Raw genomic sequence first — 130,973 nt, forward strand, 5'->3', positions numbered from 1 at the left:
GAATACTAATAGTACTAAAGTAAGAATTGGGGGGGGGGGGCTACCGGGGATCCAACTCATGATCCTGTGCTTAAATCCCTGGCCCTCTAAAAGTAAGAAATAATACCAACACTTCATAAACTCTTCCTGAAAATAGAAAACATTTCCCACCTTGTCATCAAAACCAAAATTACTGGGGCTGGGGATTTAGCTCAGCGGCATAAGCGCCTGCCTTGCAAGTGTGTGGTCGTGAGTTCGATCCCTGGTACTGATAAAAAAGAAAAAAATTTAAAAAAAAATTACTTTCATACTTAAAATTACCCTCTTATGTTACAAGAAAACTATACTACTGATAGGTTCCATGAATACAATGCAAAAATTCTCAAAGTTTTAGTAATCTAAATCCAGTAACACATAAAAATGTTATATGCCATGACAGAAGAAATTTATCCTATTAATGCAAAGCTGAACACATACCAATTCAAAGAACAAGGACAAAAATCACATGATTATTTCAACAAATGTGGGAAAAGTATTTGACAAAATCTAATGACCTTTCATGACAAATGTACTCAACCAACTAGGAAAGGAAACAAGGTTCTGCATATAAAATGGGCACCTGCAAAAACACAAACACCTAACATCAACAGTGAAAACAATGCATTTCCCTTAAGATCAAAACAAGGATTCTACCCCAGGATTTCAGTCAGTAAGGCAAAGGAAGAAGTAAAACTACCTCTAGTCATGAGTGACAAAATTCTATAAAAAGAAAATACTAAGGAACCCATTAAACAACTATTAGAACTAAAAATTCAACAAGGTTTCAAGATACAAAATATACAAAAATCAAATGTATTTCTACAACCACCAATGAACATTCTAAAATAAAATTAAGAAAACAGCAAGGCATGTTCGTGCACACCTGCAATTCCAGCAGGAGGATCACCACCATTTCAAAATTAGCTTGGGCTACACAGGAGTTCAAGGCCAACCTGAACTACATATGGAGACACTGTCTCAAAAAAGAAAATAAATCAGGCACGGTGGTGTATGCCTGTAATCCCAGCACTGTGCAAGGTTGAAGCAGGAAGATTATAAACTGGAGTCCTACCTGGGCAACTCGGTAATTTAATGAGACTCTATCTCAAAAAACAGGAACAAAAGGGTAATCTCAGAACTCAGGAGGTTGAGGCAGGAGGAGCAACTGGAGTTCAAGGTCAACCTAAACTACATAGCAAGGCCCTGTCTTTAAAAAAAAAAGAAGAAGAAAACGGGTTGGCAATGTAGCCCTGTAGCCCAGTGTGAAGGCCCTGTGTTTAATCCCCAGTACTACACATAACACACATAAAAATAGACATTCTGTACACTTAAGTACAAGATAGTGTAGAAAAAAATTTAAAGAGCTACATTAATGGAAAGAAATACCATGTTTGATCTAAAAGACCTAAGATGGCAGTAGTGCCTCCAATGATCTACAGATTCAAACTTATGGTTCAAGGCTGGTCCAGGGAGGGCTCTGTAAAATATCTTTTGGAGGAAGAAAGCAAAATCTAGAGCACACAGGAGTCATGTCTTCAGCACAGTCACAGAACGCAGGACGCAGAGCTGAGTGAAATTTGATGGCCAATCTGTGCAACAACTGACCCACGAATCCTGCTCCATTAGCCCCTTAAGAAAAAAAACAGATGTTTGGGCTGCTAAATAGGGCTGCTCTGAGAGAGGCAGGAAGACACACGGCCCAGTCCTGGCACCTACAATACTTACTGCAGAGAACCAGGAAGATGTCTGGTGTGGACAGACCTTCTCCCGGGAAGGAAGCACAGGCTGTCCGATTTCAGGGACTTACCCAGCGAGCTGATGAGTGCGAAGTTCTCCAGCATCACGTCACGGTACAGGCTCCTCTGCGCCAAACTGAGGAGCCCCCATTCCTTCTGGGAGAATCGGAGGGCCACATCCTCGAACACCACCGAGCTCTGCAGTGACGGGTTTGGCTGAGATGAGGTCAACGGCGGGCAGAAAACACACAGATGCGGACTGACGACCTGTGCTTAGGATCCTGCAGGCGCCCACTGGGCGTCGCTCCCTAAGGGCCCCGCCCCAGCCCCGGCCCTCCTTCAACCCAGATCTTCACCTCAGAGGGGCAAGGGGCCCTTGGGTGTCCCAGGCAACACTGCCGCGACGGCCCAGCAAGGGCCCCGTCCTAGCTCCCGCCTGCCGAATCCCGCCTGAGCCCCCTCCCCCCGGCCCGGCGACTCGCGCTCACCTGTGCCGCGTTGACCATGGGGCCTGCGCGCGGGACGGGTAACGCCATCCTTCTGAGCAACGCGGCTAGCGAAAGCTGGACCCGCGCCTCCGGAAGCCTCGCGGCACCACTCTGAGCGTGACCCCGAGTCTCAGGTAGACGCAGTCCTAGCGGCGCCGGCAGAGGTACGGTGGCGAGACCTTTTCCTGACCCGGGCGACCTGGGACGTAGTCCAGGAACCCACCGCCCACAGCTGACAGAAAACACGCCCGCCGCACCGGAAGTCCCGCGTAGCGCCTACAGCCAGTGGCTAAAGTCATCTCCCCGCTACCCTGCAAAGCTCCTGGTCGTTGCCGAGGCAATGGAGGGTGGGCAGGCTAGCTGCAGGAGGTCACATGCAAACTACATTTCCCATAAAGCATTCCGCTTGGCGTCCGTACAGACGGACCAATGACGGCCCAGGAGGCCCTGGCCAGGTCGCTCATGTAGGGGCGGGACTTCTGGTTGTTGACTACGCAGTGGCTTCCGACTCTCCAGAGTTGTAGGTGGTTGGCTTCTGTTCCCCAGTCGCGTCCAGCGGGCTACTCAGGCTCCCGAAGACCCAAGTGGAGAAGGCTCGCGAGGCGAGAGAGTTCCGCCTCCGTGCCGCGGAGAATGTCTTCCCCGACCCCCGCCGTTCCGCTCCAAGGTTCCCCCGCAGAGGTGTCCGGGCGCGCCCCTAGCGTCTCGTCGCGCTTACGGGGCGGTTTGGGAGGCTTGGGAAAGATTGTCGCTGGGTGTGCGCCAGACGTGGAGTCGGCATCGCATGCTAGCTCGGTGTGCCGCTGGAGGCCGTGGGTGTGTGTTGATGCATCGCGGCTAGGTCTCGGATGTGCAGTCTTGGGTGCCCCACAACCACTCTGGAGACAGCAGGGTCAGGCCGCTGGCATCCTCCTCCACCCAAAGCAGCTCTGGTTTTTCCAGTGTTGCCTTTGGTGTTCATGGGAACACCACACCACCTCCTCTCCCAAACAGCTGCTTGAGCACCCTGGCGCGTTTTCCCCAGGAGTTTCAAATGCCCGAGGTCTGAGTCAGAAGTTTGAATCTTAGCCGGTGCTGTCCAGTTCAGTCGCTTTCTCTTATTACGGTGTTCAGGAGCATGATCGATAGAAGACAGCACCAGAGGGAACTTTAGAAGACACACAGTTTTATTACGTTAGCGGGCTGAAGGGAATCTCGGTTCCAGATCATCAGCCCTAAGACAGCTTTGGGGTTTGTTTCTGTAGTTTTGCAAGCAGGAAGTACATAAGGCAGATAATATAATATCTTATGGTTGGTTACAAATCAATTGCTAGGCAGAATTTACTCTTACAGAAACAGCAAATATTTGAGATTAATACATACAACATAGAGAAAGAATCCATCATTGTCTGAGACAGCGCATAGGTGTCCTTGAATTACAGCCTCTGGGACTTGGAAGTAAGAGAAACGTTTTTTCCTGTCTGAGCTACATTTACCTTGCAATTGGCACTCGAAGTGTCAGGGCTTTTTAAGTATGTAGCTTTCTAGCCATAGATACAGGCTGTATCTCTTGTCTCACCCTTGAACAGTGTTGGAAATATGCTTTCATTGTTGGATGTGTGATCATTTTTTTATGCCTATATCTTTAATCTAAACCACTACTTTGAAGATAACAATACGCAGTATATTAACTAGTGTTGATCTCCTTTTTTGTTTTGAAATTTTGTATCGTTTTTCTTTTTTGTTTTTAAAATTTAAAAAACGTATTTTTAGTATTGGAAATACAACTTTTAAATTTTTCTCTACATTAAAATAGCTTCTTGGTTGTAGAACTTCAGAGCTCTTCCTGGGAGCTCACCCTAGACAATGTAAAGTCCAGGGTTTTTGTAAACATGGATTATTCTCACACTGGGGTCTGTCATGGGGTAGGGTAGCCTCTTCTGGGCAGAGCTTTTCTTTCTTTTCTTTTTGAGACAGAGTCTCACGATGCAGTTCAGGTTAATCTTAAGCTCATTTTGTAGCTCAGGCTGGTCTTACAATGATCCTCCTGCCTCAGCCTCCTGAGTGCTGGGATTACAGGTGTGTGCCACCACACCTGGCTACCTGGGCAGAGCTTTACAAACCAATTGTCCTCCACAAGGTTGGTGGCAATATGGATATTCCACCATCACATCATGACAAAGATGAACTGAAAACCAGCTGTAGGAACTGGAAGTGGATGCCTGTAATTCTAGGATCACAAGTTTGAGTGCAACCAGGACAATTTAGCATCCTGCCTTACCAAAAAAAAAAAAAAAAAAAAAAAAAAAAGAGCTGGGTATGTAGGGTTTGTTTTGTTTTGATGATTTAGGGTCTCAAGATATGTTTTGGGCTGGCCTTGAATTCACCACATAGCCCAAGTTGGCTTCAAATTTACAGAAATCCTGCCTCAGCCTCCCGAGTCCTAGAATTACAGACACATGCCACCACACCTGGCTTAGATATGTAGCTTAGTGTAAAAATCCTGGGTTCAGCACCAAATACTACCCCCCCCAAAAAAAAACCCAGGATGGGCATGGTAGCCCACACCTGTAATTCAAGCATTCAGGAAGCTGAGGCAGGAGGATCGTTGAGAGTTTGAGACCAGCTTGGTCTACAAGGACAGCCTGCACTGCATAGTGACATCCTGTCTCAAAAAGACAATAAATAAAAATTTTTTAAAAAATAACCACAGCTTATACAGTCCCAGTGGAGATATGGTCCTGTCTGTTCCCAGAGATGGGCTTTTCTTACACCTAATGCCTGGCTCATCCCCTCTGGAGTCTTGCAAACTCCTTTCTGGTTTTTTCATCCTCTTGACAGCTCTTGACTCCAGTGCCCTGGCCATGCCCCCTCCCTCTGTCCCCTCTCTGTCCTTGGAACTCTCTGTGCAGTGTTCATCTCGGCTTTGGCAGTCTTCTTCCTTGGTGACACCTGCATGTTTTCACCAGGGGAGGGGAGCACAGGTGGTTGTCTCCTTCACTTCTGGTCAGTAGACATGGATTGCTCCGGGATGGATTTTTTTTTTTTGTACTGAGTGATCGAATTAAGGATCTCACACTTGCCAAGCAGGTGCTTGTGCTTCTGAGCTAAACCCCTGGGCCTCTAGGATGGATTCTTACCAACTTATTTCCTCTCCACAGGATTGGAGAATAAAGTCCATGTTTCTCCAGCTGGAGCAGTGAAAGCACTGATTTATGGGCTAGACTGATTTGAAACCAGGGGTGGTACAAAAAGTCCAAAGAGGCTCAATCAAGGAATTACAAACAGGGTGAGAGTGTCCTTGGAGCTGAGCTATTCTCAGGTCTGAACTATGTGGTTACCAGGTATGGGGCCTCACCTGGATTCTTGTCCTAAATCAGGAGTTGAGTGAGATACCCAAAAGCAGCTTCAGGATGAAACATTTGAAAGAGAAAAGTACAGATGCACGCCACAGGGTGGGAGGAGGCCTGTGAGAAGAGCTCTTGGTTGAGGGGCTTGGTGTTCAGTTTTAAGCCATAGGGTTGGGCACCGGGTTAATGTGAGGTGTCTCAGTCTGATAAGCATTTTGACTCAGCCCCTCCGTCAGGCAGCAGAGTTTTTGGCATTTTATAGTCCTTGTCATGTCAAAGACTATAAAGGATTCATGTCATCCAAAGCACACAGGAGGATGTCAAATCTGCATAGTCAGCGATGTGGTAGTTAGGGCTGATGCAGTCCACCACTGGGCACCTGCCCTGGGGCTTTCAGTGTATAAGTTGTTACCTGGTTACCATTTCCTGTTGTATTTACCCTCAGAAATACTCAGAAGGTGGCTTCGGTGCCAGAAAGTAGGGTACATGGCAACTTGCCTCTGTACCTCATGTCTGAGTACTGTGGACACCAGCCTGCCACTTTATCCTCCTAATTCCATGCTGAACAGTCACCTTCCTGTCTATTTACTCTGACTGCTGTTCCTGCCGTCCCCACCTCTCCTCTGTTACAGTCTGGTTCTAGAACACTGGACACTCTTGAGTATGTCATAGGCTGATATATATCCTAGTTATTGAAAACCTGTTCCTCTGTGAGGAAGGTTTGTTCCCGCCCATGGGTGAGGCAGAAGTGTGTGAGATCGACCACAGCGCAAGGTTCAGAGGCTATGCTTGCTCTGGGTAACAGATGCGGGGAGCTGCACCAGTCTGATCCTAGGCAGGATCAGATGGCTTCCTCTGCCTGCCATGCACAGGCTACCAGTGTTTGTCTGGCATTGCCTCCTTGGGCCTTCCCTTGGTTGTATTTTCCTAACTCAGATTTGCTGGAGACTGCAGAGTCAGGGGATGAGATGATGAAGCCGTAACAAGGAGAGACTAGGTGACTGGTTTCTGGACCTCTGCAACAGGTTTCTGGGGCAGATCCTAGCAAATCCTCTTTTCAGCGCTGCTTAGGACTATGAAACCCACTGTATGAACAGGAAATCTAACTGCTGCCGCTTCATCACAATCACCGTAGCTCCTCAAGCTGAGCTGTAGGCCGCATAGCATTCTGAATCCAGGCCTCAGCTTTGTCCCACAGAGATCTGTAGTCTTTCCAAGGAAGTCTGCAGAGCAATGCAAATGAGGCCAAACTTGAAATTTGTACCTGTTTACCTTCCTGCGGTTTCCTCTGAAGTCAAGATCCTCACAAAAGTCCTTCTGGCTATTTAGGTGGACAGAATCCGATTCTGTTCTTAGTCATCCCACTCAACAGACTCGCTGAATGAAAAATGGCTTAAACTACTTGTCACACAAGGCAGGGCATGGGGCAGACACATGAACGAGTTGCAACCTCAGCAGATCCCATGTGGGCATCATAAACCTAGTAGGGAGCTGAAGCAGGATAGCACTGCAAGATGAACTGCAGATTAGTTCCAGGGTCAGAGATCTGAAAGAAGTGGAGGTGGTAGCATTTGCCACATTCCCATCTACCTCACTTTTTCAGCCTGGGCAGAAGTCTTAACTTTGACTCAGGCCTGGGATTTAGCTCAGCGGCATAAGTGCCTACCTGGCAAGCGCGAGGCTGAGTTCAATCCCCAGTACCAAAAAGAAAAGTCAGACTGACACGTGGAGAATTATTAGGGCGCATAGTACATTTGATTCAGTGTAACTCCAGTTACAGCTACTGTTCCTGAATAGTGTCTCCTCATTTAAACAGTCACAGTCCTCCTTAGGCATGCCATGCAGCCACTGAACTACTGGTGCCTTTTCTCTATGCCTTCCCAAAGGATCACCAGAAACTATTTGCTTTTACCTGGCCAGACCACCAGGACCCTTTGCATGACTGCCTCAGAACCCTGTCATTCTGCTCTCTGCCACAGTACAGTCCAGTACAGAGATCTTGATCATCTTAACATTCCAGAAACATCACATTGGTTCACTTCATGGATGACACTATACTGAGTGGACCTGATGAGCAAGAAATAGCAAGTATTTCAGATACCTTAGTAAGGGTGGTACAAGAAAGCCATAGAAATTCAGGGGCCCGACACCTCAGTGAAGTCTTTGGGGATTCAGTAGCAATCACACTAAAGCCCAGCACCTGGTAGGCCTTTTTTTGCATCTTAGCGAATGCCTATCACATGTGAATCTACTAATTATGTACAGTGGTAGCTCAGTTCACAAACTCAATTCTCTTCATGATTCTGTTTACAGACCAAATGACAAGAACCACATCAAATGTCCCCATAAGATCAACACTGAACCGAACCTTGGAATTTTTTGTTTTTTGAGACATAACTAGGATATATATCAGCCTATGACATACTCAAGAGTGTCCAGTGTTCTAGAACCAGACTGTAACAGAGGAGAGGTGGGGACGGCAGTAACAGTCTTTCCATGTAGTCCAGGCTGACCCTGAACTCACTATGTAGCCAGGCTGGGCTTGGAACTCACAGCAATCCTCCTGCCTCAGCTTCCCAAGTGCTAGGATTTTAGGAGCGTGCTGCCATACCCAAGCTCTTAACCACTGAATTTGATTTGGTTCTCGTCCAATTTGATTTGCAACCAGAATCATGGAAAGAATCAAGTTCATGAACCACTGTATTGCTAAATCAGCCATCAAGCCTCCTGTTTTGGGTGGACCCGAAAGAAGGCCCCAAAACAGGTTCAGGTTGCAGTACAGGTTGCTCTACCACCTAAACTTGTAATTCAGCAGAAATAATGACATGAAATGTTTGTGACAAAACAGGAAACTGTATGTAGCCTCTAGCAAGCAGCAAAAACATCACAGCCTAGAAAAAGCACAAATCTACACAGATCTTCTGCTGCTGATAACTATTCTACTTTGGAGAGAGTTTCCACCTTACTGCTGGGCTTCTGATAGAGGCTAAACACCTCAACAGGAGCTATCTGGTGACCATGTGGCTTGAAGGTAGGTTCATGGGGATCACCGGACACCAGGTTGTCTCACCTGGTGAGGATCAAATGTGAGGTGGTAGGCTAGGGATTTAGCTCAGTGGCCCAGCACCTGCCTGACAAGCATACAATCCTGAGTTTGATATACAGTACCCAGGGAGGAAAAAAACTGAGGTGAGATAGGTAACTAAGAGAAGCACTGTCTCAAAATAAAAGTTTAGCTTTTTTTTTGGTTTTGTTTTGTTTTTGTTTTTGTTGAGTCAAGGTCTCCCTGTATAGTCCAGGTTGGCCTCAAAAAAATTTCTTTTTAATTTAAAAAAAATGTTTTTAAAGGGCTAAGGATTCATCTTAGTGGTAAAACACTTGCCTAATATGAGTGAGGCCTCAGGCTCAATCCCCACTACTACACTGAGGAAAAAAAAAAAAAAAAAGAGGGTAACATAAAAGCACATGGTGTCATGGCTCCAATCACGGGTAGGAAAGACTGAAACTGGCCAGACTGGTTGAACGCACTATGGAAGACCTGGCCCCCAAACTTGAAGGCAGCAGCAGCAAGGGCTGCTCAGGGTGCCTGCTCACTTGGAGGCAGGCAGTCCCAGTATCCACATCAACCACAGGGAACCTGGACAGGAAGTAACCCCTGGGTCCTGCTCTGGCATGAATACAGCTTCCCATGTAGAAGAGCCAGAGGGGGCTGGTGCGCCGAAAGATTGCATGAGAACTTACCCAGCGAGCTGATGAGTTCCAAGTTCTCCAGCCTCACACGAGGGCACAAGTGCCTCTGGGCCACATTAAAAAGCCTCCACTCTTCCTGGGAGAAATGCACAGCCACATCGCCAGAGTCACCAGCCCCTTCAATGTTGCGTTGAGCTGATCCTTAGGAGTAACAAGTAAGGAGAAAACCAAAATGTGGACACATGGACACCTCCAGGTCTTGATGGAAAAGGATCCTGTCACTCTCCCGCTCATATCTTAGTTCTCTAGAGGGCAAACCTCTTCCACACATCCTGATAGGAGGCCAGGGATCTAGCTCTCTCAGGCTCCTGAGTTGGTGCAGAGATCAGACTGATAGAGTGTGACCAGAAGTTCCCTCCATAGGTCACATTGGTGGTGTGGACTACCAGGGTGGTGGACCCAAGACTCTGCATGCAGACAGGTTGTTCCAAGCACTCAGAATCTTCTTTGGGGTGGGGGGGGAGAAGGGCTGTATCCATCTTTGGGATGGGTACAGTCTGGACAGCCCACGCCTGCTGAGTCAACCCTTTCTGGCACGCTTTTTGTGGCCCACTACAGTAGCTGGTTCGTGCCGCCATGCAGTTAGCAGTCTGCCGTGACTTGCTCAGGCGGCAGCACAGGAAGCTCCTGGCATGAGTCTTACTCCTGCTGCAGAAACATACAAGCTGCATTGACCCCTTAGCCAGTGCCAGCTAGTACCAGGCAGCATGCAGTAAGTAATCTTACAATCTTGCCCCCACAATTCATGGGGGCAAGATTCGTAGGAAAGAGCTGAGTCCTATAAGAGAAGAGTCCTGTTTGTTTTTTCCTTTGGTTGGTCTATTTTGTTTTGGATTGGTTTGGGGTTTTTTTGTTTGTTTTTGAAGTAGAGTCTCACTGTTCAGTCCAGGCTGGCCTTAACACTCACTCTATAGCCCAGGTTGGCCTCAAACTCATGACACTCATCCTGCTCATCCTGGGTCTTCAGTTGGTCTCCATGCTTGTAAGTGGAGTTTTATAATCTCCCCATAACAGCCTGTTATGTCTGAGAGGGCCACCAAGATACAGAACATCACAGCTTGACAACTGCCTTTGTCCTCTTTCTGCTCACTCACAAGTTCCATGCCGAAGACCAACCCCCTGACCAAATCTATGAAAGCTGGACCAGCTCCTTTGTCCACTACCCATTTTAGATTTATCTGCTGAACCAGTGCACACCTAAAAATAAAACTCTCCTGTTTCTCATTTGGTGTCTTCTGTCTCTTTAAATCCTGCAACACCACAATCAGTTGTCTGTTTAAATCCCTGTATCCTGACATGTTTGGCAGTTGCCTGGCCAGTACCTAGCGCAAGTGCCACCCTGCCAAGGACTTCCCCAACGGTGACACCCACAGATGGCTGCAGGAAAGATTCTCTATCCAATTCCACCACAATTCATGGGGACAAGATTCCTAGGAAAGAGAGCTGAGTCCTATAAGAGAAGAGTCCTGTTTGTTTTTTCCTTTGCTTGATCTATTTTGTTTTGGATTGGGTTGGGGCTTTTTATTTGTTTGTTTGTTTGTTTTTGAAGTAGAGTCTCACTGTTCAGTCCAGGCTGGCCTTACACTCACCCTATAGCCCAGGTTGGCCTCAAACTCATGGCACTCATCCTGCCTCAGCCTTGTTTTGTTTTGTGTTTTTTGGTGAGATGTGTCTTGCTGAGTTGCCCAGGCTAGACCTAAACCTATGGTTCTCCTGCTTCAGCCTTCCAGAGTGCTAGGATTAGAGGTGTGCACCATCACACCCAGCTAGGAGCCAGCTATTGTAATGGGACCAGCCTCTGCTGCTCCCCAAGGATTCATTCCTCCTTCCACCATCCACATTTGAGACCCTGGAGATAAGGTAAGGATGCAGCCTCTATCATTTCTCCACCCTTTCTCTCCTTCAGCTATAATACTCTCCCCACTTGCTGCCACTGTAGGCTTCTCCCTTGCCTCCCTAACATTCACAGAAATGTTGACAGGGTTATTCCCTGGGGATTCAGCCTGGTCCAGAAGCCTTGCACCTTGTCATGAGGCGGCAGGCCCAAGGGGCTGCTCAGCTGAAGAAAATAAAACCCTGCTATTGGCTGTACCTTTAGATGGTCCCAGTATATATCACCTAGAGTTATAATCTCAAATACTCCTATAATATACAGGGTTCCAGGTACCAGAGCAGAAAGATGATACAGGTCACAAAAGGCATTGTGGCAGACATGTAGTACCCGTCTGTAATCCCAGAACTCAGGAGATTGAGGCAGGATGATCATTGCAAATTTGAGGCCAGTTTGGGCTACATAGCAAGATTGTCTCAGTGAAACAAAACATTTTTCTGTCAAGGTCTCTTTCTGTCTTGTCTGTCTTTCTCTCCAGAGTTTTGCTATGTGCTTCTGAGTGACTTGTGAGAAATTTAATCTGAGGAACTGCTGCTTAGAAAGAGATGATGAGGAAAACATAAGGGACCCAGGGAACTGTTTGAGGAATGGTTTTCAACTCTTAGGGAATTCAAAACCCTCAAAGATACTAAACTCCTGATTTTGGGAACCTGTTTGATCTTGTCCTGTCTGATTCCCTTGATGATGCATTGACAATGTCTACACTGAAACAATGGTTGAAAGAAAAATGATGGCACACACTGTGACATTATGGAAATACAAACCTCTAAGCTAGGATGATCTTTTTTGTAGTCAAAGGTTGCAAGGAAAACAGTTATATACAGGACACAATTTATATTACTTTATGATGGTCACCCAGAATTAAATACAAGAAAGTGCAGGAAATCTGTCCATAACACTAAAGATTTAGAAATTCCAGCTGAGGGCCTGGATCCCACAGTAATGTCCTGCATGAGTCCAGCTAAAGCCCATGTCAATGCCTTCCAGGAGTCCAACTGGAGGTCTACAGCCCACAAGAATGACTCGCGCCAGTCTGTTTTATTGGTCTACTGGGAAAGCCCAAAGGTCAGCAGTGGAAGCTAGAAAGTCTATGCCAGTGGGATGAAGGAGCTGGGCTGGTAGGTTGAGGGTTCTACACTGTAGCTGAGAAGTCACTCTCAAGAACCATGGCTGTCCTGAAAAGTACCACAGCCATCCTCAGGGACAATGAGATCTTGAGCTCCTCTCATGATGAGAACATGCCAGGAAGCCAGCATAACAAGCTTCTCTTGGAGATTAACAGTACACATCTTCCCCTCTAGAGCCAGGAATCGAGGCTCAATGTAAGGAGCAGAGCTCTCCCAAAGTGAACCATAACCACTCTCAGCACAAGGACCCCAAGCTCCTCCAATGATAATGGCCGAATCCTATCAGGAAAGCCAGCACGACAAGTTCTTCCAGGAAAACTAACGGTTCCAAGAAACATTTAGTAGAACTCTACGCCACAATTGTCCTCTTCATGTCTCCTTTCATGCTGGCAATTTTCCTCAGGTGGGCCATCTACCCTCAGCACCATGCTGATTTAATTCAGCTGGTGTTAAGCGGACCAACAGTTTTTAATCCATAACAGTGCTCTTTGACCCAAAATAGTATTAGATGTGAGCATCAAAGTGGGAAATCTGATAGGGCCCCTCAGACTTGTGGGACAGGAACTTTTTAACAATGTAGCTGTATCAGCCTTTGCATATACAAGTGTAGTTCTCTTAAATTTTTTTTCTGTCTTTTTGAGACAGGGTCTCACTATGCAGATCAGGCTGGTCTTGAGCTCACTTCGTAGCCCAGGCTCGTTTCAAATTTTCAACACCCTTTCTGCCTCAGCCTCCTAAGAGCTGGATCACAGGTGTGCAAAACCGCGCCAAACTTGCATGTATGGTTCTGCTGTATTTGTGGCATAAATCATGCCCAACCACACTGCAGAAGGTTACTATCTACTGGACCAGACTGTAAAATGTTAGTGTGGGCCCGTATAAGAGAGACAAAGACACAAAAATTGTATAAAAGAATACAACTACTCCACAGTTGACACTCAGCTTTTGGATATGGATCCCGAGTCAGTGCCAGTCTGAATAAAGCTGTTCTTGGAAAAAAGACATCACATTCTATTGGTACATAAAATCCTGCAGCACTTCATAGAATACTTTTGCTGATTTATTTACTTGTATAAAAGTGATCCATTTGTAACGTATTTCAGGACTTTATTAATGAACTTGATTTCTGGTGCTGTGTTCAGATAACAATCAGATGGTGTCAGCATTGTATGGTATTCCATTTGTAAATTTACCACAACTTGTAAAACCATGGTATTGTTGATAGGTATTTGAATACATAGTAATTAGGTTTAACATATTAAAGATAGTGTGACTATGGACATTCTGTTAATGCCTCTGGTAAATACTGTATATGTGTTTAAGTGGAATTTCTGGCACATAATGTATGAATATAGTTGGCTTTAGAGTACACAGTACTATAAAACAGAAAATGGTACAATAAATACTCTTTTAATCAGGGGCAAAAAAAAGGAAGGGTCCTCCCAGAAAGGGGAGGCAGATCCCAGTTGACCCCTGGGAGCAAACCACAATCAATTTGGTGAAGGCCCTCAGCCCACGGGGGTCCTCACTCTTATCCATAGATGTACCTGTACTGAAGTCTGATAGAATTAAAATATAATCATAGCCACTTACAAGTGTATTGGCCCTAAACGTATAATTCTAGCTATTAGGGAGGGTGAAGTCTCAAGATTTCAAGTTTGAGGCCACCCTGAGCAACTTAGCTACTTAGGCAAGACTCTTGTCAATGAATAAATAAGGAAGAGTTGGGCTCAGTGTAACCCCTAGATTAAATCGCAGCACAAAAACCATTAAATCATAGTTTATAATCTGTTTATTTTTATTTATTTTTGAGACAGGATTTCACTATGTAGTTCAGGCTGGCCTTGAATTCATTATGTACCCCAGGCTGGCCTCGAACTCAAGGAGCCCTCCTGCCTCAGCCTCCCACTGCTGGGATTACAGGCGAGAGCCACCAAACCCAGTTTTCAGATTGTCATAACTATGGCACAGCAGCAGCGCGGACTTGCGATGGTACCGCCCCTCTCTCAGGTGCCAGCCGCAGCTGTTTCTGGATTCTTTGCTCTGGATCATTTCTGCTCACTGAATAGCCGCGCTTTTCCGCCTCTGGGAGTCCCGCCCCCACACTTTATTTCTGCTGGTAGCACGCGGTGCATTGAGGCCGCTGTCCAGACAGCGGAGCCTGCTGTTGTCAGAACAACGCCATCCTCCGCGTGCTCAGCTGGGCCCTTGGCTGTAGGAAAGCAAATCGCGTCTGAATAGAAACTCCCATTTCGCGGTTCTGATTGGCCACTCATTCACAGCAGTCTTCCCTGCTCTTCCTACCTGGCCAGCACGAATTTGTGCGTTTCAAAAAACTGGACCAGTTAGCAACAACCGTTCACCTTCCCAGTTTCTGATTGGCTCAAAAACCCTTGGCTCGAAAAAAAAAAAAAAAATCACTAGGGGCTGGGGATTTAGCTCAGCGGCATAAGCGCCCGCCTTGCAAGCAGGCAGTCGTGAGTTCGATCCCTGGTACTGATAAAAAGGAAAAAGACAAAAACAAAACAAAACAAAACAAAACAAAAAAAACCTTGGCTCTCTGAGTGTGCCCCCCTGGTGGTCCAAACCCAACGAAAGACCTGCAGTCCAGGAGGTACCCGAGAACAAAGGCAGAGGATCGCAAAGTGAGGCTGCGGGATGCGCAGCGTAATTTCGAAAGCTCCCTGGACGCAAAATTGAACCCACCTCCTGTCCTGCTGGTCAGCCTATGGCATAGTCAGTCTGCACATTGCTGCTCCTTGGGCCCAGCTGCTCCTCTGCTGGCCTCAGCCTGCCACAGGAGGGTGTTCCTAAAGGCCAGGGCCCTCCAAAGGAAAGGCTGGTGGGGTCCCGTGGAATGGAGCCCTCATCCTGGTTGTGGTTTCCCCGCCCCCCGCGCACCCAGTACACAGAAGGCACTCCGTAAATACTTGTAGATAAATGACTTCTGAGAAAGCAGCGGGTTTATTGTTGCCCACGTTCAGAAAGGAGAACCAATCCCCGCCCATATAGGCCCAGGCGCCAGAGCCAGATACCGAGGCCACCCCCTCCACCTAGGAAGAGCGTCCAGCCTGCGGCCCGGTGTCAAGATCCGGGTACCACTGTGAGGGAGTGCACTGGATGTGGAGTGGACGAGGGAGGATGCAACCAAATGTGAAGCCCAGGAGAGGATGGAAGGGGAACCCCATGATCCTGTGCTGCCGATTTCCCGCAGCCCTTGCGAGGGAGGCACTGAGGTAGTACTCTGCAGACACTCATGTGCTTGGCTTCTTTTTAGGAAGGAGAGAACGAGGTCATGGGGTCCCATTGGGAGGTTGCAGAAGCCACAGTAGCCCCTGGGGGGCAGCGAGGGAGGATGCACTCTCTGAGAGTGGTCCAAAAAAGCTGCCTGAAGAAGGGAACCTTGGATCTGTAACCTCAACCACATCTAAAAGCTGGCATTTCGGCAGGTGGCATGGCTCCCACAATGACAAATGGACACAGTGAGGCCAAGTGGTAGCTGCAGGTGGTAGCTTACTAAATCCCTAAGTTAAACACTGCCAGGGAAATTTAGGTCTTAGCAATAACTTGTCTCAAAAAATAAAATAGGGCCGGGGTTGTAGCTCCACGCAAAGGCCGAGGGTTCAATCCCCAGTACTGTAGGACAGAAGATATGTAAGATGATAAATGTGTGTCATTCCTAGACTTTGAGTTGGTAATTTTTTACAGTAACCAGAGAAACCTACCAGGCTATCACTTGTAGACCAAGTTCCCCTATAGTGAGGCTGGGCTATGGCTTCCCAGTGACCCAGTAAGTGCTGCTGGCAACAGGTGTGGCCAGGACCTGGTCCAGAAAAGACATGTCCTGGGACTCCTGATGTTCCTCTGGCTGACACTGGGAAGCAACAGCTTACAACATAAATAGGTCTGTGGACATGCTGGGGCCCAGGCATTCCCAAGCTTCTCATCAGCCACCCGAGATGCTGTCACGCCCTGTCAGTAACCCACTGAGCACCCACTGCATACCATGGCAGGGAAACACAACACATGTAAACAGATTAGATTGCAGCTTCATAGAAGTCTAAGTTTCTGGAAAATGCCAGGAAGGCTTATGGGAGATGACAGGAGACACAGCCCTCTTCTCTGCTGGCTGCTCTGCACTGGGGAGGCTGAAACAAGTGGTAGGATAGGCAGGGCTGCTGGGGCCCTGCAGGAGAAAAGGCAGTCACTGGGGAAGATGGTTCTGGCCATGTGGAAGACAGGCCAGGATCTCTCCAGTTAGTCAGGAAACTTGACTACTGGAAGCCAAGGTGCATCAGGGGAAGTGGAGGTTCCTAAAGCAGTTTGGGAGTCCCTGGGTTCACCCAAACCCCCACTAGGTCACCCTTGCCCCTGGAAGCCTGATTTCCAGGCAAGTGTGCAGGTGATAGCTTGTGTACTTAGACCCAGACTGCAAGTAGTGCACATGGAAGCCCACAGACTGACTGTGGTGCCAGGGAGCAGCAGCCCCAGGACATTTGGATACACGGGTCGATGCTTCCCAGGGCTCTGGGATGACCATGGGTACCACAGCAGTCAGCACACTTCCAAAGGCAGGCTGGGCAACCTTGGCTTCATGGCCATAGTAACTACAGTCCAAGGGATGCTGCAGGTGGGCCCACCGGACCGTGTTCCCAAGAAGCCCCCAGGAATGATGCCATTTCTCCAGTGTGTTTCATGGCTCCTGGGGACAGTCCTGGGGATACCCTTCCAGCAAACCCTCCTTGAGGAAACAGGGGCACTAGGATGACCCAAGGCCACAGACTGGAGGCCAGGACCACTATCAAGTTCCCCTGGCCCTCCCACCACCACGTGCTCTAGGGGTCCAGCCAGGACTGGACTCAGCTCCCCATTCCCCTGGCTCTGCTCCCGGCATCCCAAGCTCTGTTCCCCAAGTCCCAAGCTCAGCTCCCCAGGTGTCCTCTGAGGTCCCTTTTGTGGTCCTCGTTGTCTGGGCTGGGGTCCAGGTCGCCGTGGGCAGCGCCATGAGCTGTGGGTGCGAGGGGCTCCCAGTGCGCGGGATGAGGAAGAAGATGTAGACAGCCGAGACCACGAGTCCTGCGGCCACCAGCGCGGCGAGAGCCACAGCCGCATTGAGCGCCCAGGCCGGGCTGCGGAACGACAGGCGGCGCGACAGCGGGCGGCCCAGGCGCAGCGGAGGCTGGGGTGCCGGTAGTGCACGGCCTTTTCGTGACCCGGAGGGCACGGGTGCGCGCACGTACAGCAGGCCGCGGCGCCGGTCGAAACGCACGGAGCCTCCACGCGGCGTGGAAGCACGCACCTCCCCGGGCAGCAGCACGGTGGGTGTGGGCAGCGCAGGGAGGCCGCGACGCGGCGCAAAGCGGGTGAACGCGCGACACACCGGACAGGACACTCCATCGCCGCCGCCCGCTGTGGCCAGCGACAGGCGAGCTAGGCACTCGAGGCAGAAGATGTGGCCGCAGTCCAGGCGTTTGGGCAGCTTGAAGGCACCATCGAAGGGTGACACGCAGATGAGGCACTCGGTGGGGGACAGCATGGGGCCAGCCCCAGGGCTGCCGTCGTGCTCCTCCTCTGCGTCCTCATCCTCTGCACCCCCTTGAGGGATGCGCGGGCGACGGAGCCATGGTGGCCGAGGGCAGGGCATAGGGAGAAGCACGGAGACCTGCTGAAGAACTGCTTCAGTGGGAATGAATGTCAGATAGCCCAGAAGCAGGAATGGAAGGCCCACGGAGAGGACAGATACTCTCCAAAGTGCCCCTAACGATAGGATATGCACCCAGCAGAGATGGAAGACCGAGACCCACTGACCCACACAGCCCCGACCCGACTTAGCCCATACCTGGGGATGTCTCTTCTGCAGCAGGTTCTGTTCTGACCTGGCTACTGACTTTAGAGGCCAGGTATCTGTGTCCCTCCCCGAGGCTGGGGCCTGGCTGGCACCACCCCCTCGGGGCTCCTGCAGAACCTGTCAGACCACCCTCCCCGCCCCAGGTGAGTAGCAGCCTGATTCGGAGGGCAGTGGTGGCGACAGCACGATGGTGAAATCTCAGGCCCCTGTGCAGTGTCCCTGCTGGTGCTTAAAGAGTGAAGCCAGTAGACACCAGGCCTGATTTCCTCACCTACAGGTGGTTCCAAGGAATAGCCTTCAGAGCATCCCAAAGTCCCCCACAGCTCATGTCAACACCAGGGCCTGCAAAGGTACAGGCAGCCCCACCCTGTGTTCCCAGTGCTTGCTGTACCTGTGACCATCCCTGGCCCTGACTGCAATGGTGTACAATGTGAGTATCGCCAAAGCTTCTGGCCCCCACCCAGACAACACAGCAAATACAGGCAGGACTGCCCCATGGGCACAGTTTATTGGGCAGCAGCTGGAAACTCAGCGGTTGGACTTGGCCACACGCTCTAGCTCATCCTTCTTCTTGATGGCATAGGAATTGGAGGAGCCCTGCAAAGAGACAGATGTTAGTTTGAGGTGCCGAGTGACCCCTTCCCATGCCCACCTCAAAACATACCCCACCCACCTTGGCAGCATTGATGAGCTCGTCTGCCAGGCACTCTGCAATGGTCTTGATGTTCCGGAAGGCAGCCTCCCGGGCACCGGTACACAGCAGCCAGATGGCCTACAGAGTGCAGGGAAGCTCAGCACATGGCCCAACCTCAAAAAAGTGGCTCAACATGTCACCCGCCCCAAGAAAAGACAGGAGGAAGGTAATACCCTGCAAGATAGGTCCCTCTGCCTCTATCTAGTGCACTACCAAAACTGGAAAGCTCTGGTCTTACTCTAATACTTAAAAGTGTTGCTCAAGTAGTAGACAGTCCCAGAAAACAAAAAAAGAATGCTCTCACCAATACCCCTTACATGCTATGAATAGGATAAAACTCAGCTTTAGGGGAGGGGGTAGGTTTTGGGATGGCACAGGCTGGGAATCCAGGAAGCCTTCCTGGAGTGAGGCGTGACAGGAGTGAACCGGTGGACTTGCTCATGCAGGACTCCACCCAACTCTGGTGGCTATTCTTGCCCTGCCACCCACACAGGCCCCAGACCCACCTGATTCACCCGGCGCAGTGGGGACACATCCACTGCCTGCCGCCTCACTGTCCCAGCTCTCCCAATGCGTGTAGAGTCCTCCCGAGGGCCACTGTTGATGATGGCGTTCACCAGGACCTGCAGAGGGTTCTGGCAGAGAAGGGGCCGTGAGCAGATGACACTGGGGTGCCTACTAAAAGCTTGGCATGTGTTGCCACCCAGCACCTTGGCCCCAGAGCGCTACCTCGCCTGTGAGGAGGTGGATGATCTCGAAGGCATGCTTGACGATGCGCACAGTCATGAGCTTCTTGCCATTGTTGCGGCCGTGCATCATCATGGAGTTGGTGAGCCGCTCCACGATGGGGCACTGTGCTTTGCGGAACCGCTTGGCAGCATAGCGCCCTGCGCTATGGGGCAAGTACTTGGCGTACTTCTCTTTCACTGCAATGTAATCCTGGGACGGGGTGCATACAGTCAAGAGGTCTGCCAGGCCCCAGCTACCCACAAACCCTCTGTGCTAGGGGATTACAGGTGTGAGCCCCACTTGCCAAATCACTAAGGGGAACACACTGTTGGTAGAGGCAGCAATCAAGGCAATTTCACAACACTGTTTCCCAACATATACTCTGAATGTTAGGGAACAGACTGCAGTATCTACTGTATAATGCTTAGTAACATCCTTCTCAATTTTTGTTTCTGCAGTACTTGGGACTACTGAGACCCATTCCCACTGAGCTGTTATCACCAGCCCCTTAAAATTTTTTTTAATTTTTGAGCCATGGCCTTCTAATTCAGGCTGGTCCTGAACACTGAAGCAACCTTCCTGTCTCAGTCTCCCAAATGCTGGAATTACAGGCATGCATCACCATGCCTGGTCCTTTTAAATTTTTTGAGCTGGGTGTGGTGGCACATGCCTGTAATCCCAGCACTTGGGAGGCTGAAGCAGGAGAACTGGTTTTAAATTCTAAACCAGGGTTACAAAGTAAGCTCAAGCGCAGCCTGAACTGCATAGCAAGATCTTGTCTCAAAAAGACAAGGAAAAAACAAACGAATAAAACAAAACATCAATTTTTTGAGACTGGGTCTGTCTCACTAATTTCCCAGAACTTATGATCCTTCTGCTTCAGCCTCCTAAAATACTAAGATTACAGGAGTGTCAACCTCAATTTTGATAACATGTTTCTACATGTTGTACAATGTCTTTTATAGAGGGGAACCCCTCCCCCAAGAACCACTATTTTAAAAGAAAGTATCTAGAAAAATCTCAAAAGATATAAAAAGGAAGATGGAATCAAAGAGACTTTGTGTACACCGAGGAGAATGCCACTGATCTTCCCAGAGTGCTGAGGCCACTGTATCACTTGCATGTGAGAATGTATACAAGGTGAGCATGGTGGCAGGTGCTTTCTGGGAGGCTGGGGCAGGAAAACTGCAAGATGAAGCCCAGCCTGGGCTAGCAAACCTGTCAAACAAACAAAACAAAAACAAAAAACAACCAAACAACAACAAAAACCCACCAAACACCAAAAAACCAGTATGGCAATGGGTACATACTAGCAATGTGGGAGGCTGAACTAAGTGGATCATAAGGTTCCAGACTAGCCCAGGCATTGTAGGGAAACTCTGTCTCAAAGTAAAGAGATAAATAACTTAATGGGTAAGACGCTGGGTTCAAGCCCCAGTGAGACAGACAGATGAAGGGATTCTTCAAATTAATAGGAAATGACAGGAAAAGCTGCCTAACATCTACCCTGGAGAGAAACAAAGGCACCAATGCCCCACGAAGGTCTGGCCCACACTGCAGCCCCGCACAGCTGCTCACACTGAATACTCCAGTGCCACATTGCCCTTCATATCTGAGGCTTGACAGCAGAGCAAGGATAACAAAAGTAATTCTTACATTTTTAAAAGGTTATACAAAAGAGGAGACAAAACTGATCTATAAATAATTGAGACCCCCACTGTGACCTGTGATACTAGCAACATTTATCTATCTAGTCTATTAATGAAGTCTGGGAATGACTGGTAGAATATCACATAGCATCCCCAACACCACGACCCCACCCCCCAAAAAGTCTGCAGACCTCTCTAAACAAACCCACAAAGAAAAGTATTAGACATTCAGAATGAAAAATAGCCTCTGGAGTGTTGGGATTATAGGTATGTACCACTGTGCTTAGAAGTTTAATAGAATTTCTAATAAAAATTCTTGTAGGATTTTTTTTGTGCGTTGCAGGGGTATTAGGCCTGAATTATCTTTTAGGCATAGTTCATTAGTCCTATAAGGTCTTTGGAGGCAACAAATATTTTCATTAAAAAAAAAAAAAAAATCGAGGCGTGGTGGGATGTGCCTATAATCTCAGAATTTGGGAGGCTGAAGCAGGAAGATCCCAGCAGGTTGAGGTCAGCGTGAACTAGTGTGTTCAAGGCCAATCTGAACTACAGCATAGTGAGAACCTGTTTTTAAACAAACAAATAAATAAATGAAACAAGGAAGTAAATATGAAACAATTCAGTTTCTACTTATAAAAATGCAAAATACATTTAATAAAGGGAGAGGCAACAAAAGCAATAGTTCCTATAGTCCACAAAAATCATGAAGTTCAGGCAGGAAGAAAAAACCTGCGTTCAATACCACCCCAAAGTAGAAGCACTCACACCAATTCCAAAACTTCATAAAGCTACAATAATTAAGACTGTGCTACTGGCATAAACAGTTATAGTGGTCAATGTGATACAATTCAAGGTTCAGAAATAAACTCATACATCCATGGGCAGGCGATTAAATTTTTACAAGGGTGCCAACATTATACAATTGGTAGGTGTGGGACGATTTGTTACCCACATGGAACACAAATGATGTTGGCTCTTACTTTAAAATGCCTGATCCTACTCCCAGTGAACCCTGAATGTGCTAGACTAGTACTATCTGGGCCTCAAACACTGGATAATTATTTTCCTACTGTAAAGTCAAACCTGACACAGAACAGTATACTAAATACCAAACTCCTCCAGAAGAAACCATCTCATCACAAAAACTGCAGTGCCCCCTGGATAGGACATTATGAAGATCGGAGAGCAGGCAAGTGTTGTGGCACATACCTGTAATCCCAGCGTACTTTGAGGCTGAGGTGGGAGGATCAAAAGTTTGAGCCCAAATTTAGGAGACTTAGGAAACTTACTCTGAGATCCCATCACAAAAACAGAAAAGAGAGAAGGCCCTAAGTTCAGTTCTTATGCGGTGGGGAGAGGAGGACAAGTGGATGTACAAGTCCAGCCACCACCTCTCCTTTCCTTGCCATGGCTTCTATTGTAGACTTTGTGGGCAAAATGCAACTCTTAAGTTCCTCTTGTGGACAAACCTACATCTCTCAGCAGGAAGTCCATCACCTTCTGCTCACCTGCAGGGAAATGTCATTTATCTGTACATCATCAGTGCTCCACTTCCCAAAGAGCTTGATGTCAGGGGTCTCGGCCACGGCCGGTGCTGCTGTCTCCCACTCGGTCATCCTAGAGGGAACGAGGGAAGGGAGAGACGGTCAGAATCCAGGCAGCCCGTGCTCACCTCTCCTAGGGATACCCCATTCCGTGAACGAGGAAGGTGCGTGGGAATGCATGTTTCTCCCAGCTCTTTTAAGAGCACTCAGCAGAAAGCAGCGCTTCTCACCAAGACCCCGGCTGCCCAAGAGCTGGTGGGCGTCTGTCTGGTCAGCAACTGACACGCGCAATCCACTATAACGGGCCGCGAGTGATGCAAACACCCAGACATCACACCGGCCAGAAACCAACCCCAACCATGAAAGTTACATGCTCAATTGACCCTGCGAGAAAAAAAAAGCTGTGAGCGCGACTTTTTCACCCGCACCATGGCCCTGCTGCTAGGCACCTGCACCCATTCTGTGGTGACCGAAGCAAAGGTTTGCTCCCTGGCTCGACACTAGGGGCTGCTATTGAGAAGAAAACGTGTGGAGAACAACGCGTGCGTTAGGGAATTCAGAAGACTGAAACTTTCCGTCCCAGTGCACTGCTAAAGAATTCAAGCTAACGTACGGAGCCGTGCAGGCCGTTAGCCGTGGAGGCGGCCGAGTACAAGCAGCCGAAAAACCCCCGTTCGCGTCCTCTGCTGTGCACCCTTTTCCAGAGAAAGAGGTGAGGCCCTATACTGGAAAGCCTGGCCTTGATGCCGGCCACAGCTCCCACGGAGACCTGGGCGAACCGCGAAGCCCCCACCCCTCCGCAACCTTACGTGAAAGGTGCAGCCGGATCGCCTCGGTCGCACCGCGCAGACCACGCGCCGCCCTGGCAGAGACAGGAAGAGGCCGCGAGCGGCGCGCCGACGCCTTTAAGGAAAGTGAAAACTTCCGGGTCAGAGACGACAGAACGTGCGCGCGCAAGGTCATCCGTCTTCTGGAACCAACCAAGGATGAAAATGAAGGGTCCACCCCGCGGTTGTCGGCGTCCTTAGCGCGTGCGCATTCATGGAAAGCTAACGGGTGTTCGGTAATAGGCATTTGCCCATCCTTTGGGCCTTTGCGCAAGCGCAGAGTTCTCCCAGAAGCCTATTCCGTCATGTCTACTAAGGGCAGAAAACACGCCCCGTTTTTAGACTGCTGCGGCCGACTACCAGTAGCAGTTTATTCGTCACTTTCTCGTTCTTCTCCTCCGTCGTAGCTGCTTTGCGGGCGCGCGCCTGGTTGGAGGAGAGGGGCCTAGTGGTTACGACTGCCTTCCCCTGGTCCTGGGCTCCTCCACTTCTGTACAGGCGTCGCAGGCCGGACGAGGAGGGCTGGGCTCGCTGCGGTGGGAGCGGGATCCGACCCATCTCAGAGTGGGGACCCGGAGAAAGGCAAGGCTAGTCGGCTGGGACCCTTCTGCAGACCCCTCCGGTGCGCATCCCAGGCACTTGCGTCTGCAGACCTGGCTCCCAGGAGCTATGGGCAGGAGGCCCTCTTCATTGGCCACCTAAGGCTGAAAGGAAGCAGATGGCGAACACGGTTTCCAGGTGAAGATCTGTTCCCGACACCGGCTTCTCCCCAACCCCAGAGGTTCCGAGAACTGGCTCTGTAAATGGGTCAAGTTGGGATAGGGTACAGGTCCCCAGCCTCTTCCCCTTTCCGCATGGAAGTGAGGACTTACTCGGATAAGGCTGGTTTATAGCATGTGAGTTGGCCATGGTGCATGTTTGATAATGGACATCTCCATAGACCTTACAAGAGTGGCCCGCCAGCTGACAGAGGGCAGAGGAGGGCGTCCTGGACATGGCTCATAGATGAGGAGAAAGTGGAGAATATTGCATAGATTATTCTCAAGACTCCTTGGCTGACCAGAGGTCTCCAGCCTTCCAAGGCCCCCAGGAAGTTGGAACAAGACCTGGGTCTTATCCATGTCTAGGGCTGCTGATGTTTTCTTCAGGTAATGGGGATCCTGGAGGCCCTATGTAAGGTCTCTCCTAGTACCTTATGTCCGCTCTGAGCTGACCAGTCCCAGCCAAGCCTCCTCATGTCCTAGGACACCCAGGGTACTGTCACCTTCCCCATCTGCCCTTGCAGCTACTCCTACCATCACGTGCTCTGGTGGCCTTCCGATGGCTTTCCACGGCCCTCACTGGCATTTTGGATGCCTCAAAACATCAGCCTAGTTTTCAACCAGTTAGGAATGTGTGGAGTGTGTCTCACTAGTGTGAGATGCTGACAGAAACATTATGTATACACATATGGATATGTATAGGTATATTGAAAAGATAGTTATGTTACTGAATTTTCTGAGATCATTAAAGAGAAAGATTTGTGCTGGTATTATTTAAACAATTGAACGCACATGTCTTGTGCTCTGGGTGAATGATTTGGGGATGACAGTGCACAATATATGTACCATTGCTGCTCCCAAATTGATGTGTTTTGAAATTTTGTTTTCCTTTTTTTCCCTATGAAATAAAATAGATTTGGGGAAAAAAATCCACAAATATGTGGAGTGGGATGTGCCCAGCTGGTAGAGTCAAGCTTAGCTCTGCTAAGTCCCAGATGTGGTCTTAAACACATAGCTAACGCATTGTGGTTTTCTAACCTCGCCACTGTCTGCTCCTATGGACTGCCCTCCTATAGTGGTTTGAATAATGATCCCATAAAAGGATATGTCCATGATGTAATTCCCAGATTCTAAATGTGGCCTTACTGGAGAAGATTCTTTGCAGTTTTTTTGTTTTGTTCTGTTCTGTTCTTGTCACTTGTTTTTGAGACAGGCTCCTGCTATGTAGTCTAGATTGACTTTGAACTCACTAACCCAAACTAGTTTGGAACTTACTGTGCCTCTCCTGCCTCAGCCTCCTAAGTGCTGGGATTATAGTTGCAGATATCATTTAATTAAGCATGTTAAAATGAGATTACCCTAGATTACCAGGTTGAACCTTAAATCCAATGACAGATGTTCTCTAAAAGAGAAGAAAGAGCAAAGTGTGGCAGCACATGCATGTTATCCTAGCACTGGGGGAGGCTGAGGTAAGATTTTTTTTTTTTATCTTTTTGAGACAAGGTCTTGCTCTGTATTTCAGGCTGGCTTTGAATTTACAATGATTCTCCTGCCTCACCCTCCCAAGTGCTGGGCTCAGGTGTATACCACCACACCCACCAGGAACACAAATTTAAATCCCATCAGGAAAATTTGGTGAGACCCAGTCTCAAAATAAAAAGGGGTGGGAGTGTAGCTCAGTGTGAAAGCTTTGGGTTCAATGCCCAGTACCACAAAAAAAAAAAAAAAAAAAAAAAAAAAAAAAGGAGGAGGAGGAGGTCAGGGCCTCTGTGATCCCAGAGGAAGAGGTTGGAACCTGTGGCCCCAAGCTGAGGAATGGATGCTTAGAGCCATCCAAAGCTGGAAGAAGAAAGGAAGGATTCTTCCCTAGGGCCTCCAACTCTTGACACTTCTTTCTCTGCATGAATAAACTGTCATTTTAAGCCATCAAGTTGGTGGTATTATAACAGCCACAAGAAACTAATATACCCCAAATACCCAAAAAACACTGTTGTAGTCAGGGTTTGCAAGGGAAACAGTTTAATACAGGACATATACTTTATAGTATTATTTTAGAATAGTTACCCAAAGAATGAAATAAAGAGTGCAGGAAGTCTGTCCACACACTAAAGACCCAAAGAATCCAGCTGAGGGCCTGGATCCCACACAGTGTTGTTCTGCATGAGTCCAGATGAAGACCTGGGAGCCATGACAGTGCTTAATGCAAGTCTGTTTCACAGGTCTGCACTGGAAAGGCCCAAAGGTCAGCAGTGAAAGCTGGGAAGTCAGTGTTACTGGGATGAAGGATCTGTGCCAAGAGGGTAAGCCAGGAAGTGATGTCCAGAGTAAGGATCAGAGCTCCCCTAAAGTGTGCCACAGCCATTCGCAGTGACAACAAGGTCCTGGGCTCCTCTGACCATGAGAAGCCAAGTTCATATCAGGAAAGAAGCTCGACAAGCTCCTCCAGTAGAACCAACAGCACCACTTCTTCCTCTCTAGGTCTCCTTTTCATGTTGTTGGCAATAGTCCTCAGGGGGGCCCTCCACACCCAGCACCATGCTGCTTCAGTTCAGCTGGGTGTCACAAGTTGCCCACCAATTGCCTACAGTCACCCTCTGCCATCTTTGGCCTTTTCTTTCTTGTCACTTTCTTAGAGAGACTTCATGACAAGCTAAAGGTGACAATTTAGGATGTCATACCTCCTACCTCCTTTCCTGGCCACCTCCTAGCCAGTCACCCACAGGTAGGGCCCTCCCTGAGTCCAGGAGGACATTTATAGATGTCTAGGAGTCATATCATTTACCTTTCAGAACAAACTTAAAAGGTAGACATCCTATTTATGTACTCATGGGGGTCTGATGAGGTGAAATAATCTGTCCAGGGTGACCCAGCAAAGGGGGAAAGGGGCTCTTCAGGTCCCTGGACAGAGTGTGACCTGTCCCACCTGAGCTGGCCTCTCCTCTCTGCACTGTCTGCTGTGCTGTGCTGAGGTGCCTGCACATACAAAATGCCCATCATGGGCCAGGGATAGAGCTCAGTGGTACAATGGCTGCCTGGCAAGCTCAGGGTCTTGAGTTCAAGTCCCAGTGCCCCCTGCCCAAGTACCCATCAGCTTCAGTTGATCCTTTCCCGAGTCTGGCATGACCCAGACCCAGGAAGGATTCTTCTTCTGAGTCTCCTCCCTCTTCAGAGGAAACACCACCCATCCAGCAACCTTGACTTACAATTGTGAGAGGCTGGCCTGGACCCCAGACCTCTACTAGAGAAACAAGGCCAGAGAACAAGGGGTGTGCTCACTTTAGGATAGCCGCTGTCTCCTCCTAGCCTTTGGGCGGCCTCTATGACTGCACAGCCACTGAGTATTGTCCTCACTGGGCTGCCAGCAGTGGGTAGCTTGCTCCAATTTGTTTGAGGAAGGAAAATTCTGGAGCTGCATCAGTGACAGGTGCCCAAGGCTGGCCCCTTGCTGGGCAGCCTGACAGTGGGCCCCCCCCCCCCCCAGGTTTCTAGTTTGTGCAGCTGTAAATTGGTACCATGTATTATCTGGGTGTGAGAGAGAGAGTGTACTTGGGCAGAGATGATGGATGGCATTATCTCCCCTCACTTGGGGCACCAAGAATAGAGGAGGCTGGGGGTGCAGTGCAATGGTTAGTTGCTTGCAGGATCTTGGTACTGACCACACGCACACACATATGCAGCCCTGCAGCAACTCTGGGCATGAAGGTTCCTGAAGATCCAAACACTAGGAATTTGGCCCGGTCCATGCTGCCATTTCCTTCTGAAGCTAGCTTCCCCTGTTCCCATCTCCCCACGTGTAAAGGGACAGGCGGCTGTGGCCCATCACAATTTAACATGACACTAAGAATCAATCTGTTTAGCTTGTAGCCACCAGGGACTCCAGGATGCTTCCTGGTTTCAGGGTTTTGCAGAGCTCACCCAGTTCCTCCTTGGATGCACACTTGAATTTATCCCTGTATGTTCATTTGGCTGGAACCAATCTCCTCCCATTGGGCCCAGGAAGATGGGGCCCTTCCCAGTTAGACGGTGCCTGTATCCTGCAGGCTCTGCTTCCTAGTTGTGAGCTTACAGGTGGTGCCCAAAGGAGAGGACACAGGACAGGCTTTGGCATCCTGGGCACCTGAGTGTCCATGCCTTCCCGTCACTGCGAGCCACCCAATCTGCTGCTTCAGTTCCTTTCCTTTTATTATTTATGTATTTAGCAGTACTGGGGACTGAACCCATTAGCTATACTCCCTCTCCTGCTTTGCTTGTTTTGGCTATTTCTCAGAAACAGAAGCATACAATACTTGCCCTTTGCTCTCTGGCTCTAAGATTGGTGCACTGAGCTACCTTGCCCAAGTTCAGTCCTTCCTGGACAATCCTTGCCTCTCCCTTGTGCCATCGGTACTGTTTCTCTCATCAGAGTCTTGTGACTGCACCACTACTGCCCTTTTGTCTTGTGCATTACAAGTCAATTAACAGCATCTGTTCTAGTTTATATCTAGCTGTGCACCAAAGCCTTGTGCTCATAGCTGGGTTGAGGGAGGTGATTAGGACATAAGAGTATAATACGCATCACTAGATTAGTCTACTGACCGCTAAGTGTAATATTGGAAAATGAAGCCTGTGGCCACTGGGGGCATGGCCTGGAAAGGTCTATCTCCCTTCTCCCTTGATCACTCTCTGCTTCCTGCTGCTAAGCTATGAGCAACCCTCCTCTGCCACACTCCTGTGCCATGCTGGCCTGCCTTGGAGCCAGCTGTTATGAATGGAAACCTCTGTCAACTGTGAACAAAAATAAGCCTCTTCTTACAGTTGTGGGTGTCAGATTTGTGTTTCAGCAAGACCTTGACTCATGGTTGCTGGTACTTTCACTCATCCCCTAGCTGTGAAAACCCAAAGTATCTCCAGAAATTGCAAAATGACACCAAGCACAGATCCACTAATTTACATCAACTCACTTGTTTTTTTTAACTTAGATCATCTATTGAAAGGGAAACTTGATAGCACCACTCAAAACAAAGCCAGCATCACATAAGCTTCCAGAAAGGACTATTGTAATTGAAGAATGTGTGATGTTGAAGGCAGAGAGGTTGTGAACCTGAGGCCTGCCCTTCCTCTGCACAAAAGAAAGAAAGACCATGGGTAAAAAATGTCACTCCCTCCTACCTGGACCCTCCTAGGGACTATATTAGTTTCCTGTTTGCTGCTATAACAGGTTACCACAAATGTGGCAGAAACCAACACACATTGTGTGTGTGTGTGTGTGCAGTAGTACTGGAGACTGAAATCAGGGATGCTCTACCACTGAATTACCTCCTGAACATTTTTTATTTTTTACTTTTGAGACAAGCCACACTAAATCACAAAGTTGCCCAGAGTGACCTGAAAATCAAGAGCCTCCTGTCTCAGCCTTCCAGGAAGCTGGGATTACAGATGTGTATCTCCATAACCCTGGTGGATGCACATTATCTGGTGGTTTAGAAGTCACACTCGCTGGGCGTGGTGGCTCACACCTGTAATCCCAGCACTGGGGAGGCTGAGGCAGGAGGATCATTGTGAGTTCGAGACCAGCCTAGGCTACAAAGTGAACTCAAGGCCAGCCTGAACTGCATAGTGAGACCCTGTCTCAAAAAGAAAAAAAAAAGTCACATTCAAAAATCTGGGAATGTGAGAGGAGGAGGACCTAAGTTCGGGATGGCAAGGAGGTGGTCTCCAACCACCCCACCTACGGAGCTAGTTGCCTTCTGCTCTTGCTGAAATTCCTTACTGTATCTCTCTCCTTTTTACAGTTTTCAAGATTCTTGAGGTAGGGCTGTAAATGTGGTTCCATAGAACCCTCAACACATCTTCCCTACAATAAAAGGTTGCTTTTCTTTATGGTACTGGGAACTAAACTTGTAGAGAACTCAGCTACAAGTCAGCTCTTTTTAAAAATTTTTTTAAATTTTGAAACAGAGCCTTGCTAAACACCTAATTTGTCCAGGCTAGGATCCAGCTTTCAATGCTCTGCCTTAGACTCTGAGGGTGCTGGATTTAAAGGCGCGCGCCGTCTAGTGGAGCAAGGCTGGGACAGCAGGCGCTCGTACCGAGGCCATCTCCTTGACCTCGATGCACGCTTGCGCACCTCTGACTCAATTGTCAGGACTTCGGGAGGTTTTCCCGGGCTTCCCAGTCGGCTTGGGAGCTGTTGCAGTTAAATTACGTTTTCCACAGGGCCCAGCGCGACTCTCGTTGGCACTCACGGTGGTGCCCAGTCCACAGCGCCAAGGCGCCAGAGGAAGGCTCCGCCTCGCGTATCGGAAGTGACATTCTGCGTGGACCTGGAGCTCAGCCTTCTAGGGGTTCCAGCGGGAGCCGCCCTTCCATCCAGGCTCACGGTCTGAGGGAGTGCTATAGCACACTTCCAGCCCGCACGCACGGTCCTGACAGGTTCGGGCGCTCGAGCCATTGGCTCCTTCGGGTCCAAACTGGGCGCCGTACGGAAGGCCGTGAGGGGAGGTCTCTTGCTGCTCATGACTCCTGGCGATCCCTGAGCCCCATCCCAGTGCAGCCCTGGCCTTGTGCCCTCCGCCCCTGGCCGTGGTGGCCGCGCCGCAGCCGGGGGCCCTAGGGGTCTGCGCACGGCAGTGGTTGGTGCTGCCGCAAGCTGGCGAGGGCTCCCGCACGTCCTCATCCCACACCCTCAGCTCAAGGCTTCGTCTTGTTGGTGGAAGCCAGGCCCTTCCCTGGACACCGGGCTTCTCCCGATTATGGTCCAGGCACTAAGGGGTCCCCTGTGTTCTCAGTGAAAGGATTTTGCCCTAAATGAGACGCTGTAGTGGTGGGAGGCGAAAGGTCATCTTCCCTACCCCTAAGCAATTTACCTGTGGCACGAAATAAATTCCAATGGGCTAGTTGTGCATCAGTAATGTCCCTTAGGCTCCACCCCAAACCTAAGCTACTTGTATGCCTCCACACCATGTGTCTGGCAGAGAGAAAGCCAGACCCCAGAGGTCATGGAGTCTCTCTCCGCATTCTTAAAATAAAGGCCACTTTTATTTCATATTTCTTATCTTTTTAGCCGCACCAAGAATTTACTCAGTGGCTAGGGTCAGTGGCTAGACAAGCCCCAACCCCTCTGTTCTATCTGGGGGTGCTGGACTAGTCTCTAGCTTTCTGTGGCTGGTGACAGTCAGGCCTGACCTGAGACCTAGGCTGCTCACTACAAACAGTAGACTGTCCAGTAATGACCACAGCCTGACCTCTGCAAATGAGAAGGACCAAAAAGAAGTTTAGGGCCAGCCCTGAAGTCCTCTTGGCACCATTTCTGAATACACACCTGTGCTGATGCAGTTTTGACTTCAAACCCTTCATCCCAACTCTTTGAAATTCCGACCCTAATCCAAACATCCTGTGCATACTCAGATTTCCCTTCAGATATCTGCTGATACTGCTCCGATGTCAGCCAGCCTGCAGGTAGATGGAATAAATCTGATCTTTCCCATCGCCTGGGTCTCTTGGGATGTTGCCACACAGTGTTATTACCTATCATAAGCTGGATGACTTAATACAACAGAGATTTATTTGCTTTTTTATAATAGTATGAATTTTATTTTTCTAATTTTATTTTAAAGAGATTAAGACAAAAGAGGACATAACAAGGCAGATCAGATCAGAACAATGCAAGTAACACAGCATTTTACAACAAGAAAACTCAAAATTAACAGTAAGTACCATAATGTCTCCTTCTTTGAAATAGCTGAGCAAGAGATTTATTTTCACAGGTCTAGAGTTGGGCCTGGGTAGCACATACTCATAATTCCAGTAGTTTGGGAGGCTGAGGCAAGAGGGTTACCATAAATTCAACACCAGCAAGGACTACATACTGAGTTCAAGACCAGTCTGCACTACACAGTGAAGCCCTGTCTCAAAACACCAAAATAAATAAATAAAATGATAAGTTCAAGTCCAGCCTGGGCAAGTGAACACTTAGTGAGACCCTGTCTCAAAATAAAGTTGTATGTGTGAGGGGACAAGGTATTTGTCATACTGTGTGCCAGAATCATTGCCTCTCTGATCTCTGGTAGCTCCAGGTTTTCTTCAGAATGTGGGTGTGTCTCTCCAGGCTGGCCTCCAAATTCACATGTCCTCCTCTTTGTATCAGAATTCTCAGTCTCCATCTCATAAGGACACTTGTTGAAGCCAGTCATGGTGATACATGCCTATAACCTCAGCACTTGGGAGGCTGAGGCAGGAGGGTCACTGAAGCCGGCCTCAACTACATAGCAAGTTCAAATTCAGCTTGAACTACAAAGCAAGGTCCCCCAAAAAAAGATCTCAAAAAAAAAGTTGTTTTTGGATTTAGGATTCACTTGGATTATTCAGGATGATCTATTGTCAAGATACCTACATCTGCAAAGAACCTTTGCCAAATTACATATATTCCAGATTGTGTTTTTCTTTCTCTCTCTCTCTCCCTCCCTCCCCTCTCTCTTTTTCCTTCTCTTTTTGAGACAGGGTCTTGCTATATATCTGACGCTGGCTTCAAACTTGTGATCCTCTTGCCTTAGCCTCCCAAATGTTGGGATTACAGGCCACCTATCCATGGACTGTATGGGAATCAGTGACTGTCTTTGTGGTTAGAAGTCTTCTCCACTCCAGGGTGTTGTCAGGCTTGGAGTCCTGGAGGCTCTGGAGATTGTGCTGGGCATTGGCCCAGGGCCCTGTTCTTTCCTTGACGTGCAGACTGGGCATGAGAACAGCAGCTCCATCCAGCATTATGGCCTGGTGTGTGGCTGGAGCTAGAACTTGGCTGCAACAGGACAGAAGCCTGAGCTGCAGGTCGGCTCTTGATGGAGAGCCTGGAGCCGTTGTGGAGCTCCAGATTCCCTCACACCACCAGCCCAGTGGTGTCTTTGTTCCTGTGAGCTTTCTGAAAGCTCTGCAGTTGACCTTCTACAGGGTTTTCCTTGGAAGCAAAGTGAGGACTGGAGACCTCAGTGCCCAGAGAGAGGCCTCCAGCCCCAGCTCACTCGTGCCTGTGATGTGGAACCTGACCTGACCATTGCAGCTTGCTCCTGAAGGCAACATGGAAAACATCAGCACCTTCACTGAACCTCACTCTGTGAAGTAGGGCATGGTGATACATGTGTAACCCTCATGATTCCAGAGGCAAGGGGGCAGGAGCATCATAAATTTAAGCCCAGCCTGGGCAATTTAGGGAGACCCAACTCAAAATATAAAATAAAGGGCTTGTATGTTGCTCAGTGCAGCGGTCCTTGGTTCAATCCTCAATCCCATCACCAAAGCAAAGAAAACCCACCTCACTGTGTGCACAACAGTAGTAACCTCGGGTGGAGCCTTGACTCAGCCTCAGCAGTCTGTTACTCCACGGATCCTATGAGCATTGATTACCGAATCCTCCAGTAGGTGAGGGCTGGGTGTGGCCAGTGGGGTGGCACAGAATGTGGGGAGGCAGGGCTTGAATGGGAGGGGGCTTACTCCACTTCTTGCTGGGTGGATCAGGGGTGCTGGGTGACTTATAACTGTGTGCACACACTTTAGTATCGCTGACCCTCACCTGCATGCTGTGGTCTTGTGAAATTGACCCAAGGACTGAAGCAGAAGGATGTGCTTCTGGGTGGAAGGGCAGCTCCAAAGGACACTCCTCGCTTGTTGCTGCTCTCAAGACATGTCCTCCAGCTCCCGGGTTCCAGCAGTCTCCTGTCTCAGGTTCCCAAGTGCTGTGGGGGTTTCCAAAGAGTCAGAACATCAAACATGCAGAAAATAAAAATAACACAGCTGGCCACTGGGCTGTCCATCCTGCCCACAGTGTGCAGTTGCACACTGGTTTCTTGCATTCTTTGCAAGTTCTGCATTTTGGGGCTCTTGCTAATGCTCTTGTACCCTGGCAAAATCAGCAAGGTCAAGCTGGATAGATAGGCAGTCACCACAGGGGCAACTGCCAAGGGTCCTGAGGGGGAACAGGCCCTCTCTGAGCACACAGGGTCTGTACTAGAGCATGAATTTTCCACTTAGAAATTTCCCCAGGGGACTCCTGCACCTCACCATCCGTGTACACAGGAGGGGCTGGGCGGACCTATATCCGCCTCCCTGTGTGTCTGGAGGACTGAGGATATCTCAGCAAGCAGGGGAGCATCGCAGGTTCCAGAGGCCCCTCGGCCTGTAGTAAGTGCTCAGCGCACTCTGCCCAAAGCCCACACTGTTTGGGACCCTCCAGGCTTCTGGGTGCAGTGAAGTGGATAAGTGGTTTGAAGCATCTACATCCGCCTCCCCATCCCGGCTGTGCTTGGAGAACTGTGGAGCTTCCAACAAGTAGGCGGGCACAGGCTATCCCCAGAGACCAGCCTATTTGAGATTCCTGGACCTCACCATCAGTGTGCAGAGGAGGGGCTGGGCGGATCTGGGGCACCTACATCCACCTCCCCATGTGTCTGGAGGACTGTGGATACCTCAACAAGCAGGGGAGCATCGCAGGTTCCAGAGGCCCCGCGGCCAGTGGTAGTGCTCAGCACACACTGGCCAAAGCCCAGACTGTTTGGGACCCTCCAGGCTTCCAGGTGCAGTGAAGTGGAGAGGTGGGTTTGAGGCATCTACACCCGCCTCCCCATCCCAGCTGTGCTTGGAGAACTGTGGAGCTTCCAACAAGCAGGGGGGCGCACCGTGTCCCTGAAGCCGAGCTTATCTGGAACTACAGAGTTCTAAACAGGCAGAAGAGGGCTATTGGTTCCACAGGCCCAGTGGCTTGGGGTAACGGGGTGCCAGAGTCTCAGGAGCTGCGAACATAGAAGGGGATTTCCAACAGACCTTGAGGAAGCTTTCAAAAAACATTTGAAACACAGAAATGTAGGAAAATGACAAAACAAAAGACCAAATGACAACCTCAAACCTCCAGCCCATCTCAAGAAACCCTAGGAGCAATGTATATAGGAGAAAATATATGCCATTCACCTCAAATATCGGACACAATAGCTACTGAAATTAACAAGCAACTCCAGGAAGCTTTAAAGAAATTCAAACTCGAAATAATCTCCCAGGTAAAAGAAGAAATGATAAAAGAAATGAAAGAGATTCTGAATACATCTAAAGAAAACACAGTTTAAAAATTGGAGAAACTAAACAAAAAGATAGAATCCCTAGATGAGCAATATAAGAAACAAACAGAATACATAATGCAGATGAACAGAGATATACAGGAAATAAAAAACTCCACTGAAAGTTGTAAAAACCGCCTCAATGAAAGTGAAGATAGAATTTCAGACCTCGAAGACAGGATTGCAGCTAGTGAACAGGAAAGGAAAGATCTTTTAAAAATAACAAGGAATCAGGAAACAACAATTCAACAAATGCAAGATGATGCAAAGAAAAATAACATAAGAATGATAGGGATTAATGAAAAAAGAGACAACATAAAGGATGTCAAGAGGATATTTAGAGAAGTAATAGCTGAAAATTTCACAAGCATGAGATCAGAAAATGACACCAAGATCAGTGAAGCATATAGAACTCCAAATAGTCATAACCAAAATAAAACTACACCCAGACATATAATAATCACCATCCCAGAAATCCAACACAAGAATAGATTATTAAAAGCTGTCAGAGAGAAAAGACAGATCACTTATAAAGGAAAACCTATCAGAATCACAGCAGACTTCTCAGCACAAACAATAAAGTCAAGAAGAGAATGGAGTGAAGTATTCCAGATCCTAAAGCAAAATGATTTCCAACCTAGACTGATGTATCCTGAAAAATATCAGTCAAAACTGATGGTGAAATACGATACTTCCATGACAAAGTACAGCTGAAGAACTTCATGAACACCAAACCAACCCTGCAAAAAATATTGAAAGACAGTTTAGATACACAAAGGAAAAAACCACTAAGCAAAGCAGATAATTAAACAGAACAGAAAGATAAAGATGCAACAGCAGAGAGATAACATGTCAACAGTAAACCAGCATTTAACAGTAATAACCATTAATGTAAATGGTCTCAATGCACCAATCAAAAGAAACAGACTAGCAGAATGGATCAAGAAACAAAATCCAACCATATGCTGTTTACAGGAAACCCATCTAACCCAGAAGGATACTCACAGACTGAAAGTCAAAGGATGGACAACAATACTTCATGCAGCATGAATCCAAAAAAAGGCAGGAGTAGCCATTCTGTTTGCAGACAACGTGAACTTTAAACCAACAATGACCATAAAGGACAAAGAAGGTCACTATATACTGGTCAGGGGAAAACTCTAAGAGGAAGTGATAACTATCTTAAATATATATGCACCGAACTCCAGAGCACCCAGTTATATAAAACAACTATTAACAGAAATGAAAACTCAAATTATCAGTAACACAATTGTAATACGAGACCACTGACACCAAGGGACAGATCAACCAAACAAAAAATGAGCAAAGAAATAAAAGAACTGAATCACACCTGCGAACAAATGGATTTGATAGACATATACAGAATGTTCCACCCAAAAACATCAGAATACACATTCTTCTGAGCAGTACATGGATCATTCTCTAAAGTAGACCATATATTGGCTCACAGAACATATTTAAACAAATGCAAAAGACTTGAAGTCATCCCTTGCAAGTTATCGGATCATAGCGCTCTGAAATTAGAAATTAATGATAAAAGATACTGCAAAAATCCCGCAAATACATGGAAACTGAATAATACACTCTTGAGTGATCAGTGGGTCACAGAAGAAATTAAACAATACCTAAAAGAAAATGAAAATGCAGATACAACTTACTGGAATTTGTGGGATGCAATGAAAGCTGTCCTCAGAGGAAAATTTATTGCACTGAGTTCCCACATCAGGAAATCAGAAAAAATACAAATAAATAAATTGATGCTACACCTCAAACAGCTAGAAAAAGAAGAGCAAGTGAAGCCCAAAGCCAAAAGAAGAGAGGAAATTATAAAAATCAGACCAGAAATCAATGCAATAGAGACTAAGAAAACAATCCAACAACAAATCAAAGAGTTGGTTCTTTGAAAGAATAAATAAAATTGATAAGCCCCTAGCTAACCTTATTTTAAAAAGGGAAGAAAAAGCTCAAATTCATGCAATAAGAAATGAAAAAGGTGAAATCACTACAGGCCCAATAGAAATACACAAGATCATCAACACCTATTTCGAAAACCTCTTCTCTCAAAGGTTTGACAACACAGAAGAAATAGACAGATTGTTAGAAACATATGAAGTACCAAAGCTAGATCAAGAGGATGTAAAACTGTTGAATAACCCAATCTCTGTTAATGAAATTGAAAATGTAATTAAGTCCTTACCTACAAAGAAGAGCCCAGGCCCAGATGGATTCACTGCAGAATTCTACAAGAAATACAAAGAAGACCTAATGCCGACACTCCTCAAACTATTCAATGAAATTGAAAGGGAAGCAATCCTTCCTAAGTCATTCCTGGAAGCAAATATTACTCTAGTACCAAAACCTGAGAAAGACCCAACTAAAAAAGAGAACTATAGACTGATCTCCCTAATGAACACAGATGCAAAAATCCTCAGTAAAACATTGGCAAATAGGATGCAGCAAATCATCAGGAAGATTATAAATCATGACCAAGTGGGATTCATCCCAGGAATACAAGGATGGTTCAACATACGTAAATCAATAAATGTAACCATACCAATAAAGCCAAAAGTAAGAATCACATGATCATTTCTATAGATGCAGAAAAAGCCTTTGATAAGGTCCAACATTCATTCATGATAAGAACTTTACAGAAAATTGGAATAGATGGTCTTTACCTCAATATAATAAAGGCTGTCTATGACAAACCAACAGCGAGTATCATACTAAATGGCCAAAAATTTAAAGCCTTTACTTTAAAATTAGGCACAAGACAAGGATGTCCTTTATCAACACTCCTATTTAATATAGTACTGGAAGTACTAGCCAGGGCAATTAGGCAAGAGAGAGAAATAAAAGGGGTAAAGATAGGAAAAGAAGAAGTTAAATTATCATTGTTCGCATATGACATGATACTCTACATAGAAGACCCCCTAAACTCCATTAAAAGACTCTTAGATACAATAAATAAATTCAGTAATGTAGCTGGCTACAAAATCAATAGCCTTCCTATACACAAACAAGAAAATTACAGAGAGGGAAATAAGAGAAAGCACACTCTTCACGTTAACAAGCAAAAAAATGAAATATTTAGGAATTACTCTTATGAAAGAAGTGAAAGACCTATACAAGGAAAATTATAATACTCTAAGGAAGAAATTGAAGATGATCTCAGAAAATGGAAAGACATCCCTTGCTCATGGATAGGAAGAACAAACATTGTGAAAATGGCCATTCTCCCAAAACTGTTATACAGATTCAATGCAATCCCAATAAAAATACCATCAACATACCTTATAAATCTAGAGATATCACTCCTAAAATTCATCTGGAACCCAGAAGAGACCTAGAATAGCAAAGGCAATTCTAAGCATCAAAGGCAAGGCAGGAGGCATCACAATCCCTGACTTGAAGTTGTACTACAAAGCAACAGTAGTAAAATCAACATGGTATTGGAATCAAAACAGAGCCGAAGATCAATGGAATAGATTAGAAGATACAACCACAACTACAAACACACTCAACCACCTTATCTTTGATAAAGGAGCCAAACAGGTTCATTGGAAGAACGACAGTCTCTTTAATAAATGGTGCTGGAAATACTGGCTCTCCATTTGCTGAAAACTAAAGCTAGACCCATGTCTATCACCATGTACTAAATTAAAATCTAAATGGGTCAAAGATCTGAATATTAAAACAGAAACACTAAATCTATTGGAAGACAAATTGGGTAGAAACCTTGAAGACATAGGAGTAGGTAGAGAATTCATGAACAGGACTCAAACCGCATGGGAAATACTTCCCAGAATCAATAACTGGGACCACTTCTTATTCAAAAGTTTCTGCATGTCAAAAGAAATCTCCAGCATAGTGAAAAGAAAACCCACAAACTGGGAAAAGATTTTAGTGAACTCTCTCTCAGACAAGGGACTCTTGTCTAAAACATATAAAGAATTAAAAAAACTCAGACCCCCAAAATTCAAAGATCCAATCCAAAAATGGGCATCTGAGATGAATACGCACTTCTCAGATGAAGAAATACAAATGGCAAATAAATACATGAAGAAATGCTCATCATCATTGGTCATTAGAGAAATGAAAATTAAAATCACACTGAGATACCATCTCACTCCTGAAAGAATGGCCAGGATCAAGAAAACCAACAACAACAAATGCTGGAGAGGCTATGGGGAAAATGGAACTCTCCTGCACTGTTGGTGGGAGTGTAGACTGGTACAACCTTTGTGGAGGTCAGTCTGGAGATTTCTCAAGAAGCTGGAATAGGAAGTCCCATTTATTCCGGCTATTCCACTTCTAGGCATATTCCCAGAAGAACTGAAAGCATCATACCACAGTGATATATGTGCCCCTATGTTTATAGCAGCACAATTTGTAATCGCCAGATCTTGGAAACTACCCAAGTGTCCATCTACTGAGGAATGGATAAAAAAGTTGTGGTATTTCTATACAATGGAGTACTACTCAGCTATAAAGAATGATCACATTGAGATATTTATCAATAAATGGGCCAGCTTGAGACCATACTCATAAGTGAAATAAATCAATCTCGCATGTGTAAATACTGAATAGTTTCCCTAATGTAATTAATGATTCAAATATATAAAAGTATGTGGTAATCATGATTTCCCAGCATGTGGCCTTGAAGCCTTGTAAAGTTTTCACTTATTAATTGGAAAGGCTTTATTCTGGGCTTCTTGATATTGGAACTATTTGAAGCTACAGTATATGAAGTTTTATTGAAATATTTCAAGGAAAAAGACAGACACTATGGTAACTACTATTAAGTTGGGTTATTTGGTGGTGAAGCACTAGGTTTCTGAAACAGTCATGCTTTGACCTGTATTGTTATATAGTTATGTCCTCTTTTATCTCAATCTCTCCCTTATTCGTTAAAAATTATTTAGTTATTTTTTATGGTTTTTTTAATTAAGGGGAAAAATTTTAAAAATTAGCAGAATATATAATAGTACCTTTTTAAATTTCCTATTAACTTGTTTTGAAGTCCTGTAATACTCCCACTATCTTGTTTTGACTGATTAGACTCTGTTCCATTCTGTATGATAGTATCAAATTTGAGGGTATAGGCAACTACTTTGAAGGCAATAAGATTCACTAAGATGCCCATTCTGGTTTGACTATTGTCTCCTTTGGAAGTCCTCTAATGTTTACAATGCTTAAGTTTTATTGGTCTTGTTCTCTACTGTTTTGTTCAACTTTATAATACCTAATGAGATAGACAATTCTTTTTAAGGAAACAAGAGACACTATGGTAACCATTGTTGATAACCTTGTACTCTGTTTTTACATCATGTGCTATGTCTATCCTTGGTTTTGACTGACAGCTTTGTTTTGCCATATTTGACTTTATCCCCCCCCCCAAAAGTAATAAGAACTAAGGAGTAATAAAACCCAAAATGTGTAAATTTTGTTGTAAAAAAGAGAAGGAAAAAAGTGCTCTAAAAGATACAACAGTAAGTGTGTTTAGGGGTATTAAATAGCTGACCATATTAATGTTTTTGGTTGGATCATTGAACACAACTGTTTGCAGTCTCACTGTTTGAATGTCCACTTTGTATTCTTTGATACTGTGACTTGAGCAACTATCTCTAAGATGATAATATGTAATCTATTAACTGGTGATTTGTTACTGTTTTTTTTTTTTTTTGTAGTTCTGTAACCTTACACTGCTTTGTTTTGTTTTTTCTTTTTCCTTTTAAATAAAATTAAAAAAAGAAATTTCCCCAAAACGTGAAGTTTTAAAAACACGGATGTTTGCCACCTTGCACTTTTCTGTGGATGTGGTGAGTGGTTCTGGGTGAGCTGATGGCCTGGTGGCTGCAGCAGTGGCAGAGCAGTGGGAGCTATGATGGAAGCAGAGGGTCAGACTGCAAAGAGTCCCGTCTGTGGCAGCCCCATTGCTGACAACCAGGGCCTGGCCCAAGCAACATGTGTGTCCTGGGCTCAGGGCTGAGGCTGGAAATATGAGTTCTGTAAAGGGGGCATCTACCAGAGAGGGTTGAGGACTTGGGTTCCAATAGGAGCCGTGATCTTTCAGGACCAAGCACAAGAGCTGGCAGTGACAGTCTGCTGCCCCTCTAGTGGAACCAAAGTTGTACAACACCTTCCCATCTGCAGGTAGGGCTGAAGGTCAAGGCCTCACAGAGGTGACCGTGGTAAGCCCTCTCTCCCCGTCATGCCATCAGAATGTGAGACTGTCAGGGCATCACCCATCTCCTGCCTCCTGTCCACAAGGGAAGCACTCGGTCGATGCCTTCCCAGAGATGCTCAGCAGTGTGGAGAGGAGGGAGGACAGTGGAGGCTGACGGCAGAGCATGTGGAATGGGTTCCCTGCACCTTCGTTCTAGCTGAGACCAGGCCCCCCCCCACCCCGCCACCACCCTGTCCTGCCAGGCAGATCCCTCAGAAGGCTGCAGCCCTGAGCATGTATGTCCTGAGTTTCTGTCACTTGGGGTGAGCACAGGTCTGGGCTCAGCATCCTGAGTACAAATGGGGCTCAACAGAGGTCTTTCCACAGATGTGGGGTTCCCACCGGGCTATGGATCCCAGCGCCAACCCAAGAATAGGATTTGATTGTGCCCCTCTCCTGATACAGGAGTGCAAACCCAGAGCCTTGCACACACTAGGCAAGCACTCAACCACTGTTCTGCATCCTCAGCCCTTTGAACATTTTATTTTGGCACAAGGCCTTGCTAAATTGCCCCGACTGCCTTGGCCTCCCAAGTAGCTCAATGACAAATGTGTGCCTCTTCTTCCTTACATTTTGTTAATTTAGTGTTAATGATCCACTATTTATTGATTACCATTACTGCTGAGTATCCCAAACTGGGCTGACAGGTTCGCCCTTTGTCCCCCACCACCCAGGGAAGACAAATAGGGGACAGGGCAGTGTCCCCGGCCACTTGCCCTATAGGTACCCATTCAGGTGCCCGTTGGCGGTGGATCAAGGGTCGGTGCTATGGTGGCCCTGGTGGGCTTCCTGCTGCTCTGGGGTAAGATATCCCAGCCCGGGTCCCTGGGCAGGGGAATGAATGGGGCCTCATGGCCACACTGTCTCCACAGGTCTCGCCCTGGGCCCGGCGAATGAGGCGGCCGTGGGTGAGTCCAGGGGCTGGACAGGGCTGTGGGCAGTCGGGTCTCTGCAGCTCCTATGGACTCCATGGTTCCTCCATCCACAGTGATTGAGACCCAGCCAAAGCTCTGGGCAGAGTCAGCCTCACTGATGGAGCCGTGGGCCCAGCTCAGGCTGACCTGCCGTGCACGCATGGAGACCCAGGACTTCCAGTTGTTCAAAGACGGGGTGGCGCTGGAGCCTGTGCACCTTGCCATCCCCGCCATCGCCCACCAGTTTGTGCTGGGCAAGGTGACCATGGACAACCGGGGCCTCTACCACTGCCGCACAGGCCTGGGTGAACGCTGGACCCAGCTGAGTGACCTCCTGGAGGTGACAGGCACAGGTGAGCAGGGCACTTTTGGGGCCGCCCTCCGCATTGCTCAACGCCCGAGCCTCAGTTTCCCCACCTGTGGGATGGGGTCTAGCGTACCACGTGCCCTGTGCCTGTTCCTTCCCATGTTCAGCATGGGATCCAGCTCCACAGAGCCACCTTTCTGAGCCTGCCCTTCCGCAGAGCCCCTGCCCCCGCCCCGGCTCTCTGCTGAGCCTGTGTCCTGGATCACACCCGGCCTCAACTCAACCCTGCGGTGCCACACTGTCTGGCATGGTGCGACCTTTCTGCTGATGCGGGAAGGTGATCACGCGTCTTCTGCGGTGGCCAAGGCGGGAGTGGACAGAGAGGCCACCTTCCCCGTCCACCGGGCTGGCAACTACAGCTGTAGGTACCGGACCCACGCTGCGGGGAGCCTCTCTGAGCCCAGCAACACAGTGACCATCGAGGAGCTGGGTGAGTGCAGGGGCTGCCAGAGGAAGGAATGGAGGGCTCCCGGGGGCGGGCGCGGTGCCTGCCCCGGCTTCAGTGCCAGCCCCGCTCCCCACAGCCAAGGCCCCGCCGCCCACGCTGGAGTTCCGGGGCTACGGCGCCAGGATCCTGCAGCCCGGCGAGCGAGCGTCCCTGGAGTGCGTGGCGCCCCTGAACGACGCGGACTTCGAGCTGCAGCTACGCGGGGAGACCCTGCGCGTGCCCATGGCCTCCAGCAGCCGGGACCGCGTCTTCTTCGAGCTGGACCCGAAGGCGGAGGGCGACAGCGGCCCATACACTTGCCGCTACCTGCCGCGTGGCGGCGGCGCGGCCTGGTCGGCGAACAGCGCACCCGTGGAGCTGGTGCGCAGCGACGGTGAGCAAGGGCAGCTGGCAGAGCGACCCTCCCGCCTCGGCCTCAGGCCAGGCCGCCGTCGCTTAAGCCCCGCTCCCGCAGGGTCGCTGGCCGCACCGGAGCTGAGCGCCTTCCCCCCGGGCCCGCGCGCCGCGCCCGGCTCCCTCGTGCGCCTGCGCTGCCGCGTGCCCGGGCCCAGGCTGCGCGTGGCACTGGAGCGCGAGGACGCGCTGGGACGCCAGCTGCTGGCTGTGCTGCGGCCCGCGGGCGCTGAGGCCGAGTTCGAGTTGCGCAACGTATCCGTGGCCGACTCGGCAAACTACAGCTGCATCTACACAGACCCTGCGCAGCGCTTTGTGGGCTCCGCGCGCAGCGCACGCCTGGAGCTGCGCGTAGACGGTGAGCGAGCAGTGTCACCCGCGCTTGCGGGAGCTTGGGCGAGCGGGTAGCGGGTGGATGCCCAACCAGGGCGGCTCAGCTGGAAAATAAAAATAAAGAGGGCTGGGGCTGCGGCTCCGGGTTCCGGACCCGTGAATGCGTACAGCACAGGGCTGCACCCAGGTTTTCCTGATCCCGTTCCTGATGGCTTTTCGCCAGCCAGTGCCTCAGTTTCTCTGTGCTACAAGCTCGTGGGTCACGGTCATTGTGACCCTGTCCCCGCCCTTGCAGGTTACCGGGCTTCACCTTCCCGGGTCACTTCCGTGCCAATCTAGCCCGCCCGGTGCCCGGGCCTTCTGTGGGCGCCTTCCCCTTCCCCTAGAGCCGGGTGCGCGGCTGGTGACGCCCACCCGTCCCAGCTGACCTGACCGCTCCCGCGCAGGGCCTCCGCCGGCGCCCCGTCTCCGCATACTGGGGCCGCCCGTGACCCCGGGCCGCGACGCCGTCCTGCACTGTGAGGGCCCTGTGCCCGGCGTGCTCTTCGAGCTGCTGCGCGCGGGTGAGGAGGACGCTGTGGCGAGGGCCAGCTCCACGCGCACCGCGGCCAACCTGGTGCTGATCGCCGTGGGGCCCAGACACACAGGCAACTACAGCTGCCGATACCGTGGGTGGAGGCCTGTGGCGTTCGAGTCGCTGCTCAGCGAGCCGGTGGAGCTTCGGGTGTCGGGTGAGGCCCCTGCCTCACTGGGCCCCAGGCCCAGGATCACTGAGTCCCTTCCCTCTTCTGAGTCCAGGGAGAAAACCCAGGACCCCACCTGCTTCTCTTGTTACGTCTAGGTAGCTGATGCCGTGCACACCACCAGGTATATGGTACTTGAGACGCCAGAGGATCTGGGTTCCTCTCCTCCCAGGATCAATAAACATCGAGAAGGGCCCCGTTCTAGTGTCTTCATGGGGGCAGATTCTGGGGAGACCCTGTCCCAAGAGTGCCAGGCTGGGGCCTTACCATGCTGTCCTATTTCTGTTTTTCTTTGGTTTTCTACATCTTCATGTCTACCTTCAGTGTAGTTTTCTGTTCCTCTACCCTCAGCTTTCCCCCTTCTTTGTCTAAAAGTCATATGGGCGGTTTAAGAGAAATTCAGTGGCTAGTGCCAGTCTTCTAACTGGGTGGAAGTGTGGCCTATGGACTGGAGGTGTTGGGTGCTCATGCTGCAAGGCAGCTGGCAGAGCATGGGCAGCCAGTGGGTGCTGGGCCCTGAGAAAGGAAGGTGGATACTGCTGCTGTGCGGTGTAACCCCGGCTGCTCAGCCACTCGGCCCTGCATCCCCTCCTCTTAGCACCGGGCTGGTGGGCCTGCACCAGGCACCGTGTGAGATCAGACCAGCCACTCTGTACTTGGCTCCACAGATGAGCCAGCCCTGCTGCCCTCTCCTTGCCCTCCCTCCCCTTAACCGGCTCACAGCACAGCACAGCACAGGGAGGACACTGCCTGCAGGGCAGCAGGAGAAGGGACATGAAGGGCGCAGCCAGAGACCTGCACAAAGAGGCTACTTGGACTGAGGGAAGTTGTTTATCTGAGTCCAGAAGCAGTCGTTGGGGGTGAGGGGCTCTCACCAGCAGCGCATGTCTCTGAGTCTCCCCGTCTCAGCCTCTGCCACACTGTGGCTGGCTCTGCCTGTGAGGGGACTCAGTGACACTGAAGCCCGGTCTCTGTCTCTCTGGGATATGCCTTCCTGTCTGAGCCTCTCCTCAGGCTCTGACCCTGTCAGTACCCCAGGGAGCTGTGCAGGGGTTAAAGGTGACAGCAGCTGACAGGTGAAGGTTTGTCACCTGACAGGGTGGTGGGGTTGTTAGAGGTGTGGGGACAGGCACCCTGACATACAAGGCAGAAGCTGCCCTGAGGAGGGACTGGGCTATGGAGCTTTGCAGGGGGCGAGGGGCAGCTGGCAAAGCACAGGCAGCCAGTGGGTGCCGGGTCCTGAGAAAGAACGGGGATACTGCTGCTGTGTGGAGGCCATGTGGCTGGGCCTGCCTGGGCAATGGACTGTTGCCTTGGGGGCCTGGGGTGGGGTAGACCCTGTTGGCACATTCGAAGACAGAGGAGGCGGAGCAGGCAGCCACCAGGGAAGGTGGCCTTGGGAAGGGTCAAGGGAAGGGCCCTTGGGAAGCACAAATTGTGTTGTGAAGGAGGAAGATGCCACAGCTGCAGCTGTGAGAGCGGCATCCAGGGTATTGCACAGGGGGTGGGCAGCTTCCCTGGGAAGGAGCACTTGGAGGAAAGGACAGTGATGGAGGTGTGTGGCGGGAGGAAAATGGCTTCCTTGGGAGCCACAGTGGTCCCCCGTGGCCGATGCATGGGAGGGGGCCCAGTCCTGAGCTGATGTGAAAGGCAGTGAAGGTGTGGCTCTCGGAAGCCACCTCCGTATTGCTGCATACACAAGTTCTGCTCTGCACACACCTGAGGATGGCTGGGGAGGCCAGCCGGGGTTCATCGCAGTGCTTGGAGGGCACCCTGCTGTAGGGAGCCGTGGAAGCTGGAGATTGATCACACGTGTGGGGCTAAAGCAAGGCCAGCCCTGAAAACAGAGAGCCCAAAGCAAGCCAGGTAAACAAGGTGTTCCAGCTCTGAGAAGGCAAGGGGTCCAGGTCTACCAGGCAGACAAATCACTAGGCAGCGGGATTGAAACTGACATCCTCGGTCTGAGGGTATAAATAAATGTGCTGCAGTGGTTGAGCAGTTCCTTCTCTCCCATCAGAAGAGTGAGGCACTACCTGACCCCAGCTTTGTCTCTTTTTTATTTTCTCATTCTCTCTCAGTCCTTTCCCCTAAGAACCTCAAGAGCCACATGGCTCACAGCACACTACCCCTCAGAAGGCTGGGCCAGGGACGGTGACATACTGCAGAACTTTCTGCTCAGACTCGGGCGGTGGAAAGAGACACTGGAGGAGGACATGAGTTCCTGCTGCAGTTAATGCAGGCGGAAGGCAGGAAGGGCTCCAGAGGCAAGATTGGGAGCAGGGTGGCTCAGAGATGAGCCTCTTTATGACTGGGGTGTGGAAGGTGAGAAGGTGGTGGGTGGCTGCTGGGCCCATGTCAGGCAGCACCACAGATGGGGGTGGAAGAGGTGGGGGGTACAGTCCAGAGGACTGGGAGGAGGGGCAACCTTGCTGGTCAGCTCAGTGGGTGGCTCGGAGAGGGATGGGACAAGAGCTGTGTGATGGCACAGGGCAGGTTGGGTGGGGGTCCCCCTGGCCGAGCGGCAGAGGGGCCAGGGGCGAAATGGAGTCTCCTTGCTGCACTGTCTTGTCCAGGAGACTGGGAGACAGCTGCCTTCCTTTGGCCTGAGAACTGCTCCAGACCCTGGCTCAGGGGTGAGGCTGTGTGGGGTAGGGAGGGCAGCAGGGCTGGGTCCTAGTGCTCCCAGACTGCAAGACCTGCCCAATCCCAGGTGCCTTGTCAGTCACCATCCTGTTCTTGGTTCTTGGGACTCAGGGTTGCAGGGCCCCGCATCAGGCAGGATGAGGATGTGGATCTGCCAGTGCTTGGTGAGGGGTGAGCTCGGCTGAAGGCCTTTCCTCAGTTGCAGCACTGTACTGTAGAGCCCCTCCTGTTTGGGTCCTTAAGCTCCTGAAGGAGCAGCTTGGTGTGAGGGCCAGGAAGTGACTGCAGGCTGCCTGCCCTGAGGCTCTGTCAGGCTGCTCCCCAGTGTGCACACCCATGTGTTGTGTGAGGCAGAGTGGTGACATCCACTTCTCGGGTAGTAACAGCGCAAACCCTCTGGAAAGAATGAATTGCCCCAGGACACTCTGTAGGAATGACCTTTGTCTGCCTTTGTCCTGAACTTCAAATGCCAGAAAAGCATGTTTTTTCCCTGACCAAAGTCTGTGCCTTGCTGCCCTCTCCTGGCTGCTGGGCTGACCATCGCCTGGGCTGGGCTTTGTTTGGGTCCCCCATCCAGGGCTGTCACCTTCTCCCTTGGACACTGCCTTCTGGTGAAAAAAACATGCACCCTGGCTGACTGGTGTATGAAATTCTCCAAGTTAAGGCTGTGTCCCTGTGGGAGGCCTCATGCCTGTGTTTCACTAATTGAAGCATCACAGAGGGCAGGAGGCCTAGAGTTGAGTGGGCAGCACTGGACTCTGCACGTGGGAAGCTGAATTTAGCTGGTTCTTATGTGTGCCCACCCCTGGCATGGGAACTTGCCAGCTGGTGCTGCAGAGTTTCTGCTCTGGGCTGTCCGCCTTGATGTGGGGCCCTGATGCTGTTTCCCGCAGCAGGTGGGCAATGGCCTACAGCCTCCTGTTGGCTGCTGCTATTTGGGACTTCCGGTGATGCTGTGCAGTGCACCGCCCAGATGCTGATGTCCTTGGCAAAACCCAGCTGCCTCTTTCTGTGAGCTGCTTCTCTTCCTCTGGCAAGTTGGTGACACCTGTGGCTCTCTACTGGGGAATAAGGCTTTCTGGGGCTGCAGCTTGTTGGGTGACTGTGCTCTGATGAGTTAACTCAGCAAGTGACCAAACTTTGCACATTCCCATAAAGGACTGGGCCCACTGGGTGCATCTTGCCTGTCAGGTATTTGCCTCAAGCCAGACCTTGGGCTGTGCCCGGCAGTTTGCCAAGGGTGACTCACTGGGGAACTTGGGCCACTTGTTTTCAATCTGACTTGTGGAGGAGAGGCTGAAACTGAGCAGCCAAGGTCAAGCATGCAAAACACCCCATCCCCATGTGACGGGCATGCTGGTTGGCCATGCTTTTCATATGGCCTGGACTCTGGGGAATCGCTTATCTGAGGGTGGTCTTGGAATCCTGCAGCGTCATTGTCCTGAACTCAGTTTCCTCTTGGCTTGCAGTTGTTCTCTTGTGTGTTGAGTGAGGGGACAGAATCGGCTGAGGTATGCAACATGGGTGTGTAGGAGTCCGGCTTCTGGACCCGGGTGTTCTCTGGATCAGAGCACAGCTGACAACGATGCAGTGGTGTGTAGGTGGGGGTGAGGGAGGAAAGCTGTGGATCTCACCAGTGAAGGCCAGCCATGGCCAGCTGGGCTGGGCAAGGACAGTGGGCTGGGCAGGGCCAGTGCCCTGCATTAGCCTGGATGGTGGGTCAGGTGGGAGGAGCACACAGGATGCCAGAGAAGCCCTGAGTGCCGAGACTTGAGTGGGAGTGGAGCATGGGTGGCTTAAGGACACGTAATCAGCACCCAGATCGAGCAGTTGTCCCAGCTCCTGCTCTGCCTCTGCCTAGATCAGCCATATGACTCCACTCCCTTCCTTGTTGTCCTCATTGTTCCTGACAGGGCTTGTCCACCCACAGAGTCACAAAAGGTTGCGGTTGAAGAAAATCAGTATCATGTAGGAATAGCGTTGCAATGGGAGTGGCGAGGAGTGCAATGGGAATGCACATGCCATAACAAACTATATGCAAATTCAGAGACTCAGGCAAAGGGAAGTTTTGTTTTTTGTGCCAGGAACTGAACTCAAGACCATGTGTTTGCCAGGCAGCTGCTATGCAGCAAAGGGAAGTTTTTAAAGGCAAAATGAAGAGGACTACACAGGATATTTTGAAAGTTATCTTTAGTCATGATGATTAATAAAGATGACATCTCGCCAGGGATTTAGCTCAGTGGCATAAGTACCTGCCTGGCAAGTGCAAGGTTGAGTTCAACTCCTGGTACCAAAATAAATAAATAAATAAATAAATAAGACATTAGATAGATGCTGAACATATAGTTGCTGGGCAAAGATTCTTTATAGTTCAAGCTAGGGCTTGAACTATATTCCCAGCTGAGTTCTTGCTAAACTCCCCTGGCTGGTCTGGAACTTGTCCTGCCTCAGCCTCCTGAATGCTGGAATTTCAGACTTGTACTCCCACACTGTTGTGCCTAGTGCAGCTCTTTAAAGTTTTTTGTGGGTTAAGGATGGAGAAATAAGGACAAGCTGAGGCCAGGTGGAGCGCTCTCTCCAGATGGCAGGAAAAGAACTACTTATACACTTAGCAGGTAGGTGTCATATGACACCCCTCTGCCTAGCAGCCTGTTTGTTTGGTTTGCTCTTGGTGTCTGGTGTTTTTTAGACTGGAAAAGCTTGTTGACCTGCTTCACCTTGCACTCTGTTTTCAGGACAGCCTTGCTCCAGCCCCAGATGAACTCGGGTTTGATGTCTAGCTTTAACTACTCCCTACTCCACACCTAGCTGGAAGTACTTTTTCTATAAGGTTGTGGTGGTAGTCTTTTTGCAAGCCATGGTTCTGGTGGAGCCTTTTTGTTAGAGCTGCGATCAGGCAACCATGCATAAGGGCCCTTCTTTCCTAAATTCCCAGCTTGCTTTTGTTAGGCTTCACAGAAGCATGTCCATGCCGGTTTTGATGATTTTTTTAAAATGAATTTTTAAATAAAATCTGGGAAGGAGACAGAGAGAGAGACAGAGAGAGAGAGAGAGAGAGAGCGAGCGCAATCGAGAGTCCTAAAGTCAAGGAAAGGGAGGATGAGAATGGAGCACAGGAGCAGCTGGGTTGAGGCTGTGGTTCGGTGACTAAGAGGACCCAGCAGGACCCAGTGCAGAGCCATGAATGGTTACAGGGAAAGGATGGAAAGCAACAGCACAGAGGGAAGGTGTGTTAGTAGAGCCCCTGCCCACAGTACCACCCAGTACAGCCTTACTCTTGACTCTGGCTCCCAGGGACACTGGTTCTGCCCAGTCAAGGAGCCTCCCCTGAAGTCTACATCCCCAGGTCCTGGCCAAGGGCCAGCCCTGCACTGGGTCTTTCCAAGCAGACAGCCTCAGCCATGTCTTGCTCACCCCTTCTGCACAGTCAGAAGGGAAGATGTGGCAGAAAAGCAGAAAGGTGTGGGCAGAGGTCGTTAAGAGCCACCCCTTCACCACACTCCATGATCATTTCTCGATGGTCCCCTCATTGGAGCAGGCCTGGGCTCTCACCTCAAGTTCATCAAATATTTTCAGGATGCTCATACCACAGCCTCAAAAAAGCAAGGCATTTAGCCAGGCATGGAAGCATACCTGTAACCCTAGCACTCTGGGAAGCTGAGGTGGGAGAATTGTAAGATCTAACCCAGTAACTGAGCACCTTAGTGACTTGGTGAGATCCAGTCTCAAGATAAAAATTAATTTGATCCCCGGTGCCAAAAAAATTAGTTTTTTAGTTTATTTTTGTGGTAGTATGGATTGAGCCCAGGGCCTTTACACTGACCCCCCCCCCCCATGCACCACATCTGGCTTCAAAATTTTAAAAAAAGTTTTTAAAAGGGGTGAGGATATATCTCAGTGTGAATGCCTTGGGTTCAATCCCTAGTAAAGGAAAAACCAAACCAAACCAAAAGAAAAACTTGGACCTCAGTAAAGGTTGGCAGTGTGCCCACTGTCACCTGGCTGGGAGATGAAGGTGTGTCCCATCTGAAGTGTGAGGCCTGGGAAGAATGTGTTCCAGTGCTAACTTCCTAATCCTTGGGATCTGTGACTATTACTGCACTAATCTGCTGAGGCTGCTATGATGAAGTAAGAAAATGGCACCTTAAAGCTCCCAAACCCATTTGGTCCCAGTTCTGGAACCCAAAAACCCGAAACTAAAGTGTTGGCAGGGCTGGTGGTTGGTGGGAGCCTTGAGAGATGTTACAGTTTGTAGCGAGATGTCCCTCAGAGCCTCAGTGCTCACAGGTGGGGCCTCAGGGAGGTGACTGCATCATGGGGTGTGATCATCACCTTTGGATCAGCTCACTGCATTGGCACCTGACTTGCTGGTAGGAGGCGGGGTCTAGATGGCCACATCTGGTCAGCCTGGACTCATAGGGCAGTCAGGTACACGGGGCTGTGAGGCAGCACGCAGGCAGCGCAAGTGGGGAGGGAGGTGTAGCAAGGTACAGAGATGGCTGCAATCTTGTGGTTGAGGCCAAGGCAAGAACACAACATCACTGCTGGCGGGGCTAGAGTTGAGTCATTGGAAGGTGTCAAGAAGTGAGCAGAGGACTAGTCTCTATCTCCCTCTATGTCTAAGATACAGTCAGGTCTCGAGCCTTTCCTCTCCTCTGGTTATGGTTGTCTTAGACACTGCCCCTGTCACCTGTGACATAAAGGAGGCAGGTTGATTTTAACAGTTTGAGAGGTTTCAGTCCATAGTCAGTTGGCTCCCAGGCACAATGACCAGGCATTGCAGAGAAGCTGCTCACTGAATGGTGGGAGGAAGAGAGTGAACAGGGTGAGGTGGGGGAGATAAACCCTTTAAGCATGGTACCTGCGTAGGTGTGGGTGGTAGAGGTGCCACGGGAAAAGGACAGAGACAAACTTAGGTGGATGGCACCTTCCAGGAGTATAGCCTGCCTGTCTTCCTCCACAGTCCCCTGGGATGGAAGAGCTGGGTGGGGAAGAGAGGGAAGCCAGACCTGCCCCAGGTGGAGACCTCAGCCTGGGAGTGCCCCTGTCCCAGGCCCTACACATACACCCCACAGCCCATAGCCTTGCCTCCAGGCCCAGCCACCCCATCCTGGCTACCCTGGCCTGCACCCCTTGTTCTCCCAGAATCTGCCCTGCTAGACATCTGCCCATGTGCTGTGTGTCTTGTAGTTACTCTGTCCCTAAGCAAAGGACTGAAAGGAAAATGGCCCTGAGCATGAGTCTGCCCTAAGTTGAGCATCTCACAGAAGCAGATTCCCTCAGGACTAACCTAACCAGGACTGGACCTCCAGCCTCTGTAAGGCAGAGCCCATGTGGATGATGGGGTGGCTGGTGTCCCCTTTATGGTTTGTTCGAATGTCCCCCCAAGCCTCATGCAGTCATGAATGTGGCTGAATCTAGCGTTTATGATTGGTTTGTTGTCTGACACTGGGATTGGTGATGTGAGTGCTCCACTTGCCTAGAGGTGGAGCCGGCATATAGTCTAAGGTCAGGAAAAAGGCACTGTCTTTCCTCTCTTTGGCTCTGTTCACTCTTGCTGTTTGTGGTGGCCGTGAACAGTGGTACCATCACGCCACCCTGCCTTGGAGCCACCTGAGTATGAATTGAAAGCTCCCAAATTGCAAGAAATAAACCTTCCCTTCCCTAATTTTGGCATAAGGTATTTTGTTTCAGTAACAAGAAAAAAGTAACTATGATACCTCCCAAGAAGTGAGTAGTGGGGTGACCCATGTTTCTTGGAATTATTTGCGCACTGATGCAGGTGTCCAGACAGCCACCGTGGACCTGAGGCTACCAGAGAGAAGACAGCTTGTAGCAGGAAGTCCGGGACCTAAGGTCCATTGAGCAGCCACGCCCCAGCCCTCAGCCTGGTTTTGTGTAGGGTACATGGTGACAGGACAGCACGGCACCTCCCCAGCAAAGTCTTGTCAAGTGGAACCAACTCCTCATGGTGCTCCTAACACTGGAAGGAAAGGCACCTCCCCAGCCTCTTCCCTCCCAGCTCCCAGGCAGGGCAAGGTGGAAGGTGGTTTCTTGATTTGAACCTGAGGCCTCAGATCATGCGTTTGGCACAGAGCCACTCTAGCAAAGTGACAAGGCCGCATCTGTGGGTGGACACAGGCCTATGCCACACCCAGCACTGCCCCGGAGCACATGCTAGTGCATGGGCTGGAGGACAGCAAGTCTGGGTAGTGTGGGCCAGGTATGGGGTGTACCTGTGAGAATGATGGCAGCAGCTTAGGGATCCTGAGGTCTCTGGTGACTCCTCCAGCACCTGAGGGAAGGGACCACATGCAGGCAGCTGGCAGCTTGTGAGTCTGAAACACAATGAGTAGACCAGCAGGCAAGGATCTGGACCTCTGTGATTTTGGGAAATCTTTTTAGAGGCCTCAGTCTTTAGCTCAGTTCAACAAATGCAGAGGGCCATATAAACCCACATCTAGAGTGGGTTCTAGAATGTCCTGAGTGTCACTGGGCTTGGAAATGGAGCCAGCAGCCCATCAGCTCTCAAGCACAGAGACACTGCTGGTGAGTTGCACCTCTAATTTCATTATTCTGGTCTGGGGATTGAACCCAGGGCCTTGTACATGCTAAGAATGAGTCTAACCACCAGCGATGCCCCACACCCTGTACTTCTTTTTTTAAAATTTTAGACAGGTCCTATGTAGTTCAGGCTAGCTTTGAACTCACTATGTAAGCCAGGCTGGCCTCACACAGCAGTCATCCTGACTCGGCCTCCTGAGTGCCAGGACTACAGGCATGTACCACCACACCCAGCTAACCCTTGTACTTTTTTTTTTTTTTTTTTTTTTTTTTGGCATCAGAGATTGAACTGATGACCTCGCGCTTACCAAGGAGGCTCTGTGCCACTTAGCTGTATCCCCAGCCTTTTGTACTTTTTATTTAACTAATTGAAGCTGCAATGTGGGACAGCTCCTGAGAACATTTCAGAACCATGGACAGCACACAAACTGTCACCCAAGTGGCACCTGCACGGCAACCCCTTCCCATTACGGCTATTTCTGTAGCTTCTCAGTTCCTCCTCCCCGTTCTACCTGTTCCTGGGCTTCCTCAAAGTGAACAGAGTGTCCTGTGACAGTGTGATGTCTCAGCTCCACACTCACCCTTCAGGCTGTCTCTGTGAGGACAGTCAGACACCAGGTTGGTAAACTCAGCTGTTCTGGATTCAGGCATGCCATGCAGGCATGGACACTCTGAGGAGGCTGATGCAGATTCTTCCTGAAGATCCCAGGGTACTAGGCAGACCCTGTGGCCCTGATTCTCCCAAGCCCACTTTGATCCTTACGCTGTTCTTGAGCTGGGGATAGCAAATGTGGTGCATGATATCTGCTGTCTGTCAGGTATAGGACCAAAGCCATCTTAACCATTCTCATCTTAAACTGTGATCCTGGCTGGCCCACTTCCCTTGGGATGTCTGTTTCTTATCTGTGAAGTGAGACTTTTGTGGAAGGCTGTTTGTGCACTGTCTCTGGGCTGGGCCCAACACCAGGAAACTCATACCCTATGATGAGTGAGAACCTGTGTCTTCCATTGTGCTAAGCATGAAACATGGGCATGGGTGGCACCTATTTGGGCTCCAGTGGCTGGGAAGTCTCTAAGTAACACTGAAGTTCTGATCAGTTGAGTAGCCAACAGGACACATGAGGGCAGAGTTGCGAGTCCAAGAGATGCAGAAGTCAGGTCTTAAAGGGCCTAGAAGGCTGGGAAGGAACCTGAATGGTTTCAAATTAGGAGTCTGCAAACTCCCATTCCGCCTGTGAACTAAAATTCTTTTTCTTGAGACAGAGTTTTTTTTTTTTTTTTTTTTTTTTTTTTTTTTTTGCTATGCAATTCAGGCTGGCTTGGAACTCATGATATAGGGCAGGCTGGCCTTGAATTTGTGGTGATCCTCCTGCCTCAGTTTCCTGAGTCCCTGGGATTGCAGGGACCAGCTCTGGTGACTTACAGGAAGTCTGCCAACTGTGCTATCTTAGGCAGAGTGGCCTTACTGTGCAGGGCGTCCAGACACCCCATCCTGTGTCCTGCTGTGTGGAGAGCGATAGAGGATGCACAGAAGACAGAAGAGGGAGGAGGTGATGGCCTAGGCCAGAACAAGGTCATGGCACTACAGAAAGATGGCAGGAGCAGGGTATTGTTGGATACAGCCTTTGCCTGCCTTCTGTCCCACAGCCTATTACTTGCCTCCCCTGGCACCTTGGGGTCCAGCCCCTGACCCTCTGCTCCATGTTGCAGCTGCAGAGTGGGGGCTGTGGTCTTGGTCCTGAGCATAGGTCCCACGGTGCTGGCAGAGACTGGATCCTATCTCCTGAGCACTGCCTCCTCCTCACTACTCATACATAGCATAGCACATGCTTTGGGTCCTGGCTTTGGTTGGGCAGGGCTGATCCTGGAGGTGAAATATAGGTGGTTGGCATGGTCTTCCTGGGACAAGCACCTAGGCCACATGGCTTACAGTCTCAGCCCTCTCCTCTCAGAAGCACATCCTTGTCAGTACTGCTTATAGTACCAGAGTGGGAAACACCCCAATGTCCACTAATTAGTGTGTAAGTCAACAAACAATGGCATATCCATCCAACTGGGTCATTTCTGGCCAGAAAAGGAATGAAGACTTGCCACCTGCCACAGCATGGATGGGCTCTGCATACCCAGTAAAGAACGCAAGACAGAAACTATGTACTGTGCAACTCCAATTGTATGATGCACTTAAGAGTGGAAAATAGGGAGACATAAAATAAGTTGGTGGTTGTTAGGGACTGGAGTAGACAGAACTGAGGAATAGCCCTGGGGCAGAGAGTGCCCTCACACCTGAGGTGACACCTACAGCACACAGGTGGCATCACACATGCAGGACACCTCCCATGCTGGTGTGCTCAAATAGGGTGGTACAAACTTGGGCTCACCTAACAGGGTAGTGTCATACTTGGCACACACCTGAGGTCTCCCAAGTGCATGGCAGTCAGATGCAGCACACTTCCTTTCCTGGTGCATGTGCAGCCGGAAATCCTCAGGCTGACCCCCTCCACACCACATCTGCTCACTACACCACTAGCATTGCACACACTCAGGCGCAGGAGGGTCACTTGAGCCTAGTAAGATCAGCATGGGAAATGCATCATTTTCCACTGACCCTGAATATTTCTCCACTCATTAAATATTTTTAAAAAACTATTCTTAAAATGGCTCCACTGTGTGATCATATTATTATTCTGATGAACCCATGTCCTTGCACGTGTGCTTTACTCCCGAGCTACCGTGCCACCACCACGCTGTGTATACATCACTTACACCTCACTCCTGCTTAGCTGGGAACTGACTAAGACTTGCAATGAATAGCCTTGTTTTTTCTGTGTATTTTTGATGACTTCCTAAAATTAATGGGTAGATCCTGTACCTACGGGTAGTGATGCAAAAACCACCTTAGCTAGTTGAGAGATGTCCTTAACACAATTATGAGACTTGAAAGTTTCATCCATGTGCCGGTCTGTGTGAGGGGAAGTGATTCCTGATGTCACAAAGGTAAACTTAAGTTCTCTCAGCCACTTTAGTTTGTATTAGCACTACCCAACAGGACTTTCTGTGACAATGAAAATGAAACCAGTGAAAAGCTCAAAGGTGGTTAGTGACTGATGCACTGAATTTTGTGTTTCAATTCATAGCTATATAATTCTATGTGGCCAGTGGCTGCCATATCAGACAGTGTGATCTGGGAGATGTCCCTGCTGTTCCCCTCACAGGAAATGCACAGGTGTCTGCTCTTCAGAATGGATGCATATTTTTTTGTAGCTGCCCTTGGCAGAAACAACCTGAGTCTGAGGAGGCACAGAGATACCACTTATGTTGGGAGCTCTCATAATATAGGCTGACAGAGAGAATTTAATAAGCTAAAGCAGCTATTTATGTTTGCTACTGTCAAGAAGTTGAAGCTGTTTTATATTCAATTGGTTTTGCTAACTGAACTCACACATGTATATACAGGACAGGTGACTAAGACACCCAGGAATCCCTGATGATGTGGACAAGCTGGTGGCAGAGGCAGCAAACAAGGCAACAAATTATAAAACTTACTTTAACTGGAAAGAGTTGAGATCTTTGTTAAATTTATTTTTTGAACTGATGATGCTTTTACATGTTTCAAAATTACAAAAATATAACAGATACAGAATGAAAATATTCCTCTTTCCCATCCCTCCTTTTTTCCCAAGGGCAACCAGTATATCTGTTTTCTTCTCTTTCAGAGAGTAAGTGCATATAAGCATACATTTCCTCTTTACATATTTGGAAATATACTATGGTTTTGCATTTTGCTTGTTTTCACTTCCCATATTTGGTATATAAGGACAGTCTCCATTTTTAAGGCTGTGATATCTACTCCACCATAAATTACTGAGTTCTCCATGATGAATATTGTGGTTGCTTCCAAATTTTTTACTTTTAATATTAATAGTATAATGAAAATTATATACAAACTGTTTGCACATGTACACATATGTAAGATTTATTCCCAGCAGGTTTCCTGAAACAAAATCTTTCTGTATTTGTAATTTAGACAGTGACTGCTAAATTGCAGTCTACATGAGTTTTAGCAATTAATACCTCAATTAGAAATACACAGGAAATGTCTCTACCTCTTTGAGAAAACTTGAAGCTGGTAAAATGCTGGGTGAAGGGCAGGTGCACTGTTAGAATCCTCCTGAAAGGTAATTTTAAAAGCTACATGAAATTCATCGACACGGGAAATGCTCAAAGTATAGTAAAAAACATGGGTATAAGAGAATGAGAAAGAACCCCAAATTTCTTAACATGAGATTACACACACACACACACACACACACGTTTCAGATTTAATGTACACTCTGTATATGCATCTACATGTTTAAAAAAATTGTAAGGAAAACTTGGACTTCCGGGAGAACATGGTGGATAGATAACAGCAGCTACAGAGGCTCTCTGAGATACCCAGCTTAAAATCCAGGAATGGTGCGGTGTGTGGAATCCTAAGCAAGGGGAGATATACGCTGCCGACCCAGTAACGAACTAAGCTGAGAGAAACCAACTGGAAATGCAATCCTGGTGCTATCCTGGAACAGATAAAATCTCAGTGGAAGCTGGAACCCGTGCAGCGATTTGAATTTCCTGCTGCTGCGTCTGAATCAGCACAGCAGGGACAGAGAGGCGAAATCTCAGCAGGAATTGGTGAACGGAGTTGAGAGCGGAACTGCATCTACCTGCGATGAGTGAGAGGATCAGGGACCCTTCCATAGACTAGAAGGCTCTAAAATAGGACATTCTGGGATGGGGCAGACTAGCCAGAACAAGATACTTCAGTGACTTTAGTCACATAGTCCCCTCTCAAGCAGGAGGATTGGTAGGGAGCCCTGACCTGGGTGACGCCACGGACTAAGACCCAGTAGGCTAGCCCAAACCAGGTCCCAGTGCCTGGCGGTGCACCCTAGCAGTGAAGCCTTCAGTAGGTTGACTGACCTGGAGGGGCGGGCCCAGCAGAGGCTGCCCAGGTCTGTGTCTCCCTAGTACACTGCAGTGGGCGGGAACACATAGTTGGTGGATTCACGCTGGTATGGACGGAACAAAAAGTATGGGAAGAGGGAGCAACAAGAAAGGGTCCTCGGCCCCCAATCCTGAGAACACTGATCCAGGAAAGATAAATGCAAAGGAGAATGAGGACAGAAAACATGCAATATCAGACAAGGCACCAATAGACATAAAGCGAGATCTCCGGAGCCTCATAGATGAGTTCAAAAATGAAGTATTTAATGACCTAAAGCAAGATATAAGTAGAATAGTTAGAGAAATGCTAAGCACCACCCAATAAAAAACAGATGGTGGAATGGAAGAGCAGAAAAAAAGCGGAGAATTGTTTAATGGAGAAAGTAGAGAAAACATAGAATAAGTGAAGCAGGTTCAAAGAGATTACCAGGAAACTAAAAACTTTACCGAAAGCTGGCATAACAGCTTGAAAGAAACTAAGGATAGATTATCTGAACTGGAGGACAGATTTGTAATGTGGGAGCATGAAATGAAAAACTTCTTAAAAATAACAAGAAAACAAATAGCAATTTTAAAAAGGCTTAAAGATAAGAGGATCTATAACTTAAGAATTAAGAACGTAAAAGAAGAAGTAGGGACACAAACAAATGAACTACAAAGGCTATTCATAGACATAATCCAGGAGAATTGCCATAATTTAGCAAAAGGTAAAGATACTCAGATGTATGAGGCATACAGGACCCCAGCCACCTACAACCTAAACAGAACAACACCCAGGCATATAATAATATTAAAAGCCATCAGAGACAAGAAACAGATTACTTACAAGGGAACACCCATCAGAATTACAGCAGACTTCTCAGCACAAACCATCAAATCACGAAGAGCGTGGGGGGAAATAATTCAAGCTTTGAAAGATAATAACCTCCAGCCAAGATTGATATATCCTGAACAACTGTCCCTAGAAATTGATGGAAAAACAAGGTGCTTCCAGGATAAAGAGGAACTAGGGGAATTTGCAACCACCAATTCAACTCTACAGAGAATACTGCAGGGTATTCTAAATTAGAAAAATACCAAGATTCTAGAAACAGTGGTAGAGAGGACACAATGAATGGAGCAGAAATCAAAATGAAGAAGACAAACTGACAACTAATGACAGAAAAAGAGCTCAACAGAAATGAGGCAGAGAAGGTTGGGTGGTAGGAACAGCTATTTTGCAGAAAACAAGACATCATAATAGCTAGTGCTGATTTAGTATCATCTTGTTTTGAAGTCCCATCAAGCTTTTGTTCTTCTGTCTCCATCAGTCTTAACAGGTTGTATCTTATTGGATTTTATTATATGTGATAATATAAACAAAAACTTTTATAGACAAGGAGATTATACAGAAACCAGTGTTCATTTTCTGTTAGTTGGTTCTAAATACCCTGTAATACTGTCATTCTCTTGAATGGTTTTACATTATCTTGATATGTTTGATGCTACAGTATACGAAGTTATACTCAAAGATTTTTTTTTTTTGGTCTTTTTCATTTTTTATCGGTACCAGGGATCGAACTCACGACTGCCTGCTTGCAAGGCAGGCGCTTATGCCGCTGAGCTAAATCCCCAGCCCCTATACTCAAAGATTTCAAGGAAGGAGACACTATGGTAACTACTTTTATGTCAGGATATCTTGTGGTGAAACACTATTTTGCTTAAATGATTATGTTTTGAGCTGTGCTGTTTTGCTGTTATGTCTTCTTTCATCTCTATCTCCTTTTTTTTATTATTTACTTTTTAATTATCTTTTTAATTTAGGGAAAAATAAAAAAAGGATATATTATAGTAAACCACTTTGATTTCCTATTAACTTGATTTGAAACCCTGTATTGCTCTCAGCATCTTGTTTTGACTGATTTCCCTCTGTTCAGTTTTGCTTGATACTACCAAGTTTGAGTGTATAGGCAACAACTGTGAAGACAGTAAGATTCGTTATGACGTCCATTCTGGTTTGATTATTATCTTCTTTTGAAGTCCTGGAATGTCTCCAATGATTTGGTTTTATTGGTTTTGTTCAATTTTATTATAACTGATGATATAGGCAATTCTTTTTAAGATAGCAAGAGGCATTATGGTAACCATTGTTGATCACCTTGTTTTTTGTTTTTACATTATGTATTATGTCCATCCTTTTGATTTGACTGACTCTGTTTTGTTATGTCACTTTTGGTTTTATTCTCTTCAAAAAAAGTAGTAAGAACTGTGGGAGTAATAAGACCCAAAATACGTAATTGTCATTGTACAAAAGAGAGGAAAAGAAAGTGCTCTAAAGGATATAACTGCGTGTGTATTTCAGTGTATAAGATAGATAATGATATTACTGAGTTTTGTTAGATAATTGAACAGAACTGTTTGCAGTCTCACTGTTTGAATGTCCACTTTATATTCTTTAATTTTGTAACTTGAACAACTATTTCTAACATGACAATATGTAATCTACTAACTAATGATTTCCTGTTTAGTTTTTCTGAAATTCTATATAACTTGTACCCCTTTTCTGTTTTTCTTTTTCTCCTTAAATAAAATTAAATTTCAAATGAGTTTTTTTCCTTTAATTTTTGTGCACTTTCCAAGTTTTGGCTACAAAGGACTTGTGTTACTTAATAGGTAAAACCATGATTTCCCCTAGAATACAGTAGCTTCCCCTGAAGTTTCTTGTTATTCCAGACATTTACAAGAAGACCAGTAGGAACACTATGACCGAACATAAGCTGAACTGACAAATGACATCACACAGATCTCCAGTGCTTGTTCCTTCTAGTTTTGCCTGTCCCACCTAACCCAGTAAAGATGCTGGGACCTTAGCCCTCCCAGCATCCACTGGGAAATGTCCAAACATGGCCCCTTCGGGATCTGCTGTTTGGGGGTCAAGGTGGAGGGAACAAGGTAATCATAGGCTTGGGCTTCCACAGCTGTCAAGAACCATATGTTACTATTGCTCCCTGGACAGTCCTAGGCCCTGATGGGGCAGTGAGGATGCACAGTCCCAAGCGGGGTCTAACACCAGGCTGTCCTGGCTGGCCTACCTGATAGCATGTCACCTCCCTCTGAGGACAGTGGCAGTGGAGATGGAGGAACAGACTCAAGATGTTCATGGGGTAGAAGAATCTGGCCCCCTGATGGGAGTAGAGTGAGGAGGGGTCAAAGGTGGTTTATTTCCTGGCTCCAATGATGGAAGGCAAGGAGCAATCATCCTCATGGAAGCAATGGGAAGGGGAATTTATTTGGATAGGAAAATGGCAGTTTGTTGGGGAGCTTATGGCCATGTGGCGGCAGCTACCCAGTAGACAAATGTTGTTGGGAGCTGAAGCTCAGAACTCAAGAAACACCAGACTCACAGTTGGGGTAAGCAACACAGCCAGAATATGGATGATGCCTGGGTACCACAGTGAGTTAGAGGATTGCCAGGGAGGCCAAAGCCCCCAGAAGTGGAGGGAACAGGGCACCACAAGAACGTGGCAAGCTCCACAATCTAGAGGCAGAGGGGAAGCAAAAGTGCTGCTGACAGTCCTGGCAAGGGTAGTTCCTGTGAAGGTAGGGACAGAAGTCAGGGCACTGAGGTGGATTTTGGGAGCCCAGAAGAGTCTTCTAAAAGCTAAAGGAGAAACCCAGAGGCTGCTAGCTACCTACATATCACCCACTTCCTGGGACCTTGTCTCTTACCTGTGCCCACCAGAGGTGAGAAACGTGAGATGTCACCTTTCTAAGCCTCATTATTAGGGTGATCCTGTGACCCAGTCTTGGCCAATGGGTCTTATGCAGGTACGCAATACTGGCTCCCAGGAGACTCTTCAGTTTGAAACACAAGGCTGATGTTTCCAGACTGCTTCCAGTCTTGATTAGAGATGCACTCCCTGGAGCTTTAGCCATCTCGTTGTGACCATGTAGGAAGACCTGAGAGACCTGCAGGACATACTGGTTCTGACACGATGGAGTCACTGAAAAGTTAGCCTTGGAACAAAACTTAGTTTCAGCCAATGTCACTGGGCACTGACATCAAATTCTGACTCCATTACTTTCTGTCTGTGTAACCAGGCTGGTTATTTTGGCTTCTGCTTAATTTTCCTCCTCTGTGCAATGGCACTATCGCACAGAACCACCATCGGCAAAATATGCCAGAAGGTGCTCCTTTTCATGTAAAGGGAAAGTTACCTGCTAAGATGAAACAGCAAAGGGCACAGGCCAAGGAATGGTGGAGTCAATATAAAAAAGCAATCTGGGAAGTGAAACACAACAGAAGTGAGCCCAGGACTTGGTAGAAATGAAACAAAAGGTAGAACTGTAGCACTCTGGAAGCTAGGTGAACCCTGGTGGGAACCCTGGCATGGAGGCTCTCTCAGCGCCCAAAGAACAGTGGGAAGACCCAGTGAGCCACAGGGGCAGTAAAGGCAGGTTCAACTGTCCGACCCTGGAACAAGGATGACCATTCTTCCAATATTACCCAACCAATCCAAAGCACTCCTGCAGTTAGGGTTGAGGGGCTGGTTTTTACATGCTGAGTTGCACCATACTCCATCTTCCTTCTTTGCTTCCTTCCAAGTTCTGATGCCAACATGTGCTTAACATCACTAGAATGCAACTACAGTGGAACACAAATGCAAGAGCAACTGGTTACAGCTGGGCACCAAAAGGAACAGCTCTGTCCAACCCAGTGTCCCACTGCCAAACTTCACTTTAAGTAAAAAGCACATTTAAAGGAGTTAAGTTTTCTGGAAATGGAGGAAGAGGGGAGAAAGTAAAAAGAATTAAGATGGACTGAGAAAAGGTAACTACGTCCCTAAAATCAATGTAAACATCATGCACTATGAACATGGACTAAGAGAAAAAATTTTAAGTAAGTTTAAGTCACTGCTTTTTACATCCCTTGGGCTATGAGACTCCAAGGACACGCTTTTTTTTTTTTTTTTTTTTTGGTGGGGGATAGTGCTGGGATTGAACCTAGGGTTGTGCACATGCTAAGTAAGCAGTCTGCCACCAAGTCACATCCCTAGCACCTTTTTTTTAAAAATAGGTTTTTGCTAAGTTGCTGAGTTGCCCAAGGTGGACTTGAAGTTGCAATGTTCTTGCCTCAGACTCCAGAGTAACTGGAATTAAAGGTATGTGCCTGACTACACTGTGTCAAAGATCACATCTGCTATATGACGTTCCTTGTTTATCAAGAACTGCACAGAGAAAGGTCAAAAACCTTTGTTTTTCTTTGGATAACCCTTGGAGGAAAGCAAAATAATAGAAGTTTCCCAGAGTGGACATTAAAATGTGGTGGTATGCTCTTATCATCCCAGCACTCTGGAGGCCAGGCAACCAGGCAAGACTGTCTCAACATAAAAAAATGAAGCCGGGTGTGGTGGCTCATGCCTATAATCCCAGCACTCGGGAAGGCTGAGGCAGGAGGATCTTTGCGAATGTAAGACCAGCCTGGGCTACACAGTGAGCTGGAGGCCAGCCTGAACTGCATAGAGACCCTGTCTCAAAAAGAAAAAAAAAAAAAAAGAAAGACGCCAGGTGATAGAATCAGTGCAAAGGCTCTGAGCTCCAACCCTAGTGCTTGAAAAAGAAGTTCATCATGCCAAGCAAGGAGGGTGTGACAGGCACTGTCAGGTAGGCATAAAATTTAGGTTTTTCTGTTTTCTTTTTTCTTTTGATAGATAAAAGACTAAATAAGAAATTGGAATTAAAAGAGATTTAAGAAAGAAGAAACTTCGGGGCTGGGGATTTAGCTCAGCAGCATAAGTACCTGCTTTGCAAGCAGGCGGTTGTGAATTCGACCCCCGGTACCGATAAAAAGAAAAAAGAAGAAGAAAAAACATCACCTACATGCACTCTGTGATCTTGCTTAGATGATGACTATTTAGGAGCTAGGAACATTTGAACACTGCATAGTGGATGCTGTCTGCTCAGACATGACAATGACAACATACAGTTCTATTTGAGATTCAAAAGAATTCAGCTTTTCCTCTTTCAACACAAATTAAGTAACATGAACTCTTCTCTTTTCTGTGATGCCCAGGTGGAGAACGTGAGTGATGAACTAGGGTACCAGTATGATTCACAATCAGACCCCATGCATTACCACTGCTGCCGAGTATCTCCATTACCAGGGTCAGCTGAGTAGGGCCACACAGCACAGTGTGACAACTGTGACAGCTTGTCCTTGAGACTGGTGCAGTGTGACAACCACGAGAGCTCATCTCTGAGATCAACATAGCAATGTACACAAAGCCCTGGGTTTTAGAAATACAACCAGAAACATGGATAAAGTAATGTCTGAGACTGATGTGAAAATAACTCAGGGTAGAAGAGGAGGAAGTGGTGGAAGAAACAATGAAAATGTATCATTCCTGCTTTAAAGCACAAAATGCTAAGACATTATTCAAAAAAGTAAGTGGATTCTATGCTGTTCCTACATTTATGAATACTGCAAAAGTGGAGAAGGTTGATGTACTGCACGGTGAGTAAACCAGCTCATGACTACTTGGATGAACTTGAGTGGAGCTGCAATCAATAGGAGCTTAGAAAACATGAGCCCCAGTGCTGGACTGGGTTTCTACAGAGTTTTTCCACCCTGGCACTCTGGACACTTCTTCAACAAGGCGCTGCAGCACTGCATCTGGACACTGCAGGACATTAAGCAGCATCTTTGGCCTCTACCTAAAGACACCAGTCGGCACCCTTTAAGTCACAAAGACCAAACATTCTCTGAGGGCCAAGACCCACATGTGAGAACCTCCAGCTTACAGTGACACTAGCTGTTCCGAAGGAGTGGTTTTCACAGGAGCTATGATACTGGGGATGCTATCCATTTTGGGAGGGCTCCACTGTAACGATTTGGGGTATGTGGATGAAATGTAGGCAGGGACCACATGTGCTGCTAAACCTGAAGTGCTGAACCGTCAGAGGGCCATGTGCATGGGTGTACTACACTTATGTGATAGTGAACTCAGACTCTAACCTGGTCTCATTTGTAAGCACAAATTAATTGCTGTGGGCTTGGAGTTTATACAGAATTTCCCAGAAATGCAACAGCATTTTGTTTTGTTCAAAAACTTGTAAGGTCAGCTGATACTTAGGAAAATCACATCCCATGCAGAATGGCCCTTGCAGTGTATCTGTGGAGGCAGTATACCAGTGCTGGTCTGTCCCTGGAGGGACCTTGTGGCCTTGATTCACATCATTCGGTCATGAGTAACTGTGATTTAATCACACTTTATAAAATGGGACCATCTCTTACTTTTCTGCATTATACAAAGCAGTTTTTGTTTTTCCTTTTTTTGAGACAGGCTCTCACTACATAGCTCAGGCTGGTCTTGAGCTTCTCTGGACCCATCTGCTTCAGCCTAATGAGTGCTGGGATAGATATGTACACCACACCCCGCAGGGGGGGCAGGCTTTACCACCAGTGAGCTCACTTTGGCACAGAAACATCCTGAAATACCAGTTGCCAAGGGACCTGGGCTTGAAGGTTTGGGGCTCAGTATTTCCTGAAGGAAGCCAAAGTACACTATGGCAGTCCCCAGCCCCTCCTGCCAGACACACTATGCAACTTACCACATCTGTGCACCTGAGATTCAGAGGTCACAGCTAGCGCATCTCTCCTAGGTGGACTCTCTGTGGTTGAACACAGAAGTTGAGCCAATCGAGGGCTCTTCCACCCCAATAACGTGCACAGGGCTTTTCTCCTGTATGACTTCATGGATGTCAAACAGGGCTAGCGCCCTGCTTGCTGGCTGTGCTGCTCTGGTCTGACTCCTGGGGATCTGTCCTGACCCTGGCTGAGGATGCCGGGTGTGCTGGGTGCTCCGACTGCAGGGCTGCTGACATCTCTGGGACTGCGAGGTTGACTCCTCACCCCTACTGTGGGTGATCTGGTGACGGATGAGGTGGGAGCTCTGGGTGAAGCACTTCCCACACTGGGTGCACCTGAAGGGTCTGTCACTGCGCAGCACCCTTTCCTCCTGGTTCAGAGGTGGTGTGCAGGTAAGACTGTCTGCCCATTGTGGCCTCGCCAGAGCTGCTGCCTGCTCAAAGATGGGCCGGTAGGCTAAGGGTGGCTCCCCTGCATGCTTGCGCTGATGCTGGGCCAGAGAGGAACTGTGCCGGAAGCCCTTGCCACAGTGGTTGCATTCGTATGGCCGCTCCTCGGTGTGCGTGCGCAGGTGCAGGAAGAGGCAGGTGGTGCGTGAGAAAGCCTTGCCGCACACACTGCAGGCGTAGGGCTTCTCCCCAGTGTGTGTCCGCCGGTGCCGGCCCAGGGACGAGTTCTGGTTGAAGGCTCTCCCGCAGTCCTGGCAGGCATAGGGCTTTTCACCCGTATGAATGCGCCGATGCACGGTGAGGTGTGTGCTATGGCAGAAGGACTTGCCACACTCTACACACTTGTAGGGCTTGTTCCCTGTATGTATGCGCTCGTGCTGCACGAGTGAGGAGTTCTGGCTGAAGGCTTTCCCACATTCCTTGCACACATATGGCCGCTCGCCCGTGTGGATCCTCTTGTGCACAGTGAGGTGTGCATTGTGGTTGAACGACTTCCCGCAGTCAGTACACTTGTAGGGCTTGTCAGGGCCCTGGCTCTTGGGAAGCTCCGTGCTCAGGATGGCCTGCTCAGAGACCCTATGGTCCTCCTGGAGCTTTTCTCCTGGGGAGCTCGCTGGCTCACAGGCCACATCTTGCTCAGGGTGTGAGCCTTGCAATTGTGAGTCAGATGCACAGAGATGTTCTCTCTTGGAAATTGGGGATGGACCTGGGCTGGAGCTCAGCACACAGCTCTCTCTGTGTGGATGCCTTTCGCAGCCTTGACCGTGAACTGCCCCCTTCTCAAGGCCAGACACCAGTGGCCACCCATCCCTCCAGTCCTCTGTGTGTGCCTGGCCTTGGCCTTCACACGGCCGTGTGCCCCCTAGCAAGGAGGAGTAAGCAATGACCCTCGGGAACTCTTCCCTTTCTGTGCCAGTAGCCAGCTTCTCTTCGGGAATGTCTGGCTCCCAGCCTGCAAGAGAACCCAAGGCTTGTAAGTTGTTGTGGAAGGTAAGGAGAGGAACTGGGCCCATTACTTCTCTAGGATCCTATCCACCTGCCCAGCAAGCCCCCAATTCAGCCTGTCCTTAAATTCGGCTTTGCTCATGGGCCAGGGACTGACCCGTGGCACCAAGGGGAGGGCACAGGCTTTCTGGCTAGTGCTGCTGCTCTCCACACTTCAGTGCTGTAACACATCCCCACTGGGGTGAACCACTGAAAGTCCATGCATGACTGTCCTACTGTGTGGCTTATACCACTGGTGGTACAAATCAATCTGACCACTTTTTTTCTGTTTTCTTTTTTTTGGGGGGGTGGGGATCGGACACGGTCTCATTATGTAGTTCAGGCTGGCCTTGAATACACAGCAATCCTCCTACCTCAGCCTCCCAAGTGCAGGGACTACAGGTATGTGTCACTTGATGCCTGGCTGGATCTGATCACCCTCATTGGTCTTTTTATTAATAAAATTTTAAAAAGACTGTAAGTGGACTGAATCTAGTTAGTTATTTGAATCTGAATAATTACTGACCAAATACAAGTATTAGTACTATTATAAAAGAGCATACCCAGGTTCGCTATATATCATCATATGGTCAAATTCGAATCAAAGCTGCCTAGGAGACAAATATTATAGCCCATCATGAATGTGTTAAAGCAACGTATACTTCATATCTCAAGTTCTGGGAGACGCAAGTCCTAAGCCTGAGATCAGCAAGGCTGGCACCCTAGAGGCTCAGGGCAGAGGGCCTTTACCTTCTCCAGTTCTGGGAAGGGCCTGGTACCTTGGCCCTTGCTGCAGTTCCAGGGACAGCAGTGTGGCATCCTCCAGTGTCCCAGTGACTTCTGTATCTCATCATGTATCCCTTTTTGCCTCTGACCCTTGGGAGCACACTGGCTATGGGGATCATGGTGTGGACTCTGGGGTGCCCTTAGCTTTCTCAAGCCTCCTCAGCTATATGAGTCTTGTCAGTGACACAGGCCTGTGCTTATCTTTCAGGGCTCAGTGGACAGCTAGTGGTGCTCAGAAATCTCTGTCTTAGGGAATGCTGACAGCTCAGCTACAGGAAAGGAACCAGGCTGGACGCCAGCCCCCAAATCTGGCTGTGTCCACAGCACCATCAGGGTTCAGATAAAATAGTTAAGGACACACAAAACCCTATATACCAATGTTCACAACAGCATTCTTCTTAAACACAACAGAGCGGAAACAACCCAAATGCCCATCAACTGATAAGTGGATAAAGAGAATGGCACATGAATCACACCCTATTAAAAGCTGCTGCCACCTCATCCCATCGCAAGTCTGCTGAGATGGCTCCTCCACTGACTGAGCATGCTGACAATGTAGCAGGCCCTGTGCTGGCTCTCTCTGCTCCTAGGCTTCCTCTGTCTCTCTTGCACACAATGCAACCTCTACCTGGAACCCCAGCCCCAGACCTCTGCCTATTTCTATATGACTTCCTGCAACAGGCTTCTCTGCTTGTTGTGGGCTGAGCACCCTGCCCTACATGCCCCAAGTATAATTTTTTGGTTACTCCCATCTCTACATGGCACTGGTATCCACATCTCAGACCCAGCTGAGTGAGGTCTGGCCTCATCCCACTGCAGAGGAATATTTGCCAAAGGGGCTCCTGAGCTGGCAGGCTGGCTTGAGTTACTAGATAGAAGTTGGCATGAACCCTGTCCTGGGTAGATTCTGCCAGTAGGAAGGAGGCAGAGGAAGGGCCTGCGGGGAGATGGCCTGAGGCCGACTGGGCTGCAGAGTGCTGTCTCTGCAAGAGCCTCCACCCCTGCCACAGCAGGAAGGAGGGAGGTGAGGAGGAAAGAAGCAAAACACCATAGCACAGTAGGTAAGGCTTAAGCCCTGGCACCCAGCCATCAATCCTTGGCTAGTGGCTATATCAGTCTGTGACTATACAACCTTCATAAAGACTGACAAAAAGGACACTGCAGATAAGACTGAAGTAGTAGTCTTGCCAGGGATACAGCTCAGTAGCATAAATACCTGCTTGGCAAGTGCAAGGTCCTGAGATCAATTCCCAAAAAAGAAAAATAAAAAGGAAAAGGAAAAGGAAAGGAATCTTAAAGTAGGAGGTTGCCCGAGGGCCTACACCTCACCCTCTAGAGGGCCCCTGTTGGAGTCAGGGCAGGAATGATGATGGAAATGTACAGTGACCTGCTTCTGTGACGGAGAAGGACCTATGGGCCCAAGATGTAGGTGCCTCTTGGAGCTAGGAAGGAAAGGAAAGGGAGTTTCCCCTGGTCACCAGTAATAACCAACCCTGTGAACCATCTTGAACTTCTAACTTACATAACTGATAACTTAAATCTGTTTTTCTCAAGCCATGTAGACTGTGGTCTTTGTTACAGCATCAATAAGAAACTAATACAAAATATTATATGGAAAACGTATTTTTAACATAAAAGGACATGCCAGTGATGGTGGCACACTGCTGAAGCAAATGAATCTGCCTCCCATGACTGGAGGCTGAGGTAGGAGGATTACAAGTTCTAGCCTAGTCCAGACAACTTAGCAGGACCCTACCTCAAAACAGAAAAATAAAAGGGATGGAGTGTAGCTCAGTGAAAATACCCAGGGTTTGATCAATCCCAGTACCACCACCACAAAAGAAAAAAAAAAAAAAAAAAAAAAAAAAAAAGATGCAAACATAAAGACGCAAAGATAGCTCAAGACCAGAACAGGTGCATGTGCTCGGGAGGGCTCTGCTGCACCTTTCCCAAACGCCTGCTGCTCCCACGGCATTTACAATGGTGTGTGTGCTACGTTTTGAAAACACTGTCATAATTTTAACATCATACTCCAGACCCATGCAAGCAAGATATTCTGCTTAATATTCAATATCTCAGAACCTGGATTTAGTTACGGGGTAGACCTGAGAATCACAGGTACATATTCAATGAGGATTTGCTTCTGCCCAATGAGTCTGAAGCAACAGCAGTGAGACCCAAAGGAAGGATTTGATCTGCCCCAGCTGAGGGTCCCATGTGTGCTTCCTCGGGGATTGAGAGCTCCAGGCCATCAGAAGCTTAGATGGGAGGCTAAGTGTTGGGCACTGCCATATCCTATCTATTCCAGGACGGGGCCAGGCACCAGTGTGTCAGCAAAAGGATCAAGACTTGCCTAATCTAATTATGAACATCTCAACTGCTCCTTCCATTTTCCCTGGCAACTGGGTAAGTGAATGTAACTCGATTCTGACCCCAGTGGATGATATCTGGAGTGCTGACAAAATGAGACAGATATGAGTACCAAAATGAGACAGATATGAGTTCTTCCTACCTTCACCATTTCTTCATGACTAGAGCACCAATGCAACGGCTGGAGCTGCTGCAATCACACGGCAACCCTGAGGAAAGGTCAGGGGAATCCAGAACTATGAGCACTGGGACCTCTCAGATGCGAAGCCAGCCATAGCAACAGGTGACTCAGGAGTCCTTTTATGTGAGGAAAATGCTTCCCGCATCTTTAGAGGTGTTCTAACCTGACTGTAAGGTACCTACAGCTACATACAATCATTTTTTGGTAAGAGAACATAAGAAGGATGTGGGAACTGGTGTAGAGAATCCAGTATGCAAGAGCAAGATGAAGAAAATGAAGAGCAGGTTTATATATCAGGAAGGTAGCTGGAGCCTGACTAGACAGAAATGATCCAGAGGGGATGATGAAGCAGACGGAGAAGAGATGAATACACTCCAGGTTCAGAGGAAGGAGCCATCCTCAGAAGCCTGCACAAGTGTGGTTCAGGGATGCATGGGTAGTGTGGCTTTTAGGAGGGCTCCCCACTCTATGGAATTGCTCACTGCATCCCAGCATTTAAGCACATCACATGGCCCAGTCCTCTGTGACCAGCCCCCCTCAGAAACCCCAACACTACCAGGTCCCTTGCCAGACGACATTCCTGTGTGTACTCATGGTGTACTGCTGGGGGAACGAATGGAGCTTGTCTTCCACTCGGGAGATTCGGAAGTTGTTGGTCCTTCTGCATTTCACCCCAGTGAGCTCTGCTCTGTACCCTTTCTCTGCTATGTCCTGCAAGACTTCTTCTAAAGGGGTGGCATGAAGACCTCCAATAGCACCCTTCCCATCAAGCATATGTCCATCGATCACCTGGGCTCTCACCTGAACGGCAGTGCTGGGTGTGTCCTTGCTCCCCCACCCAGAACTCAGCCCCTTGCTCCAGCTGGGAGATGACATCAGGCTTAGGAAGCTTGGGACCTGGACATGGAGAGATGGCAGTGAAGAGGTGGAGGTTGCTCTGAGAGATGCCAGCAGCCCCAGTCCAGATGTGACAAAGGGTTTTGTACTGGACAGAAAAGGGCAGATTCTGCCCCATGCATGTGCCCACTGGAACAGACTCAGGTCAGGCTACACATCAGAGGCCCCAGGACCCAGACCTGCAATGGGGGAAGCAGGCTCACCCACAGAGAGCAGGTGCCCGAAGGTCTCCAGCATCACATCACGGTACAGTGTCCTCTGTGTAGGGTCCAGTTGCCCCCATTCCTCCTGGGTGAAGTCCACAGCCACATCCCGGAAGGTTACTGGCTCCTAAAAGAGCAAGCAGGGCTCAATCAGCTGGACCACCTACATCCATGATCTCTGGAGGGCAGACAAAAAATAAGGAACAAGAAACTAGGCAGGATAGGGTCCTGAGAGAATGCAGTACCTCGATGGTCATGTGCAGTGTGAACTATACAGCAAGGATCCCTGAAAGCACCCAGTGAGATCAACAAGGCCAACTCCAGCCATCTAGCACCTGGTCAGACAGTGAGATGACAAAAGAAACCACCTGAACTAGTATTTGCAGAGTTCTGAGCTCAAGAAATGGCTGCTGTGTTAAGACACAAAGTTTTAGGGTAGTTTGTTACACAGTAACAGCTAACTAATATTTCCACTGACCCTTAGATTAAAAGTTGGGCTCACAATCCTCCTAGTCACAGTCAATAACTCCTCTTCCTTCAGGCTCAATGTGATCAAAGTGGATAAGGAGAAGATCCCATGGGACCTTATCCTGTAAAGAGTGGGGCCAGAGGTTAGGAGGGGGCAGGTACTTTATCGCTGGGAAGCAGGGTTTTTTACCTGACTATGCAAAAATACAAAGTCCATGTGGTCAGGACTGTCTATTTCTAGAGACAAGGCAGAAATAAACTGAGTAAATTTTCTTTTGGTACCAGGGATGAAACGCAGGACCTTGTGCTTGCCAGGCAGGTGCTTGTACCACTGAGCTAAAACCTCAGCCCAAGTCAAATTTTTATGTGGAAAACTCCAACCTTTGAGCCAAGTTATGTTGGTATACTTAAGTAATCTTAGCATCTTGGGAGGCAGAGGCAGTGGGATCACAAGTTAAAGCCCAGCCTGGACTTCCAGGAGAACATGGCGGATAGAGAACAGCAGCTATGGAGGCTCTCTGAGATAGCCAGCCTAGATTCCAGGAATGGTATGGTGTGGGGAGTCCTAAGCAGGGGAAATATACCCTGCCAACCCAGGAACGAACTAAGCTGAGAGAAACCAACTGAAAATGCAATTCTGGTGCTTCAATGGGAACAGCTAATATCTCAGTGCCGAAGCTGGAAACTACACCTCTGAAAACCATGCCTTAAATTTCCTGCCGCCGCTGCTGCATCTGAATTGGCACAGCAGGGATACAGACGCGAAAGCTCTGAGAGTGGGAAACAGCGAACTGAATTGAGAGCAGAGCTGGCGGGGAGCCCTGCATTGACCTGCGGTGAGTGAGAAGAACGGGGACCCTTCCATAGACTAGGAGGCTCCAACAGAGGACATTCTGGGGCTGGGCAGACTAGCCAGAACAGAACGCTGCAGTGACTTCAGTCACATATTCCCCTCTCAAGTGAGATTGGTGGGGAGCGCTTGACCTGGGTGATGCCATGGACTAAGACCCAGTAGGCTAGCCCAAACCAGGTCCCTGCACCTGGTAGTGCACCCTAATGCAGTGAAGCCTTCAGCAGGTTGACTGACCAGGAGGGGTGGGCCCAACATAGGCTGCCCAGGTCTGTGTCTCCCTAGTACACTGCGGTGGGCAGGAATACCTAGCTGGTGTGATCCAAACAAACTGTAACCCACAAAGAAAGAAACTGAGCCTCCTATATACGCTTGTATGGAAGGAACAAAAAGTATGGGAAGAGGGAGCAACAAAATGGTCCTCAGTCCCCAATTCTGAGACCACTGATTCAGGAAAGGTAAATGCAAAGGAGAATGAGGACAGAAAACATGAAATATCAGCCACGGCACCAAAAGACATGAAGTGATATCCCGGGACCTCATAGATGAGTTCAAAAGTGAAGATTTAACCAAGTAAAGCAAGATATAAGTAGAATAGTTAAAGAAATACTAAGCACTTCCCAAGTAAAAACAGATGGTGGAATGGAAGAACAGAAAAAAAAGAGAATTGTTTGATGGAGAAAATAGAGAAAATGTAGAATACACGAAGCAGGTTCAAAGAGATTACCAGGAAACTAAAAACTCTATTGAAAGCTGACATAGCTCCCCGCGTGTCTGGAGGACTGTGGATGTCTCAGCAGGCAGTGGAGCATCGCAGGTTCCAGAGGCCCTGCAGCCTGTGGTGAGTGCTCAGCGCACTCTGCCCAAATCCCATACTGTTCGGGACCCTCCAGGCTTCTGGGTGCAGTGAAGTGGAGAAGTGGGTTTGAGGCCTCTACATCCGCCTCCCCATCCTGGCTGCACTTGGAGAACTGTGGAGCTTCCAACGGGTAGGCGGGCACACGCTATCCCTGGAGCCCAGCCTGTTTGGGACTCCCGCACGTAGCCATAGGTGTGCAGAGGAGGGGCTGGGCGGATCTGGGGTGCCTGCATCAGCCTCCCCGGGTGTCTGGAGGACTGTGGATTTCCCAGCAAGCAGGGAAGGATCGCAGGTTCCAAAGGCATCGCGGCCTGTAGTGAATGCTCAGCGCACTCTGCCCAAATCCCAGACTGTTTGGGACCCTCCAGGCTTCTGGGTGCAGTGAAATGGAGAAGTGGGTTTGAGGCCTCTACATCTGCCTCCCCATCCCGGCTGCACTTGGAGAACTGCTGAGCTTCCAACGGGTGGGCGGGCCCACGTTATCCCCGGAGCCCAGCCTGTTTGGGACTCCCGCACGTAGCCATAGGTGTGCAGAGGAGGGGCTGGGCGGATCTGGGGCGCCTGCATCAGCCTCCCAGTGTGCCTGGAGGACAGTGGATGTCTCAGCAGGCAGTGGACCATTGCAGGTTTCAGAGGCCCTGCAGCCTGTGGTGAATGCTCAGTGCACTCTGCCCAAAGCCCAGACTGTTTGGGTCCCTCCAGGCTTCCTGGTACAGTGAAGTGGAGAGGTGGGTTTGAGGCATCTACATTCGCCTCCCCATCCCAGCTGCGATTGGAGAGCTTTGGAGCTTCCAACGGGCTGGTGGGCGCACAGTGTCCCTGAGGCCCAGCTTATCTGGAAGAGCAGAGTTCTGAATAGGCAGAGGAGGGCCACTGGTTTTGCAGACCCAGTGGCTTGGGGTAACATGGTGCCAGAGACTCAGTAGTTGCAAACATAGAAGGGGATTTCCAACAGATCCTGAGGAAGCTTTCAAATAACACTTGAAACACAGAAATATAGGAAAATGACAAAACGAAAGACCAAATTACAACCTCAAACCTCCAGCCCATCTCAAGAAACCCTAGGAGCAATGTATATAGGAGAAAATATATGCCATTCACCTCAAACATCGGACACAATAGCTACTGAAATTAACAAGCAACTGCAGGAAGCTTTAAAGAAATTCAAACTCATAATCTCCCAGATAAAAGAAGAAATGATAAAAGAAATGAAAGAGATTCTGCATATATCTAAAGAAAACAGTTATAAAATTGGAGAAACTAAACAAAAAGATAGAATCCCTAGATGAGCAATATAAGAAACAAACAGAATACATAATGCAGATGCACAGAGATATACAGGAAATAAAACACTCCACTGAAAGTTGTAAAAACCACCTTAGTGAAAGTGAAGATAGAATTTCAAACCTTGAAGACAGAATCGCAGCTAGTGAACAGGAAAGGAAAGATCTTTTAAAAATAACAAGGATTCAGGAAACAATAATTCAACAACTGCAAGACGATGCAAAGAAAAATAACATAAAAATGATAGGGATTAATGAAAAAGGAGACAACATAAAGGATGTCAAGAGGATATTTAGAGAAGTAATAGCTGAAAATTTCCCAAGCATGAGATCAAAAACCCGACAGCAGGATCAGTGAAGCATATAGAACTCCAAATAGTCATAACCAAAATAAAACTACACCCAGACATATAATAATCACCATCCCAGAAATCCAACACAAGAATAGATTACTAAAAGCTGTCAGAGAGAAAAGACAGATCACTTATAAAGGAAAACCTATCAGAATCACAGCAGACTTCTCAGCACAAACAATAAAGTCAAGAAGAGAATGGAGTGAAGTATTCCAGATCCTAAAGCAAAATGATTTCCAACCTAGACTGATGTATCCTGAAAAATATCAGTCAAAACTGATGGTGAAATACGATACTTCCATGACAAAGAACAGCTGAAGAACTTCATGAACACCAAACCAACCCTGCAAAAATTATTGAAAGACAGTTTAGATACACAAAGGAAAAAACCACTAAGCAAAGCAAATAATTAAACAGAACAGAAAGATAAAGATGCAACAGCAGAGAGATAACATGTCAACAGTAAACCAGCATTTAACAGTAATAACCATTAATGTAAATGGTCTCAATGCACCAATCAAAAGAAACAGACTAGCAGAATGGATCAAGAAACAAAATCCAACCATATGCTGTTTACAGGAAACCCATCTAACCCAGAAGGATACTCACAAACTGAAAGTCAAAGGATGGAAAACAATTCTTCATGCAGCATGAATCCAAAAAAAGGCAGGAGTAGCCATTCTGTTTGCAGACAACGTGAACTTTAAACCAACAATGACCATAAAGGATAAAGAAGGTCACTACATACTCGTAAGGGGAAAACTCCAAGAGGAAGAGATAACTATCTTAAATATATACGCACCAAACTCCAGAGCACCCAGTTATATAAAACAATTATTAACAGAAATGAAAATTCAAATTATCAGTAACACAATTGTAACAGGAGACCTTAATACACCATTGACACCAAGGGACAGATCAACCAGACAGAAAATGAGCAAAGAAATAACAGAACTGAATCATACCGGTGAACAAATGGGTTTGATAGACATATACAGAATGTTCCACCCAAAAACATCAGAATACACATTCTTCTGAGCAGTACATGGATCATTCTCTAAAGTAGACCATATATTGGCTCACAGAACATATTTAAACAAGTGCAAAAGAGCTGACATCATCCCTTACATGTTATCGGATCATAGCGCTCTGAAATTAGAAATTAATGATAAAAGATACTGCAAAAATCCCACAAACACATGGAAACTAAATAACACACTCTTGAGTAATCAGTGGGTTACAGAAGAAATTAAAGAAGAAATTAAACAATACCTAAAAGAAAATGAAAATGCAGATACAACTTACCGGAATTTGTGGGATGCAATGAAAGCCGTCCTCAGAGGAAAATTTATTGCACTGAGTTCCCACATCAGGAAAACAGAACGAATACAAATAAATAACTTGATGCTACACCTCAAACAGCTAGAAAAAGAAGAGCAAGTCAAGCCCAAAGCCAAAAGAAGAGAGGAAATATAAAAATCAGACCAGAAATCAATGCAATAGAGACTAAGAAAACAATCCAAAGAATCAACAAATGAAAGAGTTGGTTCTTTGAAAGAATAAATAAAATCGATAAGCTCCTAGCCAACCTTATTAAAAAACAGGAAGAAAAAGCTCAAATTCATGCAGTAAGAAATGAAAAAGGTGAAATCACTACAGGCCCAATAGAAATACAGAAGATCATCAACAGCTATTTCGAAAACCTCTACTCTCAAAAGTTTGATAACACAGAATAGACAGATTCTTAGAAACATATGAAGTACCAAAGCTAGATCAAGAGGATGTAAAATTGTTGAATAACCCAATCTCTGTTAATGAAATTGAAAATGTAATTAAGTCGTTACCTGCAAAGAAGAGCCCAGGCCCAGATGGGTTCACTGCAGAATTCTACAAGAAATACAAAGAAGACCTAATGCCGACACTCCTCAAACTATTCAATGAAATTGAAAGGGAAGCAATCCTTCCTAAGTCATTCCTGGAAGCAAATATTACTCTAGTACCAAAACCTGAGAAAGACCCAACTAAAAAAGAGAACTATAGACCGATCTCCCTAAAGAACACAGATGCAAAAATCCTCAATAAAATATTGGCAAACAGGATGCAGCAAATCATCAAGACGATTACACACCATGACCAAGTGGGATTCATTCCAGGAATGCAAGGATGGTTCAACATACGTAAATCAATAAATGTAATCCACCATATCAATAAAGCCAAAAGTAAGAATCACATCATCATTTGTATAGATGCAGAAAAAGCCTTCGATAAGGTCCAACATTTATTCATGATAAGAACTTTACAGAAAATTGGTATAGATGGTCTTTACCTCAATATAATAAAGGCCATTTATGACAAACCAACAGCCAGCATCATACTAAATTGCCAAAAATTTAAAGCCTTTACTTTAAAATCAGGCACAAGACAAGGATGTCCTTTATCACCACTCCTATTTAATATAGTACTAGAAGTACTAGCCAGAGCAATTAGGCAAGACAGAGAAATAAAAGGGGTAAAAATAGGAAAAGAAGAAGTTAAATTATCACTGTTTACAGATGACATAATACTCTACATAGAAGACCCCCTAAACTCCATTGAAAGACTCTTAGATACAATAAATAAATTCAGTAATGTGGCTGGATACAAAATCAATACTCAGAAATCAGTACCATTCCTATACACGAACAACAAAATCACAGAGAGGGAAATAAGAGAAACTACACTCTTCACATTAGCAAGCAAAAAAATGAAATATATAGGAATTACTCTTACGAAAGGAGTGAAAGACTTATACAGTAAAAATTATAATACACTGAAAAAAGAAATTGAAGATGATCTCACAAAATGGAAAGACATCCCTTGTTCATGGATAGGATGAACAAACATTGTGAAAATGGCCAGTCTCCCAAAACTGTTATACAGATTCAATGCAATCCCAATAGAAATACCATCAACATACCTTATAGATCTAGAGAAATCACTCCTAAATTTCGTCTGGAACCAGAAGAGACCTAGAATAGGAAAGGCAATTCTAAGCAGCAAAGACAAAGCAAGAGGCATCACAATCCCTGACTTGAAGTTATACTACAAAGCAACAGTAGTAAAATCAACATGGTATTGGAATCAAAACAGAGCCGAAGATCAGTGGAATCGATTAGAAGATACATCTACAAGTACAAACACACTCGACCACCTTATCTTTGATAAAGGAGCCAGGCAGGTTCACTGGAAGAACGACAGTCTCTTTAATAAATGGTGCTGGAAATACTGGCTCTCCATTTGCCAAAAACTAAAGCTAGACCCATGTCTATCACCCTGTGCTAAATTAATCTAAATGGGTCAAAGATCTGAATATTAAAACAGAAACACTAAATCTATTAGAAGACAAATTGGGTAGAAACCTTGAAGACATAGGAGTACGTAGAGAATTCATGAACAGGACTCACACCGCACGGGAAATACTTCCCAGAATCAATAACTGGGACCACTTCTTATTCAAAAGTTTCGGCATGTCAAAAGAAATCTCCAGCATAGTGAAAAGAAAACCCACAAACTGGGAAAAGATTTTAGTGAACTCTCTCTCAGACAAAGGACTCTTGTCTAAAACATATAAAGAATTAAAAAAACTAAGACCCCCATAATTCAAAGATCCAATTCAAAAATGGGCATCTGAGATGAATACGCACTTCCCAGATGAAGAAATGCAAATGGCAAATAAATACATGAAAAAATGTTCATCATCATTGGTCATTAGAGAAATGAAAATTAAAGCCACACTGAGATACCATCTCACTCCTGAAAGAATGGCCAGGATCAAGAAAACCAACAACAACAAATGCTGGAGAGGCTATGGGGAAAAAGGAACTCTCCTACACTGGTGGTGGGAGTGTAGACTGGTGCAGCCTTTGTGGAGGTCAGTCTGGAGATTTCTTCAAAAGCTGGGATTGGAAGTCCCATTTATTCTGGCTATTCCACTTCTAGGCATATTCCCAGAAGAACTGAAAGCATCATACCACAGTGCTATATGTGCACCTATGTTTATAGCAGCACAATTTGTAATCGCCAGATCTTGGAAACAAGCCAAGTGTCCATCAACTGAGGAATGGATAAAAAAGTTTTGGTATTTCTATACAATGGAGTATGACTCAGCTATAAAGAAGGATCACATTGAGATATTTATCAATAAATGGAGGCAGCTTGAGACCATACTCATAAGTGAAATAAATCAATCTCGCATGTGTGAATACCGAATAGTTTTCCTAATATAAGTAATGATTCAAATATATAAAATATGTGGTAATCATGATTCCCCATTATGTGGAGTTGAAGCCTTATAAAGTTTTCACTTATTAATTGGAAAGGCTTTATTCTGGGCTTCTTGATATGGAAATATTTGAAGCTATATGAAGTTTTATTGAAATATTTCAAGGAAAAAGACAGACACTATGGTAACTACTAGTAAGTCAGTTTATTTGGTGGTGAAGCACTAGGTTGCTAAAACAGTCATGCTTTGACCTGTATTGTTATATTGTTATGTCCTCTTTTATCTCAATCTCTCCCTTATTAATTAAAAAAATTAGTTATTTTTTATGTTTTTTTAATTAAGGGGAAAATTAAAAAAATTAGCAGGATATATAATAGTAACTTTTTTTGATTTCCTATTAAGTTGTTTTGAAGTCCTGTAATACTCCCACTATCTTGTTTTGACTGATTAAACTCTGTTCCATTCTGTATGATAGTATCAAGTTTGAGGGTATAGGCAACTACTTTGAAGGCAATAAGATTCACTAAGATGCCCATTCTGGTTTGACTATTGTCTCCTTTGGAAGTCCTGTAATGTTTACAATGCTTACGTTTTATTGGTCTTGTTCTCTACTGTTTTGTTCAACTTTATAATATCTAATGAGATAGACAATTCTTTTTAAGGAAACAAGAGACATTGTTGATAACCATTGTTGATAACCTTGTACTCTGTTTTACATCATGTGCTATGTCTATCCTTGGTTTTGACTGACAGCTTTGTTTTGGCATATTTGACTTTATTCTCTCCACCCCCCCAAAAATTAGTAAGAACTAAGGAGTAATAAAACCCAAAATGTGTGGATTTTGTTGTAAAAAAGAGAGGGAAAAAAAAGAGCTCTAAAGGATACAACAGCAAGTGTGTTTAGGAGTGTTAAATAGCTGACCATATTAATGTTTTTGGTTGGATCATTGAACACAACTGTTTGCAGTCTCACTGTTTGAATGTCCACTTTGTATGCTTTGATACTGTGACTTGAGCACTATCTCTAAGATGATAATATGTAATGTATTAATTGGTGATTTCTTACTGGTTTTTTTTGTAGTTCTGTATTACTTGTATCCTTATTCTGCTTTGTTTTGTTTTGTGTTTTTCTCTTTTTCCTTTTAAATAAAATTTAAAAAAAAGAAAGCTGACATAACAGCTTGAAAGAAACTAAGGATAGATTATCTGAACTGGAGGACAGATTTGTAATGTGGGAGCATGAAAGGAAAAACTTAACAATAACAATGAAACAAGTAGAACCAATACAAAGGCTAGAGGATGATAAGAGGATCTGTAATTTCAGAATTAAGAATGCAAAGGAAGAAGCAGGGATACAAACAAATGAACTGCAAAGGCTATTCACAGAAATAATCAAGAACAACTTCCCTAATATGGGTAAAGGTAAAGATATTCAGATCTATAGGGGCATACAGGACCCCAGTCACCTACAACCCCAAAAAAACTACACCCAGGCATAGAATAATCAAAATTCCAGAAATCCAATATAAGAACAGGATATTAAAAGCCGTCAGAGACAAGAAACAGATTACTTACAAGGGAACACCCATCAGAATTACAGCAGACTTCTTGGCACAAACCATCAAAGCACAAAGAGCGTGGGGGGAAATAATTCAAGCTTTGAAAGATAATAACCTCCAGCCAAGTTTGATATATCCTGCACAACTGTCCCTAGAAATTCATGGAGAAACAAGGTGCTTCCAGGATAAAGAGAAACTAGGGGAATTTGCAACCATCAATTCAACTCTACATAGAATGCTACAGGACATTCTAAAAGAGAAAAATACCAAGAATCCAGAAACAGTGGATTCTGGCCAGAAACAGAGAGGCCACAATGAATGGAGCAGAAAACGAAATGAAGAAGACAAACTGACAACTAATGACAGAAAAAGAGCTCAACAGAAATGAGGCAGAGAAAGTTGGGTGGTAGGAACAGCTATTTTGCAGAAAACAAGACATCATAATAGCTAGTGGTGATTTAATAACATCTGGTTTTGAAGTCCCATCAAGCTTTTATTCTTTTGTCTCCATCGGTCTTAATATGTTGTATCTTATTGGATTTTATTATATGTGATAATATAAACAAAAAACTTTTATAGACAAGGAGATAATACAAAAACAATTGTTCATTTTCTGTTAGTTGGTTCTAAATACCCTGTAATACTATCATTCTCTTGAGTGGTATTACATTGTCTTGCTATGTTTGATGCTACAGTAATATGAAGTTATACTCAAAGATTTCAAGGAAACAGACACTATGGTAACTACTTTTATGTCAGGATAGTGAAACACTATTTTGCTTAAATGGTTATGTCTGACCTGTGCTGTTTTGTTGTTATGTCCTCTTTTATCTCAGTCTCCTTTTTTATTATTTATTTTTTATCTTATTAAGGGAAAAATAAATAAAAAATAGCAGGATATATTATAGTAACCCACTTTGATTTCCAATTAACTTGATTTGAAACCCTATATTGCTCTCACCATCTTGTTTTGACTGATTTTACTCTATTCTGTTTTCCTTGATAGTACCAAGTTTGAGAGTATAGGGAACAACTGTGAAGATAGTAAGATTTACTATGATACCCATTCTGGTTTGACTATTATCTTCTTTTGAAGCCCTGTAATGTCTCAAATGTTTTGGTTTTATCGGTTGTGTTCTTTACTGTTTTGTTCAATTTTACTAAAACTGATGATATAGGCAATTCTTTTTAAGATAGCAAGAGGCATTATGGTAACCACTGTTGATCACCTTGTATTATGTTTTTACATATGTACTATGTCCATCCTTTTGATATGACTGACTGTTTTGTTATATCACATTTGGTTTTTTTCTCTTTAAAAAAAAAGTAATAAGAACTGTGGGAGTAATAAAACCCAAAATGTGTAACTGTCGTTATAAAAAGAGAAAAAGGAAGTGCTCTAAAGGATATAACTGCTTGTATATTTAAGCATGTAAGACAGATAACCATATTACTGAGTTTTTGTTGGATCATTGAACAGAACTGTTTGCAATCTGTTTGAATGTCCACTTTATATGTTTTAATTTTGTAACTTGAACAACTATTTCTAAGATGACGATATGTAACTATTAACTAGTGATTTCCTGTTTATTTATTTATTTTTTTTTGAAATTCTGTATAACTTGTACCCTTTTTCTGTTTTTTTTTTTTTTTTTTCTTTTTCTCCTTAAATAAAAATAGCCCAGCCCGGGCAACATAGTGACTTAGTAAGACCTTGTCTCAAGGTAAAAAATAAAAAAGGGATGGAGATATAGCTCAGCAAAAAGGTGCTGGGTTTTGTCCCCAGTACTACAACTAAGTAAATACATAAGAAACCCCTGCCCACAGAAATTGGTATAGTGTATCTAAAATACGTTCCTCAAACAAAACTCTTTGTTGGGCTGCCTATGCTGTCTCACCAAGCCAGGTATTTCTGATTAGTCTCACTTCAGCCACTTCCTCCTCAGAGGTACTATGTACCTTGCTCTGCCTCCCAGTTTCCATGGACCTAAAGCACCACTCTTTTAGTGCTAAGGTGAGCGTTATGTGGCTAAAAGAAACACTTACTTTAGGACAACTGGATAGTCACATGCAAAAGAATAAAAAAGTTGGTTTCCCACTCTATACCACAAATAAAAATCAACTCAAGGGGCTGGGGATTTAGCTCAGCTGCATAAGCACCTCCCTTGCAAGCAGGCGCTTGTGAGTTCGATCCCTGGTACCAGAAAAAAGGAAAAAAAAAAAAATCAACTCAAAATGGGAACAGAGAAGTAAATATAAAAGCTAAAACTACAAAACTCTCAGAAGAAAACATAGGGATAAATCTCTGTGACCTTGGATTTGGCAAAGGTTTCTAGGCTATAAAGTTAAGTGCCCAAGCAACAAGAGAAAATAAATTTTGATTTCATCAAAACAATGTTTTTGTAATTCAAAGGACACTAACAAGATGAAAGGACACAAATATATCACACATCTAATAAGAGACTTAGATCTAGAATATATAAAGAACGCTTACAATTCAGTAATAAAACACAACCCAATTACAATGTGCAATGAATCTGGAGAGATTTTTTTTTTTCAAAATATATTTTTAAAAATGGCAACTAAACACAGGAAAAGATGTCAATGTTAATCACAAAAAAGGTACACAAATCAAAACCAAATCTTCAATCAAAAAGAAAAACTATTTCATTTTAAGAAAAACGTTAAGTACACTTAAAAATACTAAAGAACTTTTGTATGAGTGGCTCAGAGAGGAAACATGTATAAGCCTTTGGAGGGGAACAGAGGTCTCTGTTCCTATCCCTGTGTCCTCATCTTCTAGTTGTATGTCTGCCAACCCCAACATGTTCTTCCTGTGCCTCTTGCCCCGTCTGCTGTTATTGCCCACACTGCACAGGTCACGGCGAAACCCAAGAAGCCACGGAGTACTGGTCTATCCAGGCCATGAGACCAACCACTTGGTGGTGTCACATGAGTTGTTCCTGCCTTGGTCCTGCAGGGTTCCCCTGCAGCCCTCCTGCTCTGCACCACTGGAGCCAGTAGATAGGACTCAGATCTCTGTCCTCCATGCCAATCCTGTCTGCTGGCCAGGCAATGCAACACCAGTTTATTATTTCTCCTACTCTCATTCTTCAGATGCCTAATGGTGGGTCTTGTCCTGTCCTCACCTCCAACCCAATGCCAGTCCTACTCAAAACACCTGAACGTTTTCTCTTCACCTGAATCTTTTAGAGACTGAGTGCTCAAACTACAACCCCAAACCCATTTATTTATTACAAAATGCTCATTTTTAGACTACATGTGTGTTGTTTCAAGCCACCAAGTTTGTAGCGATTTGTTGTGACTGCTACAAGGAACTAAGATACTGGACCTGCCAGCCTTTGTTCTTATGGACCTGGCTCCTGTGGTGGCCAGCTCCTGCCAAGGACAGTGGTCTTACGTAAGTGTAAGGCACTGTGGAGCTGACAGTGTGGATCCGGAGGCCAGTCATGATGTGCCTCCTAACTCACCCTTCTCCATTCTGTGGGAAGCAAGAGCCTGTGTTGTGAGGTACCCAAGCAGTTCCACAGAGAAGTCCACGTAGAAAGAACTGAGTCCTCCTGCCAGCAGCCACAGGAGTGAGAATGAGCATCTTGAAGGTGGAGCCACTAGTTCCCTTCAAGTCAGCCAAAACCTTCAAACAGAGCTCCATGATCAACAGTTGCTAAGCTGCTAAACTGCCCAGGCTGGGCTCAAACTTGTGATCCTCCTGTCATCCTCCCGGAGTGCTGGTGTTACAAAGTATGTGCTACCATCACAATGAGTGAACTGCCTTGAAGGTAGATCCTCTAATCTACCCATGACTAGAGTGACTTGTTTTTGTTGATATTAGGGATTGAACCCAGGAGCTTGTACACACCAGGCAAGCACTCTTGACCCTGAACTACTTCCCCAACTTTTTATTTTCAGACAGGGTTATGCTACATTGCCCTTGCTGGCCTCGATTTTGTGATTCTCCTGTCTGAACCTCCCAGTTAGCTGGGATCACGGTCCATGGCACCATGCCCATGGGCTGTAACCTTGACATCTTGACTGCAATCTCAGGAGCTTGGGCCAACAGTTAAATCATTCCAGGGTGGCTACTAGAAACTGTGAAATCTACTTATTGTTTCAGGTCATGCATTTCTTAAGGTTGTTACGTAATAAATACTCTTCCTCAGGCCTTTTTTGCCATTTATTTCTGGCCAAGAACTAACTGTGGGATTACATCTCATGCGAATTCAGAATAACCCACACAGGAAAACTTCAATCTAAATTCTTAGTGGTTTCACTTTGAGTACCAAATCTAAAAAGGAACACTCTGATAAACCACAAAAAATCAACATTTCAAAGTTGCCGAGTATGAGGACAACCAAGTCGTTTATGGCTTCTGCTACACGGAGGCAGCGTTTTATGGATGGTAGTAGCAGACACAGTTCCGTCCGCAGTGCACAGCTCCGATGCAGCGACCTGGCCGCCCAGGCCAGCACACAAAAACCCAGCGCGGATCCCTAAAGGAAGGTCCTCGCGCCACGCCCTCCAAGCGAGGTGTGCCGCGGAGGTCACCGCCGCCCCTGTCACCGCGCGCCGGAAGGCGTCCCGCCACTACGACAGCGCTGCCGCCCCTGTCGCCGCAGGGAGCGCAGGGTCCCGCAGGAAGGAGCCTGCCACGACGCGGCCGCGCCGCGCACCCTCTGCGTCCAGGCGGGGTCCTGGGCCGGAGCGTCACTGGCGTCATTGTTATCATTACCTGAAGCCGTTTCCCCAGTAGCCGCGCACCCAGCCCAACGGCCGCAGTGTGGCCCTCGGCGTCCATGCTGAGCTCGCGCAGGGTGCACCGGCGCCCGACGCGACCCCCAGGTCACACGTTCGCTCTGGCTGAGAAAGCCTCCAAATCCTCCGCCCGCGGAATAATGGCGGCTGCGAGGGGGAATGCAGTGTCTACAACTCCCAGAAGGCCATGCGGCGCGGCGGCGGGCCAATGGAAACCCCTTCCCATGGGCCTTCCATCAAGGAGTCGTTTGGCCTCTTGGCCAATGGGAATTCTCGAACTGGACCTTCTTCCTAGGGGCTCAACCTACTCACTGGCCACCGGGAACCGCTGCCCTCGAGCTCCAATTAGTCTGGCGTTCTGACTCCTCAGAAGACGGCTGCAGGCTGCGGAGCCGGGTGGCCGCACCTTTGCCGCGGTGGAGCGGGAACGGAGTTCGGGGACCGTTCCCAGGTTGCGCTTGGCTTCCAGCTGCAGGGCAACGCACGCGGATTGGAGACCGCGGCGGGACGGAGGCCCAGTTCCCTCGGAGCCGACCGGACTTTCCCGTCTGCTGTGGGCGCCCCCGCCCTCGCCCTAGTTGGTTTTGAGCAGAATCACACCTGCAGTCGGTTCCTTGTAGGGGTTGGGGGCAGAGGAGGGGGCGCGGGAAAGGGAGCGGTGCCTGGCAGGAGCAGGTGAGAGCTAGGCAGAGTCAGCTGTGGTGCCGCCGAGGCTGGGCAAGAGGGTTATAAATTGTGGACTCTGATAAGATTATAGTGTGTCCAAAAGATGAGAAGTATAAAACAAAAGGCCTTTATTCTGAGAACGCAGAGAGAAAGAGAAAACAGCCCTCCCCCCCCCCCCCCCCCGTGGCCCCACCATGCCTCCTTACCTTGGAGCCAACTGAGTATGGACTGAAACCTCCAAAAACTTTAAGAAATAAACCTTTCCTTTCCCAACTTTGGGCATCAGGTATTTTGTCTCAGTGACGGAGTAAAAAGAAAGACAGTGTCAATCTGATTTGTTATCTCTTGATTGTCCCCTTTAAGGGGAGTATTCCTTTATAAAGCTGTTTGTCAAAAAAAAAAAAAAAAAAAAAGCTGTTCATGAATGGGATGGGCAACTTTATAGGTTTCTTATATGGCTAACCTAACTAAATTTTTGGTCTTTTTGGGCAAATTTTGTATAGAAATTTAATGGTAAGTTTAATGTTAATACACCTTCCAGTGATGTCTTTGCCTTGAAGACAATAATGCAAGGTAATTTTCATTTTTTATATTTCAGTAGAATGATCACATGTGGATAAATTACTAAGGTTGCTCCCCCAACGGTTGTTTCTGTGGGTGAGCATTTCTGTGGTTATTGGTGTGTCAAGAAAAGTTAAAATAACGAGAGTCAGCAAAATTCATTTGTTCACTAGGTGAACTTGGCTATGCTCCATTTCTTACAAGGAAAGGCTGGTTATCCTCCTCCTTGGGACAGAAATGTTATCCTTGAGTGCACTTTCAGGGTGAATGTCCTTGCATCTAGCCAAGGCTAGGAAAGGCTTGTTGGCAACAAGTCACTTTTATCTGAACACAGTACTTAAAAAATGAATAAACTAGATACAGCATGGCATTCCTTCTCTAGTCTGCCAAAGGTTCTGTCTCATACAACAGCTTTCCCCAGAGGATTCCTCTTCATCTTTGGTGCTGTCTCATTGGGTGGTAACATTATTATTTTTTTTTAATCAATACCAAGGATCGAACTCACGACTGCCTGCTTACAAGGCAGGTGCTTATGCCACTGAGCTAAATCCCCAGGCCCATGGTAACATTATTTGACAATGCTCATGTCTGCTGTACTTTTATAATAAACTGTCATTTAAAAAATCATTATGTGACCTTTCTCTGTGCAGATTAAAACCTCAAATTTCTGTGGCCACAACCTGTATGTGGTTCCTTGCTGTTACCTGGGGATACGTTTAATATAGAAATTTGATTCCCTGTGCCTAATAGAAATTTCCTACAATCACACCTTTTTCAATGTTGGGGCCATAATTCCTTAAGGTCATAAAAGGATAACTGTCTCCTCCACCTCCTGATACTGATCTTACTGGAAGGGATTACTGAACCATGGCTGGTCCCTCCAAATCATTTCTTTGGCCCTAGGTGGGGCTGTGGGACCTTGGGACACCTTAACGGTGGTTTGTTCCAGTGTTTTTGCAGTCAGGCTCTCCATTGCTTTGGGTCCATAGGTTAGTTTGAAAGGGGTTATTGTTCTCATAGGTCCCAGGGTTTGGGTGATGAGGCCCAGGCTTCCTCCTTTTTTTCTTTGGGAATTTATTCTATCCTGGCACAGGTGATTTTATATTGTTCCATAGATCCCTGTGTAATCTTACGTGCTCAATCTATTCTTGGTAGGTATTTGTTCCCTGTATAATTTTCAGATAATTTAATTTTAAATTCTCAGGTACACATTGCAAAGGAATTCTTTTTACTTTCCTAGTACTCTGTTGTCCCAGAGGGGTGTCTGTTACTCATCAGGTTTTTCAACATCTTGATATCTTTCTCAGACTGTTTCCACTGATGCCCTGAGAGTACTGAGTACACTGAGAAGTAAGGTTTGACTCGCCTCTAGGTCATTTGTATCTAGTGCCATAAAGATTTATTTACTTTTTTTTAATATAGGTTTTGGGTAGATAGTTCATTTATCTGTTAGTTTTCATGTGGATTTTCAGCTAGGTTACCAACTTCTAGAACTTGCCTATCAACATTTTTGCTCCTTTTTCTCAGATTTTGGATAACCAGTTCCCTTTCGCTTCTAGATTTTGTGCAAAATCATTTCTAATCTGAACCATATCCTGTCTGGTCATTTTTCTAGTTTCTCTTATTATTTGAGGTTCAGACAGTCTATGTCTGTATTCAATAATCAGTGCTTTTTGCTCACTGTAAGGTTTTGCCAGTAAGAGCTTTGCTCTTCATTGTGTCCTTATCTATATCTCTGAGGGCTTATATTTTTTTATTTGGTTTTTGGTACTGGGAGTTTAACTCAGGACCTTCTGCTTGCTAGGTAGGTGCTTGTGCCACTGCTACATCCCCGAGCCTCTGTGAAAGCTTTTAAAAGCAGTCCTGGTAGCTCCTTTTTTTGGCAGCTTATGATAATAGAGGCTCTAGGACCATGTCAGTTTTTCCTTTTTGCATTGAGACACCTTGTATAATACCTTTTCCTTTATTCTCTGTATGTTCTCCAATTTCTTATTCTCACAGATTATATTCCTATGACTGATACATTCTCTTAACCAGCAACACTGATTTAATCATCTGGTTAATTTCTCCCATGACCACCAGGTTAGATTCATTTTCAGTCGGGTAAAGGTTACCAACAATGTTACGGCTTGGTCAATCCAAATCATTACTCTGCGTTCTATTCCTCATTGTAGCCTTTTCCTTAGCCCCAGTTCAGCTACTAGGATCTTGTTGACTATGCCAAGTGTTGTTAGTGGAAGTGCAGGCTGCTACTGAGGCCAAAAGCCCTCTGAGGTAGGCCACTCTAGGGCTCAGAGGAGCAAAGGGAGTTGGTGTGCCTGTCAGAGATATGAGGGGTCAAGTAATTTTCCAAATGCAATGGTTATTGAGCATTTATCACATTCACGGCATGGTAGGACCTGGGCGCTGGAGATTGGTACAACCAAAAAGCCAAACAGTGTTTGGGATAGGCAGAGTGATGGTCACAGACAGTTGCAAAGCACAAGTCACAGCTCTGTATAGAGCAGTACCTGGGATTAGAGTCCACAAGTATTGAAGCAGAAGGCTGAGCTGAAGAGCAGCAGGGGGCTTCATCTTTCATGCCACAGGGGGTTGGATGCAAACAACATGTCCTAATCTGCGGTAGTGTGCAAATAATGTGCTAATCCTATGATGGTAAAAGTATTTTTCTCTTTATGGTAAAAATATATTTTTTAGAAAACAGATTTTATAAGTTTCCCAAACTGGTTCTGAGAGGTTTTTTGGCATGCAGGTTCTATGGTTGTCACACTGTATGGTTACTGCATAACTTATGTTACAGGCAGACTGTTCACAAAGTTATAAGTTAATTTAGACGCAAAAAGTAAGTTCAGAGCACGACAGAAGCATTCATGGCTTCTATTCTGCTCACATTATTGCAAGTAAGTTTGAAATTAGAGAATAAGAAGGCTTCTGTCCTGCTCAGATCAGCAGGTCATGCTTCTGATGCCTTGTGGTGTAGGTCTAGTAACAGTGGTACCCCACCTTCCCATTATGAAGTCCTCAGGTCGCAGTCTGGGACTTTTTCCTAAAAATTAGGAAACAGTACCTGTGGTTTATACCATACCCATGCAAATGGCACCAACGGGCCAACTGACAGAGATAACTCCACTCAGGCCTCTTCATTCTGTGCCTTCTCCAGGGAGACTTACTAGGCTTATGGTCAAATGAATCTTTTCTACTTTTCACTACAAAACTCGACAACTGTCATGGTCAATTTGTACATTTTCTCACACAATTTGTTTACCTTGAAGTTTCTTTTTCTTTTTTAAAATTTTACTTAAAGAAAAAGAAAAAAAACAGAAAAAGGGTACAAGTAATACAGAATTTCAAAAAAATAAACAGTAACAAATCAGTAGTTAATAGATTACATATTGTCATCTTAGAAATAGTTGTTCAAGTTACAAAATTAAAGCATACAACAAGGACATTCAAACAGTGAAACTGCAAACAGTGCTGACTGTTCAGTGATCCAACAAAAACTCAGTAATATGGTTAGCTATCTTATACACTTAAATATACATGCAGTTATATCCTTTAGAGCACTTTCTTTTCCTCTCTTTTTTACAATAATAATTACACATTCTGGGTTTTATTACTCCCACAGTTCTTACTACTTTTTCTTGGAAGAGAATAAAATCAAATGTGACAAAACAAAACAGAGTCAGTCAAATCAAAAGGATGGACATAGTACATGATGTAAAAACAGAATACAAGGTGATCAACAATGGTTACCATAATGCCTCTTGCTATCTTAAAAAGAATTGCCTATATCATCAGTTATAATAAAACAATGAAACATTACAGAACAAAACCGATAAAACCAAAACATTGGAGACATTACAGGATTTCAAAAGAAGATAATAGTCAAACCAGAATGGGTATCATAGTGAATCTTATTGCCTTCAAAGTAGTTGCCTATACCCTCAAACTTGATACTATCAAGCAAAACAGAATAGAGTAAAATCAGGTAAAACAAGATGGTGAGAGCAATACAGGGCTTCAAATCAAGTTAATAGGAAATTAAAATGGTTACTATAATATATCCTGCTATTTTTAAAATTTATTTTTCCTTTAATTAAAAAATAAATAAAAGATTGAGATAAAAGAGGACATAACAACACAAAAGCACAAGTCAGAACAGAACAATTTAAGCAACACAGTGTTTCACTACAAGATAACATAACAATAGTTACCATAGTGTCTCTTTCCTTAAATATTTGAGTATAACTTTGTATACTATAGCACCAAACATATCAAGACTGTATAAAACCATTAAAGAGAATGAAAGTATTACAGGGGATTTACAAGTAACTAACAGAAAATGAACAATGGTTTCTATATTATCTCCTTGTCTGTAAAAATTTTTGTTTGTACAATGACATATAATAGAATCCAATAAGATACAACATGATAAGACCGATGAAGAAAGAAGAAAAAAGCTTCATGGGACTTCAAAACAAGATTATAGTAAATCAGCACTAGCTATTACGATGTCTTATTTTCTTCAAAATAGCTGTTCATACCATCACAGACAATAAAATCAAAGAACCGAGAATAAAACCATTCCAATTAATGAATGAAAACATTATAAGGCTTCAAAGCAATATAATGGGGAATGATGACTAGCACATACTTTTATGTACTTTTATCATTTCTTACACTAGCGAACTATTCTGTATTTATACATGTGAGTTTGATTTATTTCACTTATGAATATGGTCTCAAGCTGTGCCTATTTATTTATAAATATCTCAATGTGATCCTTTTTTATAGCTGAGCAGTACTCGATTGTATAAAAATATCACAACTTTCTTATCCATTCCTCAGTTGATGGACACTTAGGTTGTTTCCAGGATCTGGCTATTACAAATTGTGCTGCTATAAACATGGGTGCACATATATCACTGTGGTATGATGCTTTCAGTTCTTCCAAAATATGCCTAGAAGTGGAACAGCTGGAACAAATGGGACTTCCATTCCCAGCTTTTTTATTTATTTTTTAAATTTTTTATTTAAAGAGAAAGAAAAAATGGAGGAAAAAAGGGCAGAAATAATACAGAATTACAGAAAAATAAACAGTAAGAAATCACCAGTTGATGTTATATATTGTCATCTTAGAAATAGTTGTTCAGGTTACAAAATTAAAGTATGTGAACTGACATTCAAATAGTGACACTGCCAACAGTTCTGCTCAATGATTCAACAAAAACTTAGTAATATGGTTATCAGTCCTACACACTTGTTTTTTTTTATCTTAAAGAGGGTAAGATTAAACATACCAAAACAGAACAAAACTGTTCAAAAAGAAACAATTTGAAGAAATACAGATTTCAAAGAAAGTCCACTGGAGATCTTCACTGTCCATCTTATTGTCTCTAGTTTTCTTCCAAATGGTTGTCCCCATCTTCACACACATTGAATACATACTGCATATTATAGAACTAATCAAATTATTACAGGATGATGAAGGCTTTTTAGGTCTTCAAGATCTGACATTGAGGAAAACACTAATGACTACCATAATGTCTCTCATTCTCTTCATAGTAGCTGTCCTTATCTTTACATATGCTGAAACTGAACTTTAAAGACTAGACTAATATTACTCTGAACAGTGAATAATAGTATTGCTAGATTTTATATTATAAAGCTACAGAATTAGCATTGGGTTTCTTAGTGTCTCTTTTTTGGAGTATCTGTACATTACATCATTACATATAATCTGTTCCTGTAAACAGTTTTAAAAATTCTTCCCATGTGTGAATTTCTACATGTATACCTATCCTCTCTGTGTTATAGGGAAAAACAAATAAGACAGCAAAACAAATTCCTAGAAAAACATGCAATGAAAAAGACACAAGACCACAATATTAGGTGATCTACCGTAGTTACTATGCTTTCTCTTATTTTCAATAGACTTGTCCACATCATAAGCATAGTATTACATAGCTATTTTTATAAAAACACAATTTTGAAAACATTGTAGGACTTGAGAGCAGTTAATAAAACCAGTATGGATATCTTTTACATCTTGTCATCTTCAGAGTAGTTGCCTCTACTTTTAAACTTGGTAATATCAAGCATACCAAATTTAAATCAGCCAAGGCAAAACCGTGGTCTAACAAATCAGATTCAAATAAGATCAGTCATAGTAAGACAATGTAAGTAATACATGGTTTCAGTTTAAGTTAATAGGAAATTAAGGATAGTTACCATGATATAACCTGCTATTTTTGGGTTAGATGTCTGTACCCTCAAATCTGATATGAGCAGACAGACCAGAACAAAATAAACTAAACAGAGCGATAAGACACTGTGACTTTTAAATCGTGATACACTATTACCAATGACCTCTGCCTTCCCTTTTTAAGCTATTTTTCACCTTTCCCCTTCTCAGGATGCTCTGCGTGTTTTGGGTCTCACTAGCCCCTTTAGTTTTTAGATTAGGGGGCCAGCCTGTTGTCTGAGTGTTGCTGAACCTTTCTACCCCTGAGCTTGATCTTGAGCTGTATTCCTTTACTCACTAAAGCCATAGGGTTTTCCTTCCTTCCAGCTGTGTAGTTCTACACTGCCCAAAAGTGTCATAGCTTTCCAATCTATCTGTGGCTGCTGGATGAGTTGTCCCTATTTCTCTCTGGTTTCTTGTTGCATATTGATTTGCTTTCTCATCTTTGACTTTCAGTTTATTAACCCTCCTTCAGGCTTAGTGTATTTCCGATTCAGAGCATCTTGATGGACTGTCTCCTAATCTACTCTGCCTGTTTTTTTTTATTTTAGTGTATCAAGGCTATCTATATTAAAGATTATAGCTTACCACCTCTGCCTCATGTCTGATACTCCACATTACTGCTATAATTTGTCCACCTTACTCCCTCATTCCACTGTCTGCCCCATTCATTGAGGCCTCTCTGCCACTGTAGCTGGAATCCTGGTATCCCTTCCTCTCTCTCTGGAATGTCCTTCAGCCCTCTCTGTAGGGTTGGGTTGGTAGCCATGAACTCCCACAGTTCCTTTTTGTCTTGGAAACATTTCTCCATTAATTTTGAGAGACTTTTTCTGGGTACATCATTCTTGGTTGCAAATTTTTTTTTCAGTGCTTGGACTATTTCCCCCCAGGCTCTTCTCAATTTGAGAGTTTGTGTTGATAAGTCTGCTGTTATTTTGATAATTTTCCCATTGTAGGTAATCTGCTTCTTTTCCCAGGCTGCTTTTAGTATTTTGTTCTTTTGGTGGATTTCTGGAATCTTGATTATTATATGTCTGGGTGGAAATCTGTTTTGGTTGTAGGTGGCTGGAGTTCTGTATGCCTCATTTATCTGAATATCATTTCTTTTTCCTATGCTTGGGAAGTTTTCCTTTAGTATATTTGTGAATATTCTTTGTAGCTCATTTTTGGTTACTCCTGCTTCCTCGCTCACGTGCTTTCTTCTTAAGTTATGTATCCTTTTATTGTCTTCTAGCCTTTGAATTGTTTCTTTCCGGTTCCTTGTTATTTTTAAGAGGTCTTTTCTTTCATGATTATATATCATAAATCTCTCTTCAAGTTTCAAAATGCTAACTTTAGTTTCTGTCAAGGCATTTTGCCAGTTTTCAATAGAGTTTTTAGTTTCCTGGTAATCTCATTGGATCATTTTTATGTATTCTAGGTTATGTTTAATTCTTCATCAGAGGTTTCTCTTTCTTTTCTGATTTCCTCTGTTCTTCCATCTGTGTTCTCCTGGGAGGGGCTTAGCATTTCTTTAATTAATCTCTTTATATCCTGCCTCACTTGGATCAGAAGTACAGTTTTGAATTCGTCTATGATGTCATGAAGGTATTTATTTATATCTGCTGATGCTGTGTCTAGTATTGGATGGTTACTGCACTGGTTCTCTTCTGTATTTACTTCTCTCGGGCTTATTTTCCCAGGTTTGGCAGCTGGAGATTTTTTAAAATTTCTATCTCTTGTCATGTTTCTGGTTTCTTTCAGACTGATGTGTCCTGGGGTCTCTGGCCCTCTCCATATTGCTTAGAGTCTTTCCAAAGCATATTGACTGGAGTTTTTGCTGCCCTCCCCAATTTTCTGTAATCTGAGGTACAGACAGGGATGCAGGGAAGGTGCAGGCTAGCCTCCAGCCTCTGTGCCAGTCAATCTGCAAGTCAGGCTGTACATTGTGGACGTCACAGAGTCGTGACAATTTTGTGTCTGCTTATTGGGTCCCAACCAGAGGCATAGTTCAGCCCCAGCGGATCCTGCCAGTTCTCTCTGTGCCATGGGTAGCTGACTGATGTCACTGTGGTGTCAGGCTCTGTTCAATGCCAAGCTGTCCTCCACCAGATCTCTCTGTGCCAGGGGTGACTGTCTGATGTCACTGCAGCACCAGGCTCTGCCCAACTCCAAGATGTCCTCCAGCAGTCCTATCTGTGTCTCTGACACTGTTGCAATGCCAGGCTCTGCCCAACTCCAAGATGTCCTCCACCAGTACTCTCTGTGTCACTGATGCTGCCGTAGCACCAGGCTCTGCCCAATTTCAAGATGTCCTCCAGCCAGCAATAGCAGCCTTGAGACCCAGTCCCTAGTATTCACTGGGACTCAATGCAGATCTTCCTTTTGGGTTCACTGCACACTGCACCGTGTGTCTTCACTGAGTTCCCAGCACAGTGCAGGTCAGAAAACTGCGTGGTGTTCCGCTTCAGAGCCCAGCAGCTTCATGCAGTCTCCTCCCACATGGCCAGGTGGCTTTGGCTGCTTTGTGGGGCCCCAGGTCTCAATTTCCAGCAGTCACTGAGAGCCAATATAGCTGTTCCCCTTAGATCCACTACTCACTGTGCCACATCCTCCCATTAAGGGTATGGGACTTGTGGAATCCCGTTATCAGCAGCCACAGTCTCATCACGACCTTGGATGTCTGGGCACGCCTAGTACAGCAGGGAACTGGGCTCAGTGAGCATGTTGGGCTTTAATTCTCACCTGCACTTTTCCTTCCTCTTTTTTTTTTTCTTTTTCCTTTTTATCGGTACCGGGGATTGAAATCATGACTGTCTGCTTGCAAGGCAGGTGCTTATGCCGCTGAGCTAAATCCTCAGCTCCTCCTTTGTCTTCTTCATTTTATTTTTCCCTTCCAATACCGCCTTGATTAATAAGAAACCTTATCCATTCGTCTGGCCATCTCCATGTTGTTGTATTCTAGCATCTGATCTGATTTCTCCACAGAGACTCTGCACATAGCCCCCTAGCCAGACACCATTTTCCCCCCATCCAATCCCAGCTTTTTGGGAAATCTCCAGACTTACTTCCACAATGGTTGCACCAGTCTACTCCCAGAAACAGTGCAGGACAGTTCCTTTTTCCCCACAGCCTCTCCAGCATTTGTTGTTGGTAGTTTTCTTGATCGTGGCCATTTTGTCAGGAGAAGTAATCTCGGTATGGTTTTAATTTGCATTTGTCTAATGAGTAATGATGATGAGCATTTTTTCATGTATTTATTTGCCTTTTTAAATTCTTCATTTGAGAATTGTGTATTCATAAAGATAGAATCCCTGGATGAACAATATAAGAAACAAACAATACATAAAGCAGATGCAAAGAGATACACGGGAAATCAAAAATTCCATTTAAAGTTGTAAAAACCACCTCAATGAAAGTGAAGATAGAATTTCATTCCTCGAAGACAAGATTGCAGCCAGTGAAGAGGAAAGATCTTTTAAAAATAAAAAGAAATCAGGAAATAACAATTCAACAACTGCTAGATGACACAAAGAAAAACAATACAAGATTGATAGCGATAAATGAAAAAGAAGGGGACAACATAAAGGATGTTAAGAGGATATTTAGAGAAGTAATAACTGAAAATTTCTGAAATATGATATTGGAAACTGATATCAGGATCAGTGAAGCATATAGAACTCCAAATAGCCATAACCAAAATAAAACTACACCCAGACATAATAATCACCATCCCAGAAATCCAACATAAGAATAGAATATTAAAAGCTGTTATAGAGAAAAGACAGATCACCTATAAAGGAAAACCTATCAGAATTACAGCAGACTTCTTAGCACAAACAATAAAGTCAAGAAGAGCATGGAGTGAAGTATTTCAGATCCTAAAGGAAAATGATTTCCAACCTAGACTGATGTACCCTACAAAAGTGTCCTTCAAAATGGATGGAGAAATAAGATACTTCCATGACAAAGAACAGTGGAAGAACTTCATGATCACCAAGCCAACCCTGCAAAGAATACTGAAAGACAGTTTAGATACAGATAAGAAAAAACCACTGAGCAAATCAGACAATTAAACAGAACAGAAAGATAAAGATGCAACAGCAGAAAGATAACATGTTAACAATAAAACAACACATAACAGTTGTAAGCATTAATGGAAATGGTCTCAATGTACCAATTAAAAGAAACAGATTGGCAGAATGGATCAGGAAACAAAACCCAACCATATGCTGTCTGCAAGAAAACCATCTAACCCAAAAGGATACTCACAGACTAAAAGTCAAAGGATGGAAAAGAATACTTCATGCAACAGGAGCCCAAAAAATAAGCAGGGGTAGGTATTCGGTTTGCAGACAATGTGAACTTTAAACCAATAATGATCAGAAGAGATAAAGAAGGTCACTACATACTGGATAAGGGAAAATTTCAAGAGGAAGAGATAATAATCTTCAATATATATGCACCAAATTCTAGAGCACCCAGTTATATAAATTAAGTAATATCAGAAATGAAAACCAAATTAGCAGTAACACAATTCTAACAGGAGACCTTAACAAATCATTGACACCAAGGGACAGATCAAGCAAACAGAAAATAAGCAAAGGAATAACACAACTGAATCACACCTGTGAACAAATGGACTTGATAGACATATACAGAGTGTTCCATCTTACATCAGAATACAAATTCTTCTCAGCACTACCTGGGTCATTCTCTAAAATAGACCATATATTTATTCACACAACATATTTAAATAAATGCAAAAGAGTTGAAATTATCCCTTGCATGTTATCAGATCATAGTGCTATGAAATTAGAAGTTAATGATAAAAGATACTGCAAAAATCCCACAAACACATGGAAACTGAATAACACACTCTTGAGTAATCAGTGGGTCAAGGGGAAATTAAAGAAGAAATTAACCAATACCTACAAGCAAACAAAAACACAAATACAACTTACCAAAATTTGTGGGATGCAATGAACCGTCCTCAGAGGAAAATTTATTGCATTGAGTTGCCACATGAGGAAAACAGAATGAGTACAAATAAATAACCTGATGTTACACCTCAAACATCTAGAAAAAGAAGAGCAAGTCAAGCCCAAAGCAAAAAGAAGACAGGAAATTATAAAAGTAAGAGCAGAAATCAATGCAATAGACACTAAGAAACCGATCCAAAGAATCAATGAGTCAAAGAGCTGGTTCTTTGAAAGAATAAATAAAATTGATAAGCCCCTAGCCAACCTTATTTTTAAAAAGGGAAGAAAAAGCTCAAATTCATGCAATAAAGAATGAAAAAGGTGAAATCACTACAGACTCTGTAAAAATAGAGAAGATCATCAACACCTATTTAGAAAACCTCTCAAAGGTTTGGTAACACAGAAGAAATAGATAGATTTCTAGAATCATATGAAGTACTAAAGCTAGATCAAGAAGATGTAAAACTGCTGAATAACCCAAAATCTATTAATTAAATTGATAATGTAATTATGTCCTTACCTACAAAGAAGAGTCCAGGCCCAGATGGATTCACTGCAGAATTCTACAAGAAATACAAAGAAGACCTAATGCCGACACTCCTCAAACTATTCAGTGAGACTGAAAGCAGAGCAATCCTTCCTAATTCATTCCTTGAAGCAAATATTACTCTAGTACCAAAACCTGAGAAAGACACAACTAAAAAAGAAAACTACAGACCAGTTTTCTTAATGAACACAGATGCAAAAATCCTCAATAAAATATTGGCAAATGGGATGCAGCAAATCATCAAGAAGATTATACACCATAACCAACTGGGATTCATCCCAGGCATGCAGGGATGGTTCAACATACGTAAATTAATAAATGTAATCCACCATATCAATAAAGCCAAAAGTAAGAATCACATGATCATTTCTATAGCTGCAGACAAAGCTTTTGGTAAGGTCCAACATTCATTTTGAATGAATTGAAAGTTGAAATAGATGGTCTTTACCTCAATATAATACAGGCCATCTATTACAAATCAACAGCCAGTATCATATTAAATGGCCAAAAATTGAAAACTTTTACTTTAAAATCAGGCACAAGACAAGCGTGTCCTATATCACCGCTCATAGTTAATATAGTACTGGAAGTACCAGCTAGAGCAATTAGGCAAGAGAGAGAAATAAAAGGGGTAAAGGTAGGAAAAGAAGTTAAATTATCATTACTTGCAGATGACATGATACTCTACATAGAAGACCCCAAAACTCCATTGAAAGACTCTTAGGACTTCCGGGAGAACATGGCGGACAGATAACAGTAACTACCGGAGGCTCTCTGAAAGGCTCGGCTCAGAAATCAGGAATGATGCGGACTAAGGAGACATGAGCCGGTAGAGATATGCTCTGCTGACTCAGGAACGAACTGGGCTGAGAGAAACCAACTTGGAATGCAGTCCTGGCACTAAAATAGGAACAGAAAAGACTCGGTGTGGAGACTGGACCCCGCGCCATTGGAAACCGTGATTTGGGTTTCCCGCCGCTCAGCGGCTGGCTGCCTCCACAGCGGCTCGGCAAGGAGAGACGCGCAGAAGCTCTGGGAACGGGAGTCTGTGAACGGAGTTGAAAACAGGACGGACAAGGAGGCGAAAAACTGACTGGTGCCGAGGTGAGTGAGAGAAACTGACACTGTACCACAGTTTGACTCCAGCGGAGGACTTTCTGGGCTCGGGCAGTCCTGTAAGAGCAGGGCGCGGTGGCGACTCCAGCCACACATTCCCCTCTCAGACGGGATTGGTGAAAAGTGCCTGGCCTGCGTGACGCTGCAGGCGGACTTGGTAGGCTGGCCTAACCCAGATCCCAGAGCCTGACGGTGGCCCGGAGGCTGCCTAGTCTGTAACTCCCTGGTGCGCAGCGGTGGGCGGGAACACTTAGCCAGCGTAATTTGATCAGGCTGTGGCTGACAGGCAGGGAAGCTGGGCCTCCTATGTAAGCTTGCATTTTATAAGGAACAGAGAATATGGGGAAGGGAAGCAACAAGAAAGGCCCCTCAGCCCCCAATTCTGAGAAACAGGCAATAGCGGACACCGCACCAATAGACATTAAGCGCCATATAGAGAGCCTCATAGACAAATTCAGGGATAAACTTATCGACGACCTGAAGCTAGAAGTATGCAGAATAGTTAGAGGAAAAAACAGATGGTGGAATGGAAGAACAGAAAAAGAGGGGAGAATTGTTTGATGGAGAAAACAGAGAAAGCATAGAGTACGTGAAGCAGGTTCAAAGGGACTATCAAGAAATTTAGAAAATGATATCACAGAGTTTTATTGGATCATTGAACAGAACTGTTTGCAGTATCATTGTTGGAATGTCCACTCTACAAGCTTTAATTTTGTGACTTGAACAATTATTTCTAAGATGGCAATATGTAATCCATTAACTAGTGATTTCCTACTGTTCATTTTTTTCTTCTGTAAATCTGTATAACTTATACCCTTTCACTGTTTTTTTTTCTTTTCTCCTTAAATAAATAAAAAAAAAATCCAAAAAAAGAAAGACTCTTAGATATAATAAATGAATTCAGCAATGTAGGTGGATACAAAATCAATACGCAAAAATCAATAGCATTCCTATACAGCAACAACAAATTCACTGACAGAGAAATAAGAGACACCACATCCTTCACACTAGCAAGCAAAAAATGAAATATTTAGGAATTACTCTTACAAAAGAAGTGAAAGACCTATACAAGGAAAATTATAATACACTAAAAAAAGAAATTGAAAATGATCTCAGAAAATGGAAAGACATCCCTTGCTCATTGGTAGGAAGAATAAATATTGTGAAAATGGCCATTCTCCCAAAACTTTTATACAGATTCAATGCAATCCTGATAAAAATACCATCAAGATACCTCATCAATCTCAAGAAATCACTCCGAAAGTTCATCTGGAGGGAGAAGAGACTCAGAATAGCAAAGACAATTCTAACCAGCAAAGGCAAGGCAGGACGCATCACAACCCCTGACTTGAAATCATGCTACAAAGCAACTGTAGTAAAATCAACATGATACTGGAACCAAAACAGTGCCAAAGGTCAACAGAATAGATTAGAAGATACAACCACAACTACAAACATCCTCAACCACCTTATCTTTGATAAAGGGGCCAAACAGGTTCACTGGAAGAATGACAGTCTCTTTAATAAATGGTGTTGGAAAAGCTGACTCTCTACATCCTGAAAACTAAAACTATACCCATGCCTATCACCATGTACTAAATTAAAATCTAAATGGATCAAAGATCTAAATATTAAAACAGAAAAACTAAATCTATTGGAAGACAAATTGGTAAATCCTTGAAGACATAGGAGTAGGAAGGGAATTCCTGAACAGGAATCAAACCACATGGTAAATATTCCCAGAATCAATAACTGGGACCACTTCTTACTAAAAAGTTTCTGTACATCAAAAGAAATCTCCAGCATAGTGAAGAGAAAACCCACAAACTGGGAAAAAAATCTTAGTGAACTGTCCCTCAGACAAAGGACTTCTGTCTAAAACATACGAAGAATTAAAAAAAACTCAGACCCCCAAAATTCAAAGATCCAATCAAAAAATGGGGATCTGAGATGAGTACACAGTTCTCAGATCAAGAAATACAAATGGCAGATAAATACATGAAAAAAAGTTCATCATCATTACTCATTAGAGAAATGCAAATTAAAACCACATTGAGATTACATCTCACTCTTGAAAGAATGGCCAGGATCAAGAAAACTACCAACAACAAATGCTGAAGAGGCTGTGGGGAAAATGGAACTGTCCTGCACTATGGTGGGAGTGTAGACTGGTGCAACCATTGTGGTGGTCAGTCTGGAGATTTCTCAAAAAGCTGGGATTGGAAGTTCCATTTGTTCCAGCTATTCCACTTCTAGGCGTATTTCCAGAAGAACTGAAAGCATCATACCACAGTGATATATGTGCACCTATGTTTATAGCAGCACAATTTGTAACAGCCAGATCTTGGAAACAACCTAAGTGTCCATGAATTGAGGAATGGGTAAAAACAAGTTACGGTATTTTTATACAATGGAGTACTACTCAGCTATAAAGAAGGGTCACATTGGCATATTTATAAATAAATGGGCACAGCTTGAGACCATGCTCATAAGTGAAATAAATCAAACTCACATGTATAAATACCGAATAGTTTCCCTAGTGTAAGAAATAACAATACATAAAAATATGTGTTAATCATAATTCCCCATTATATTGCTTTGAAGCTTTATAATGTTTTCACTCATTAATTGAAATGGCTTTACTCTGGGTCATTTGATTTTATTGTCTGTGATAGTATGAACAGGTATTCTGAAGAAAACAAGACATCATAATAGCTAGTGCTGATTTACTATCATGTTGTTTTGAAGTCCCATCAAGCTGTTGTTCTTCTGTCTCCATTGGTTTTTATCATGTTGTATCTTACTGGATTTTATTATATGCGACAATATAAACAAAATTTTTTATAGGCAAAGAAATAATATAGAAAACATTGTTTGTTTTCTGTTAGCTGGTTATAAATACCCAGTAATGCTTTCATTTTCTTGAATGGTTTTACACTGTCTTGATATGTTTGATGCTACAGTATACAAAGTTATACTCAAATATTTCAAGGAAAGAGACACTATGGTAACTACTATGATGTCAGGTTATCTGGTGGTGAAACAGTATGTTGCTTAAATTGTTCTGTTCTGACCTGTGTTATGTTGTTATGTCCTCTTTTATCTCCATCTCTCCTTTTTTTAAAAAAATTATTTTTTGTTATTTTTTTAATCAAGGGAAAAATAAATTTAAAAATAGCAGGATATATTATAGTAACTTTTTTGTTTTCCTATTAACCTGATTTGAACCCCTGTATTGCTCTCACCAACTTGTATTGACTGATTTTACTCTCTTCTGTTTTGTTTGATAGTATCAAGGGTATAGGCAATGCCTTTGAAGACAATTAGATTCACAATGATGCCTGTGCTGGTTTGGCTATTTTCTTCTTTTGACATTTTGTAAGTCTCCAATGTTTCAGTTTTATTGGTTTTGTTCTGTACTGTTTTGTTCAATTTTATTATACCTGATGATATAGGCAACTCTTTTTAAGACAGCAAGAGGCATTATGGTAACCATTGTTGATCACCTGGTATTCTGTTTTCAAATCATGTACTATGTCCATCCTTTTGTTTTGACTGACTCCATTTTGTTTTGTCACATTTGGTTTTATTCTCTTAAAAAAAGTAATAAGAACTGTGGGAGTATTGAAACCCAAAATGTGTAATTGTTACTGTAAAGAGAGGAAAACAAAGTGGTCGAAAGGATGTAACTGCATGTATATTTAAGTGTATTAGAAAGAAAACCATATTAGTAAGTTTTTGTTGGATTATTGAACACAACTGTTTGCAGTCTCAGTGTTTGAATGTCCACTTTGTATTCTTTAATTTTGTAACTTGAACAACTATTTCTAAGATTACAATATGTAATCTGTTAACTAGTGGTTGCTTAGTTTATTTTTTTTGAAATTTTGTATTACTTGTACCCTTTTACTGTTTTGTTTTGTTTTGTTTCTTTAAATAAAAAAAAATTGAGACTCTAGGGCTGGGGATTTAGCTCAGTGGCATCAGTACCTGTCCGGCAAGCACAAGGTCATGAGTTCGATCCCTGGTCCAAAGATTAAAAAAAAAATCTAAAAAAGTGAGACCCTGTCTTAAAAAAAAGGGGGGAAAGGGTTGAGTCCAAGTTTAAGGACAGATCTTTGATGACCTGTGCATTACCGCTCACTTTTCTGCATTCCTGCCGTCCCCAGCCTTGGCTGTCCACCCTTGTCTGGAGTCCTTGTCTGCCTGCTCAGTTCTGCAGTCACGGACTCACCCACTCTTTTTGTAGATGTCAGTGTGAACTTCCTCCTTTCAGAGAACATGTTGGGTTGATCTTAACCAACCATACAGGTAACAGTGTTTATTCACTCTTATTTTAATTAGTGCCAGAGTTAAAGGCCTCATGAATGGTAGGCAAGCTCTCCACAGCTATGGCCCCAGCCTCGTGCAGTTGGAACTGATTTTTCTGAAATGTTCTGCGTGTATCCTGTTTTAGGGCCTGGGTTTTCACCTCACCTGATATTTTCTGTATTGCAGAAATATCCAAGGTTCATTTACTTATTTATTTCTACCAGAAAGCAAACTTGTGAACTTTTCTTCCCAGGCAGGTGATGTGCCATATCCCTGACTCTGTACTTTTTTTTTTTTTTTTTGGTACTGGGGATCGAACTCACAACCTTCCACTTGCCAGGCAGGCACTTATACCACTCAGCTAAATCCCCAGTGCCTATACTTTTAATTATCATAATTAAAACCATTCTGGCCATGTATGGACATGCATGCATGTAATCACAGCACTTGTGAGGCTGAGGCAGGAGGATTGCTGAGTTCAACAGCCCATGCTACACAGCGAGTTCAAGATCAGCCTGAGCTACATACTGAGAAAACATAGACCCAAACAACAACAACAACAGCCAAAACCCCATAAAACCATCCTGTGAGATCTACCCATCTCAGGTGTTCTTCAATTGTCTTTTCTTTTTTGAGGGCCAGTGCTGAGAACTGAACTTGTTTGCTAGTAAGTGCTGTACCACTGAGCTACACAGTAGCCCTCAATTTTTCATTTTAATTTCTGGTTTACACTGAAAATAGCTGGCTGCTTCTTTCACTGCTTCTTCACTGTTAGTAGAGTTTTCTTAGCTTGAGTTTTTTTAGGGATCTGTACTAAAACATCTTTTGCTTGGACATGTTGGTACACAATTGTAATCCCAGCACTTGGGAGTCTGAGGCAAGAGGATTTCATCACAAGTTCAAGGCCAGTTTGGGTTACATAGTGAGTTCAAGGCCAGACTGAATATTACATTGTGAGACTCTGTCTCAAAATCAAAAGCAAAAACAAATCTGCCAGTCTAATAAGATTTCCAGGAATGTGTTACGTGGATGATGTCTTACTAAGATTGGGTTGTTTGCACTTAAAAGATGTTCTGGAGGACACAGCATCATAGCTTCATGCCTGCTTGACAGCTCCAATTGAAGTCATATCCTAAATACATCAGTGAACACATCTTGCTGTGCCAGTGATTGTGTGTGCTGCCTGTGGAAATGGCAGCTTTTAGCCTTCCCTGCTAGGGGTTCTGGCTCAGGAGGCTTGGCTGAGCACTCACTGAAGGCAGCTCTGACACACACAGGGTCATTGGAGTCAAGCCTGAGGCCTCACCCTTGTAGGGAGTGGCATATCTCATTGCTGCCACCTTATCTCGCCCTCCTGTGGGCCTCTGCCACGTCTGCCTACATTTCCCATGATCCTCATGTCTGCCTACATTACTCATAATCCTCTCCTGCTTATGTCACATATCTGGATGTGACCTATCAGATAACACTCCGTGCCCTCTTCCTGCCCCATTGGCCCGCCTCCACCCTATGTAAGTTGTAGCCATTTTAAGAGTAAATGAGACTTGAATGGAATCCTGCCTTGTCTCCATCTCTCTTTTCTCTTGCTCAGCCCCCCATCCCCATCCCCTCTCCAGGCGAGGACCACATCCTTGATCCACGGGCTGGATCAAGTGGTGCCAAACGTGGGGCTCGACCTGGCACAAGGGATAATGACGCAGGACCGTACACGGGAGTAAAGCTCTGGCCAGCATGACTGATTCAAGGGCTTCGTCCCTGTGATCCGTGCGGACGGCCACGTTACGTCTCGCCTGAATCATGGTAGGTGAACGGATCTTATCTCTCTACTGGCATGGGGCAAGCACTTAGTGAACACGAATTGTTCATCCATGGCCTCAGGGAGGCACTCAAGATTAGAGGGATCAAGTTTAAGACTAAAGACTTGCTACAGTACTTTCAGTTTATACATTCAGTGTGTCCATGGTTCCCTCTAGAGGGCACCATCGATTGAAATAGGTAGAAGAGAATGGAAGACGCTCTCAAAGACTACTATGGGGTTTTTGGCCTGGAAAACATTCTGGTAACTGCTTTTTCATATTGGACTTTAATCTCTGAGCTGCTGACACAAGTCATGCAGATACCCAGTTTGCAGAGACGCTTGCTCAGGGTGAGGCTGCATTATCTGCCTTCCGCAGTTTTTGGCCCCCTTCCAAAGGACACCTGTTTATTAGTTCTAGGATGCAGCAGCACAATATTGAAAGGGTTAAAAATTGTTCCAGGAGTATAATGACCATACTGGTGAAATTGTTGTCATGGCATCCTCTATCTCTGGCCTGGTTTCCATTAGCCAAGGACAACATATTGCTCAATTGGTGCTATTGCCTTTAGTCCAAACTCCTAACGCAGCTGTGGCTTCCTATAAGGGAAATTCTTCCCTTGGGTCTTCAGATATATATTGGGCTCAACTCATTTCCAAGGATAAACCTCTTATGGCTTTATTGCTCAATGGGAAAAGTTTCTCAGGGCTCATAAATACAGGTACTGATGTAACAGTCATTAGAAAGGAGGACTGGCCTCCCACATGGCCCTTAGAAACCACTATGATGCATTTGCAAGGGATTGGACAATCTCAAAATCCACAACTAGTGCCAGTCTACTGCCCTGGAAAGATAAAGAAAACAATCAAGGACACATAATAGCCCTATATTGTGGAAGGGCTACCCCTTAACTTGGGGGGCAGAGATTTGCTAACTCAAATGGGAATGATGATGGGCAGCCCTAATACTATAGTCATCAAACAAATGCTCACTCAGGGATTCCTTCATAATCAAGGTTTAGGTAAATAGGGCTTAGGCATTAAAGTTCCTATCTCCCCAACCCCAAACCCCTCTAAAACAGGCCTAGGCCATTTTCAATAGGGGTCATTGACAGTCCTGCGGCCCATGCAAAAGAGATTACCTGGTTGTCAGACAAACCTGTTTGGGTCGATCAATGGCCCCTTAACTCTGAACAGCTTACAGCCACACAGCAGCTGGTGTAGGACCAGTTAGATGCAGGCCACATTGTCCCTAGTGATTCCCCTTGGAACACACCTATCTTTGTTATTCGAAAAAAGTCGGGGAAATGGAGGCTGCTACAAGATCTTAGGTTAATAAATAAGACCATGGTCTTAATGGGTCCCCTACAGCCAGGCCTCCCTTCACCTAGTGCCACTCCACTGGGATTTTTAAAAATTGTCATAGATTGCTTTTTTTCTATTCCCTTACATCCAAATTACCAAAAGTGTTTTGCCTTCAGTCTCCCATCAATTAATTTTAGAGGCCCTATGCAGAGATTTCAATGGCAAATCTTACCACAAGGGATGGCTAACTCCCCCACACTATGCCAGTCTTTTGTCGCTGCCGCAATACAGCCAGTTAGAAATCACTGACCAGATATATATATCTCCCATTATATGGATGACATCCTCTTGGTGGGAGAGATCAAGACCAGACTTTACAGTGTTACCAGGCACTACAAGCTGCCTTACAAAAGGCTGGGCTTCAAATAGCCCCTGACAAGGTCCAGCTTACTGACCCATATACATATTTGGGTTTTCAGTTATAAGGCACTCAGGTGTTTTCTCCAAAGCCTCAACTAAGGCTTGATGGCCTTAAGACACTTAATGATTTTCAAAAGCTTCTAGGTGATATTAATTGGCTTTTACCCTATTTGAAATTGACCAAACATGATCTACAACCCCTTTATGAGGTCCTCCAAGGAGACATTGACCCAACTTCCCCCCGAGAGCTCACACCCAATGCTAGAAAAACACTCCATACAGTAGAAGAGGCTATCACTCAACAAACTGTCTCCTTCATAGATTATAATAGGCCACTACAGTATCTCATTTTTAATACAAAACTCTCTCCCATGGCAGTATTTTGGCAACAAGCTCCTCTTATGTGGTTTCATCTGCCAGTCTCCCCAAAGAGAGTATTATTGCCTTACTACCAAGCAGTCTCTGACCTGATAAGTCAAGGCAAAAGGCTAAAAAAATGTTATTTTAAAAAGGAACCAGATGTCATCATTCAACCCTTCACCAAAGATCAAGTGGACTGGCTACTCCAGACCACTGAGGAATGGCCTATTGCTATAGCCTCCTTCTCAGGGACCATTGACAACCATTACCCTCCAAATAAGTTGATTGATTTTGCTAACCGTCACCCATTCGTATTCCCCAAGATTATAGCCTTACAACCTCTTCCCGATGCCCCAGTGTTATTCACTGATGGTTCCTCCTCCGGCAGGGCTGCTTACGTAGCACAAAACAGTGTTTTTACCCTCCAGACAGATACATCATCCACGCAGTTGGCAGAACTACAGGCTATTCTTGCAGTTTTTACCACTTACCCTGATCAACCCTTCAATTTGTTTACTGATATTGCCTATCTCGCTCAGTCTGTTCCATTATTAGAAACTGTTGCAACCATAAGCCATGCCTCCCCAGCTGCAAACCTATTCAGGCAATTACAGGACATGATTCGGCTTCGCAGTCATAAGTTTTTCATTAGCCACTTGCGAGCTCATTCTGGCCTCCCGGGTCCCCTTGCTCAGGGAAATCATTTGGCTGATATTGTCACACGGACACAGGTATTCATGACCCATTTTGAGCCCACAGAAGACTCTAAGGTATCTGAGGCCCAACGGACTCATCAGTTACACCACCTCAATGGTCAAATCCTTTGCCTCCTCTACAACATTACTCGGGAACAAGCCAGACAAATTGTAAAAAACTGCCCCTCTTGTGCTGTTCATTTACCTGTTCAACACCTGGGAGTCAACCCAAGAGGTTTAATCCCCAATGCTTTGTGGTAGATGGATGTCACTCATCTCTGACGTCTTTATCTGAGGTAGTCCTGCAAAATAGAAGAGGACTAGACCTCCTATGTATGAAGGAGGGTGGCTTATGTGCTGCTCTCAAAGAAGAATGCTGTTTTTATGCCAACCACTCAGGAGTCGTCAGAGAGTCCATGACTAAACTAAGAGAGCACTCAAAGAGAGAGAAAAGGAGCGCCTCGGAGAAATGACCTTCTCTTCCATGTGTGTGTGGGGTCTCTTCCCTTACATTGCCCCCCTCTTGGGACCCCTGGCTGCTTTATTGCTACTCCTTACTGTAGGTCCTTGTATTTTCCAGAGGATCATGACACTCCTTAATAACAGGATTGACACGTTTATGGCAAAGCCCATTCAGGTACATTACCATCAACTGGAGATGGCAGAACAACAAACTTATCGGGAAAGAACATCCACTGCTGGTCCACATAATGATGTGGCCCCAATGCCCTGAGGCACTGGACAGGCAGCCAGAGACGGGCAACTAGGACACATATGTTACGCCATCGACCACCTAAGACAGGCACAGCACCAACTGCTGTCCTGTAGGCCCACAACGGGTAAGGCTCAATTGGGTACATATGAAGAGTCCTTGACCCAAGACAGGCACTGTCCTCACAGGGCCTGCCATACTCCTAAAAAATATAATAAAAAGGAAGGAGATGTAGGGAGCAGCATATCTCATTGCTGCCACCTTATCTCGCCCTCCTGTGGGCCTCTGCCGCATCCGCCTACATTTCCCATGATCCTCATGTCTGCCTAATTACCTATAATCCTCTCCTGCTTATGTCACATATCCAGATGTGACGATGACCTATCAGATAACACTCCGTGCCCTCTTCCTGCCCCATTGGCCTGCCTCCACCCTATATAAGTTGTAGCCATTTTAAGAATAAATGAGACTTGAATGGAATCCCACCTTGTCTCCATCTCTCTTTTCTCTTGCCCAGCCCCCCATCCCCATCCCCTCTCCAGGCGAGGACCACAGCCTTGATCTGCGGGCTGGATCACACCCTGGGCATTCAATTCTAGCAGAGGACCTGGTGAGGGTTTGCCCATCCCGACTGGTCACAGGGATTTGATCCATTAGTTTTCTTGTGTGGAAGGAGAGTTATGCTGTAACTGAAAGCTTTCTCACATGTGTTACATGTGTAGGGCTTTTAAAGGATTCCTGTGTGGATCCCTTCGTGCCTGCTGAACTGGAACTACTGACTGAAGGTTTTGTCACAGTGGTGATATGCATAGGGCATTTCTCTCGTGTGATAGAGCCCAAGTGTTGGGTAAAAGACTTTCCACAGGGACACACATGTGGGCCTTCTCTCTGGTGTGCGCTTACTGATGCAGAACTGGGTCTGCATTGCACTGGAAGGCTTTTCCACAGTTATGGCATTTATAGGACTTTTCTCCATTATGAGTATGCTGGTGTGTTTGCAGCTCTTGGGGAGGATTCCCCATACCATGTGCATGCATAGGGCTTCACTCCAGTATGAGTCCTCAGATGGGTATCAAGGTTAGAATGCTGGTCGAAAGCCTTCCAGCACTGGCACACTCACGGGGCTTTCCCCCAGTGTGTGTTCTACAAGCAGCTCATAACAATATCTGACAGATTTTCTACTCTGAGCCTGGCCATAATGGCTTCTTTGTGGTCTGAATGATGTTAGAGCTGGTAAAGGTGGTACTGAAGGGAAGACACCACTTGTGCAGGGCATAGGTCCTCAGCAGGCACCACATTCACACCAACAGACTCCAAAGTACTTCAAATCATGTTGGTCAGTGTAAACACAGTCATAGGTGTACTCCACAAGACAAGTTTTGTCATGAAAAGGGAGACATCAAAGTCACCCATGAGTGTGGGGGATGAGGTGTCACTTTGTAGGCCCAACCCCCTCTAACCTGCAATTTACAATAGCCGCCCTGGTATGCGAGAAGGAGGTAGAACGGGAATGCCTGTTCTCAGTGAGCCCTCACCCTCTGGAATCCATACTGTGAGCTGGCTTTGTTTTGCAGAAGTCTTGAGGAAGTGGCTGGCCACCCTTTGTGACACTAACAGCAGACAAATTAACAACATTCTTGAGCTAATGAATTTCTTCCTGGGCTAGAGAAGTTGTGAGAACTGGTTGTGATTATTTACTTCACTTAGATAGTTTTAGAATAAACATTGTAGTCTGTCACGTTGTAGCTTGCCACAAAGAATGCCTTTTCACTACTTAATTATCTGGGCTCTGTGAATTGATCGGGTTTACTATATATGAATCCTAAAATAAAGATTGTGCGTACAGTGCAGTACAGTGCAGTACAGTGCAGTACAGTGCAGTGCAGTGCAGTGTAACGCGGTGCAGACAGCAAAGGTGTCTCTCCTGTCTTTCTTTTCCAAGCGCTGTACCCCCCGTGTCCCGACAAGGCGTGCGTGTTTACCTTGCCCGGAGTTCAGAGTGCTCTAGACACTCACGACAAGTGGCGCCCGAATTCAGGGACTCCGAAGGTCGCTTAGGAAGGTAAGTATAATTTTATTACGGGGAAATGGGACAATCTGCTTCCTCTCCTTTCTTAAAAATTCTTAAACATTTATTATCTATATATGGCATATCGCTCAGGTCAGCTGACTTGGATATGTGTATTGATACAATTAAAGAATATAATCCTTGGTTTCCAGATGAAGGAACTTTGGATGTAGAAGTATGGAGGAAGGCAAGGGTTAGTATAGAAAGGGCTATGCAACAGGAGGAGAAGATTCCTTTACGTTTTTGGGCTATTTGGTCGGTTGTGTACTCTTTATTAAAAGCTATGGAAGATGAACATATTGTAGAAAATCTTCAACTAGAAATTAAGCCAGTTATTCAGGAATTGCCCCTCACAGAGGAGGAGCAGAATGTAGTTCAAAATGACGCTATCGCTTTAAGTAGTGAAAAGGCGTCCAAACTAAAAGTAAAATCCACTACAGCCGACTCAGCTTTAGCTGCCGCAGCAATATCAAATTATGACAATCGCCCAATTTTACAGGCTATACAGCATTTAACACAAGAGGTGAAACAACTCTCCGTTAAGCAGAACCCGCCTGTAGTTCCCTCTGCACCTCCTCCATCTAACCCTAATTGGAGTAAAGCCAAGCTAGCTTTGGCTGATTTACCAAAATTAGGGGATTCTGATGAGGAAAAGCCTGCCTTTGCTTTCCCTGTAATCAGACCTCAGCCAATAGATGGAGAGGCAGTTCCCCCTAGATGGGAAGCATTTAATATGGATGATTTAGCAAAATTAAAAAAGGCTGTAACCCTTTATGGCCCTCAGGCTCATTACACTAGAGAATTAATAACATCGGTAGCAGATCACTATGGTAATCTTGCTCCTTATGATTGGAAAGCCTTGGCCAAAATTCTTTTAAAGGAGCCAGAATATTTACAGTGGCACATGTGGTTTATGGAAGGTTGTGCGAAAAAGGCAAGACAAAAATGCTGATATAGTGATAGAAATGTTTTAAAAGATATTTTAAAAACTTTACCTCAATATTTTTCTCCGTTTGGACTTGTAATAGCACAGGATAAAATTCAAAAGGAAGAAGTTAGTCATTATTTGGGATATATTCTTACTAGACAAAAGGTGATTCCACAAAAAATGTCTATTAGGAGAGATAAGTTATCCACTTTAAATGATTTTCAAAAATTATTAGGGGATATTAATTGGCTTCGTCCCACACTAGGTATCCCTACCCATGCATTACAACATTTGTTTGCTACTCTACAGGGCTCTTCAGATCCATCCAGCCCTCGTTCTTTAACAGCAAAAGCAGAGCAAGAATTACAGTTTGTAGAACAACGAATTAAGGATGCATTTTTAATTAGGATTGATCCTAAATTGCCTCTAACTTTATATATTATTAATACTTTTCAATATCCCTCTGCAGTTTTAGGTCAAAATGCTATGCCAGTAGAATGGGTATTCACTAAAACTAAGCAATCTAAAAATGTTATGCCTTATATTGACATGGTTGCAGCTTTAATTATGAATGGTAGAGCTCGTTCTATAACTTTGATAGGAGAAGATATAAACAATATAGTTATCCCTTTAACTAAGGAACAATGGGAATATTTGTTGTCAATTACTGAAACCTTACAAATTGCTTTAGCAGATTTCATGGGAACTTTTTCATATCATTTTCCTAAAAGTAAATTATGGGATTTTTTTAGACGTCAACAATTTGTGGTTAATACCTTATTAGCTGTACAGCCAATTCCACAAGCTTTGACTATATTTACAGATGGATCTAAAAATAAAGCTGCATATTGGACTCAAAAATCTTACTGGGTACGTCAGACAAATTTTAACTCTGTACAACAAAATGAACTTTTTGCTATATTACAAGTGTTTTTAGATTTTCATAACCAACCTATTAATATTATAGCCGATTCGGCCTATTCTGTTGGAGTAGTGACAAATATCTATTCAGCTGTGTTATATTCTAATAAGCCTGCTTTATTGTCTTTATTTCAAAATTTACAAATACATGTTCAAAAAAGAAATCATTCTTATTTTATTACTCATTTACGTTCTCATTCTCAGTTACCCGGACCATTAGTATCAGGTAACAATGCAGTGGATTCCTTAGTTATGTTCACCACACCCGTTGAAGAACATCAATTTAATCATGCAAATGCAGGACATTTGCATCTTAAATATAAGATACCTTTTACAAAAGCTAAACAGATTGTAAAAGCCTGCCCTATTTGTAGACCATTACATTTAAGAATTATTCCCGCAGGTGTCAACCCTCGAGGAACTCAACCTAATGAATTATGGCAAATGGATATTACACATGTACCTTCTTTTGGTCGGCTTTCTTATGTACATGTAGTTATTGATACCTATTCTTCATTTCTATGGGCTACTGCTCAACAGGGAGAATCCACTAAAAATGTTATTGTACATTTATTGGAGACTTTTGCAGTTATGGGAATTCCTTCTAAAATCAAAACAGATAATGGACCTGCTTATACTAGCAGAACATTTAAACAATTTTGTGATCTCCATAATATTATTCATATTACAGGGATTGAATATAACCCCCAGGGTCAAGCTATTGTTGAAAGAGCACATGGCACTCTTAAGTTGCAAATTAAAAAATTAAAAAGGAGGAGTCAGGAGGATATTCAGATACCAATACTGTTTAAATTGCAAAACAGTCCAAAAACATTACTGCATCAAGCATTGTTTATTTTAAATTTTCTCAATTTACCACAAGGTGAAATATTAACTAGAGCTGAAAAACATTTTGAACAGCAACAACAGCCCTTTGTGATTAATGAACCTATTTGGACTAAAACAGCTCCAGAGGCTGAATGGGAGAGGGGCACATTGCTCTATAAGGGGAGAGGTTTTGGTTATATCTCCACAGAAAATGGAATTCAGCAGTGGGTCCCTGGACGATGGATCAGGACCCGCGTCTCCAGATCCTGTTCACCAGCCCCGGAGACAACTCCCCAAGGAACCGGAACCGTGCCTTCAGAAGCGAGCGCGAAACCAGCTAGAAGCTGAGGATGCTGAGTTTGTTCCTATCGCAGCCATGGCCAGATTACAGCTAAGAAAATCCCGCCGCTCACAGCGACCAAATTTAAATCCCCTCCCTACATGGGGACAATTAAAGAAATTGACCATAGAAGGGCAACGGCTTGTCCTTCAAGCAGGAAAGCCTTTAAACCCTGAAAACTTGTTTTTAGCTTTATGTGCCTTGCTCACTGTTGCATCGGGGACTGAGGTACCTCCGCATTCGTACTGGGCATATATTCCAAACCCCCCTTTATTAGAACCTGTAAAATGGGGAACTAGTGATATTTTACTTTATACCACACCTAGAGAAATTTTGTCAGCACCGTGGGCTGATTTAACCCCCCACAATCAAGATGATGGGACACTATTCAATTTTACTTATTATGGTAATCAAAGGCCTATTTGCATTGGGGAACCGCCTTGCATCCCTCTGGGATGGCAGTATTGGATTCAACATGGAATAAAAGCAGGCAACAAAAGGACAAGGCTTCAAGCCTTGGCTGCTCAAACCTTTAATGTTACCTGGAAAAATTTAACAGCACCTGATACAAATACATTTCCTGTATGCCCTGAATTCACTTATAAAAATATTTCTTATAATCCCATAATTTGGCAACTATGTATGGGAAAATTTGCTAAAAATATTGATGGGTATATTATTTGGGGACCATTTGGAAAATTCGTTAATGGATGTGCTGAATGGAATGAGACAAGATGTAATCTCTCTGTTGTGTATAGTCTTCCAGATCCAAAGAAAATAACTGACGGAGCTCCTATATTTCAACAAAAGACGGCTCTCTTGTGGTGGGGAGATGGTGGAATCGCTAACCCTGCTGTTGCAGCCGAAGAATACCCTCATCACCTTCAAAATCATATTTGGAAGATCCCAGCCGCTATGCAACCTGTAACCTTGTACAATGTTTCATATTCAGGGACTAGTCGATCTGTATCTACTACTTATAATTTTACTAGGTTTAAAATGTATAATATTACTGTTTGTGCACCTCTACCTTATGTCTTTTTAGTGGGAACTTTTAATTTTACACATTTTTCTTGTACTTGTTTAAATTGTCAATTGTTTACATGCTTAAATAGCACACTAAATTTCACTAAGCCTTATACAGTTATGCTGTTACAACAAAAAACTCATATTTGGTTGCCTGTAAATTTAACTCGACCATGGTCTCAAGACCCGGTAATTTCTGTTACTACTGAATTTTTTAAACATCTGTTAAAACGTACAAAAAGATTTATTGGAATAGTGGTTGCTGTACTGTTAAGTCTGATAACTGTAGCCTCCCTAGCAGCAGTCTCAGGAATAGCTTTACAAACCTCTTTGCAAGAAAAACATGTTGTAGAATTATGGCATGAAAATTCTCATGAACTTTGGTTAACTCAGTGGCAAATAAACGCCAAACTACAACAACAAATAGACCTCCTTAAACAAACAGTTGAATGGATGGGTAGAAAAATATTGGCTCTTCAGCATCAAGTGTTTTTAAAATGTGATTGGAATTCAACTACTTTCTGTATAACCCAACGACCTTATAATCAAACAGAACATGAATGGGAAATGATTAGAATGTATCTAAATGGAAACACCTCTGCCCAGGAGGAAATAGAATCTTTGCATAATCAAATTGACAAGGATTTTGCAAAGCAAAATGATGATGAATCCCTAGCACAATTCGCGCAATTGCTTGCTCAATCTTTGAAAGGATTAGATTCCAAAGGAATCTGGCAGAGCATTACCCACACTTTTAGTGGCATGGGACTTAGTTTAATTATAGTTCTCATTGCCATAGTTCTTGTGTATTTTTACTGCATAAGACGAAATGCTATTAATAACCTGATCTTATGAAAATTGTTGTTAAAAAATAAAAAGGAAGGAAGTGTGGGGGATGAGGTGTCACTTTGTAGGCCCAACCCCCTCTAACCTGCAATTTACAATAGCCGCCCTGGTATGCGAGAAGGAGGTAGAACGGGAATGCCTGTTCTCAGTGAGCCCTCACCCTCTGGAATCCATACTGTGAGCTGGCTTTGTTTTGCAGAAGTCTTGAGGAAGTGGCTGGCCACCCTTTGTGACACTAACAGCAGACAAATTAACAACATTCTTGAGCTAATGAATTTCTTCCTGGGCTAGAGAAGTTGTGAGAACTGGTTGTGATTATTTACTTCACTTAGATAGTTTTAGAATAAACATTGTAGTCTGTCACGTTGTAGCTTGCCACAAAGAATGCCTTTTCACTACTTAATTATCTGGGCTCTGTGAATTGATCGGGTTTACTATATATGAATCCTAAAATAAAGATTGTGCGTACAGTGCAGTACAGTGCAGTACAGTGAAGTACAGTGCAGTGCAGTGCAGTGTAACGCGGTGCAGACAGCAAAGGTGTCTCTCCTGTCTTTCTTTTCCAAGCGCTGTACCCCCCGTGTCCCGACAAGGCGTGCGTGTTTACCTTGCCCGGAGTTCAGAGTGCTCTAGACACTCACGACACATGAGGTTTTTTATTTCTCCTTTTAATGCTCACAGTGTGTTCAAATAAATGCTCAGACAGAAGGCTCTAGCATGTTTGCACAGGGCTTCAGATGATCAGTGAAAATCAAATTGCTCCATTTTAACCTGTGAGTTCAGATTTCTTTTTAATTGGTACTGAGGATGGAACTCATGACCATGCACTTGCAAGGCACACGTTTATGCCACTGAGCTAAATCCCCAGCCCCAAGTTCAGATTTTGAAGTGTGATTTCAAGCCAAAATCAAAGATAGAAGGCTTAAATTCAGGTGAGAACTTTCTCCAAGTCCACACAGACACACACAGACACAGACACAGACACAGATACACACACACACACACACACACACACACACACACACACACAGCCACACACAGCGCTCCCTTTGTCTCTCTGAGGTGCATGTTCCCAGCCATTTCTGAGGACTTGGCTCATCTCCCAGTGACACCCCCAACAGGTGTCCTCCCAGAGGTAGTATTTAAGTCTACTTCCCCAGAAGTATCCTCTTTAGAAGTTGACACTTTAAACCCTGGTCTCCTAGTCTAAAAAAACTCTGAATGTTTAGCTACTGCAGAAGCACCAGAGGAGGGCTGGACCAGGGAGACCCAGATGGAGGTGTTTCTAGGGCTATTCTAATCTATGGACTGCAACCTGCATGCAGTGTGTGAAAGTTGAGGATGATGAAGAACAGACAAAATCAGTGGTAATGGGCAAAAAAATAAGCACAGAAAATGAAGTGAGCAGGCGGACTTGACCCAAAGGAGGACACAGGAGTAATAAGAAGGCAGATGAGGATTGGAGGGGAAACTACAGAAATAACTGGTGTGCAGGGAAGGAGGCCCTCAACTGCTACAAAACATACCTATGGGGTGGGGGACATAGCTCAGCAGCACAGTGCCTGCCTGACAAGCACAATTCCTGGTATCGCAAAAACAAACAAACAAATACCAACCTATGTTCAAATCCCCCTGGATCTGCAGACACAATCATATTTGCAATAAGAGACTTTGCAGGTGTGGTTAACTTAAGGCCATCATGGCTGGGCATAGTGGTGTATGCCCATAATTGCAATACACTGGGCAGCTGAAGCAGCAAGATTCTAAGTTCAAGCCCAGGATGGGCAAGTTGCTTTCTCATTGAGAATTTGTCTCAAAATAAAAAATAAAAAGGCCTGGGGATGCAGCTCAATGTGAAGGCCCTGAATTCAAGCCTCGGCACTGAAAAAAAAAGTTTAGTGTGGTGATGGAATACATTAAAAGCTACTGCAAGCAAGTGGGTGATCTGCAGTCTGGGAAGCCTGTCTCAGGAAATTCTCATGGGCTGAGGTGCTGTGATTTGTGAGCTCAGGGGTGGGAGAGGTGGAGAGCAGTAGAGGAAGGGACTTGGGAGCCTGCTGGCAAAGTTTCCAAGCAAACACCACTAGAAACAGGCACTACAGGTGCCATTAGTGAGGGCTGTGTTTGCAGGGAGGATGCTTCTGGTAGAGGAAGGTGTGTGCACCCCCGCTGCACTGCCCTGACAGCTCTCTCCTGCTGTATCTCAGAACTGATCCCTTGCCCCAGAGCTTCTACCACACATTTAAATCACAATCCAAAGGATTCTTGTTCATCTTGCCATTTCTCAGTCACTCTTGTCTTCCCAAGTTGATTTTAAGTGTACTTGTTTTGTTTTGAGACAGAATCTCTCTGTGTAGTTCAGGCTGTTCTTCAACTCACTATGTAGTACAGGCTGCCTATTAATGGCAATCCTCTTGCCTCAGCCTCCCATGTGCTTGGATTGTAGGCCAGTGCCACCACACCCAGCCAGTTTCAAACTTTTCAAACCCAAGAATGAGGTCAGACTCCCATTCTTCTCAAGAACACTATGGTGGCGTGATGAAGGCTTTGCTCAAACTGTGGGAAAGTTTCTGAAATCTCCACACAAACTTCACACCTTCTTCCACTGTGTTCTGATCACTGAGGTGTAACTCGAAGGCACTGTGTATGGCAGCTGTCTCCTCCTGCACAGGGACAGACTTTTCCTGCTGCCAGGCTCAGGCCCTCCTCATAAGTCCCACTTAACAAGATGAGAGGAGGTATTCTCACACATTGCTGGTTAGAGTAGTTATTATCATAACTAGGCTGTCTATTCCTCAAGCCAGCATGCTGTAGCTCTGCCAGCCCACTTGCAATACAGTAAAACTTAGAAACAATGATAATTTTCAGTTGGGCGCTGGTTAAATCCAAAGCATCCATACAAAGGATGTATTAACTATGGTGACACACTAACTATGGTGAACATGGCAGCCTAGGGGTGAGGTGGATAGCTATGGAACAGGTGTAGGAGGGCTTTTCACCTTTAAATTCTTTTTTTGTTGTTGTTGTTTTCTTAAGCAGGCTCTCACTGTTATTTCAGGCTGGCCCTGAGTTCTCTATGTGGCCCAGGCTGGCCTCGAACTCACAGTGATCCTTCTGCCTCTGCCTTCTGAGTGCTGGGATTGTACCGTGCACCACTATGCTTGGCTTTACCTTTAAATTATGAACTGTGTGCATATGGAAGTTTTCAAAGAATTATGCAACAAACAATTTTTTCATTCTTCATAATTGTGGCAGAAACTGCTTTTTATAACTGTGAAACCTAAGGTTTAGAGAAATGAGTAACTACACCCCCCACCCCCCACCCCCCTGCCGCCCATATTTGCTCCTGTTTCACTTGCTTGTCAGGTCTCAAGGTCTGGCTGGATACTTGAACCTAATGGTCACCTAATGTCTTTTAAAGAATGAAACAGACGTCTCTGAAAGTGAGGGGGAATTGTGAGGTGACAAACTAGGTGGAAAGAGTGTGGCTGAGATCTGTTTCTGCCTGGTGGACTCATTCACCTTCTGTAAATCAGTACATAAGGCAGGGTCCAGGCTGCGAGATGTGGACCCTGCCTTTCAGCCTTCCTCCCTGGAAAGTACCTTTGGTTAGAAAACTTCATGAGTTTTTTTTTTTCTTTTCTTTTCTTTTTTTTTTTTTTTTTTTGTCTTTTTCCTTTTTATCGGTACCGGGATCAAACTCACGACTGCCTGCTTGCAAGGCAGGTGCTTATGCCGCTGAGCTAAATCCCGAGACCCAAAAAAACTTCATGAGTTTTAAAATAAGAGATTTTTGAAACAGAAGCTTATTTTTCATAGCTAAAAACTATTAGCTTGATCACAAATACAATCTTGGCCATAACCTCAGAGGAGCCTTTCATTTATTTAGTAAGACACAGAGAAGTGAGGAAGGCAGCAGAGTTAGTGAAGACTAGGAGCAAAACCAGGGAAGCAGGATGCTTGTGCAGAGTCATCTCCATTAGCTGTCCTGGCCACCCCTGAGATCCAGGGACGTATAGAGAATTCCTCTGGATTCAGTGTTTAGCTGGGTAGAGTCATATAGTCATTCATTCATTCATTCAACAAACATTTACTAAGCAGCCCACTATGTATAGGTTTATGCTGTCTCCAGCACAGTTAATTCATGACCTTAAAGCCAGATTTTGGCTATCATCAGTGCTAGGTCCTCTCTGTTGGTCTCTCAAGGTGGAATAAGTAGTTGCATACTAAAAGCACAAAGATTATCTCTAGAGGGACACAGCTGGCCCAGGGACCACATCACGTGTTCAAGGAAGAGTTTGACTGACCGGAGAGCTGTGCATAGCAAAGAACCAGATACAGCCAGTCACACACTAATACAAATGACTCAGGAAGCCTCTTCAGAGTCCCACTCAATGTTTCTAAAGGTTTCTTCACTTTGTTCACACTTTCAGAGTAAATGCACTGTATCAGCAGTAGGGAATCCTTTATTTAGTAATGTCCTAAAATTATTTTATGTAATTTTGTAAATGTGCTTTTTTCACATCATGACACTGAGCTGTGTGACAACCCAGAAGTGAGAATTAAGGGAAGACAAACATAATGCCTTAGAGGTTGGGAAACATTTACAGTTCAACTGTTGGGCCAGGGATATAGCTCAGGGGTACAGCGCCTGCCTGGCAAGTGCAAGGTCCTGAGTTCAAATCCCAGTACCAAAAAAGAAATTTTAACTATTAAAAACAGTTGTGTTCTCCAATGACCAGTGTGGCTGTCCATGTACACAGTGCACAAGTCCTTCAGGAGTGGAAGACCTTTCAACTTATCTGTGGGTGCTTCTCCCTGCTGGCTCTGATTGACTTCTGAGGCTGATTTCTGTCCAAGGCAGTTTAGGGTCTGAAACTCACATGATTATCTTCTACTCCTAAAATGCCACCTTCTATCAGTAAACCTTTCCTGTTTCCATAAATAACTTTTGTTTCTCCAAGATTGTGTGGCTCAACGTACTTCTCCATAAACTGCTGAGAGGTAAACTTGAAGTTTGGATTGAGCAGATCAAAGGCTTTTTGACCAGATTCATAAACAGATAAATTTTTGCTCTAATTGGATTCCTATGGTACAAGGTGTCCTGGATGGGCACTTTGGCTTTGCAGCATCCCGAGAAGAACCTGTGGAAGACCAGCTCCCTTGGGGCAGAAGGCCTCCTATGTCACAGCAGAGAGGATTCTCCTTCTCACCCAGCCCAAAGCAGGTCCCAAGTCCCTGAGAAGATGCTCTCTGTCAGTTCTGGCTGGCTCTTAGCCATGGCTGTGTGTGGAACGGAACTGTGATGTTTATTTTGATGAATGCCTTCAGGTATTTACAACTTGATCAAGCTATTAAAAAGTTCTACATTTTCACTGAATGGTTTAGCAATGTTTAATGAATCAATGCCAACACTTGTTACTAAGGGTTATAAAATGGTGATTTTCTAACTTGTAAGTCCCTTGTGATGTGATATTTTAGTAGAGGTAGCCTTCCCACGTCACCCTTCTGTTATGGTTTGTGTCTTTTCGGGGGCAGCTGAATCTAGTTTGTGATTGATTTATGGCCCATGTGGGATTAAGGGTGTGAGTTCTATACGTGACTTAGGGTCGGTAGCCAGCATAAAATATAAGGAACAGAAAATCTCTGTCTCTCCTTGCTTTTGCTGTTTTCTGCCACCATGAACTGTTACCCCTCTGCCATGAGCCACCTCATGTTGGAGCCACTTGATTATGGATTGAGACCTCTGCAAACTGAGCTCAATAAAGCTTTCCTGAGCCAGGTGTTATGGCACACTGCTGTAATCCCAGCACTGAGAAGGCTGAGGCAGGAGGATTCTTGCAAGTTTGAGCCCAGCTTGAGCTGCAAAGTGAACTCAGTGCCAACCTAAACTGCATAGCGAAACCCTGTCTCAAAAAAACAAAAACAAAAACAAAAAAAGCTTTCCCTTTAACTTTGGTTGTTGGGTATTTTGTCTCAGCAATGAGAAAAGTAACTAAGACACTTTCTTTTATAGCGTATTTCTGGCTCTACTTGAACTTTTATTATTTAGCCTTTATATATTGTGGAGAATTGAAAGATGACACAGTAGTAATAGTAACAATAATACTATCAGAGAATAAGGGTGTATTAACTGCTAGACTGGGGAGTGACATGTATTTACTCCGTCTGTTGCACAACAATCTTACAAAATGGATGCTATATTATTTCCCCATGGAACATAAAGGAAAACTGAGACACAGAGAGATTAAGTAATTAACCTGAGGTGCCACAGCTGGCAAATGGGAGGCCCACATATAAACCAAGGCCATCTTGCTCTAGAGCCTGGGATTTGCCTTTACCTACTCGATTTGGCCCAGATTCCCTCTTTTCCTGACTTGGCCTTGGCTGTGCCTCTTCTGGAGAGTCCAGCCTCCTTGTTGCTGAAAGGGAAGCCCTCAGGGGGGCTACACATTGGCAACACAGACTTTGTTGGTGCCTCCATAAGAACCACCGGCCTCACGTGGAGGAGGTGAAAGTGCAGGCAGGAGCCCTAGCATCTGTCAATTTAAATAATGACCAGAGGGCTGGGGATGTAGTTCAGCGGCATGGCATGAGCACCTGTCTGGCAAGTGTGAGGTTGAGTTCAATATCCAGTACCAAGTAAATAAGTAACAACCAGAGATTCTCCAGAGAAATGGTATGTATTTGGCCATGGACTAGGACAGGAACAGGTGTGCCATATAAAAGGGAGGGGAAGCCTTTAAATACAAAAACAAGGACTATAGAAGACATTTTGAAACAATACTCCTTGACCACATGAACTAAAGAGAAGAGTAGTATGAATCTGCTATTGGACAGATAGCTGCTGGGCAGACTACCTTGAAGAAGTGTTTTATATAAGTTTATGGTGGCTGATAGGTTCTGCTAGCCCGGGGTTTAGCTACATTCTTCCAACTTGGTACCAGACCCAGAGAAATAACTGATCTCTCCAAGAGTAACTTTTGTGTTCTCCTTCTCATTCCAGAGATAAACCTCCCACTCCTTTTGCACATGCGCTGAGCCCTTTCCAATCCCAAGACTCCACAACCACCCAAGAGCTCCACCCCCAGCCGAGCTCCACCCCCAGCCCAGCTCCATAAAAGCTGTTCCTCATCCCCCCTTTTGGAGGGTCTCTGCAGTCTCATCAGCCCTCTCACACTCACAATAAAGGCTTTTTAAAAAAATGTTTCTCAACTGCGCCAAAAAACCCCTAACAGCTACCAATTATGTCATTCTAATTATTCTGCTATGAGATAGACTGTACAGTCACTGTTTTACTACAGAAACAGATATAACACAAGATACTCGAAAGTATGTGCAATTACAAGTCTGGCTAAGGATGGTGTTATGGATTAAAAACTGATGATCAACTTAACACCAGCTGAATTATATCAGCATGATGCCGAGAGAAGATGTTCCATGTGACGAAAGGTGCCAACATAAATAGAGACATGGAGAAGATGAGTGCAGAGTTGTGGGTTTCTCTAAATGTTACTGTTTGAGCTGTTGGTTCTCTTGGAGGAACTCATTATGACTAGCTTCCTCAATGTGAGCTCCACCATTGTTGTCAGAGGAGCTTGGGACCTTGTTGATGAGAGTGGCTGTGGTTCACTATGGGGGAGCTCTGGTCCTTATATTGAGCATCAATAACTTCCTGGCTCCAGAGGGGAAGATGTATGCTATTTAATCTCCAGGACGAACTCGTCGTGCTGGCTTTCTGGCATGTACTCAACTATGCTTATCATCAGAGGAGCTCGGGACCTCTATGTCACTGAGGATAGCTGGGGTGCCTTTCACGACAGCCCTGGTCTTTATTATGAGCATGATTTCTCAGCTCCAATGTATGACCCTCAACCTACCAGCCCAGCTCCTTCAACCTGCTGGCTTTGACTTTCTAGATTCGATCACTGACCTCTGGGCCTTCCCAGCATAGATCTGTAAAACAGATTGGTATGAGTCCTTCTTGAGGGCTCTAGATCTCTAGCTGGCCTAGTGGGAGGCATTGTCATGGGCTCTAGGTTTTCATCTGGACTCGTGCAGGACATTGCTGTGTGATCCAGGCCCTTGGCTGAATATTCTATGTTTTTAGTGTTGTGGACAGATTTCCCATACTTTCTTGTGTTTTACTATGGGTGACCATCATAAAATAATATAAATTCTGTGTCCTGATTCTAATTGTTCTCCTCACAACCGTGACTCCAACAGAGTACAGAGAGCACACAGCACACAGAGCTGGATGAAAAAGTGTGCAGAGAGTGTCTGCACATTGGACGCTAAAGGTTTCAGTCCAAGGTCTGGAGTTCACTGCAGTGGCCAGAGCAAGTCTGCATTAGGAGGCTGATTCATCTGTGAAAGAAAGCTGAAGGGTCTACAACAGAAAGCCTGAAGGATCCGAGGCAGAAGGCAAAGAGTCTCCTAGAAGCTAACAGATGACATCCAAGCTGAAGGCAAAGCCTGGAGCTCCTCTGAAGAACAGAAACAGCCCTGCCCTTTGTTGTTTCCCCTTTATTTCTCCAAGCGAGGAGTCCTCCTAGGGTGGATCTTCTACACTCCAGGGTGTAGAACTGCTGAGCTGATTTTTTAACCTTATCAGAGTGACACAATCAATCAACTATTACACTGTTCTTTTAACTCATTTGTCTTACCTCTAAAGCTTATTTATTTTCTTTCTCTACTTCCAGAAATTCTTGATGGGAAAAAATAATCGTTTCAGTTCATAAAATGTCAAGACAGACAGAAAAAAGAGTGGGTAGTAACTAGGGAGAAAGGGAGAGGAGATAGTATGTGCAGATCCATGCCAGCCCCACTTGGCAGATGGAATACCTTTCCCTATCCAAGTATAGTATTTTCCCCTCCAGAGCTGGATGCATTCTTTTAAGGAATCCCCACCCCCACTCCACCTGCCAAGAATTATAGTAATTTTGGATCTCTTCTCAAGATAGGAGGACAGAGCAATTTTGATCCTGGACCATGGCCCTCCCTGGGCTGAAGTACTGATGACACTGAATCTGGTAGTAATATAATATCACGTCATTTTCTAATTTTGCCTCAGTTTCCAACACTAAATGTAGCCAAATTTCTTTCTCTAAAGGAAGGCTGATAAAGTCATGTGAATTTAGCACAAATTGTGGGGTGAGCAACCAACCATCTTGCTCTAGCATTTTCTGAGACCATACCCCATCCTGTCCTTAGATTGAACACAGATGTTCTTGTTTCATCAACAGCCATCCCAGGGAGAGAAGCCTCCTCTGCCTCAGACCTGACTCATCTTAGCAGCCACCTGGTTGAGTAGATGTATCTTGGAGATGAGTATTATGCAGAAATATCATGGCAGATGGCCAGGGCAGAGCAAAGCAGATTGCTCCAGGGCAGAAAGCAGAGCTTGGGGGAAGAGCTCCAGAGAAGAAACAGCTAAGAACTAAATAGCTGAAAATCATGTCTCCACTACTCCCAGCCACACCCTGGAATGTCTTACTAATTTGGTGGTTATCTCAACTCAGTCATGTGAAAGAGCACAATTAACTGATCACATCTAATAACAATGCACAGCAGACACAGCCTTTTATTTTGGTCCAGGCTACTTTTTCCCTCTACATTTATTCTCCTCCACCGCTCATGCTTCCCATCATTTCTAAACACATGCAACATAAGCAATGCAGTAATAAACAATGTTAGAACTCTGTAACTACCACCTTTCATTTTACAGGTCACATGAACTCTCACTTTCAGGAATAATTGTGAATATGAACTGCAAAATGACTTTTAAGGTCCTTCTATATAACTATTGTTTTTAATCATAAACAGAAGGTTAGATTTTGTCAAAGGGTTTTTGAGTATACTGAGGTGGTAAGATGATTTTAGTAGTTGCTTCTACTAATGTAATTAGTATTAATGTGATTAAGTATCACAAATGTGATACTGATTTGCATATGCTGAACCATCCTTGCATCCCTGGGATAAAGCACATTTGGTCATGATATGTAATCTTTTTAAAGGTTTGCTGAACTGTTTGTTGCCATGTGCAGCACAGCTCTTGAAGTTGGGGGCAAGTTGATGGCCAAAGGATAGAGAAATAAAGGTAACAGACAATATACAGAAAACTAAGGTCAAGTGGAGCCCCTGCTTCATCTGTGAGAAAAAGCAACTACTCAACCACTGCAGGGCTTTTATTTATACATTTTTGCAGGTTGGTGTCATGCGATGCCCCTTTGCCTAGTAACCTTGGACTGGAGCAGTTTGTTTATGTGGCCTGTTACGGTACTCTTTGTTTTCAGACAGGCATTGCCTTGACCCCTCATGTGTGACCAATTTCCTTTCCTAGTATTTTCTTGAGGATATTTCTACTTATGATTAACAAGCTTGCTTCCAGGAGTGAGTCTGACAGTGCCCCTTCTGTTTTAATTTCATTATAAAGTTTAAGGAATACAGTGGACTTACTCATTTCTTTTTCCTTTTTTTTTTGGTCTTTTTCTTTTTTATCAGTACTGGGGATTGAATCCACGGCTATCTGCTTGCAAAGCAGGTGCTTATGCCGCTGAGCTAAATCCCCAGCCCCCGACTTACTCATTTCTGAGGGCTGTTGTAACTCAAATTGCAATTGAAGGCTCAGGCTCCCCTCACAGCCTTCAAAGTCTCTCTCTCCTGTATGCAGACATATCTCCGTCCTTTGAGAAACACTAGCCCAAGATTTCTCAACCCCATACAAGAAAGGATGTTTGAATGTTCCTTCCGGAACTCTTTTAAGGGTTAAATCTGGATCTGAGGAGAAGCACAAGTGGCCAGCATTTGGGTCCTAACTCGAGACTTGGACTCTTAGCTAAAACTAAAATTCCAGCCATAACCCAAGTTGTTTGTATGTCAGGCTGGCCGTAACTTGAGAGGCCACTTTATGGTGTTAGATCTCTCTGGAAGTTTTTGTACAATTTGGTGGGGACTCCATTGGGCCCTGCACTTTTCTTAATTGTTAGGTTTCTTTTTATTACTACCTCATTTTCACCAATTATTGGGTTATTCAAGGCTTTATATACTTTTGGTTATTCACATGACTCTTTGTATTAAATGTTTCTAGTATACAGCACTATTAGGTTTTGTTTTAGAATCTGACTTGCCAGTCTGATGATGGGGATGTTGAAACCATTCACATTGCTAGTTATTACTGAAAGGTACAAAACTGACTTATTCCCGTCACTATACTGTATTCCTGTTACTGCTCCTTGTCCTTTAAATTCTCATTGTACTTGGTAATGTTTATTCCACTAAAATTTCTTCGCGTTTTTTTTTTTTTTTTTGGTACTAGGGATCAAACTAATGACCTTGTACTTGCCAGGCAAATGCTTGTGCCAGTGAGCTAAATCCCCAGAGCCCTAGGGTATTCTTGAGAAGCTTTTGGGATGCTGATTTGGTGCTTATTAATTTTTAAGGTACTCTTTATATTGGAAAGACTATAATTCTCCAATTTTGAAAGGTGGTTTTACAGAATAGACATCACTGGTTTGGAAGTTGTTTTCAAACTCTTTAAGGTTTGTGTTGAGAAGTCTGTTATAATTCTAACAGGTCTAGCTTTAGAACTGATTCTCAACATTTTTCAGTGTGAAATCTTGTATGTCATTTGTATCAAAAATACTTTTCCTAGTCCATTATATTTTTTGGCACACAAGTTCTCATTTTAATCTGGCTTGTTTTCTATTATTTATAAATGAGTACATCTTAATTTCCTTAATAGTATTATAATTCATATATTTATATAGCATCTTAAATTTTGTACTTTATCATTTTTGATAGAATTCATTAGCCTAGCAGTAATGAGTTTTCTCTAAGATCTGATGCAACTGTAAGCCAACTCAAGACACCTGGGCATCCAACTCTATCACCTAATAGCTGAGAAGTACAATTCTACTTTGGTAGTTGTCCCTGGCCTACTCCACATGACCACAGTGGGTGTGGGATACTATGGGGCATTTGGCACACAAGTCACAGTACGTGCTCTGGTGGCAGCTCCCCAACCTAACCAAGCCTTGGTCCCCACTTCTGCCTTAGTCTCTCCAACTCAAGGACTTTGGCTTTCTTCCCAGTTTATTCCAAAGACCAAGGAGAACCCCCAGTTTCAGTGGGAAATCTCCTCCTCACAGGGAACCGCCAGCCCCAGAACACCAAAAGTAGTTTGCTGATTCCTAGGCCTAGGACTCATGACCCCTGGGGTTAGTCGGGCTTCATATGACTGGGACCACAAAGGGTGTACATCTCCCTTGCCATGGCCACTGACCAGCTTGTTGGCCACATGCTAAGGTGACTGTAAAGCTGGGTGTTTGTGCTTGGGTCTGTGTGTGTACAGGCAGAGGCGAGAGACTCAGTCTGGCAGGCACACAGTATCCCCTAGGTCACACTCTTTCCTCAACTAGCATCATGCCCACATTCAGTGGGAAAGACTCTTGCAATGAGACGAAAGGTTATCCAGGGGAGGGGAGCACAGTGCCCACCTCTGCACAAGAAGGTCTTTAGGACTGTTCTAAAATTTTGTGCAAGGGATGAGGAAGACAGGCAGAGGCTACTTCGGAGCAGACAGGCTAGATGTTTATCAGAGAGTTCTGTAACCTGGTTCTGACTTTTTAGACCTATAATTTCCAGAGGATGAAGGCATCTATGGCCTAAGCTTCACATGCCCTCCAGCAGCCACTCTGGGAAGGACCATTTGGTCTGAGCAATCAGGAAGCAGATGAGCTGTTCCTGTTTGCCTCCGAATTTCTTTACCTGCCAAATTCAAGGGCATAACAAAACACAAGTCTATAGATTTGGGACTGCTGGTTCCATAGATCTACACAACTACATTCCTTACTATCTCTCAAAATGGCCTTGCATCTTCTAGTCCTGTGTCCTCCTTTTCCTATGCTGCTAGCTCTTAGTCAGTAATGGTGAATCTTCTAAAAATTGAGTGCCAAACTGCAACACCAAACTCACTTACTTAGCACAAAGGGCAAACAATGCAATTAAATCTGAATGCTGAGAGTTCAGTTTAGAAAAAAGAATTCTACATTAAAATCTCTGACCTTAACAGAAAAAAAAAAAAAAAACCCACATTGGCTACAGATTCACCACCACTGTCCTAGGTTACCACAGGATTTGGGACCTAGGAGTAAGAAGCTAGTGGGTTCTGACTTACAGTCTCATCCTTTGGTCACAGAGTGGTGAGGGGAGGATGTGGTATTCAGGATGCTCCAATCCTGGCTACATGTTGTTGGGCCACCTGTTGGTCCTGAAAAAAAGGCTAACATTCAATTTGGGTTGCTGGATCTAAATACCTT

The 130,973-nt window shown here is 45.1% G+C and overlaps 5 protein-coding genes and 1 long non-coding RNA gene across 20 annotated transcripts in view; 2 read left to right on the top strand and 4 right to left on the bottom strand.

Annotated features, from left to right (window-relative positions):
* Nucleotides 1-3,952, bottom strand: part of Znf584 (zinc finger protein 584) — a 9,103-nt gene extending 5,151 nt beyond the window's left edge. Inside the window, exons 1-2 of one of the 2 annotated variants that reach the window (XM_005002504.4) lie at nucleotides 2,243-3,952; nucleotides 1,826-1,952 (exon numbers count right to left, since the gene is read on the bottom strand). In XM_005002504.4, the coding sequence (XP_005002561.1) occupies nucleotides 1,826-1,952; nucleotides 2,243-2,290 (175 nt within the window). In that variant the 5' untranslated portion in view covers nucleotides 2,291-3,952. Of the gene's footprint in view, nucleotides 1-1,825; nucleotides 1,971-2,242 lie in introns of both variants that reach the window. The other variant, XM_003467302.5, reaches the window with a different exon arrangement.
* Nucleotides 3,953-15,289: 11,337 nt separating this feature from the next.
* On the bottom strand, nucleotides 15,290-18,526 carry Rnf225 (ring finger protein 225). The gene has a single exon (XM_063252559.1). It carries the CDS (start codon nucleotides 17,981-17,983, stop codon nucleotides 17,141-17,143), a length of 843 nt encoding a protein of 280 aa, XP_063108629.1. The 5' UTR covers nucleotides 17,984-18,526; the 3' UTR covers nucleotides 15,290-17,140.
* Nucleotides 18,527-18,664: 138 nt separating this feature from the next.
* On the bottom strand, nucleotides 18,665-101,220 carry Rps5 (ribosomal protein S5). 4 transcript variants are annotated; one of them, XM_063252562.1, is made up of 6 exons: nucleotides 101,216-101,220; nucleotides 22,768-22,876; nucleotides 19,611-19,820; nucleotides 19,388-19,516; nucleotides 18,861-18,959; nucleotides 18,665-18,784 (listed from the first exon to the last, which is right to left on the bottom strand). In XM_063252562.1, the coding sequence occupies exons 2-6, from the start codon at nucleotides 22,873-22,875 to the stop codon at nucleotides 18,716-18,718; spliced, it is 615 nt and encodes a 204-aa protein (XP_063108632.1). In that variant the 5' UTR covers nucleotide 22,876; nucleotides 101,216-101,220; the 3' UTR covers nucleotides 18,665-18,715. The 4 variants fall into 4 exon arrangements, with proteins under 4 accessions (XP_063108632.1, XP_003467241.1, XP_063108631.1 ...); XM_003467193.5 differs by lacking the exon at nucleotides 101,216-101,220 and adding an exon at nucleotides 23,613-23,744; XM_063252561.1 differs by lacking the exon at nucleotides 101,216-101,220 and adding an exon at nucleotides 23,608-23,626.
* On the top strand, nucleotides 23,896-33,623 carry LOC134476836 (uncharacterized). 3 transcript variants are annotated; one of them, XR_010048599.1, is made up of 3 exons: nucleotides 23,896-24,368; nucleotides 30,587-32,078; nucleotides 33,300-33,623. It is a non-coding gene; the product is annotated as an uncharacterized LOC134476836 (long non-coding RNA). The 3 variants fall into 3 exon arrangements; XR_010048600.1 differs by having other exon boundaries at nucleotides 33,314-33,623; XR_010048598.1 differs by having other exon boundaries at nucleotides 30,587-30,802; nucleotides 31,987-33,623.
* Znf8 (zinc finger protein 8) lies at nucleotides 31,932-87,818 on the bottom strand. 9 transcript variants are annotated; one of them, XR_010048597.1, is made up of 6 exons: nucleotides 86,982-87,817; nucleotides 72,575-72,725; nucleotides 72,300-72,395; nucleotides 66,692-68,129; nucleotides 62,810-63,725; nucleotides 57,677-58,286 (listed from the first exon to the last, which is right to left on the bottom strand). XR_010048597.1 is itself a non-coding variant. In XM_063252553.1 (6 exons), the coding sequence occupies exons 3-5, from the start codon at nucleotides 72,630-72,632 to the stop codon at nucleotides 66,739-66,741; spliced, it is 1,545 nt and encodes a 514-aa protein (XP_063108623.1). In that variant the 5' UTR covers nucleotides 72,633-72,725; nucleotides 79,368-79,419; nucleotides 86,982-87,817; the 3' UTR covers nucleotides 57,677-63,725; nucleotides 66,692-66,738. The 9 variants fall into 9 exon arrangements, 7 of the variants coding, with proteins under 7 accessions (XP_063108620.1, XP_063108623.1, XP_063108624.1 ...); XR_010048596.1 differs by having other exon boundaries at nucleotides 57,677-58,821; XM_063252553.1 differs by adding an exon at nucleotides 79,368-79,419 and having other exon boundaries at nucleotides 57,677-63,725.
* A1bg (alpha-1-B glycoprotein) lies at nucleotides 42,331-45,106 on the top strand. Its single transcript, XM_063252557.1, has 8 exons — nucleotides 42,331-42,515; nucleotides 42,586-42,621; nucleotides 42,702-42,980; nucleotides 43,152-43,424; nucleotides 43,519-43,815; nucleotides 43,897-44,193; nucleotides 44,615-44,899; nucleotides 45,010-45,106. The coding sequence occupies exons 1-8, from the start codon at nucleotides 42,482-42,484 to the stop codon at nucleotides 45,015-45,017; spliced, it is 1,509 nt and encodes a 502-aa protein (XP_063108627.1). The 5' UTR covers nucleotides 42,331-42,481; the 3' UTR covers nucleotides 45,018-45,106.
* Nucleotides 101,221-130,973: the final 29,753 nt, after the last annotated feature.

This window comes from Cavia porcellus, unplaced genomic scaffold, assembly GCF_034190915.1.
Source record: "Cavia porcellus strain 051 isolate PalLab524CR breed Dunkin Hartley unplaced genomic scaffold, mCavPor4.1 scaffold_7, whole genome shotgun sequence".
Lineage (NCBI taxonomy): Eukaryota > Metazoa > Chordata > Mammalia > Rodentia > Caviidae > Cavia > Cavia porcellus.

Bases quoted from the DNA above. Each gene is read 5' to 3' on its own strand.
- Rps5 (XM_063252562.1), bottom strand. From the start codon at position 22,875: ATGACCGAGTGGGAGACAGCAGCACCGGCCGTGGCCGAGACCCCTGAC. The intron at 19,821-22,767 runs GTGAGCAGAAGG...ACCCCGTCCCAG, and splicing joins TAAATGACATTTCCCTGCAG to GATTACATTGCAGTGAAAGA. The intron at 19,517-19,610 runs GTAGCGCTCTGG...CTTCTCTGCCAG, and splicing joins TCCACCTCCTCACAGGCGAG to AACCCTCTGCAGGTCCTGGT.
- Rnf225 (XM_063252559.1), bottom strand. From the start codon at position 17,983: ATGCCCTGCCCTCGGCCACCATGGCTCCGTCGCCCGCGCATCCCTCAA.
- A1bg (XM_063252557.1), top strand. From the start codon at position 42,482: ATGGTGGCCCTGGTGGGCTTCCTGCTGCTCTGGG. The intron at 42,981-43,151 runs GTGAGCAGGGCA...GCCCTTCCGCAG, and splicing joins CCTGGAGGTGACAGGCACAG to AGCCCCTGCCCCCGCCCCGG. The intron at 43,425-43,518 runs GTGAGTGCAGGG...CGCTCCCCACAG, and splicing joins AGTGACCATCGAGGAGCTGG to CCAAGGCCCCGCCGCCCACG.
- Znf8 (XM_063252550.1), bottom strand. From the start codon at position 87,047: ATGGACGCCGAGGGCCACACTGCGGCCGTTGGGCTGGGTGCGCGGCTA. The intron at 72,726-86,981 runs GTAATGATAACA...TTGCTCTTTTAG, and splicing joins TACTGGGGAAACGGCTTCAG to GAGCCAGTAACCTTCCGGGA. The intron at 68,130-72,299 runs GTGAGAGCCCAG...GTTCTCTTGCAG, and splicing joins CACCCAGCACTGCCGTTCAG to GCTGGGAGCCAGACATTCCC.